Here is a 144,179-nt window from a genome sequence, read left to right as displayed (position 1 = left end):
AACCAATTGGATTAATTGACTGCAGCTCAGAAATCCCAAGATCAAGCAATCCACCAGCCTCAGTCTCCCCTGTTTCAGGGGTTATAGGCCTACTCCACTATGGCTGGTCAGTACCTAGGATTATAAAAAAAAATCAAATTATGCTGAAAGACATTCATCAACATATTTAAAAAAGAAGTTAATTTCACAAACCCCAGGTAATAATCCCTGCCCTAGTGAAAGCAGCAATCATGAGATTATAGTCAGAAATTTAGAGCAAAGAGGAAGCTTAGAGATCATCTAGTGAGACCTGCTGCCCTCCCCCTCCCCGCCCCCCACACCGTGGCCCTTTATTTTAGAGATGAGCTAAAGGAAGCCCAGAGCCTTACTCAAGGTCACTCTGATACCACATAGTAGAGTCAGGATTTAAAACCCATGTCTACTGACTTCTAATCCAATAAAGTAGAACTAAAAGAGGTTGATTTTTTTTTTTGGTAAAGGGAAAACTATAGTTTTCCCTCAATCCTGCATGATCCTAATCTCATAACTTGGCTCAATAAGGAATTTGGGTCATTGTCCTGTAGTGGTGAAGTTTAGGATGGGAAAAAAATCACCCCAACAAATTCACCCTATTTATGAGGGAATTTCCATAGGTGATCTTACAGTTCTGAAAGTTATAGTTATTATCATCTCCATCTTCCTTGGAAGTGTTTTGTTAAAATAAAAAAAATAAATAATGTTAATATTTAAAGATCCTTCAAAATAATCATTGACTTTATGCAATGATTTAAAATCTGTGGACAATGTAGTAAACATCAATCAATAAACATTATTAAGCACCTACTATGTATCAGGAATTGTGCTAAGGATACAGAGAAAGATGAAAAAAAACCAGTCCTCACTCTCAAGGACCTTATAATCCTATGCAAATTATATATATATATATATATATATGTGTGTGTGTGTGTGGTGTGTGTGTGTGCATGTATATATATATGTGTATATATATATACACTTGTATGCATACATACATGCAAGTATCAGTATGTACATATTGATATATTGAATTTATATATGTATGTATATACATATATGTATTATATATATATATATATAATATATATATATATATATATATATATATATATATTATATAATATATATATATATATATATATATATATATATATGGGGCCTATGGTGGTTCAGGGAGGATAAGTACTTCTGGCATGAGGGCTTGCTGAGCCTTTTCCGGGCTGTTCATCCACCTTTGGTATTCACCTGTCACCCCAGCTCTCCCCTGTGGCTCCAAAAAGCTGTAGCATGCACAGTGATCACATCCTGGCAAATGTCTTGGCAAATAGGCTAAAACTGACAGCCTCCAATACATCAGTGAGTCAGGGGGATGACTCTGTAAAAGAATGAGGCTGATGAGTTTGTGCAAACTCTGCCTCCCTTAAATACAATTCATGATAAGTCAAGACATCATCCCATGATATCATTGACTCTCTTCAAAGATGAAAGACAAACAACAATAGAGATAGATATCTGGAGATCACCTAAAGGGAAGGTACTAAGATTAAAGAGGGCTAGGAAAGGTTTCTTGCAGAAGGTGAGACTTAGGGAGCAGTACAGTCAGAATGTAGAGATAAGGGGGGGAGAGGGACAATGGGTAACAGCTAGTGGAAAGGTCTGGAGTTGAGATGGAGTGTTCTGTGAGGAACATCAAAGAGGCCAGGATTACTGGACCTCAGAGTATGTGGAGGAGAGCAAATGTAAGAAGACTGGGAAGGTAGGAAGAAGTCAGGTTATGAAGGGTTTTAAAAGCCAAACAAAAGGTTTTATATTTGATCTTGGAGGCAATAGGGAGCCCTTGGAGTTTATTGAAATGGGGTGAGGGCAATGTGTGACATGGTCAGACCTGTGTCTTAGGCCCCTTGAAGAAGGCTACCCTAATAAACAGCTAACCTATAAAAACTAACCAAGAAAGGCTTAGTAACTTTTATGGGTCAATGGAATATGCTTTTGGGGCAAGGTGATTTTTGAACTCTTTTGGCCTTCCTCCTTGTTGTGGCAACGACTTCACATTGGTCATATTTCTATATAAAATGGCAATAGCCAAAGTCAATGTCTTTACTTTTATCTATTTCCCATTTTTTTGACATTAGCCATTTGTTTGATTAGGTCAGGCTGTAATGTTCCTATGTGTTATGCTTTCTCACATATATCCTTTCTTTAATTTGGAGATCATTTAGACTATCACTCTTAATTGTCCAATGGTCTGACAGAATGTAAGTAGCCTCCTTGGTCAGGAAGCATAATGGTGCATTGGAAAACAGATGCCTCTGGAATCAGAGGAAACTGTATTCAAATCCCACTCTCACGTTTACTTCCTGTGCAAACATGCACAGGTCCCTAACCTTTGCTTTAGCTTTCTCATTTTTAAAATGATGAAGTGTGACTCCAGGGTCAAACCATGTTGAGGCAGATAGGTAGAGTGCTAGGTCTGGAACCAGGAAGACTTGAGTTTATATCTGATCTCAGACACTCATTGCTAGTATAAATTGGATGGTACTCTAGACCTCTATAAAGTCTACAATTCTCTGCAGAAAAAATTGATAGTTAAGAAGGAATTTCTTTAACTTGACTTTAAATTTGTGAGTGCTGAATTATTAGAACACCAAAGGCAGCTAGGTGGTGGTGCAGTAGATAGAGCACTTGGAGTCTCAATTCTCTAAACAACTTTCTCTATTTCAGAGGAGATGCTAACCTGCATTGGTAGAAAGAGTTTCTTCTCTTGGGAGTTTGTAATGGTTGCAACATCATCTCCATCCCACTAATGAGGAAGTCCTGGAGAAGCTCAAAACCTTTGAGTCACCCTGTTAGACCAAGATCCACTATAATAGCCCAAAGTCCCCTTTTCCTACCGTCAATGTTCAGTGAGTTTTTTCCTCCTCCTTCCACCATTCACCCACTAGTATAAATCAGCACCATCCCCTAGGTCCAGGATCCTCACTCCTTTTCCTCAATGCCTGGTCCTACTTAGGCCCAAATAAGAATCCTATAAAAACACATGAGACTTTCTTGTTTTGGGTATCTGTCTTAGGAAGACTCAGGAAGGTTCACAATACTAAAGGTCCGGGACAAGGAAACATGGAGCCACCAAGAGAGTAAAGTAATCCAGATTTATTAAGGAGAGATACAAAACAAGTGATACACAGAGAGGATAATGTGAACAGGTCAGATCCATTGGGTCTTGGTAGAATTGGGCACCCTGCTAGAGGCCTGGTGAGAATGGAGCATCCTTTCCCCTGGACCAATAAAGTCTGGTGGGCTTTTATACGGTTCTTATCCTGGTCTAGCAAGAGAAGTCATTAGGGACAGGGAGTGAGGAGCCTGGAACTGGGGACTGATGCTGATTCATGCTAGTTTGGGAAGGAAAAGGAACTTTGGGATGTTATTGCTGATCTTACTCTGATAGGGTGACTCTGCTTCCCTGCCAGGGATTTTTGAGTTTCCTGAGGCTTCTTCACTTAGTAAGTTGGGCAGGCTATTGTATTCTTTGCAGTGGCCAGTTTCATCTGTGACCCTAGTGGGAGATCTAGCTCATTTTATGTGGGTCCACTCAGGACCTAGCCAAAGGGCATGACCTATTTCAACATCCTGCCTGACTATTCTGCATATTTTATGTATGCTCAATAAAGGTGACTTAATTTTTTGTTCCCATTTATTGATTTATTTTTAAATTTATGAAATAAAACAAGCATTTCCATAACATCATATGATAAAAAGATGATTGCACATGAAACTGCAAATCTATTATGTACAACTTGCTATCCTTTTAAATATATAAAAAAGTTAGCATGTAAATTTTCCCCCTGTATTTTTTTCTTCCCTCCCCCTCCCCTACCCTAGAGATGGCTACCATTATACATAAATAGGTATGTACGTGTAACATCATTCTATACACACTTCTATTTATCAGTTCTCTCTCTGAATGTAGATATTGTCTTTCTTTATATGTCCTTTATAGTTAATTTTGGTATTTATAATAGTCAAAATGACTTAGTCACTCAAAGTCATTCTTTTTTTTTTTGCAGGGGGGAAGGCAGGGCAATTGGGTTTAAGTGACTTGCCCAAGGTCACACAGCTAGTATGTGTATCAAGTGTCTGAGGCCGAATTTGAACTCAGGTCCTCCTGACTCCAGGGCCCGTGCTCTACTCACTGCACCACCTAGCTGCCCCTCGAAGTCATTCTTAAAACAATATTGTTACTATATACAACGTTCTCTCAGTTCTGTTCATTTTGTTCTTCATTATTTTATGCTCAGTTTTATTGTCTAGCATGCACAAGACTTCTTAGTATTCTATGATTCTTTGGCCTCTTCCAATCTTTGTTTTTCCAAGCTATTTCTCTCTGTTCTCCCCTGTGCCCACTGTTATGCTGAAGGGAGCAAGTGTGATAGTATTGGCTGACTTGATTTGGAAGATCTTGGTAATTTTTGCATAAGATTTCTCTACTTTTTCCATACACTGCAACAGATGTTAACATATAAGTTACAAAGAAAGATCTTGATTCTGATCATCTTGCTTTGGCTCATTATGGAAAAGATAGAAATGGGGGTGGGGAACTCTGCTAAATGTAACAGCAGGGCAGGTTGCAGTATTTTGGAGCTAAATGCAATGTAAAACCTGATTCAGGCAGTCAGATATAGTGAATTAAATGAGTTCGTGCTCACTTACTCATGCTCTCCAGGTAGGGTGGCTCAGCTCTAGGGTGGTATTTAGCAGGTCACTTATGGAAGAGTGATAGATGCTCTGTTAAGTTCCAGAAAGCAGAAGTAGGAAGCTATAAAGGGACAAATTTAGGTTTGATTCAAGGAAAACTTCTTAAAAATTAGAGCTATCCAAAAGTAAATAGTGAATGGGCTGTCTCAATAGTCAGTGGATTGCCCCTCTTTAGAAGACTTCAAGCAAAAGTTGGATAATATCAATGAGTGCTAGACTAGATAATCTCTGTGTACATTTATGTATACCTATAGGGACATACAACACCATATCTATATGCCTATAGGGACATACAATATCATATCTGTATGCTCACATATACATATGTGTATTATGCAATGAATTTATGCACACACATGTAGGTGTATTTGTTTATGTACATATGCATATATGAGTGTTTATACATATGTGTATTATATATGCTTATAATACATATACACATATACATACACATACATATACATATGCACGTACACATACATATATAATAGATTCCAAATCTTCCAGGTTTCATGGTAGTTTAAAGGTCAAAAGTCCTTGGAAGCAACTTCTATTTAGCCTTTAATCTTTCCGTTACCCGAGATAGATATTTGGCTTCCTACCAATAACTTTTCGAAAAATATTCAGTTTACTCTTCCACCATCCAAGCTTCATCTCTTACTAACAGCAAAAGAGAAAAAGAAAATCACATTAAAGCAATGTGCCACTGCCTAAAATCCCCATGAGAGTGTTTTTCCAATCAACGGTTCTCTGGCAGTCAGCTTCTAAGACATTCAACCTCTCCCTCCCATCAGGTCTGCTGATTGGTTACTGTTTAATTTGCATTGAATGGTTGCTAAGCAACCAATAAGAAGAATTGATCGACTAATTCAGTTTTCTAAAAACAAAAACACCCCAAACTCTTTTCTGCTAAAATTCTAGCTTACAGCAAATAATGTAAAACATTTAAATAAAAATTTAAAAAAATTTTCAAATTATAGGTGAATGATGGTTTCTCATTTTCCCATTTCCTAGGTGAAGACACAGATAAATGCCCTTAACTAGGTTTCCTGCCAGGCATCTATTTGGCAAAGCCAAGGCTGGAATTGTTTCACTTTGATTTTTAAATTTCTCATTTAGCTTAGGTAGGTGGATGTGGATAAGAATTTCCCAGGGAGATAAGATCTGCACTGTTGAAAAGAGCACCTGCATGGATGAGATTGGAGATCTGGGTAGAAGGTGCTGACTTGAATAAGCCACTGAACCAATTATGACTCCGATTGTGAGTGTTAGACAATTTGTATAACCTAGAGTCTATCTTCTTATCACCTCTCCTATTTTGAATTTTGTTTTCATGTTGATGTTATTAAAAATGAAAAAAACCATTGGGGTTCTGTCAAGGAGATTCTCTCAGATCTATTTTAATGTTTGTCATTTTGGAGAGAGAAAGAAGATGAGTACATATTGGAAAATTCAGGTATTCTGAATTGGTGGAATTTTAAGAGTCATTTTCCAAGAGCCATTTGCATAATGAGGCACATAGAGAAAGCCCAGGTGGAAGCTGGCAACATGAAGTTTACACTTCAGGTGTGCTTGTTGTCTTCTCTTTTGAGCTGTCCCCATACTTTAGAGTAAAAAAAAACAGAATTAGGAAAGATTGGGAAAAGAGGACACAGTTCTTAAGAGCTATAGCATGTGACTCCCACAGGTACTCAAAAGTCAGCAAATTGTACCAGGAATGGAGTAGGTTGAGGTATTACTGGGGATGGAAGAAGAGAACTAGACAGGGGGGAAACTGTAAAGTGGCCAATGGGGCCACTAAGCTCTGCTTACAGCTTGTGTAGCAGTGGCTAAAGTTAATGGCGGCATTATTGTTCAGTTAAGTCAGATTCTTCATGACCCCTCTTTGGGGTTTTCTTGGTAGAGATTCTGGAGCGGTTTGCTATTTCCTCCTCCAGCTTATTGCACAGATGAGCAACCGAGGCAAACGTTAAGCAAATTGGCCAGAGTCACACAGCTAGTAAGTGTCTGAGGCTGGATTTGAACTCGTGAAGATAAGTCTTCTTGATTCTAAGCCCTATACCAAGCTCTATTTACTGTACCACATAGCTGCCCCCAAAACAAGGGCCTTAATATCAGCCACATGACCATACATGTGTCTCTTCTCTCTGAACCCTGATTCTCTTATTTGTAAATCAAGGATAATAAAATGTTTTTGGTTATTTATATCATAGAGTTGTTTCTTAGGAATTTTATTTTATTTTTTTAAAGTAATTCTTAAAGTGCTATGAACTGTTATCCATGGTCCTTCCCAGGAAGCCATGCTCTCAGCTCTGAGATCATGCTAAAAGCATTCTGACCCAAAAGAGATTGGAATGAGGTTTTTTCCTCTTTCTAATCCATTACAACCCCACCCCAGAGCAGCAGTTTTGGGAAAACCTCTTAAAGTTTAGGCGTGACTAAGGTCTTCCCAAAAGGGATTTATAAAGTCCTCTCTAGAATAGTTAATATACAACATGGCAGATATCAGGTATCTGATAGCTACTGTATGTATTTCTTCAATATATTAAAAAATCTTTAGCATAAAATATGCTAAAACATCAAAGGTTCTAGTATGCATTGATAAACCCTTGAAACATAAACTAGAACCTATCCCTTCTGTGATTTTCTTCTTCTCTCCTGGGAAATAGGAATAACTCCCAGGAGACTTGCAAAGTTGCCAAACACACATTTCGTATTCACCTCTGGTCTGTACTGCCCAGAAGCAACTCAAGGTTCAGTTCTTTTGGCCAGTGAGCAAGGTCATTGCCCAGGTTGTAATCATCTTCTCCAAGAGGGTCTAGTTGCAGAAAGCACTTCCTGCCAATACCACTCAGGCACTCCCAACCTCATGAACTCATAGGGTAAAGGACAGATCTGAAAAGTCTGTTTGTTCCACTTCTTCTCTTGTTTCCCTAGAGCCTGATCTGCTCACTGGTGATTCCTGGCCCAGGATCACCATTCTCTGAGCACCCAGCCATATTACTACACTCCCTATTCAGCTCAATCTCTGAACTGCTCAACTTCCTCCCCAGGGCAGTCTTGATGAGGTTTGGGGAGGGGTTAGGAAGGTTACCAGGTCACAAATATGATGCAGTTTAGGGATAATGACATGGTTTAGGGGTGCTAGGACCCTCAAAATGCAGAGTATGGGGTGGCATTTCCTGGAATGAATTCACGCACCCAAACCATCTTCCAGTCAAGTGGCGAAATTTATTGTGACACCAACAGAATCTGGCTAAGTTCCTTAGGGAACTTGCAATCTGCCTAGAGTAAAGCTAAAGTTTATATAGAAAATGGATAATGAAAAGAACACAGAGTATGTTAATTAGGTGATGGGGGTGGATTAAGGTCAGTGTATGCAAGTAGTCCAGGTGCTGGTCTGCTGGAATATATGGGAAAACTCAGGGAGTCAACAGAGATAGCTTTGTTGAGGGAACAAGACAGAAGAGTTGCCAGAGAGTAGTCCTTGGGCAGGCACCGAAGACAGTCCTTGGTCCAGCACCCCTGTGTCTTTACTGATATCAAAGAAATTACAGGGTCAGGTCTGTGTGTGTGTCTGCAACAGGGAAAGGTTTTCTCACAGTGGGGCTGGGTTGCTTTCAGAGACATGGTCTTTGCCTTTTGGGGTCCAGGTGCCTTCACACCATCAGTCTTGCCCTTTTTTTGGTTTCCCTCCTATCTGCCCTCCCCCTCCACTTTCCAACTTCCTTTAATCTTTTGTCTCCTGCTAGAAGAATGTAAGACCTTTGAGAGTAGAAATTGTCTTATTTTCTTGTGTACGTATCCCCAGCCCCAGCATTTAGCAAGTATAGTACTAGTACATACATAGTAAGTTCTTAATAAATGCTGTCTGTCTGTCTGTCTGTCTGTCTCTCTATCTATCCTTCAGGAAAAAAAAAACAAAAGCAAAAGTGCTAGATAGGGACTTGAAATCTAGTCTCAGGCTGACTTAGGCAAACACATGTCCATTGTTGTTGTTATTGTTGTTGTTGGTGTGTGTGTGTGTGTGTGTGTGTGTGTGTGTGCTTGTTTATCCCTAGAATTTATCACAAATATCTGGATCATAGTAAGTGCTTAATAAATGCTTTAAAAATCATTTAATACCATATCCCCCCACCCATAGAAATCTGCTTATTTGTGAAGTGATTGCATATATATTTACATATATAAATAAATAATACACATACATATACATATGCACACACACACACACACACACACATATATATATATATACATACAGGTATATGTATATATTACTGGAGAGGATGATGATGTGACACTACATGCCTAAGTATTAGAGTTGACTGGAGAGCTTGGGAGAGGAGAGAATTCTTTTTCCTTCTTTCTTTGGGAGAGGAAACACCTAGTTTCAGGTCCCTTTAGGAGAAAATCCAGAGAGAGAAAAAAAAGGATTTTGGGAAGTGACAGACATGTAGAACAGCTGGTACTTCATCATGTCCCTGACTTCCAGCTTGCTTCCTCAGAAACTTAGGAGAATTTCCCCTTGGGAGAAGTTGAGGTTTCTCTCCAGGTTGAGCTGAGATATCTCTCAGTGGGAAAATTCCTTCTCTCTATATGTTGTCTGGTGTGTTCTAATCTGTCTAAATTCTCTGATTTCTGTTTGCTACTTGTTTGGATGAATCTGTTTGCTCACTTCATCTGTGATGGTCTCTTGTATAATTAGCATTTAGTGGGAAGGGAGTCAAACCCAAAGATAGATCGGGGTGCTCCTTTCTCTTCAGGGGTTGTGATCAGAAAAGCAGCTGGAATTTAGAAAAGAAAATAATTGTCCCTTAGACTAGTGTAATGCTAACTCCCTTGCCCCATGCTTGACATCCATGTAAATACAGACATATATTTCGCTACCCTTAGGGATCGAGGGTATTTACTTCTTAAGTACAATCACGAATATACAAACTTATTTTCTGACATGTGGGGTTTATTATAGTACAAATTATAGAAACGAGGTATTAAGGATGACACATAGGTAGTGATACCCTCAACAGTAATAGGGAAGTTTGGAATGGGGAAAATTTTGTGGTAAAGATAATAAACTCTTTTTTGGACAGGTTGAGTTTTAGATGTCTATAGGACATCCGATTCAAGATATCCAAGTGACAGCTGATAATATGAGACTGGAGAGCAGGAGAGAATCTAGGGCTGCTTATATAGATTATAAGTGAGGCAGCAAGGTGGCATTGTAGAGTGCTGGTTCAGGGTTAAGAAAAACTTGATTTCATATCTAGCATCCAACACTGAGTGGAACCCTGGACAAGTCATTTAAATTGTCTGCCTCAGTTTTCATCATGTGGAAAATGGGGATAATAATAGCATCTACCTTCCAGCATTGTTGTGAGAATAAATAAGATAATATTTGCATAATAAAAGGAGTTACAATCTTAAAACTATTAAATATAGATATATATGATCTACATAGAGATGATGATTGAATTTATGGGAACTGATGACATCCCCAAAAGAGGAAGTATAGAGGGAGAAAAGAAGAGGGCCCTGAACAGAGCTTAGAGGGATGCCTGCAGTTAGTGGGCATGAAGTGGATGAAGATCCATCAAAGGAGACTGAGAAGGAGGCATCAGACAGAGGAACCAGCGGAGAGCTCTATCATAAAACCCTTCTCCTTTCAGAGGAAGGAAAGGCTGCTGGATGGGATTTGAGAAAAGGCCTTTAGACTTTACAATTGAGCTTTGGAGAGAGCAGTGTCAGTTCAATGACGAGATCAGAAGCCGGATTGAGGAGGTTTAGAAGGGTTAAGGCAAAGGAGAGGAAGGGGAGTCATCCTGATCAAATGTGGAGGAGATCATTCATAAATGAGAGCATTCACTCAAGGTGAATCTTACTTATCCTGCTCCTTAGAAAACTCATAAATATGTATGCCATAATTAGAATAAATGAAAAACAAACAAAAATTCTTAAAATGTCCATTTCAATGATTATTTTCCTTCCAGTGCTAGAACAAGCATTTAATTACATGACTGAGAGTTAAGCAGATGTTGAGGCAGCTAAGGGAACAGAATGCTGGGCCTGAGTTAAACCTGAGTTTAAGTCTTTCCTCAGACACTTACTCACTGTTTGACTCTGGGAAAGTCACCTCACTTTGCTTTAGTTTTGTCCCCTGTAAAATGGGGATAATATTAGGACATATCTCACAGGGATAGGGTTATTGTAAAGATCAAATAGAACAATATTTATAAAAAGCACGTAGCATGGTGCTGGCACCTTATTCCTTTCCCTTATACATATAAAATACATAGTTTGTCCCCTAAGGGAGAGAAATCAAACACTAGTGGACCTGAACCAGATTAAAATGTAATTGGGAAATATTTAACAAAATAATAAAAATACAGAAGAATATAGATAATGTTAGTATGTGGTTTTCTAAGTCAATATGCAGCCACAAGCATCCTTATGTATAGTTTAGTTTCCCTTAGAGTTTGATACCACTGTTGTAAAGAGATAAATGGTCAAAAAGAGTTAGTTATAATGGAACTATTATATTGGCTGTGGTATTGTATTGTATTATATTGGTTTTATATATATATATATATATATATATATGAAACTATATATTAGTTGTAATGGAAACCCACTAAGACATTTCAAATTCCTCCATAGCCAAAGAGATTCCCATTCCCCAATGGTTAGCCAACTAGAACCTGTTGTAGAATATCCAAGGATGCCTCCCTTAAATGTCATTTGGATTCTTCTGAAAACATGTTCCTCAGTTTCTCGACATGGAGAGAAGCCATTTCAGGAGCTCTGCCCATGTGCTAAATTCCCATTATGCTAGTAAGTGAATTTTTTTTTTTATCGTTTGTGATAGCCACTATCTCATTTAGTTAAGAATTCACCCCTTGAGCCTTTGCTGTAAAAGATACCTGATCTTATTGTCTTCTTTTTTAATATAATCTTTAATATTTAGGTCATCAATATAAAATCTTTGGGAATCCACCTGCCAAGACAAATCCAGGGATTATATGAACACAATTACAAAGCACTTTTCACATAAATAAGGATATATACAACTGGAGAAGTGTTAAACGCTCATAGGTAGGCCAAGACAACATAATAAAAATGACAATTCTACCTAAGCTAATTGACTTATTCAGTGCCATACCAATCAAACTATGAAAGAATTATTTTATAGAGCTAGAAAAAATAATGAAATTCATCTGTAAGAACAAAAGGTCAAGAATAAAAGGTGAATCAATGAAAAAAAATATGAAGGAAGGGAGCCTAGCAATACCAGATTTCAAACTATATCATAAAGTAGTAATCATCAAAACAATCTGGTACTACTAAGAAATAAAGTGGTGGACCAGTGGAATAGATTAGATATTTAATACATAGCAGCAAATGGCCATAGTAACCTAGTATTTGATAAACCCAAAGATCAAGCTTTTGGTGTAGAACAATCACCATTTGCCAAAAATTGCTGAGAAAACTGGAAAGCAGTTTGGCAGAAATTAGTCATAGACAACCATGTATTAAGATAAGGTCAAGATAATTAGACATAAATGGTGATATCATAAGTAAATCAGCTGAGCATGAGAAAACGTACCTGCCAGATATATGGATAAGGGAGGAATTTGTGATCAAACAAGAAATAGAAAATATCACAGGAAATAAAATGCATAATTTTGATTATGTGAAATTAAAAAGCTTTTGCACAAACAAAAGTAATGCAGTCAAAATTAGAAGGAAAACAGGAAACCCGGAAAAATTTTACAGCAAGTTTCTCTGATGAAGTTATCAGTTTTCAATATATAGGGAACTGAGCTAAATTTATAAAAATAAGAGCCGTTCCCCAGTAGATAAATGATCAAAGGATATGAACAGGCAGTTTTCAGAAGAAATCAAAGCTATCAATAGTCATGTGAAAAAATGCTCTAAATCACTACTGATTAAAGAAATGCAAATTCAAACAACTCTGAGACACCACCTCACACCTATGAGATTGACTAACATGACAGAAAAGGAAAATGGCAAATGCTAGAGAGGACATGGTAATAAAGTGACACTAATGCTCTGTTGGTGGAGTTGTGAACTGTTCTTACCATTCTGGTGAACAAATTGGAACCATGTCCAAAGGGCCATAAAACTCTGTAATACCACTACTAGGTCTGTATACCAAAAAGATGAAAGAAAAGCAAAAAGGGCCTATTTTTACAAAAATATTTAAAGCAACTCTTTCTGCAGTGGAAAATAATTGGAAATTGAGGGTATGCCCATCAATTGAGGAATGGCATATAATTGTGATGGAATCCTATTGTCCTCTAAGAAATGATGAGCAGGATGGTTTCAGAAAACCCTGGGAAGACTTATGTGAACTCATGCAAATGAAGTGAGAAGAACCAGGAGAACATTGTACTCAGTAACAGGAATATTTTAAGAATGGTCAACTGTGAAAGACTCAGCTGCTCTGATCAAGACAATTCCAAAGGACCTATGATGAAAAATGTTTTCTACCTCTAGAGAGAGAACTGATGAAACTCAATGTAAATTACAACATGCTTTTAAAGTTTTCTTTATTTTTTCTCCCATTTTTGTCTGTTTTTTCACAATATGGATAATTTGGAAATATGTTTTGCACATTTTCATATGTATAATCACTATCAAATTGCTTGCCTTCTCAAGGAAGAAGGAAAAATGGGAGGAAGAGAAAGAAATTGGAACTCAAAATTAAAAAAAAATCATGTTAAAATTTTTATATGTAATTGTGAAATAATTAGTTAATTAATTAAAATGTATTGAAAAATATTTAGGCTATGTATCCATTTTGTTTGTTGTTCCAAACCTAATTTCTGCCAGAGTGCATCTCTCTCTTCCCAGGAATTTTTATTAAATATGGAATTCTATTCAAGTCACTTATGTTTAGGGTTTATTGAACGGTGAGTTTTTGAATTCAGTTATTTCAAATTCTTCCTTCTCCAGTGTAGTTCCATTGATATACTTTTATATTTTTAAAAACCAACACTAAATACTTAGTTAACTTCCACTTTATAACATATTTTGAGGTTGCGCTACTCCCCCTTAATTTCCATCTTTTTCATTGTTTCCTTTTATGCTCTAAGTTTGTTATTATTCCAAAATTAATTTAGAATATTTTGTCTAACTCTGGAAAGCATCCCCATGGTAGTTTGATTGATATAGCTCTAAACATGTAAATTAATTTTGATGTTTTTTGTCATTTTTTATATTGATACAGAACAGCTATGAGCACTTTTGAATATCCATCAAATTATTCAAGTCGTTCTCTATTGTTTTTTAAAGGAACATTTTGCAATTGTACCTATATAAATATTAGGATTACTTTGGTAGATTGACTTCCAGGTAGATATTACACTTATTTTCCTATAGTTATTTTGAATATGACTTCCTTTTCTATAATTCCCTCCTGTGTTTTGATATTGCTATGTATAAATGCTACTGATTTTTGGGTTTATTTTTTTTTTTGCCCCAGTGTATTTCTAGCAACTTGTTCAATTAATGCCTTTTGCCTTAATTCGCTATAGTCTAGAGCTCTATATTAAGAAGTCCTTGTTGAAAACAAACATTCTGCCTGACACAAAGCATTTGGTTGGTCATCTTTCTCCCCAGTTCCTTTCCCTGTGTGTCAAGGCCATTTCTGCCCTGGTCCCTCCTCCGCTTATGTCTCTCTGTTTTTGCTTCAATATTGCAAGGCTGTCCTGTCTGCCAAAAAGGCAAGATGGTCAGGCAGCCCTAGAGCCATGCAAACAGCTTGACTTTGCACCAGAGAGTCTGGACAGCTGAGTCACACTTTGACCTCCTTCTTCTGCTAATCTCAAAACTTTGGTATCCATGCAAACTTTTCCTGATGGGGTCTCTTCACCAAAGCACCTCCAGGAGCTGAGCCGAAGAGTCAAACTCTCTGCTCCCAGCAAAAAAATCAAACCACAAAAAACAAACAAGAAAACCCCAGACAAATAATCCTACCTCAATTCTCTACAATCCCCAGGCTGCTAATGTAAGTTTTCTTAGGGCAATGTGCTACTGAAAACATTTTCTTCTCTACATGAAAAAAGATAGTAAGTAAATTTGAAATTACTTACTCTAATACTTAATTTATCCCAAGAGGCAAAATGGAAAAATGGCTCTCTCTTGTTTATGGGTAGTAATCTGGACTATTAATTTTACTTGAAAAAAACCCTATGAATTAAAATATATTACACTGTTTTTATGTTGAAATAATCCAAAAAGTGAGCTATATTTTACTTTATACTGTAATACTTGTACTAAAACATTTTCTTCTTCCTCTACACTTCAGCAACTTTGAAAGTTTTACTCAAATGCCCTGAGATGCATTAGGTGGGCTTTATTTTTTCTATTTTTTTATGTAAGTTTTTATTAATTTTAAACTTAAATATAAAATGAGAAAAGAAAAAAAAACACATTTCCATGTACACGGAAGAACATGAGAGGATTCAGTATAAAACAATAAATTTCTATTTCAAGAAAACCTATGTAATAAATACTACACATTGTTTCAAAGCTGTCCAGCTTTTCTTTGCTTCCTTCTAAGTTTTCTTTTGTTTTCTGCTGTGCACTTTTTACTTTATTTTTTCTCCCTCCCTCTCTCCCCCTTGGGGAAGGAATTAAACCTGAATACACACACATACATATACATGGAGATACCTATGAACACACACATACACACACATACACATATATATAAAAGACCATACTATATACATATTTCTATTTATCATTTCTTTCTCTGGAGATGGATAGTATCTCCCTTCATAGGTCCAATTTTTCCATGTTTTTTTAAAATCAACCAGTTCACCATTTCTGTATCAGCAATATTCCTACACAATCATAACCTGAGAGATTGCCTACAAAAGTCCACCCCCCCATTTTCTGTTTTCCTTCTATTCTTGGCTACATTGGTTTTGTATATATGAGAATTTTTAAATTTAAAATAATCAAAATTATCTATTTTAAACTTCAATAATGCTTTTGCCTTATAATATAGTTTAAGATCTGATACTGTTATATCTCTTTCCTTTACATCTTTTCCCCCTAGTTTCTTTGAAATACTTGACCTTTTGTTCTTCCAAATGAATTTGGAAGTTTAGTTATTTAGTTATTTTTAGTTATTTTTTGAAACCCAGTAAATTTTTTCAGCAGTTTAATTTGGATCACATGGAATAAATGGATTAGGTAAAATTGTCATTTTAAAAATTAAATCGGCTATACCTACTGATGAACAGTAAATATTACTCCATTTATTTAAATCTGACTTTATTTGTATAAAAAGTGTTTTATGTTTATGTTCATGTAGTTTCTGTGTTTGTTTTATAGGTATATTCTCAGGCATTTTATACTGTCTAGTTATTTTAAATGGTTTAAAACAATATTAAATAATATTGGTGTCACATAATATAATTTCCTTATTTTTCTCTTTTAATTAAATCTATTTTAGCTTCATTTTGTGTGAGATCATGATTACTACCTCTGCTTTTTTTCTTTAACATAATGAATTCTACTCCAGGCCTTCATTCTGTGTGTATCTCTCATTTTTATTGTGTTTCCTGAAAGCAACATCCATTCTGCTATCTGGTTCCATTTTATGGGATTAGGTAGACTTTAGATATGGATTAGAATCCATTGAATCCAATCATTTTACTGAGGAAGCTGAGTGTCAGGAAGGTTGTGTAATTTGCCCAAGTTCACTCTGGAGATTCGAACCCAAGTCCTCTGGTTCCACAGTCACACTACCTCAAAGGAGGTCTTTTATGACCTCAGAATAGCCTTCAAAGATAGATAGAGCAGTCAGTGAAGGCTGACTGAGAGTGAATCTCCAATGTAGAAAATGCTCAAGTCAGAGAATCCTTCTCTCCTTTCATCATGAGCTTCCCCAAAGTATATTGCCATAACTTAGCCACCAGGCCAATTTGAAGTCTGTTCTTATTTCCTAGTCAGCCTCTTTCACTGCAGAAAACTGGAATTTCTATAAATCAGTGTAATTCATTACTGAAAATGGGTCTGTGACCTCCATATGTGGGTTGTCCTACCATTTGTATGGATGGCGACTCATCCAAGGGCTTCTCATCCACTGATTCCATCCATGTTTTCCTCTAGTTCTACACAAAGAAGCTACCCAATGTGTTGCAGACTTTGTTTCTGGGTCTTTTTACATTTCATGGGTGCCAGTGATGTACTTAAGCTATTGGCCACTCTTCATTCTCCCTGTATTATCAGCCCATCTCTATTATCAATCATATTCCGAGTGATATTCCTTCTCATTATTAGAAAGGTGATGCAGCCTTTCTGCATCCAATTATGTTTCTCCTTTGACCTTGGGATCACCCACAACTTTGACTTTTCAGAGATTGTGTTGCTGTCAGTCATTCAGTAGTGTCTAACTCTTCATGACTCCATGACCATAGCATGCCAGGCCCTTCTATCCTCCACTGTCTCTCAAAGTCTGTCAGAGGCTGTAGCAGTCCAATATTCACAACCACATACAAGGAGGTGCAAGGAATTGCAGAGATTGTTAACATGTATTTGCTCTTTAAGAGGCAATAAAGAGTTCCTCAATCAAACTTGATGGAATTATGGGACCACTGGTTGACAAAAGATTAATCTATGTTCCTGGTGACCTTTAACAAATGAGTTATCTAGCTTTACAGAGAGAGAGGGCTATTAGTTGATGGAGTGGAGGGTCATTCTTGGCAATGGAGAGGAGTCAGCTATAAGGGAGGAAGCCAGCTTTTTGGCAAATAATAGTCCTTTCTCTCAAGTACCTCACAGTCTAGTGGAGGAGACAGCATGCAAACAACCTGTTTACAAACAAGATGTATACAGGATATCTGGGGGTAGTCTTGGAGGGAAGGTATTAAGATTAGGAAAGGCTTCTGCAGAAGGTGGAACTTTGGCTAAGATCTGATGGAAGCCAAGAGGTAGGAATGAAGATGGAGAGCATTTCAGGCATGAAGGACAGCCAGGGAAGACACCTCAAGTTGTGAGATGGAGTCTCTTATGCAAGGAAGAGCCAAGAGGCCATCAATAGATCTCAGAGTACTCGGGGAAGCATAAGGTATAAGAAGACTGGATTTATGGAAGAGGGGAGGACAGGTTATGAAGAGCTTCAAAGGCAACAAAAGATTTCATATTTGATCCTGAGGTAATGGGGAGCCAGTGGAGTATATTGAAAAGATAAGTGATATGGCCATATATGAGCTTTAGAAAGTCCATTTGTTGAGTTTTGGAGTTATTTTTGGCGTGTTGCTTACCACTTTTTGTGTGTATGTGTCAAGAACAAAGCCCACATCTATGCCCAAATCTATCTATACTTTTTTTGAAGACATAGAAACCTAGTAAATCACTAAGACAGAGAAGGAATCATATTTTTCACTTTTCATCACTTTTCTCAGTGTAACTTGGTGACCTGCCCTCACCTAAGGAGGTAGTGATATTTACTTAATGATTTAGGTTTAAGTTCAGCTGAAAAACTGCTGAAGATCCCCAAATGGGAGCACATTGTGATGAGGACCGTTTTTTAAAGAGAGAAGTATTAGAGGTTTTGTTTTGTTTTTATTTTGCTCATTTGCATGTTATTTTAAAGATGGTCTTTATGGTACCTTGGGTATGTGTTAATTGTTTGGAGGGTTGGAATCTCAAAGTTAAGGAGACCATATGAATTCACCAAGGACTGGCTGCAAAGCAGTACTGCTTAAGGAGACTTCAAAAAAGAAACACCTTGTACTCATTAGTGACACTTGAGCATTCCATGTTGACCAAGTTCTTCTGCCAGAGAATAATTGCATTTGTTTTGGAGCCTATCTATCTACCCCTACCATTTAAGAAAATGGTTTTTAATGAGCCTGGTTTGAACAAAGGACCTGGGAAATGTTTGAAATCATCACCTACTGGTTTTCAACATGACATGCAGCTCTGCTTTTTCCATTCTCCATCAGCCCTAGTCTATCCTTTCACAGCTGATTTGCTATAGTAGATAGAACCTTGGAGTAGGTACCAGGAGATCTGGGAACTGGTTCCAGCATTCTGCTAATTTTATATATTAATATGGGCAAATCACCTATTTTCTGTAGGACTACATTTGCCAATTTGTAAAAATGGGGATAATGAAACCTGCTGTGCTTCTCTTAAGCATAAAGTAGGAAGTGCTATATGTGAAATTATGACTCACTGGTCCATGGGCCCAGGAATTTCAAAGGAAGCCATGTCATAGGACTAGTGGAAAAAAGGCAATATTTCTAGTAAAGCAATATCTTCTGTCTCTCCTTTCTGGTCCCTTTTTGTTTTGGTGTTAAGGGAGATAGTGTCTGCTGGGAAGTTGCCTACATGCAGAGGGAGAAAAGATTTCAGAAAGATGAATTGGACAGATGATCATATCTGATGAGCCTGCTTCTTGTATGTCGTGTTCTGGGGAGTTAGAGATTGGTAGACGGAGATAATCATTATTGCAAATGAGATCAGGGACAATTTTGAAGTCTGAAGCAAAAGTTATAGGCCTAGTGATCTTTTCAAAACTCTGTGCAAGCTTACCTTACACTTTCTGTGTGGCTTAACAATGAATTCTCTAGTACTATATACAGTTCACTTAGTATTATAATAAACCAAGCTTGTCATTTAGGTCCAAAGATCTGACTTTTTTTTTCTTTCCTTCTAGCTGCTTAAGGCTTCTCATTTGTGTACAGGATCTCATTTGGTAGTCAATGAGAGATTGGCAAATAGGAAATCATGATCTGAAGGCTATTACTCTGAGGGGAGCAATGAAACACTGGGACACTTTGGAATGTGGTAGTATGGTGGCCCAGTGGATAGAGACTCATCTTCTTAATTCAAATCCAGCTTCAGACACTAGTTGTGTGACCCTGGGCAAGTCACTTAACTCTATTTGCCTCAGTTTCCTCATCGATAAAATGAGCTGGAGAAGGAAATAGCAAACCCCTCCAGTATCTCTGCCAAGAAAACCCCAAATGGGGTCATGAAGAGTTGGACATGACTGAAACAACTGAACAGCAAATATGAAGAAAGGCCAACAAAGATCTCATACCAGTGTAAGGGCCATGATTGGAACCGAATTAATACCCTATCCAAATTTCTATTCCAAGACGATGTTCCTTATCCTTTCTTCTGAGTCGGGATATATTGCCCCACCAGGAGATACCAGTCTCTTAGGAGCTTCCTGACTGCTAGCTTCTAAGGTCCCTGCTATAGGAAAGAATGTAATGGAAAGCTTGACCCACTATGTCTCTCCAGGAAAATCTGATGAAAATTGTCTAGGTAGCAGGGCTGCTATCAAATACTCAGATGTAAAATATTAGCTTGTGTCATAGGCCAGGCCTGGTGCAGGCTGCTCCTCATAGTTTAGTTTCTAGATTAGAACAATATCTAAGACGCTCAAGGAACATTTAGCAGTCAAAAAATAGGAGAATTATTTAGCCATACATAACAAAGAAAGGACTGACTCAACAGTCAAGTAAGTCAATAAATGCTTATTAATCACCTACTATGTGCCAGGACATTGTGCTGGGTATGCTATGAGATACAACTGAACAACTGCAAATACCATAATGAACAAAAAAGTTCAATGAATCAAGAGTGATTATCCTCAAACCACACAAAGTCATCCCAAATTACCATTTATATCACATTTACAGTAATATTACATGCAGTAGACATGTCACAATTCAGAACATCACTTGATAAGCTGCTTTCTTGATTAGGTACTTAAATTATATGCAGAATATATCATATGCACATGTAGCGGTAGCACACGCCTGCTCATAATTCAATATACAAATAATCAAATAAATACAATCAAACATGTACATAGTTTATAGCTAATACTACATGCATATGTAGGAGGGGTGGTGGTGGTGGTAGAATTAATCAGGATTGTGCATATTGATCAATGAATCAGTTGTGAATCTTTTGATGATTACTGCTTTGTAATATAGTTTGAGGTCTGATATTGCTAGCCCTGCTTCCTTTCCTCATTATCTCCCATGAGATTTTTGACCTTTTGTTCCTCTATATGAATTTTGTTATTATTTTAACACATTTTTGAAAGTATCAAATGTACTATTTGATTATAATTTTCATTTCAAAGCTCCTATACTAATCAGCTCCTATACTAATCAGTGGGATCAGTCTGGAGGAGCCCATGCACCTCCAGCCTCTGGGAGATAGGGAAACCTAGCCTTAAAAATGAACAACTGAATGAATGAACAGAAGAACAAACAAACAAAAACTAAAAGTTAACATTATCTATAATGAAGAAACACTAGAGGCCTTTCTTATAAGATAAAAGGGTCAAAGCAAAGGTATTCACTACCCTTACTAATTATTTTGAATACTCTAGAGGTGCTAATCTTTCTTAAACACCTCATACACTCTGGGGAGGAAAAAAAATCTCACTTTTGTAAATCATATGTGAGTTGATTTAGAAACCTACAGAGATTTAACTAAAATTAATTGAGACAACTTTTGTAAAGTAGTAGGACATAAAATAAACATAAAAAATCAGTCTTTCTATATACTGCCAAAAAAAACTATCAGGGAGCGATACAAACATATATTTATTACAATAAGTGTAGAATATATAAAATTTTGGGGAGTCAATCAATCAAGGCACATACAGAAATTATAATTACAAAATCCTTTTAACAGGAAAAATGAAAGACAAATCATTTGAGAGATAAAAATTGCTCATGGTTAGGTCATATCAATATAACAAAACGATACTGCCTAAATTGACTTGTAGATTCAGTGTCATCCCCAGCAAAGTCCTAAAGTATTTCTTTATAGAACCAGAAAAAATTCATTTGAATGAATTAAAAGTCAAGAATCTCTAGGGAAATAATGAAAAAAGTAGGAAAGAAGGAGGATTTCACAGTGTGAGATCTCAAATTATACTAAAATGTAATAATTATGAAAACTATTTGGTACTGGTTAAAAATTAGAGCAGTTGATCATCACAACACATTTGGTGCAAAAGATCCAGAAACAGATATAGTAGTATAGTATTCATCAAACCCGAGGTATACAACTACTTGGGTATAGACTCACTATTTAAAAACTTTTGGGAGTACTGGAAAGAAGTATGGGAGAAATTAGTTTTAGAAATTAGGTGCAGACCAATATCTAACAGAATAAGCTCCAAGAGAATATAAGACCTGGATACAAGAGATCATAAAAATACCATTCTTCTAACATTCCAGATTAATAACCTTGTTGTTATTCCTGATTCCTCAAGCTCTCTCACCCCCCACATCCAGTCAGTTGCCAAACTTTGTCCTTTTACCTCCAGACCATCTTTCCAATTTGAGGCCTTCTTTACTTACAGATCCACAGCCTTAGTTTAAGCCGTCATTACCTACAAGACATTAATGCAATGGCTTCCTAATTGGCCTCCCTGGCTCAAGTCATTGTCTCCATTGGTCTATTGTTTATATAACTTCCAAAGTGATTGTTCCAAAAAGTGCATATCTGTACATGGCATTCCCTTCTTCAGTGAACTTCAGTAGGTCCTCACTACCTCTAGGATCAAAGCCCTCGATGGTGTGGTTCCAACCTATCTTGCTGGCCTCATTATACGTTTCTCCCCCTCAACTGCTCAGTGATCCAGCCATATCTGGCTGAGTTCCTTATATGTGTTATTCCATGTCATGTCTATGTTATTTGCACTGGCCATATCCTATACCTGGAATGGAATTTCTCTTATTTTTATCTGAAAAAAAATCCTTCTCCACCTTCAAGCATTACCTTCTCCATGAATCATTCTTTGTCTCCTCAAATAACAATGCCCTTCCTATCTTATATTTATTCTTTTGATTTCATCCTATATAGCTTGTATAGAATATTTATTGTCTATATAGAATATTTATTGTCTCCTCTGTTAGAATATAAGGTCTTTGAAAATAGAATTTGTTTCCTTCATAGTATTTGTATCCCCAGTGCTTAGAGCACATAGTAAGTAGTAGTACTTAAATTCTTGTTGATTGATTGGTAGCATAAAAAGTTAGAGGAGGTGAAGGCATACTTTTCACTAGTCTAGAAAGGATAAGGTTTTTGATCAAAACTAGGGATGGAAGAGAACACACATGGGGGGGGAGAGGGGGGAGAGAAAGAGAGACATAGAGAGACAGAGATAGAGACAGACAGAGACAGAGACATATACATAGAGACAAAGACAAAGAGAACAATAAATAGAAGGCACAAAGAAAGGTATAGAGGGATAAATAGATAGACCTAGGAAATGTCATCTTTTCAGTAGCCCAGTCATCCAATGTTTGATTGTGATAGGTTTTCCTGTTTACTAATTGGAGTTGCAAAATTTCATGTGAATGATAGTAGCTTAAATGTTAATTCTGTTTTTTTCTTGAAACTATAACTGCTAGGCAGCTAATGTTATAATTGATGGATGCTTCTAGTTGCTGAGATATAAAGATAGATAAATAGATAGATACATAGATAGTTAGAGAGGGATAGAGATAAAAAGATAGCTAAAGCCTTTATTAAATGCATAAATGTGCCAAGATATGTGCTAAATTCTGAGAATACATATACAAGCAAGCAAGACAGTTCCTGTCTCCCAAGAAACTTAGATTCTAATGACAAAGAAGGTACTAAAAAAGAATTAAAAAGAAAATCTGGAAAAAGTGTGGGGAGGAAAAGTCCGAATGATGTAGAGAGGCCTAGCTCTAGACAAGGTAAGGTGAAAGCTCAGAACCCACAAATAAAATGAACAATTTTGATTGCCTAACATTGAAAAAATATTGCAAAATAAAATCAGTATAAGTAGAATTAGAAGGAAAATAGTTAATTTGGAAAAAAATAAAATTTTGCACCAAAATTCTCTGAGGTCCAATATATACTATATAGGGAATTGGTACAACTATATGAGAATGAGAGCTATTTCCAATAGATAAATGGTCAATGGATATGAACAGGAAGTTCTCACAAAAGAGACAAGTTATCAACAGTTATATGAAAAATGCTCCAAATCACTAATAATAAAATAACACATTAAAACAACTCTAAATTTTTAGTCCACACCCATCAGATTGGCAAAAATGACAAAAATGGCAAGTCTTGGAGGGGTTGGGGAGGACATATTTGTGAATGCATTGTTGGTTGTGAAGGTTTGAATGTTGAAGCAAGAAAGGGCAACATTTCAAAGAAAGGTAAGGGCAGAGATGGGGGAAGGGCTAGAAAATGCCATCTTTTCAGCAGGCCAGTCATCCAATGTTTGATTATGACAAGCTTCCCGGCTTACTAATTAGAACTGCAAAATTTCAGGTGAATGACAGTAGCTTAAATGCTAATTCTGCTTTTTTGCAGCTGCAACTGCTAGGCGGCTAATGCTGTAATTGATGGATGCTGCCAGTTGCTGAGATGGATGGAAATTAATACTTAAATTACCATTGTTAGAGGTCATAATCACGTTTTCATTTATATTCCTAATGCAGGGTCCTTATATTACTTGTGTATACTGTTGTTATTGGGGGAAATCGTATTACTTTTTATTTAGATGAAGTACTACCCTTTTAAAACCTTTTTTCACATCAAATAGTGTTGTAAAGGATAGAAAAAATAGTCTGTGTAAAGAAAAAATTTAAATCAATTGTTATAGGATATAAAGTACTGTCACAATTAGAGATGAGCATTTTGATGCTAGAAAGGAGAAGGAAAGCTTCATTTAATGTGTGCAAAGAAATGCACTTTTTGGGTGGAATTTGAGCAGTTTTGGAAAGAAAATGAACTGTGGCATAAATATAAACACTTAAATTGACTTGTAAAAGATGTAGGATGATGCCTCATCTATGTGTGAAAAGTTTGATAGTTAAAAGGGTCAGAAAACAAACTTTTATTTATTAAATATTGGGAAAACTTTCATGAGCATTAAAAAAATTTCAAAGATATGAAACATGATATGAGTGACTGAAGACTTTAGAGCTGTAGGGCATTATGGTTCCCCTTAGCTCATTGCATGGAATGTTTTATTATTTTTTAAGAATATAAAATGAGGAATCATAATGTGTAGAGCCTAAATTTTAATGAGGTGTTACCTTTTAGATGAAAAGTGGGGAACAAAACAGGAGGCTCTGATTTCAGCAATGAAAACTAAGGAATAGCAGCTAAATGTGGTAAGGTAAAGAACGAAGCCTCTGACAGAGGATGAAAGAAATGACAAAGTCCAAAATCTTTGTGGAGCAGTATGAAGAGACAGCATCAGAGGCAGTCAGCTCACAGGAAGTTTTCGCTGCTGATTTGATAGTTGAATAAAATGACCATCCAATCTATGCCCTTCAGTACCATTTACTAGCTCTAAAGAAGCATTTGCTGTCCCTTTCTACTCTCTCTGGTTTTGAAAGTGAAAAGAAGGGGAAGGACAGGTAATACAGCTGCATTGTTGTCTGCTGGGTATGGCTAGGTTGGTTTGTCTTGCCCAGAGAGTCACCCCTAAGCTCTTGGTTGTGTCCCCTGTTCTGATTGTATTATAACACCTGGTGCGTCTGGACTTGTTTATGATAGAACAGACATAGCCATCTGATGAATCTATTAGTTTTCGGCTTTGAGGATTTTCTAAGCGTCCTTTTAAGGATCATTGTAAGTTGGAAAAAGCCTTGCAAATGTTACATTTGACTATAGAAGAAAAGAGGATTACTCAGTTGGAGAGTGATTACAGACACTGGTTAGCAAAGAAGTGGATTTTGTATGCTGCAGACTGTGCCTGAATGGACCAATAGATCAACGTCTCTTGTTGTGAATTAACCTTAAGCACAATGGGTTCCTATATAAGGTTGTGTCTACTATCCCTCATACATATGGTGCAAGTATCAGTGGCAAAGTATGATCTAGGTCAGGGCTGTCCAACCTTAGGTTATCTTAGAGCTGCATTAAAATAAAATAATATTTCGAGGGATGCACCCACAATAAAAAAATACAGTACCCTAACAGAAAGTGGAAGAATGCCTGTCATCAGTAGGACCAGGTGAAAGTACAAAGCATGAAAGCAAACACAAAACAGCAAAGTGATGACACAACAGTATAAAGGTGGGTGCATACTGACTAGTTACATTATACGGATGGAATGCCTCCACAGATGATTGAAACTTCTGTGCGATATGTTCCGTCCTAACACTGCCTAAAAACACCAATGAAAATTATCCATCAATGAGATTATTTATTAGTAATGGAATTAAAAATGTTATTTATTTTTTTGCTTGTGAAAATTAAAACCCACAGGCAGGCCGCATAAAATTGCACTGCAGGCTGTATGTGGCCTGCAGGCCACCATTTTGGGCAGCCCTGATCTATGTTATGTAGAATTGTGATTATTTCATAAAATGGATTTAATATGACTACCTGTGCTATTATTATCTATTTTTCCTTATTTCAAATCATTCATATATTTTACGATCTGAAAATATCATTATTTGAGTGGTGGTTATGTGAATGAGGTGTCATGAGTTAAGGTGTCATAGAGCGTTACCCTGGGATCCTGAGAGAATTTGAATCCAACTACAGGTGGTCCTTATCTGGAATTTAGATCAGCCAACGTTGAGAACAAGTGGGATCAACAAAATGATTGAGAGAGTAAATAGGTGCCTATACAATCAGGGAGAGGTATGAGATTCTCATGTAGAGTATTGTGACCTGTGCTATACCACAAATGAGTATGTAATTTATTTAGCATCTCACCATTGCTATTCCTCCTTTCTCTACCTGACATGTAGGACACAAAGTTTCTGACATTTTATTATGATTTTGACATAAAGAATTTTCATCTTGTGCCTAAAAATCCCTTCCAATGACCTATTTCCTCAATTCTACCTCCTGATCTTCTTTGCTTCCTTTTAAGTCTAAGCTAAATCTTATCCTTTATAGGAAACCTTCCTGATCCTTCTATTTTAGTACCTTCCCTCTGTTGATTTCTTCCAATTTTCCTGTCTATAGCTTGTTTGTACATATTGTCTGCTTGCTGTCTTCCCCATGAGATCACAAGCTCCTTGAAGGCAAGGACTGTCTTTTGTCTTTTTTGAATCCCCAGTGTTTGACACTGAATCACAGGTCTGACACATAGTAGACAAATGATTATGACTGATGGTTTGGAAAGGATTCTGACCCACAAAGTATTTACAATCTTGGGTGGTACATTTGAAATGAAGAGGTTGGACTACATGGCTGGTCATGTCATTTTAGCTCTATCAGCTGTCGACACTCAATTAAATAGGACTTCTTGGGAACATTGTTTTGTATAACGTAAGCTATAACTACTCACGGGATTGAAACGAACAAAACAAAACACTAAAACAAAATTCATTAAGCCTTTTCCTTTGGCGTTGGGGTCTGTGGCTTCTCTCAGGCTTTTAAAAAAACAGTGTAGCTTAAGGGCATGGGTTGACTTCAAAGCTATTACATCCACAGAACTTCATTGGCTAATTAGGGGACTAATACTTACATTTCTCATGTAGCTTCCTGGTTTCCTAAGTGTAAAAGCCCAGCTTGTGAGTAGCTGGATACATGCTGCTGACTAGCTTTACCAGCGTAGGCAGAGAACTGGCCCTGACTGGAATCAAGTGGTCTCCTTACTGACTATCCCCTTTCTATGCTATTGTTAAGTAAAATATTTGTTCGTTTGTTTGTTGTGCCTAAATGTTAGATGGTCTGCAATACATCAATCTTTAAGCTATCTGATGAGCCTGAACCAGACCTAGCCTTAAATAGGTGATTAAAACAAAAATAATAAAAATAAATAATATAAAATAATAAAAATTATGTGATATTGTAGGCATATGCTATAGATTTCCCCAAGTAACTGGATAACATGCTCATACAAACAGCTATACAGCTGGCCACAGAGGCAACAAGAAGCCTCGACTAACTGAGCACCTATCAGTAGCTTATTTTACCACCAACAGAATATTCGATATTCTTGACTTGTCTTCTGGACCATAGAAACTCTTGGAACTACAAGAACAACAAAGGGTCTTGCGACTCTGCACCATGCAAGTCTAACTAAAAAGAACTTGCGAAATTAAAAGTGATGTGAATATTAGCTATGGTTTTAGCTTGTATTGTTATTATGTGAACAGGAGTGGAGTATTAGAGAGCTTTGTTGGGATTAGGACCTGGGTGCTGTGCCTAGTCATTGCTGAAGACAGGGCTGTGTTGGTGTCCTGCAGGGGCATGCTGGAGCTCCTCCTTCTTTCTCCTTCATGGTCCCAGGCAGTACTTGATCTATTAGGTGATTTGTTCTGGTGCAATCTGTGGTCTTTGTTGTTCTTTAAGGTACAGGGATACCATTTTTTTTTGCTGAAAGGACCTTTAAGGTGTTAAAAGAGGCCATTTCTGAGTGATAATAATAATAAGCTAATGATAATAATAATAATACTATAATAATATAAAATAGCATTTATAAGCACTTACTATGTGCCACGCATTTGTGCCCAGGCTTTACAAATATTTTCTCATTGATCCTCACAGTCATCTGACGTGGTAGGGTGCCTTCAGGTCACCTCCTAAACTTATTGGTTTTTTGTATCCTTTCAACTTCTGAGTACCTTCATTTGAACACTTAATTAGTAAAGTTGGTTTCAATTGATTTTAGCTCTGTGGGTGCTTATTGTCAGTATAGACTCAGCCCAATTTTGGCCTATAAACGGACTATGATCTATCCCTAGCCAAGGAAGGGAATGCTACAAATAAAGTTCCAGACGCATTCTATTTCTATTTGTAAATCTAGCCCGGAAGAATTAAGTCTAGACAGCAGCTCATGAAAAGTGCCTGCAAGTTTTAGTAACTACAAGTTGACTAAGATTCCTTTACTTTGGCAGTATGATATACTAGACAAAGTATTTGTTTCTAAGCCAGGATGACTGGCTTCAAGACCCTCCTTCTGACGTGCACTAGGTATGGAACCCTGGGCAAGTGACTCAGTGAAACATAAAGAAAGCAAGCCACCAGGTGTCCCAAGCTGGTGAAGAGGAAAGAGCTCAGAATTGATATTCAGAAGATCTGATTTCAAGTTATCATTTACTAGTTATAAGACTGAGGATAGAACTCTCCTTTTCTGAGCCTGCATTTTCTCATCAATAATTGGGGATATCTGTCTGTCCTACTTCATCAGGTCACTGTGAGAATGAAATTCAAAATTTATATGTGAAAAATTTATATGTACGATGCCATGTGCTACCCAAGCCCATGTGGTGGGTACTGGGAAGGTTCCTAGGATGCCAAAGAGTCTCCTGGTTTCCCAGTAACTCAGGGTCATCTTATGGGCTGAAGTTATCACCACAATTCCAGCTGCATGCTAATGTTGTCTGATAGGAGTTCTGGGGCTTAGATACTGGCAAACCTGGCTTGCTATAGCACCTGGCTGTTGATATTCCTGACTAACTTGGTCTTCTCTCAATGTAGCCTTTTCCACGTTCTATATTGAAAGTGAGCCTTTGTAAGTAAGTGAAAGGGCTGTACTTGATTACAAGCCACTTCCAGTTCTCGTAAAGAAAAAAAAAATCTTCTAATATGTTTTGTCAGGGAGCTGTAGAAATTGGGGAAGATGGCCCTATTTGTTATATTTATAGAGATATTATTATTTGTTTTATGCTGTGTGGAAGGTGGGCCAGAGCCATAATCTATTGATCATTTAGTTTTCTGAAGTTCTCAAATGGATGATCTGGTGTTTTCCTGACAGAGAGGCTATGGTTCCTGAACACCAGTACTAAGGTTGTCATGTCATTTTCTTCTCATTGGTCTCTTTATTGCTTTTTATGTCTTTGCTGATATTACCTTGTCCCCTTTCCTCCTCTCTTTAGGCTTTCAATTTCCCTTTAGGGTAACACAAGGGACCATCTCCTTCCTTTGTTTGCATCTTTATATCTCTGGCCAAGCTACCCGGTCACTTGTACTCAGCTCTGCTTGGCCTGGAACAGAAACTCTGCCATGATAACAACAGTGTCCTGAAGTTTTCAATGTCAAGATGAGAGACCAAACTTTAGGAGGCCCAAACTCAGGGGAGCAAAGGGTGAATGATTCACTCAAAGACTAGACCCACGATAGCAGGGCAATAGGAAAATTACAGTTGTTGCTCTGGATCCTGATTCTCCATGATTATTCATCTGTTGTCTTTTGGGGTCTCTTGGGATAGTCCCTCCATGGGAATCCTCCATACAAGCATTGTACAGAGGAGCAGTGCAGGTGATCAATCATTGGGAACATCCCTTTTATACCCTCATCAATTAGCTCAGAGTACTTGAGATTGAAATCAATCTCCCCACCCCTACTACCTTTTCCCTTCCGCCCAAGCAAAAGGGCTGTTTCCTGTTAGGGAGATGGGACTCTGGGATATGCAAAAGGAGATTCTTAGTGGCATATATTGAGCCAACTTCTCTTTTCTCCCCTTCAGATAATGATTAGAATCGTCATGCCTTAGACTCATGGCTTTGCATTCAAAGTTCCACATGGGTTCAATACTCCGCTTAGAAGGATGTGTATTTGGCCCAGGCAGACCGTCTGTAGCCAGTAGGATGGAGAAGCATCATGGGGCAGAATGGCCAAACTGCTCAGGCACTTGTTGGCAATTGATGACAACTTCCCCCAAACCTCCAACACACATACACACACCACACACACATACACACACACAGACACACACTCTCTTACACATTGGACACACACATTAGTGACTACGGAGGCAGGGATCCACCTTTTCCCCTTCTTTTGCCCTCCATCCATCATTGAATCAGGCACTTGTACCATGGCCATGGCGTTTGCTCCCAAGGGTCACCGCATCAGCTAGATATATTCCTGAATAAGGAGTAAGTGCTACCTTTAAGGAACCCGACTTGAATGAAAGTGGAAATAGCGGGAAGGTCTAGGATGACAGGCGGTGCCTATGGGGAAAGTGAAGAGTTAAGAGCTGACTGATTGTGGGAGGCTGGTGTTATGGCTTGTGAAACAACTGCTTAATGTCTTTTCAACTGGACTGTTTAGTGACAGCTTCATTATAAACCTAATTGTGTGCTTGCATAGGCCCACAACATGAAGGAAATTCACACAGTAAAGGTATGATTGCATTGCCTGCTGCCATGCCAATTACTGGATATTAATGGCAGGATTGGTATGCATATGCTGAGCTGGGAAACAGAAGGTTAATAGAGGAACAGCACCAGAAGAACCCCATTTATCAGTTTCTATTTATCTCTCCTTGGGAGGTGGCAGGTGCTACAGTTACATACCTTTCTGTCCTCCTAATTTCCTAATGAGGGATAATGATGGAGAGTGGTGAAGTCATTTACCTGGACAGCCTCTGTGCACTCACTCTGTCGAAGCTACCTCTCTCCAAGACCTGCCAATGAGCGTGATAGGCCCCAGCTGTTCACCAGATACCATTCCCCTCCTCCCCTTCTCCTATCCCAAACTTCAGCTTGGGAAATATCCCCTCCAACCCCCAAGTCGATAAGAGAGGGTGGCATTGGATGATGCTAGATGAGATGAAGGCTTTTCCAACACAAGTTCTCTTATTTCTTTAGTATGAGGAAAGGAGAATTTTCTGAACTGAAAGGGAATGTTGACACATGGTAAAATGTTGCTCCCAATGGGGTTGAGCCTACCATAAAATATATGTAGAATTGGATAATTAATCAGTGATTGCGATGAGTGGATTGAGGGAGGATAGGCAGATTCAGCCAAATGTTCTTATTTCTCAAAAAAAATGGTAGAGGCCTTTGCCCTTTCTGGTGAATTAATAATCTAATTTTGCCTTTATCTCATCCATGTGGCTAGCACTGGACAAACTAGACTTACTTTAAGAAAGAGAAAACAATTTATTTGACAGCTTGCCTAGAGGAAGATATATTAGGGTATCTAGATAGCTTTCCTGGGTTTCTCAATATTTATCAATAGGTGCCATGACTGAGTGTTGCATTTTGAACCGTCCATTGTCACAAGTTAGAGGAAAATAAGTTTTACAACTGGCATTTTGAGTAAGAATTGGAGGAATATGTATCCCAAGAATTAGTCACCTTTTAGGACTCTAGTTTGAATGGGAATTTATTTTGTCACAGAAATCTCATTTGCTATTCCTTGAATTAGCTGGATTGAGAATCACTTTGTATCATCTTTAACATGTGCCATGGGGAGCAGAGACTTACCAGGAAAGAGAATAGAACACATATGTCTGTTCAAAGGGGTTTACTTTGTTGTTGCTCTAAGCATGGAAAGGATTTTTTTTAGAAAAAGGAAAGTTAGAAATATTTATTTTTTAAGCCAGAGAGAAACTGGTATAAATGAGCTCTGTATATAGATTATTATTTATTTTGAAATTTGAAGAAAGGAGAGAAAACAGAAATCAGGGGAGTGTGCCATATCATTTTAAAATTGGGAAAATATACATGGATTATTGCATAATAGAAGAAAAAAACCTGAAAGATTTTAGAAATCTGACCAGCGCAATGAAAACACATAAGAGAATGAGGATGATATATACCACTTACCTCCATATAGAGACATGATAGACTAAAAAAAGCTAAGACATAAACATCACTAATGTGCGATTGTGTTTTACTGCACTATGTAGATATGTAGTGAAGTAATTGTTTTTAGGAATTAGAAGGACAGATTTATTTTTAAGAGATTTTTGTTATCTGGAAAATCAAAAAAATAAAACTAGGGAGAAATGAGAGAAAAGTTAAGAGATTGAGGGGGTTATTTCAAAATTGCAGAATTGGAAGAAATGTGGGCGGTCAAGAATAGAAATGATTTTTCTGTTAGTTTAATCCTAGAAAAGGAAGGACAGGAAAGAAATGATCGAATGGGAAAGAACTATGATGTATACATGCATACATAAATATAAATATATACACATATGTATGCATACATATGTACACATATACATTCACACTCTATATATACACACATACACATACATGTGCATGTGTATGTGATATACACATATGTGTATGTGTGTGCATATATGTATGTAATACATATATGTATATACATATACACTATGGGAATACATGAAAACTGAGGATCTTGTGATCTGTGGAGATGGAAACTAATAAAGCAATCAGGAAATTTCAATGAATTGCAAAATGTTTTAGGAAAATGGGATACTCAGCAGATTGATTCCAGGTTTCATGTAGTAAACTTTCATGGAGCAAGGAACCAGATTTCATGGCCAACAAAGACAATTTTCAAAAACGAGGGTCATGAAAATGATTACCAATAATGAATAATTATATATCTAACAAAATCTATTTTCTTATGAGCACATGGGCCATCTCTTTCTTGTAGATGGGGCCCCCCAGAAAAGCTATGCCAGGTTCAATGTACCTTGTAATTATTCTTCAAGTAAAAAATCATAGATCATGTGCCCCCACCAATGTGTTTCCTTTTACTAGTCAACTAAGGACACAATTCATTCAAAGTGAGGACATTTGAAATATCATGGTAAGAACAGTGGTACTGGAATATCCCTCCATAAATCTTGGGAACACTTTTTCATAGACATACAAAGAATAGTCAGACATAAAGTCACACTGATAGGAGCACCTGTGGCCAAAGCTACTAATGAATGACTTCTGGTGTTGTCATCATACTGTTGTCTTTGGGCCTGATCCCCATTGGACATTGCTCCCTTCAGGGTCCACATTTAGGTTTCTCATTGTATTTTTGCTGCTGCCCTCACTGGATGTTTCATTTCTGCTGCTCATCACCTATTATCCGCCCTCCCCCACTCCGATTGTCTGCTGGCTAAAAGATGTGTCACTTCACTGATCTCATGATATCCAGTTGATTCCTGCTACTAATTTCTGGGCTTCATCTCTTCAAGACCACATACCAGCCATTGTAGATTTAGTCTGTTAGGGCATCATGACTAGAAAAACTCTCTCTGTTGAAGGAGGCTTGACAGGTCTTACCCATGGGCTTATACTAAGCTATAAAATTCAGGTAGAGTGCCCCCAGGAAAAAGATTACCCCTTTCCTTCTTAACATTTATGTTTGCGGCTGAGATCACAGTCCTTTATTTTATCCAATTCTCTGACTTAGGTTTGGTTAGAAATTCCCCCATTTTTTTTCTGATTTGGTAGGTAAATGAATTTGAGCCTGAACAAAAGCTGAAGGAAGGAGGCAAAAATCATTTTTCAATACTTGCTTAGCTTCCATTCCTACTTTTATTATGTATATCTTTCAGCAGCAAAACTCCATAACTCTGTTGTACATTAGCCAATGAAATGCCTTAGTGGCTCATTAACGTCATGACAAAAGATTATCTTTATATAACAAATGTTGCTCCATATTACAGCAAATTGTCTTTTAATAAATCAATCAAAAAACATTTATTAAGTGCCTAGTATGTGCTAGGTACTGTGCTAACTCCTGGGAATGCAAAAAGAGGCAAAAGACAGTACCTGCCTTCAAGAGGCTTACAATCTCATACAGCAAATAATATGCAAACAAACATATACAAAGCTAGCTACATGCAGGATAAATTGGAAATAATTAATAAGAGGAAAGGCACTAGGATTAAGAGGATTGGGAAAGGTTTCCAGTAAGAGAAAGTATTTTAGTTGAGACTTAAAGGAATTTAGGGAGGTAAGTAGGCAGGGCAGAGGAAGAACATTTCAGGTACTAGGGAGAGGCAGGTAAAATATCTGGAGCTAAGAGATGGCATCTCTTATTCTTGGAACAGCCAAGAATCCAGTGTCACTGGAATGGAGACTACATGGGAAGTAAGGTATAGGAAGACTGGAAGGTAGGAGGGGGCTAGGTTATAAAGGGCTTTGAATGAAACAGAGGGTTTTGTATTTGCTCCTGGAGGCAAAAGGGAGCCACTGAAGTTTATTTAATAAGGAGGAGACATGATTGGATCTGCACTTTAGAAAAATCACCTTAATTGTTGAATGGCAGATGAATTGGAGTAGGGAGAGAATTGTGGCAGCCTGGTTTACCAGGTATGAGGTGATGAGGGCCTGCACTAGAATGGTGTCGATGTCAGGGGAGGGAAAGGGGCATGTTCTAGAGATGTGCAAAGACGAAATTGGTCGGCCTCGGCACAAGATTGGATATAAATAGCAGTGAGAGATAGTAAGGAGTCCAGAATGCCTCCTTGGTTATGAACCTGAGGGACTGAGAGGAGTTTTGTCCTCTACGATAATAGGGAAGGTAGGTGGAAGAGACAGCATTAGTGGAAAAGAAAATGAGTTCTGTTTTGGACATATTGAGTTAATATGTCTACAGGACATCCAGTTTGAGATTTCTGAAAGGCAGTTGGAGATGTGAGACTGAAGGTCAGTAGAGAGTTTGGGGCAGGATAGGTAGATTTGAAAATCTTCAGCGAAGCAATGGATCCAATGAGATCATCAAATATGGTATAGAGGGAGTAGAGAAGAGGACCTGTGGCAGAACTCTGAGGGACACTGATGGTATTATCTGGAAGAGGTTCTGCAAAGGAGACAGGTAAAGAGTGGTCAGACAGGTCGGAAATTAGGAGAGAGTGGTGTCCCAAAAACTTAGAGAGAATACAATATCAAGGAGGAGAGAGTGATCAACAGTTTCAAAGGCTTCAGAGAGGTCGGGGAGAAGAGGATGAGAAAAGAAGTTTGGATTTGTGAGAGAATAGTTTCAGTGGAATGATAAGTTCAGTAGCCAGATCATACAGGGTTAAGAAGAGAGGAGGAGGAAAGAAAGTGGAGGCTCTCACTGTAGATGGCCTTTTTGAGGGTGTAGCTACAAAGGGTAGAATAGATATAGAGTTAATTACCGAGGAAGGATCCGTGAGAGTTTCTTCAGCATGTGGAAGACATGAGCATGCTTGTGGTCAGTAGGGAATGATCCAGTAAATAGGCAGAGTTTGAAATAAGTAAAAGGGTAGGGATGACAGAAGGGCGATTTATTGGGGGAGACAATGGAATGGGATCACCTGAACAAGTAGAGGAGTGAACCTTGATAAGGATTAAGACAAAAAAATAACTTGTTAAGTAAATATACTGTATTTTGTGGAGTTTAAATCAAATCCACAGACTGGGTGATCATATTACGGGTTATTGTCATATGAAGGGCATCTTCTGCAAGTGCTAATAATTCATTCAGCTTACAAGACCAGTAGAAGATGGGAGATTGGTCTCAGTGATTTCCTCCAGTTAGAACCATGCAAGGTTTTGATTCAGGAAGATGAGTATTGCTTCTGATTGTTCCAGAAAGAAGAGGCTACATAATTGAGATAGAAAGAAGTGGACCAGAAGAATTACTGACTTTATAGCTCTTAGCAGAACAATGGGTAGAATTAAATTGAACAAACATTTAGTTTTCACTTACTATGCACAAAGTGCTGTGTTAGGTCCTGAGAATGTAAAAACGAATAATATTTTCTACTTGTGTCCAAAGTACTTACCATCTAATAATGAGGATGAGATCTACAAATGTGGTAATAAAAAAGTATAATATATAAATATACACAAGGCTCTTCTGGTCTTTCCCTTTCCCCACCAGTGAAGTAATTCCCTCTCAAGAGTGTGGTTAGAACTGCTGGCTCCTGTGAAATACCAGACTCAACTAATATTAGTTCCAAATTGGCTTGCTGTTTTATAGCAGACCCATATGGCATGGCAGGACTTACATTAGCTTAATACTTTTGAGTGATTGATTGATCCAATAGAGATGTTCTCATTTGATAAAGGCATCAGGAATAATGTATTGTTAGTCACTTTAAGTGGGTTGCGGTGAATGATTGATTGGCCAAATCTACTCTGATCCTTACATTTTGATAAAGTCATAGATGACATACTTTTCGAATTTGAAGATGGCACAACCTTGGAGAGATAGCCTAACACCCTGGATGACAGTAGAAAACCCAAAAGATCTTGATCAATTAGAATATTGGGCCAAATCTATTAAGATGTCTTTAATAGAATGACATTAAATGACAAAAATGTTATAATAAGAATTAAATAAATAAATGTAAATCTTACATTTGAAGTTAAAAAACAGTTTCACTGGTATCAAGACGGAAGGCCAAGTGAGACATCACGGTCAACTGAAAAAGTCTTAGTGGATTGTAGGGCTACATCGGTCAACAGTGTGAGGAGGTAGCCAAGAATGTTAATGCAATGTTACCTCACGAGATACATTGGCAGTTTAAACATAGCACTTGTGACTTCATGATCCCCCACCAGCCCGCAACAGTGACTCAGTAATCACAAATGACCGTTCTTAGCATCCCCCAGGATGCTTTTCATTTAGATTTGTTACTTGAACTCATGGAAAGCTCTCTTGCCATCTTCTTACTTATGTTCATGTTTCAATTCATTGTTATGATTTTGTTCCATCCTTCCCAGTACAAAAGATCATCCTCAGTGGAAAAGAGAACAGGAGCAAATGATAGTTAAGTAGAATCACCCTTCTCATGTTTATTTGCTACAATACTGAGGCCCCAAGAGGGGATAGTGTCCAAGTCGTCTAGGGAAATGAAGTCCTACTGTGTGCTGCCCTGGCTCAGTATCTGGAGTACTATATTTAGTCTAAGTGCCATATGTTCTTTTACTTTTGTTTAAATTATATCATTATATTCTTAGATCACCCAAACTTGTGGTTTCTCTGTTTAGGGTCACAGATGATGGAGGGAAGGAAATAAGTACTTCTTATTAAATAAATAAAGAGGGTGGGGGAGGGAAAAAAGAAATTTACATGATAATTTTGTTGCATATTTAAAAGGAAAATTAAGTTATACATAGTAGATTTACAGCTTCATGTCCAATCATATTTTAGTTACAACTGTTATGAAAATGCTTGTTTTATTTCATAAGTTAAAAAATAGTGACTATAGGTTCAGTAACTTATGTCCTTTTATTATAGTTTTCCTAATATATTCCTAATACATATTTCCATGCATTCTTTTATTCTTTTCCATTTTCTAAATTTACAAGCCCTGAAAGCAAGAAACATCCATCTCAGGATGATAATTAGAGTGACAGGCACTATTATAGTGCTGGTCACATCATGGTATATGTATTCTCAAATACTAAAGAATTCATCATTCAGTACTGACAATGAGCCCCTGATCTACTTGGATATAACATCTGGTATCCAGCAGTCCGATGTCCCTGGGAGGAAGACATATCTCTCAGGGTAACATAGTTCTCTGGCCCTTGTGTCCCCCTACAAGGACCAACAAGATGCATATGGCTGGACCTTCCCTGGGGCACTGGTCTGGAGAAGGCACAAAGCTGAAGTTGAGTTGGAGTTGCATGGTTGGGGAGGAGCCAAAGTGATGGTGTTAAAGCTGCACTCCTCCTCTCCATGGATCTACTATTCCTTGGGCCAGTAACCTGACTAGACTTACCTGGTCCTGACCATGAGGCAAACCTGGTTTCAGTTGGTGATGATAACTCATAGCTGGAGAGGTATTTTGAGAGGTCCTCTTTGAGAATTTGACTTGGAGATGAATTTGCTGGGAACATGTGTGTTCTTGAGCTGGTAGAATCCTGAGATGCATGCTTTTTCCATTCTGCTAATTGTCTGGTTCTTTGGTTTTCAAACCAAACCTGTATCTAGACTCATCAATATTGATCCTCCCCACAATTTTTCTCTTTCTTTTATACCAGGTTATAGATTCCTTTGAAAATACTTCATAAAAATACTAATTTATTCTTTGTTAAATGTTAGATAAATTATGCTTACTATCCTCCCATGGAAAATTGGTGTCTGTCTTCCCTGAAGAGTTAAAAAGTTGGATACAAATGGTAGGAAGTAATGGACTATTATAGTTTGTATGTGATGTTTTTTTCCAGTGGGATTAAAAACACATTTGTTATTCAGTAAGCACTTTTTACTATTCTTGGTATGTCAAATTTGTGAAAACTATTAAATTTAAGCTCTGTACTGGATATTGAATGATACAAGATTAAAAAAGACACAGTTGTTACTCTCAGGGAGCTTGCAATCTAATATTCTCCTGTTTCCATAAAAGCTAATTTAACTCAGTTCCTCTTAAGGGATTTTAATTCCTTTGATAATTTTCATTAAGCAGTCATTTTCTTTATATCTTATCTAAGATCTCACTTGATAAATTTTGGAATCTAAAATTGATAATAATATAGAAAGGTTCCTAGTTTTTAAATAGCTTTGTATCTTCAGAGCCAGGCAGAATGCCATGGACTTAGTATGTATTTATTAAATATGTGCTGAATTAAAAAATGATATGACTCATGACCAAATAACTTAATATATTTTTTCTTTAAGTTTTTTCAAGTAACAAGTTTTTTTACAATTAATTTGTGCCTCTTACAACCCCACATAACATTGATCAAACTTAAGAAAACATCCTCAGTAACAAAAAACCACAAACCTATCAATACATTTCTATATAATTCAGCAAGACAAATTGCCACATTAGCCAAAAAGTATGCCTTTTTCTCATTTCTTAAAATCATCACCTTTCTCAAGAAGTTAGTGGCATGCTTTATCTTCATTCTTTTGGACTTAAGCTATAAAGTCTTTTGAGGTTGTTTGTCTCTATTATTCTTTCTTTGTATAAACTTTTCTCCTAATTCTGCTCATCTCAGCACATCAGTTCATAAAGATCTTCTCAATTTCTTCTGAAGCTGTCCACTTCATCATTTCTAATGACACAGTAGTATCCCATTGCATTCATAGACAACAATTTGTTTGGCCTTTCCCCAATAGGGCACACCTTAGTTTCCAATTTCTGGTTACCATGCTACAAATACTTTTGTATGTTTAGATCCTTTTCCTCTTTCTTTGGGGCATAGGCCTAGTAGTGGTATAGATTTGTTGGAAGGCATGCATGGTTTGATTACATTCTGGGCATATTTCTAAATTGCTTTCCAGTATGGCAGAGTCAATTCACAACTCTATCAAAAAAGTACGTAAGTGTACTTGTTTTCTCATAGCCCCTCCAACATTTGTCATTTTCTTCTTTTGTCATCTTTTCCAATCTGACAGATGCAAGGTAGAATGTCAAAATTGCTTTGATTTTCATTCCCTGAAATAATGATTTTGAGTATTTTTAATATGATTATGGATAACTTGTCTTTCTTCTTTTGAGTCTGATTATTCATATCCTTTGAACATTTATGTAGTGGGGAATGGCTCAGTCTTATAGATTTGAACCAGTTCCTCATATATCTTGAAAAAGAGGCCTTTATCAGAGAAACTTATTTCAAAGCTGTGTTTCCCTTCTAATTTTATTATATTAATTTATGTAAAATTTAAAAATGCAATTTAATTGTTCATTTTATTTTGTGTGGTCCTTTCTATTACTTATTTAGTCATAAGCCTTTCCTCTATTAATAAATCCAAAAGTTAATTTCTTCCTTGATGGACTTTTTACTTAGAGCTTATCTTGATATATGGTATGAGGTGTTAGTCTAGTTTTCCTAGAAGTTTTTGTCAAATATTGAATCCCACCCACCCCCTAGTAACTGGGTTATATGAGTTCATAAAACTCGTGGCTACTATATTTATTCTGTATGTTGTGCATCTAATCTACTTCACCAGTTGAATCCCTTTTTTCCTTATAAGTACCAAATCATTTTGATCATTACTGCTTTATAGTACCATTTAAGATCTGGTTCTGATAGATACCCACCCTTCCCACATTTTCCCTTATAATATTTGTAACTCTTCACCATTTGTTTCTCCATGTGAATTTTATTATTTTTATAGCTCCATAGAATATTCTTTTGGATGTTTGATTGATATGGCACAGAATAAGTAAATTCATTTAGGATGTATTTTCATTTTAATTATTTGGCTTTACCTATTACAAGCAACTAATGTTTCTCCAATTATTTAGGTCCATATTTCTGGAAATAATGTTTCATAATTAAATTCATATAGTTCTTTGGTAAATCTTAGCAGATATGCTCTAAGTGTTTTAGTACTTCTGTAGTTATTTTGGATGGGATTTCATTTTTGTTCTTCCTCCTAGATTTTGTTGGATGTATATATATATGTATATGTATACATGACTGTTGATGATTTATGTGTATTCATATTATATCTTGAAGCTTCAATGAAATTACTAATTATTTCTCTTAATTTTAGTTGGCTCTTTAGGGTTTTCTAAGTATGTCATCATATCATCTGTAAAAAGCAATATTTTTATTTTATTTTTGTTTAAATTTCTTCTCTCAATTTCTTTTTTTATAACATTGCTATAGTTGCCATTTCTAGCACTATTTTAAATAGTAATGAAAATGGACTTCTTTGCTTTACCTCTGATTTAGTATTTGGTCAATATTCACATCAAAAAATAACAGTTAATAAGGTCATCAAATCATAGATCTGCTTAGGATTTTCTGCCAAGATGGCAGAAAAGAAGTAAACTGCCCAGCTCCCACATATACACTCCAATAAAAACCTGAAATTCTTACCAAAATGAATAATGATCTTAAAAATCCAATGAGAAACTACAGTAAGTGAATAGTTTGTACAGAATTGCAGAAAGGATTAGCCAGAAGCCCATGGTCAATAGGAAAGGGTTTTGTTGAGCTTATGCCAGAATAGGCAAAAAAGTTTGCAGTCTTCCAGCACAAGTCAAGACCAGTTGGAGTCACATACATGCTACGTAAGAACAAAGGTTTCCACCTAGAAAGCCATGGGTGTTGAAAACAAGGCACAGGATCAGCAGAAACCTGTGTATGTGTGTGTGTGTGTGTGTGTGTGTGTGTGTGTGTGTGTGTTGTGTGTGTGTGTAGGGAGGGCGGCTGTATGCCTCAAGGTGTAACAGTGACTAGTGTTGTACAGAAGCACTCACACAAGGTCACGCCAAGTGCCTGAGAGGTTCTAACAGCTCTAGTACAATGTTCTCAGATGCCAGAGAGGGCCCTGAAGATCCGGCAGCAGAACCTCAAAGATTGGGTCAGGTGACCCAGGACAAGAGGATAGAGCCTGGCTCTGGCATAAACCTCCAATCCAGGTTAAATGGACAAAGAAATCACTGTACTCACTAAAAACCATGATTAAAAAAAAATCAAACAAGCCTGGATACTATATTTCAAGAAGTCTCAAATGTCTTTTTTTAGCTTCTTTTTGCAATTCATGTATTTCATTGAGACTTCTGCCTTGATTCTAGATTTGGCACATGAAAGCAATTTTTCAACCTGGCTCCTTGATGTGAAACTCAAACATGCTTATAGAAATGTGAATACTTTCATTTACTAATAATCACCACTGATTTTATAGCTGTACCTAATTTTATAGACATAGTTAACTTTCAACTAACAGCTCACATTTCAATAACCTTTTACAAAGCAGCTCCCTGTATCAACCCAGAGAAGTAAGTACATAATAGAAATGGAAATAAAAATAAAATTAGTTGGAATTATTCATTGTCCCTCCTCTTGTGAGCATTAGCTGGTACATATAAACAGAAACTTCACCAAAGGATAGGCATAATTTACCTAAGCTTAGTTCAGATGACCAGACTTTTCCACTAATCTAAGAAAATCTCTTTTCATTTATGTCAGGTGGTATGTTGAAAGAGTCTTGTATTTTTCTTCCTAATGTACTGAAATTAAACTTGACTGGGCCACAAAAATAGTAAGGAAATAGAGTAGAAAAATTCTTCAGAAATTACAGAAGCCTCTAAAATAATCATTGTAAGAAGTATGCAGTTAGATAGATGTAATGGATACAACATTTGAGGAAAAGTTACATAAACCATTTCTAAGATGAGGGAAAGTAATTTTTTTCAAGCATAAAAATTCAGAATAGGTAGGTGGTTGGTTGTATGTTCTAATTATACTAATAAGTGACATTTTCATACATGTGAACATATATGTAACATATATTACTGTGTGCCAAGTTCTGTGCCAAGTCCTGAGGATACAAGGAAATTGACAGCACAGAAAATCATATCCTACCCTCAAAAGCCTCATATATGTAACAAATGTTTGTAGAGTTTATCAGCACAATTTACTGATGTAATTCTCCTTGGGAAAGATATGATGAGCCTGATTCTGGGAGTGTCATCATGATACATAGTGGAAATGCTGGTAATACAAATAGTAAAGTAAGAACAGCTCCTGATCAGTAGTGTTAAATACTACAGAAAGGACAAGAAGGATGAGGAATGATTAAAGACCATTGGATTTGTCAGTTGGTAACTTTAGAAAAAGCTAGGCATATGGTTTGACTGCTGTAGGGAGCCAGTGTGGAATTTCTTATACTAAAATGTATTGGCCCTTTCTCTGCTACTTCTTATCTTTGAGGCTTGGCTGGGGCACTTCGATGTTAAATGATGTGCTACAGGCTGTCTTCCTGCCTCTGAGATCAGCTCTCTGAATATTTCTTCAAGCTACTTCTCAACATTCATATATCATCTTAGGCTTCCCTAAGCCCTTTCCTTATAGAAGTCATGTGAGGAATGCAATTATCACATTATCATAGTTGCAATTATCATATTTTAGAGGTGGCAAGAACTTAGGCTTGAAAGTTGAAATGACTCACCAATGGTTACACAGCAAGACATATTTGAGATGAGATTTGGATCCAGCTGTCTTGACTATAAGTCAAGATTTCTTTTCATTATGTCACACTACCACTCAAGTGCTGGTTGTGCCCTTTTGACGTGCAGGGAGTGAGAGGAGGCAGAGAGTAGCTTAAATTTCAATTAAAAGTCTCCTGGGCATCTAGAGATTTGGCAGAAGAAGATTGAAAACGATTGTAAAGTATTCTCTCTTGCTTTCTCTGGTTCAGTGAATGTTTATGCTACCCAATTACCCAATCCCTTTCCCATTCACATGTCATGGAGCACTGCTATGTTAGGCCCATGAGTTGGAATGGCAATGCTTACATTTCTTGACCCTTAATTTCTTTTGAAGCAAAGGTCAAGGTTATACCCAGAAGCATCACTGTATCTGTGGTTGCCTTCTCAACACTGATGTCTCAAAGATGACATAAATCACGCTAAAGAGGAATTTAATATTAAACATCTGTCAAATTCTAAAGGAAAAAAATATTAATCACAATCTAAGGCAATCTTCATAATACAATGTTCATAAAAGCAGGATTTATATAGGAAGCAAAAGAGCTAAGAGCCATCTTTTGTCCCCATGAAAGTGTTTTGCACCAAGGGAAATTTCTATTTCCTTCTTTCAATGCATCTATATTATTGTGATGATTTTTTTTTGAAAAGGATTAATTTAGTTCTTGTAATCAAAAAGAAAAAAACTAGAAGTGAATGATGGAGGCACCTCACCACGATTCTGTGGCTTCCCTGTGCTCTGTACTCTATCATAGTAAATCATAATCTTTTGAAGACCAGCAGGCTGACCCACCCCAACAGAGAAATTAGGGACTCAAGGTGAAGAATAAGACATATATTTTTTGAACATGACCAATGAGGGAATTTGTTGACTGTGCATATTTATACATAGATTTTCTGTTTCTTTTCTTCTTAGGGAGGGCATGGAAGTGGAAGATTAGAAGGGAGAGAAAACAGATATTTGTTAAATAAAAGAAATTAAGTACTCTTTGATAAACCCAAAGATTCCAGCTTCTGGGTTAAGAATTCACTACTTCACAAAAACTTCTGGGAAAATTAGAAAACAGTATGGCAGAAACTGGGCATAGACCAAAATCTTACACTGTATAACAAAATAAAGTCAAAATGGTTTCATGATTTGGGAATAAAGGCTGATACTATAAGCAATTTGGGAGAGCAAGGAATACTTTACCTGTCAGATTTATGGGAAAGGGAAGAATTCATGACCCAACAAGAGATATAGAGTGTTATAAAATGCAAAATGGATAATTTTGATTATGTTAAATTGAGAAGTTTTTGTATAAACAAAGCCAAAGCAAGAAAGATTAGGAAGGAAGCAGAAAATTAGAAAAAAAAATTACAACCAGTGTCTCTGATAAAGGCCTCATACCTAAAATATATAGGGAACTGAGCCAAATTATAGGAATACGAGTCATTTCCCAATTGAGAAATGGTCAAAGGATATGAACAGGCAGTTTTCAGAGGAAGAAATCAAAGATATCTATAGGCATATGAAAAAATGCTCTAAATCACTGTTGATTAGAGAAATGCAAATCAAAACAAGTCTTAGTCACCACATTTCTCCTGTCAGGTCGGCCAAAATGACAAAACAGGAAAATGATAAATGTTGGAGAGGATGTGGGAAAATGGGAACATTTTTGTTACATTGTTGGTGGAGTTGTGAACTGATCCAGCCATTCTGGAGAGCAATATGAAACTATGCCCAAAGGGCTATAAAAAGTGCATACCCTTTGACCCAGCAATGCCACTTCTAGGGCTATATCTCAAAGAGATCATAAAAATGCGAAAGTGATCTGTATGTGCAAAAATATTTGTAGCAGCTCTTTTTGTGGTGGCAAAGAATTGGAAATCAAGGGGATGCCCATCAATTGGGGAATGGCTAAACAAACTGTGGTATATGAATGTAATGGAATACTATTGTGCTATAAGAAATGAGGAGAAGATTGACTTCATTACAACCTGTAATGACTTATATGAACTGATGCTGAGTGAGGCGAGCAGAACCAGGAGATCATTACATAAGATTACAGACACACAGTATCTGTAAGGGCTAACTTTGATAGACTTGACTCCTCTCATCAATGCAAGGTTCAAAGAGAATTCCAAAAGACCCATGATGGAAAATGCTATATACATCCAGAGAAAGAATTATGGAGTCTGAATGCAGATTGAGGCAAACTTTTTGCTCTCTCTTTTTTCCCCTTCTTTTTTGGTTTCATTTCTCCTTTCCCATGATTCATTCCATTGGTTATAGTTCTTCTTTACAACTGGACTATTATGTAAATAATTTCAGTGTGAAGGTATGTGTAGAACCTACATAGGATTACATGCCATCTTGGGGGGGGGTGAGGGTGGAGGAGAGGGAGGGAGAGAATTTGGAACCCCCAGACTTGTGGAACTGAGTGTTATAAACTAAAAATAAAAATAAATTTATTATAAAAAGAAATTAAGATGAGCAGATTGGCTAGCTACAAGTTGAGCATTTCAAAAAGACTAGTATACCAATAGAAACAGAGATTGATACAGATATAGACTGGGAGACAGGGGGGTGTTTATTTTTGCTTTTAGAGAACGGTTGAGTCTGGTAATCAACAATAACGACATCAGTGTTGATGTTGAATATTTTTTAAATGCTTATTATGTGCAAGGCATTGTGTTAAACATTGTAAATACAGACATAAGCAGAAAGACAGTCCCTGCCCTCAAGGCACTTACATTATAATGAAGGAAAACACTATATAAAAGGGAGCTGAAAAGAGGAGGGGAGGGGGAAGAGAAGGATGAATGTATTTGATAAATGTACAGGGTAAAGTACAGTGGAAATGAGTCAGTAATGCAGCCTGGAGAGGAATGAAGCCTGGTCATTGCTGTCTTTCAATAGTTTATTATGTTTGACCTTTCATGACCTCATGTGGACTGTCACACACCAGGACCTTTTATCCTCCACTATCTCTCAAAATCTGCCCAGATTCATGTTTATCATTTCCATGACACTGTCCATCCATCTCCATCTCATCCTCCGCTGTTTCCTTTTCCTTTGTTTCCAATCTTTCCCCAACATCAGGGTCTTTTCTAATGAGTTGTATCTCATCAATATGTGGCCAAAGTATTGAAGCTTCGATTTTAGTGTTTTACCTTCCAGTGAATAGTCTGAATTAATTTCTTTAAGTATTGACTGATTTGATCTCCTTTCTGTCTGAGGGACTCTGAAAAGTCTTCAGCATCACAATTTCAAAGCATTGATTCTGCAGAGCTCAGCTTCTTTACAATCCAACTCTCACAGCCATACATTATCACTGGAGAAACTATAGCTTTGACTATATGGACCTTTGTCAGCAAGGTGATATCTCTGCTATTTAGTATGTTGTCCATATTTGCCATAGCTTTCTTTCCAAGGAGTAAATGTCTTTAGTTGCGTTGCTGCAGTTGCAATCTGCAGTGATCTTTGAGCCCAAGAATACAAAATCTGACACTGCTTCATGACATTTCTTATCCCTCAATTTGCCAGCAAGTGATGGGACCAGTTGCCGAGATCTTAATTTTTTTTTATATTAAGCTTCAAGCTAGCTTTTATACCCCTCTTTAACCCTGATCAAGAGGCTTAATTCTTCTTTGCTTTTCACCATCAGAGTAGTATTATCTACATATCTGAGATTGTTGATGTTTCTCCTGTCAACATTAATTTGACCTTTTGCTTCATTCAGCCTGGCATTTCACATGATGTATTCTGCATATAAGTTAATTAAACAGGTGACAATATACAGTCTAGTTGTACTCCTTTTTCAATCTTAAACCAATCAGTTATCCCATGTTTTGGTTCTATTACTTCTTGGATGGCACACAGATTCCTCAGGAGACAAGTAAGATGATCCAGTACTCCCATGTCTTTGAGAATTTGTCTCATTTTGTTGTGATCCATGCTGTCAAAGGCTTTAGTATAGTCAATGAAGCAGAAGCAGATAATTTTCTGGAACTCTCTTGCTTTCTTCACAACCCAGCAAATGTTGGTAATTTGTTCTCTATTTCCTCTTCAAAAACCAGCCTGCTCTTCTGATAGTTCTCAGTTCATGTATTGCTGAAGTCTAGCTTGCCGAATCAATATAGAAATCAAATTTATTACATACTTTGCTGTAAAAGGTGGAGAAGCTCTATCAAGTCAGCTAAAACAAGACCTGGAGCTGACTATAGCTCAGATCATGAGCTTTGTATTGCAGAATTTAGACATAAATTGAAGAAAGTAGGGAAAACCATTAGACCTAATAGGCGTGACAATACCCCTTATGAATATGGAGTGGAAATTATGAATATATTTAAAGGATTAGATCTGGTAGGTAGAGTGCTTGGAGAACTATGGACAGAGGTCCACAATAGTGTACAGGAGACAGCAACAAAAAACATTCCAAGGAAAAAGAAGAACAAGAAAGCAAAATGGCTGTCTAATGAAGCTTTGCAAATAGCTGAAGAAAGAAAGTGAAAGGTAAAAGAGAAAAGCAAAGATATACCCAATGGAATGCAGAATTCCAGGGAATAGCAAAAAAATAAGGTCATTTTCTTAAATGACATAGAAGAAAACAATATAACAGGAAGGGCATGAGATCTCTTCAAGAAAACTAGAGATATCAAGGGAAAGTTTCATGCAAAAATAGTCATCATAAAGGACAAAAAACCATGGGGATTTAGCAGAAGAGATTAAGCAAGAATATGTAAAAGAATTATAGAAGAAAGATCTTAACACCACTGATTACCAAGATGGTGTAGTTAGTGATCTAGAGCCAGGCATCCTGGGGAGTGAAGTCAAGTGGATCTTAGGAAGAAGTGGATAGGAGGTAACAGAATTCCAGTTGAGCTACTTAAAACCTTAAAAGAAAATGTCATTAAAGTACTTCATTGAATATACCAGCAAATTTGGAAAACATAACAGTGGCCACTGGATTGGAAAAGATCAGTTTATGTCCTAATCCTAAAGAACAATGCCAAGGAATGTTCAAATTACTGAACACAATTGCACTTATTTCACAGGCCAGCAAGATTTGCTTAAGATTCTGCAAGCTAGGCTTCAGCAATATGTGAATTGAGAATTACCAGAAGTGCAGGCTGGTTTTCAAAGAGGCAGAGGAAGTAGAGACCAAATTTCCAACATTCTGTGGACTATATTCTGCCTGAACCTCCTTAAACTCAACAAGAATTTATTATTGGTTATGTAATTTGCTGGTAATATTTTTACTTTATTACACATTCTAAATAAACTACTTATGATGATAATGATACTAGAAGAAAAGAATTTGATACCTTGAAGGGAAAGGTAGTGGCTAGGGGCATGAGTTGATTAACGGGATTAGTGGATACATATGCACACACACATACACACACATATACACAAGCCTGTACACACACTACATGCACAGATTCTTACACTTGCATCAGTAATCAGTTTGGACAAACACAAGGCACTGATATTGGTTGGATGAGTGAAAATCTGCTATCCAAAAGGTCCTGACTGAGAGGACCAGGTAGCTTGATTAATACTTCTGGTGGCTACTTTTAAAAGAAGAAAAAGAGATGTGATTTCCATAACCCTCTCCACTCCCCCTTCCCTTCAATTAGTCATGTTTTAAGCGGGAGCACTGACACGTGCTTGTGTAGACTTAAGATTCATCCTTGAGCAATTGTCACCAAGTAGCTAAGTTTTCTCGTCTCTAGACTAAACTCTTACCAATTCATAAATCGAGTAGCATGAGCGGTCCTCAGTTCCTTCACCACATGCCTCCTAGCTTTCTGATTCTAAGTTTCAGTGAAAATCCCACCTTCTGCAAGAAGTCTTTCAAATCCTTCTTAATGTTGGGTCCCTTCCTCTTAGACTACCCCCATTTTTCTTTGTCTATAGTGTGATTGTACATAATTGTTTGCATGTTGTCTTTCCCATTAGAATGTGAACTTCTTAAGAGCAGCGAATGCTTGTTTTTGCCTTTCTTGTTATCCCAGGGCCTGGTACATAGTAAGCACTTAATAAATGTTAGCCAACTGACTAAATGATATGCAAGCTAGCTTGTCAATGTCTTTGTCTGTTCCAAACTTAATATTCCAGATGGGACCTGCTCAGTTTATTGACTGAGTTGAGTGGAATGTATACCTCCCTCATTCTGTACATTAGTTTTCTCTTACTGCAGCCTAACATCCCATAAACATTTAGGTTGACATGCATAGAGTTGCCACATATTGAAACTGCAAAGCATTTATCTCCCCCTCCCAACTCCTCAGCATGTTCATAGGAACCCTTGTCAAAGCATGCCTTTAGCTGAGTGAATCCCACACTTCTCTATTACCTTTAAAAGTTATGGCATGCATTGCCAATGTAGGACTTGTGCTACCTGAGGGTATCTTTCACTTGTAAAGTTGATTTTTTGCCAACTAAGAGCAGGACTAAAACAAGGGGAGCCATTGATGTCTTTGAGTAGGAGGATGCCATGAACAATGTAATATTTTAGAAGTCGATGTCCCCTGTAGCTGAGTTAAGTAGTTAAAGGATATAAACAAACAGTTCTTAAAAGAATAATTGCAAACTTAATGATCATGCTTCCACTCACTTATAATAAGAGATCTGCAGATCAAAACGACCCCGAGGTTTCACCCCACACATTGTGAGTTGACAAAAATGACAAAAATGGCAATACTCAGTGTTGGAAGGATTGCTGGATGATAGGTACACTAAGTAATTGTTCACAGGACTCTCATTTGTATAATCATTTTGGAAGGCAATTCGGAATTATTCAAACAAAGTATCTAAAATGTTTATAATCTTTAACTTAGATGTCTATAACCTTTAACCTCCAAGAAAGTCATTACAAAAAGAAAATCCCTATATACACCAAACTATTTATAGCAGCACTTTTTGTTGTAGGTAAGAACTGGAAACAAGGTAGATGACCTTTGCTTGGGGAATGACTAAATTCATGGTGGATAAATGTAATGGAATATTACTATGCCTTAAGAAATAATGAACATGATTAATACAGAGAAGTATGGAAAGAGTTTAATGAATTGATGCAAAGTAAATTAAGGAGAGCCAGAAAATAATATACACAAAATCCATATCAATGTAAATGGAAGAATGATAGTCACAAAAACAATTGAAGATTAATGTTGCAAAATTATGAAGAGCAAATATGGCTCCAAAAAGAGATAGGTGAAGATTCCTTTCCTTACTCTTTGGAGAGTTTGGAGGTGCGATCCACAGATTTGGAACCCTGCATATATTATATTTCTTGATGGTTTTGCTGATTTTTTCCACTTCTTCCTTTTTAATTTTTTTTCTTTTTATAAGAGATAGCTTTCGGGAGGGAAACAGGGAGAGATATAGATGGAAACCTAGGTGATATGAAAACAAGAGACATCAATAGCATCTAATTTTAAAAAGAAGTTGACATAATTTGAAGGTGACTAGACAGATCAGAAGCAGAATATTGGTCTTTCTGGACTATGGCTAATTGTTATATAAGATGGGAATGTGAGAGATGGAGGGGACATTAAAGATGATATAATTCACCTTCCTCCTTGGGCAGGTGAAGAAACCGAGAGAGATTCGATTACTTATTCTAGGCCACAGAGCTAGTAAGTGGCATGGAATTAATATTAGAACTTCATCACGCCGCACAGCTCCAATTCAGCTCATGAGGTGGGAAAGTGTGAGAGCTATGACCCATTAGTTCTTCCCTATGTAGATATTCCCTTTTAGGCATCTCTTCGTTGTAACAAAATGGCAGCAGACTTGAACTTTGGTAACTTTGTTGCTTAGTCATGAAAGGAGAACAGACTCTCAGGTGATAATGGAGAAGCCAGGGTGTTATGAGAGAACTCTCAAGGGGGCATTGGGAGCAACTGCCAACTTTCACAGTATGGTGCAATTCTTGTGGAGATCTGAACATTTATCATGCAGTTCTAGGGAATCATTTAAGGAGTTCACATTTGTTTAGCATAGTGTCATTTCACTAGTCAGCCTAGCACCCTCTGTGGCTCATAGAGCTCTTAGAAGGTTTGAGATAATGTGGTTCATTTTCCTCTTTACATTCATCGGGGCACTAGCAATGATCTGAAGATAACTATCCTTCCATCCTTGGCAAACTTTTTGTGTACTCTTCCTTGATCAGGCTTGCTATTCAAAGAAGAGGAAATAATTTCTTTTGACATGCATGGCCTTTGGCCAAACAACTTGTTGGCCCTTTGAGGAACAGCATGTATGATACTCTCTGGGAGTTTCATAGCAGCTTGCTTCTTATCGTGGCCACTAGCCTTGCCTCCAGGGTTTCCTGGCTAAGACTTCTCAAAGAAGGTTTTGGGTTGGGGGGATGTGAAAGTGCTCTGAGCTCTTCTGAAGAAAATGCCAGCCCCTGTCTCTGTATATGCCCTTGCCTTGGTCCTTGATTTATTAAATGTCTTGTAAAGCAATTCTGATCGTGTGTATGTGTGCGCGCGTGCGTGCATGCGCGTGTGCTGGCACTTCCACAGAGCAGGTGTATCTCCATCGGCATTTGGGAAGAACTAATGGGTGTTTGAGGCTGTGGCTTCAAATATGCTCATGAAGCAAATGTGCTCAGGCTTTGCAATCACTTTGTCATTTGCTCTTAAAATTACAACGGTTAATTCTTGCCTAATAATTTTAGCCTTAAACTGGCAGTTGATTGTATCTGGAATTTGCCTTGTACCAATGAGAGTGATGTTTTCATTATTCTTGGTGTATTCATCTCTCTCTTTCCTTGCTCCTTTTAACAATAAAAACTCATGCTGTTTTCAGCCATTATCATTTTTCTCCTGATAAACCATCTGTGACATAGAGACCCTGAAGCCGGGAGCCCTGGCCACAATGCTCAATAGAGTGTGCATACAGCTTGTTCAGAGGTAACCGCTGTAAAAAATCAGCTCCACTGCTGCATCAGTATGCCTCCCTATTATGCTGTCTCTCTTTTTCCTTCGTTTTTATTCATATAATGTGATGTACATTCACATCCATTCAGCCAGGGTCGTCTAGTTGTCATCCCTGCCTATGGTGTCTACATTAGAGGCCCATGACCAGCCCTTGTATTGTTCCTTACAACATTCTTCTGTCTGTTATTGTCATTAAATGTAACCAAACTGCCAGAAGAAACACAGTCAGCTAGTCACCTTCATGAATCATTTGTCTTCTTGGTAGCATGGCTCCAAATGACCTTGGTCTTGCTCCCAATTAATCTATCAATCAGCAAGTACATACTAAGCTCTCACCATGTGATAGCTAGGCACTGCTGTAGGCATTGGGCATATGAAGACAAAAATGAAACAATCCCTGACCTCAATGAGCTTTACACTGGAGTGGAGGGGATAACATTTGCATATCCAATAACATACAGAATATGTGCAAAATGAATGAATCTAAGGTAGTTTGGGGAGGCAGTGCACTAGCAGTGTGGGGGACCAAGAAAGGCTTGATGAAGAAGATGGCCCTTGAGCTGAGTTTTGATTCCAGGGGATTCCAAGGGGTGGTGGTAAGGAGGGAGTATAGTCTAAACATGGGGAAAGGGCAATACATAGGCAGAGACAGGGAATGGAACGGAGGGATGTTTGTAAGAGTATGGCTAACCACAGAGTGTGAGGAGGGAAAAAACTTTAAGAAGATTAGAAAGGTAGGAAGGGTCCAGGTTGTGGAGGGCTTTAAGAGTCAAAGAGAGGAATTTACATTTGATTCTTGAGGCAATAAGGAGGCTCTGAAGTTTGATGAATGGAAGGGTGATATGATCAGACTTCTGCTTTAGAAAAATCACTTTGGCAGATGTGTGGAGGATGGATTGGAGAGGGGGAGAAATGAGTCAGTGAGAAGAAATGAGATTGTTGTAGTAGTTTAGGCAAAGTGAAGGGCCTGAACCAGGGTGATGGTAGTGTGCGTAGAGAAAGGGATGTGTGTGAGAGATGCTATGGCACTATAAAGGATAACATAGGCAGTTGATTAGAAATGTGGGGTGAGTGAGAGTGAGGAATCAAATATGATACTGAAGTGGTAAACTTGAGTGAGTAGGAGGATGGTAGTACCCCTCTGAAAATTGGGGCAGTTTGGAAGAGGGAGAGGCTTGGAGGTGGGGTAAATAATGATGTTTTGGCTTTGAGAGGCTTACTGCACGTTCAGTTGCCTCAGGTTTGCATCCTGTTCAGCTACCCATCTAGGTGATCTTAATATTCATCTCTTGTCTGTGACCTGCTCCTCCCCAACTGGATCAGCACCCTACACACTGGACCTGAGAGCTGGACTTCTAAACCTAGGACTTCCTGAATCCACGCTCCCTAATTTCTGAGGAGCTCCTACTCTAAGGCCCAACATAGTTGATTGGTGAGTGTGTGCAAAATAACCCACTTAGCCCACTGTATCTGCTGACTTCCCCTAGACACCAGATCATGTTTCTGTTTCACATCCCAATCAACTTTCCACCAAAGTGATCTCATCATCTGCCTGCCTTCTAGTGCATAACTCCTCACTCCCCAGCTCCCATAGACACACATGCTTTCTGCCTCCCAGAACAACTCCCTTCCCTCTTTGCCTCTCCTCTGTATGCATTATTCTTCTCAATTAAAATGTAAGCTCCTTGAGGCTAGGGAATTTACTCTACAAAAAAGTATCCCTGGTGCTTAGCATGATATCTGGTACTTTCTTTTTTTTTTTTTTTTTTTTTTGCTTTTTGGCAGGGCAGTTGGGGGTTAAGTGACTTGCCCAAGGTCACACAGCTAGTACATGTGTCAATTGTCTGAGGCCGGATTTGAACTCAGGTCCTCCTGACTCCAGGGCCGGTGCTCTACTGACTGCGCCACCTAGCTGCCCCAATCTGGTACTTTCTAAGTGCTCAAAAATCACTTTTTTCATTCATTTATTCATTCAAATGTCCAGTTGCCTGTTGGATGTGGGACTAGAGCTCAGAAGATAGACTAGAACTAGGAGTGCCACCTAAGAGGAGCCAGCCCTTAGTGAGGGCCAGAAGATGGAAGAAGTATGAGAGGAAGAGCTCCAATCTGAAAAGAAGTTTGTTTCTTGGAGAGCAGGAGTTCCAGAGGGCACAATTCAAAGTAAAATTTTCTAATTTTGCTTAAATTTAACAATATTCATAATTATTAGAGCTCCATAGTAAATTTATATGATCTATAAATTATTAATATACATTTATTAGGGTTTGAGTAGAAGTAGATGAAACAGATGGTGAGGATCATCTGGACTTGGGGTTCAGCGAGGTGTGAGCATCGACAGGACACAGGAGCGAGGGATTCAAGAATGGAAGAGAATGAAGAATACAACTAAGTGGTCATGACTGAGAAGTAAATAGACAATAATTAGAACGGGGGTGATGGGATGGCAAAATACAGACGGTTGGAGAGATTGAAAGTCATGATGATAATAAAGAATAAATTTGGGAGAGGTGAGGCATAGAGATGTAATGACAAGGGGATGGAATGAGCATTTATTAACCACCATGGTACTACCATGATAGAGGGAGACCTTGGAAGTAGAAATGTGGGAAAGTCAGTCAGTCAATAAACATTTATTAAGTGCCTACTACATGCTAGACACTTTGCTACGTTCTGGGTATACAAAGAAAGTCCCTGCCATTAAGGAGTTTACATTCTAATGTGTGAGACAACATGCAAATAAATGTACATATGGGATAAGGGGAATCTCAGAGAGAAAGTGCTAGTAGTATGAGTTGAGGGGAACCAGGAATAGCCTCATGCAGAAGGTGGGATTTAAGCTGAATATCTATGGAAGCCAGGAGATCTAGAAGGCAGAAATGAGGAGGGAGAGCATTCTAATTATTGGGGATAGTCAATGAAAAGAATCAGAAATAGAGCATCCTGTAAGAGGAACGGTAATATGACCAATGTTGCTGGATCACAGTGTACATGGAGGGGAGTAAAGTATAGGAAGCCCGGAAATCGAGGAATGGACCAGGTTGTGAAGGACTTTAAATGCTAAACAAAGGATTCTGTATTTAAACCTGGAAGTAATTTTGAGCCACTGGAGTTTATTGAGCAGAGGAGTGGCATGATCAGACCCGCATTTTAGGGAAATCACTTTGGCAGCTGAATAGAGGATACATTGGAGTGGGGAGAGACTTGAGGCAGGGAGATCCTTTAGAAAGCTTTTGTAATAGTCCGGGTGCAAGATGATGGTAATTAGCAAAGCTAGAAGAAGGAAAAAAGTAACAGTATTGATGGTATCCAGGAAAATGATTACTGTGAGTGGTTCCCAGTAATAGCCAAATTTTAAAAATTTAATCGACTTGGTGTCTGTATGAGCCAGGAGAAAATGATGTATATGGGACACGTGAAGGCAGAAATGATAAGACTTGGCAACAGATAGGATATAGGGTAAAATTAGTAAAGAATGACACAACGATTGTAGGCCTGGGTGACTGGAAGCATGGTGGTGTCCTCAAAGATAACAGGGATTTCAGAAAAGGGGAGTTTTTTTGGGAAAGAGAATGAGTTCTGTCTTTGGACACATTGAGCTTGAGATGCCTAGGGATAGCTTGTTTGAGATGTCCAAAAGGTGCTAGGTGATATGGTTCTGGAACTCATCAGAGACTATAGGGCTGGACACAGAGATCCAGGAAATCATTTTTATAAAGATGAGAATGAAACCCCTGGTGTCTGAGGAGATAATTAAATCTGAGGTAGTAGAAAGAGAAAATGGACCTGGGATAGAACCTTGAGGGCCACTCATGGTGAGCAGGTCTGACCTGACTGAAGATCCAGTAAAAAGAGACTTTTCAATGTCCTTTTCAGAAGCAGTCAGATGGGTAGGAAGAGAACCAGGAGAAAGCAGTGTCATTAAAATCTAGAGAAGAGAATCAAGAAATAGACATTGATAGAGAGTGTCAGACACTGCCGAGAGGTCAAGAGGGAAGAGAATTGAGAAAAAGTCATTAGATTTGGCAGTTCATTAGGGGATGGGAAAATGTAGTACTAGAAAGGAGACTGGTGGGTAGGTGGCAGAATGGATAGAGTAATAGACCTAGAGTCAGGAGGGTAACAAGCATTTATTAAGCACAGTACTCAGGGCTTTAGAATTATTATGTTGTTAAATACTCCCAACAACCCTCTAAGATAGGTGCTGTTATTATCTCTAATTTACATTTGAGGAAACTGAGATAGACAGAAGTTAAGTTACTGTCCAGGGTCACACAGCTAATAAGTGTCTGAAGCTGGATTTGATCTCAAATCTGATTCCAAGGCCAGTGCTCTATCCACTGGAACACCTAACTTTCTCAGGAAGAGTTAAGTTCAAATTCAGCTTTAGACAATTACCTGTGACACTAAGCAAGTCATTCAACTCGTCCGCCTCAGTTTCTTCACTTGTGATATGGGAATTATAATATTTTAAAGTGCTTTGCCAACCTTGAAGCACCATGTAAATGTTAGTCATTATTAAGGGATGGCTTAGTGGCACAGTGCCATCTGAGAGAAACCAGCCCTTATGAAGGCCAGAAGATGGCAGAAGTATGAGAGGAAGAGCTCCGATGTGAAAAGAAGTTTGTTTCATGGAGAACAGGAGTTCCAGAGGGCACAGTTCAGAGAAAAATTTTCTAATTTTGTATAAATTTAACAGTGTTGATAATTATTAGAGTTCAGTAGTAAATTTATGTAATCTGTAAATTATCAAATATACATATATTAGGGGGGTGTGCTCAATTTTTTTTATTTATAGAGTTGCACAATCAAAAATTGGGAGAGCAATATTCTAAGATCTCTTTGAACTCTACATTTTTAATTTAGTATAGATATATTCAAATCCAATCTTCAAAAAATGATTAATGTCAACAGTAAATTTAATTTCAGTTAGAGCTGTTTTGTTGATGGGCCATATCTTATGTAAGCTAGATTGAACTGCCTCCTCACTCTTCATGAAAGAGCATCATGACCAATGTCATGGACTGCACTTCGGATGATAGACCTCGGAGTCCAATTCACAAGTTACATCCCAATAAAATTTGAGATGATGTTTTATTTATTTAAAATTTTATGTGGTCTTTGGTTAAGTACAATATGTTTATTTAATTAATTTTTAAATTTTATTATTTTTAATTTATTTTATTTTGAGTAATTTATGCAATAAAACAAGTACTTCCATAACATAGTACAGTATAAAAGATGATTGCACATGAAATTGCAAATCTAGTATGCCCAACTCGCTATTCCTTTCAAATATACAACAAAATTATCATATAAATTTTCTTCTTTTTTTTCTTCCCTCCCCTCCTGTCCTAAAGATGGCTCCCATTAGACACAAGTAAGTGTGTAACTATATATATTATATGCACACATATATGTATACACACATATATATGTATATTATATGTGTTTTTATTTATTACTTTTTCTGGGTAGAGATAATGTCTTTCTTCCTATGTCCTCTATAGTCAATTTGGGTGTTTATAATAGGCAAAAAACTTATTTATTCAAAGTCATTCTTAAAACAATATTGCTATTACTGCATACAGTGTTCTCACGATTCTGCTCATTTTGCTCTTCATCATTTCATGTAAGTCTTTCCATGTTTTTCTAAAATCATTGAGATCACAATTTCTTATTCCATCACAATCATATACCACAACTTGTTCAGCCAATCTGTGTTCACACTTTCAAAATCTTTGACTAGTGTCTAGCAAACATAATTCTTTTCATTGTAGGATTTCTTGGCTCATAAAATCAAAAAATAAAACCCTCAACTATGAGCATTAATATCACATAAGGTATTAAAAAGACAACAAATATGGAATAACTTTAGTCTATAAATACAGAATCAATGCTAAAGTTAGTGGCAAACAAATAAAAAATTAAATAAGACATAAAAAAATTCTAAAGAGCAGAATGTTCTGCTTAGACTCTAGACCATTTCTCTGTTTCTCCAGGTAGCACAGCATAGAATCACCAGATGATCATACCAAATCATCACGGTGGCCATCCCTCTGCTGACAGTTCCAATGATATGGAACATATTGAGGAAGACTTCCTCAATAGCTTGTGGCAAGATTTGACAGAAACTGAAGAGATGAGGTCTTTACTAGGGCAGGTATCTATGATTGATCCAAATGCCTGGCCAAACCACAACAATCTAATTTATTGCAAATGGCTTTGGGGATGTTCTTGTAGGGACTTTCTTTAATCCTTATCTTTCCCTATATTATAGTGATATTTCCCTTTGATTTCTTGTATATTTCCCTATAAAACATCTGGATCACAATACTCACTTTTTGCCTTAATGTAGTTTGAGTGAGGGGCATCTAGGTGGCACAGTGGATAGAGCAATGGTCTTGGAATCAAGAAGACTCATTTTCATGAGTTCAAAGCCGGGCAAGTCACTTAACTCCTATTTGCCTCAGTTTCCTCATCTGTCAAATGAGCTGGAGAAGGAAATGACAAACCACTCCAGGATCTTTGCCAAGAAATCCCCCAAATGGAGTCACAATGAGTTGGACATGACTGAAATGACTTAACAACAAAATCTGAATGCGATTCTGGATTACAGGATGAAGCATAAAATGGAGTACCACAAGAGATATAGCATGAGGGGAGCTTTCAGAGAGAATGTAAAACAAACAAGCTTTATTGAGGAGAAATATGCCATAGGAGGTAGACTATAAGAAATAATCAGGGAGGATGGAAATAGCTCAAGAGCATCAGGACCACTGGGGTGGCCATACAGAATTCTTATCTGGGTCAAGCAGGTCAAGACATGGGGAATGGGGAGTGGGAAGCTTGATCTTGGTGTGTGGGTTAAGGTTCAGTGACTAGTGTTGATTCATGCTGAAGTAAGCCTGGAAAATTAGATGGTTAGTTGCTACTCAAATTCCCTTCCTGTGTGAAAAGGGCTTTTGACTATTATGACAAGCCTTAGTTTGCCCAGGTGTCTCAGGGGATTTGCGCTTCTCTAGTTTCTCTGTTTAGTGAGCCAGAAGGCTACTGTGATTCTTAAACCTTGTATTTACAAGAATGACCCTAGATGGTGGAAATTATTTTATTGAAATTCTTTAGTCCTTAGTGATTATTGTAATTATCGTACACACATCTCAAATAACCCTAGGAGGTAGGTGGTTCAAATATAGTTCTCCCAGTTTATAGGTAAAAAAAAAAGCGTGAGTGCCATAGAGGCTAAGATACTTGCCCAAGATCTCCCAGCACATTAACAGTGGTATGGCAGCTACAGCCTAGCTCAGTACTCTCAGTCCAGTTCCCTTTTCAAGTGTCACTCTTAAATCTACGTATCTTCATTTCCTCGTCTTTTCATCGACTCACATGGCTCTTCCTCTTCTACCCTACCTCAGTAAGTTAATGACACGAAGAGAAATAAAAACTAAATGCCAAAAGGAGGGGGAAAAATAAATACATGTATCAACAGAATAACTATTGAAAAAGGCAGAAGAGATTCTATCATGATTGCATAATGGCTGTCACTGAACATACAAACATCTCTTTTTAGGTGCTTTAGCTAGCTCGGGAATCATGGCCATGGACTCATACATAAGAGCAATGTGTCTCTTAGTGTCTACTTCTTTTCTCTCTTTTTCTCTCCTTCTCTCCCTCTTTCCTCCCTCCTTCTGTTTTTCATCCTTCTTTCTCTTCCTTATCTCACCTCTTTTGTCCAACCTGTGCTCACATAGGCAGGCCTGAATTTTTTCCTCAGAGTATTTGTCCTACAAAAGCTTTTACCATGTGACTGTTACATTCTCTCTTAAGGTCCTGGGGTGGTGGTGGAGCAATTCTGGTGTGCTTGTGTGTTTGTGCATGCGTGCGTACATGAGTGTGTGTGTGTGTGTATGTGTATATGTGTGTGTGTGTAGATATGCTTGTAATACTCACCACTCAGGCTCCTAAGCCCCCACCAGTATGTTTCTCACTTCTACAAAGTCAGTTACAGTGACACCATTGACTTTTAACATGAAGCATTTCCTAAATGACAAGGCAAAAGGAATAATAAAATCATAATATTTATTTAACTGCTAATCCCTGAAAGGCAAAAGGAGGAATAATCAAACATCACAGCTCCTAAATAGAAAACAAAAGAACAAACGAATCATTGTATACCCACAAACCTAGGTCACACTCTTCCACAGCATTCATGGTGGAGAGGAGGAAAGCATTTGTAGAAATCTAGTAGGGAAGCACATGTATGGGTAAACCTATGTACCTGGAGCAGGGGTGGGGAACCTGGGGCCTCAAGGCCACATGTGACTCTCTAGGTCAAACTTCACAGAACAAATCCTCTAGGGTCCTCAAGTGTGGCCCTGTGACTGAATCCAAACTTCACAGAACAGAACTTCAGTCAAAGGACCACACTTGAGGACCTAGAGGGCCACACGTGGCCTCAAGGCCCCAGGTTCTACACCCCCCCCAAGCCTGGAGCAACTCACAAGTGTAGGGTGCAGACCTCAATGTCAGTGGTCCCTTCAGGAACATCTGTACCACCTCTGCTCCCCTTCTAGTCCTCACTGCACTCCTGCTGGGCAAAGCTATTTCTCTTTTTTTTCTTGAGTGGATGGAGTAGTGAACAGTGATTCTAGCTCACACCCTACCTTAACAGGGGACTGAGATAGTTAACACTCTTTTAGAATAAAAATAATCAACATTGCACTTGCTCATAACAAGCACATCTTTTAAGGCATAAAATTGCCAAGTTCCTGAGGATGACCCTCTGGTCAGTGTGGCTAGCCCAATCACTCTTACTCAACAGAATAAATTGTTTCCTATGAACTTCTAGTGAAGGAAATCCTCTAATAACACAGCTCTCAGCAAAATAGTTGCAAAGTTTGTCTTATCTGCTCTTTTTCTCCCTTTCAAAACACAGCAACAAAGTGCAACCACACACCTCAGAAAGGTCATATAGATGGTGTTAGAGAGCAATAAACCAGGCAACTCTTCCCCAACCATCCCAGGAGCGAAGAGATCTCTCAGCTGACCCAACATTTCTGCAGCCAATCAGCAAAATAAATGATGCCTTTCTTGGAATCAGCAGGCTCCTAACAACACAGGCGAATAATCAGCTATCAGTTGGAAGTTGCTTTTCTTAGTCTTCAATATCTTCTGTCCTCCACACATGCCCACCTTCCTCTCTTGGTTCTTCTCCTCTCAAAGTTTCTTCTCTCTGGCTTCTTATCCCGCACTCCAGAGGCTCCTCAAGGTCAATTACTTATCTTTACCCAAGAAGTAAAACTCAAGAAATCTGCCTTTCCATCAAGTATGAACCCAACAATCCTTGCATGATCTTCTCATCATCCTCAAATAGTTATTAGATTTACAGTGTCTGTTATAATCTTCAAAACCCTTAAGAAAAAGAAAAAAAGAAAATTACATGATCATTTTGCTGTATATTTGAAAGGAACAGCAAGTTGTGCATTTTTGTAGTTTTATGTGCAATCTTTTTTATTGTACTATGTTATGGAAATGAGTGTTTTATTCCATAAATTAAAAATAGAATGGAAAAAAACCCTATATAAAGCCACATGTCAATGAGGTGACGGACCACAATGCCCTGTAGCCTTCTGTAAAACCAAGTACCTCTAGTGTGCTGCCATGATTGGCTTTACACCATCCTTACCCTAGTGACTTCTCTGATTCCAAACAGGTCATCTCTATACATTCATCTAAGAAGTCCTTCTCTATCTGATCCTCAGGATAGACTTTCCCCTCAACACTTTTTTTTAAAAGAAGAAATCAAATTAAGGGATGAGAGAGGAATATATTGAGAGAGGGAGATAGGGAGAGATAGAATGGGGTGGATTATCTCGCATAAAGGTGGCAAGAGGAAGCAGTTCTGTGGGAGGAGGGGAGAGGGCAGGTGAGGGGGGAATGAGTGAATCTTGCTCTCATCAAATTTGGCCTGAGGAGGGAATACCATACATACTCAATTGGGTATCTTACCCCACAGGAAAGAAGAGGGAAGAAGATAAAAAGGGGGGGATGATGGAGGGGAGGGCAGATGGGGGTGGAGGTAATTAAAAACAAACACTTTGGAAAGGGGACAGGGTCAAGGAGAAAATTCAATAAAGGGGGATGGGTTAGGAAGGAGCAAAATATAGTTAGTCTTACACAACATGAGTATTGTGGAAGGGTTATACATAATGATACACATGTGGCCTATGTTGAATTGCTTGACTTCTTAGGGAGGGTGGGTGGGAAGGGAAGAGGGGAGAGAATTTGGAACTCAAAGTTTTAAAAACAGATGTTCAAAAACAAAAAAAAGTTTGCATGCAACTAGAAAACAAGATACACAGGCAATGGGGCGTAGAAATTTATCTTGCCTTACAAGAAAGGAAGGGAAAAGGGGATGTGAGGGGAGTGGGATGACAGAAGGGAGGGCTGACTGGGGAACAGGGCAACCAGAATATATGCCATCTTGGAGTTGGGGGGGTAGAAATGGGGAGAAAATTTGTAATTCAAACTCTTGTGAAAATCAATGCTGAAAACTAAATATGTTAAATAAATAAATTTAAAATAAAAAGCTGTTTCTTTTAAAGTTGATTTTAAATCGGTTTTCTTTATAAAAACATTCTTTCAGCAGCCATAATGTGTTTGTATGTGTGAATAAATACATATACATACACTCACACACACACACGCACATATTCACACAATACACATACACATATATGTGCACACATAAATGCACATATACGTATATACACATATATGTACACACACATATCCTAATACAGGTTCCCCACTAATACCTTACACTAATCATAATGGAGAAAAATAAAATGAAAAATCACAGCTTCCTTAAGTTATACTAAATTATATTGAGCCTATTCTGCTCTGCCCTAGCCAGACTTTGATTTCTTCATGTTTCTGGTAATAAAAGATGCGATTTGAAGCTTGTAAATGGGGAGCTCAAAAAGTATGTTCTCAGAAAGCACACACTCCTGTTAAACATGCTGTCTTTTCCAGGCAGATTGTCTGCTTTCCTGGGAATGGTGATTTACCTCAAATGAGCCATGAGGAAAAGATGCTTACTCTCCTTGTTTTAGAGAAATAGCACAATGCAGTGGAAACAAATAATGGATTTGGAGTCAGAAACCCTGTGCTCCAGCCCTAGCTCAGCTATTTAATATTTGTGTGACTTTGAGAGAGGTGCTAATCTTTGTAGTGGATAATGGTATTGGCCGTGGTGTCAGGAGGACCTGCTTCAAATTTGTCTTGTGATATAAGCTGTGGGGCCCTGGACAAGTCACTTTATGTCCCCAGGACCAGAAAATTCCCTAAGACCAACCTAAGAAGTCATAGATAAAATTTCAGAGATATAAATTGATAATACATTTCTCATCTTCACAATGGGTAGGTAGGAGGAAAGAAGTCCACACTCAAAATTGTAAAAATAAGAATCTTAAAATAAATAAATAATACATTAAAAAGTAAGTCACAGATAAGAAAACTCAGGCGATTGACTTAACTTCTTGGAGTCTCAATTTTTTTTCTGTGAACTGAGAAGAATAATATTCATACTACATCTCTCCTAGGATGGTGAGGGAATTGCTTTACAAATTATAAGCATTATAGAAATGTAAAATATTATTATTACATTAACGCAAACTATTACCATTATTATTATAATACAAAATCAATGTGGGTTCAAAATAAAAATGTTTATTAAATGGTACTGATAGAAATATTCCTGAGGTCAAGATTATACCACAGAACCTATTTCATATAAGAATATCTCATATTTATTTAATGCTATTCCACACAATATTGGTGAGGTAGATATAATTATCTTCATTTTGAAGATGAGGAAACTGAGGCAGAAGTCACAGACCTAATGTGTTTGATGCCAGATGTGAAGCTGGAGCCTTCTTGGTTTCAAGATCAGCACTCTATCCACCTTGTCAATCTCTCTCTCCAGAGATCATTAGTCCCTTGAATACGAAGATATTTGATTGGTTCTGGGTTGGAAAAAAAGCATGAAAAGAAATAAGACAGTAGTAGGATTTCAGCATATTAGTATACTACAATGGTTTATATAGCTTGATCACTGGCATTTACTGAGTACAGGACCAAGAAGGAATCTAAGTCTGTTTTCTTCCTGGGTTTGCCCCTTCATATCAGAAAGGCACATCCTGGAACTGCTGAAATTTTTCATTTGTGGAATTGGCAAAATAAAACTGGGAATCCTTCCAATGTGCTTGGGAAAAGTGACTAATTGTGTAAGGCTCTGAAAACCCAGTGTTCTGGTTGTCCATTAAATAGGCCTGGTTTGCTTAGTTTCAGCAGGAAAACTTACTGGAAAGTTAGTTTTTTTTCGTGTGATAGTCCTATGAACTTGCTATGACTGAGAAGCCTCAGAATTCCAGGGATGCTATTAATAATCTTCTCAAACATGATATTATATGACCATAAGAGGGAATTATTGAAAATGTATTTTTAAAAAGTCTCTTTCCATTATCCTTCATTAGGAAAAAGAAATCATAAGATGACAGAGGTCAATCCATTTTTAAAAAGACTCGTGAACCTTCATCTTGGGACTTTAAAACCTCATGATTATGATACTATCTTTAGTTGACCTATGCAGGATTCTTTGTCTTTAGGTTTCTAGTCATTTCAATAAAGAAGTGATGGCATTCATCTATAAAAATTGTAAAGGGGAAGAGGAAAAGCAATGGGGTGGAAGAGGAAGGATGATTTGCTGTGTGACCTTGGGAGACTTACTTAAGCACTCTTTCTTACTCTAGAATGGTCCTCCTGGCAGTGTATAAATTATATAATTAGAAATTGTAAAGTAACAAGAAAAGGCCTAAAAACCTCTGGTTTAAAATGGGTATTTTGAAATAAATACTTGCACATTTCCATAGAAAGTGAACTATGGATGGTGCTAAAGATTTAAGAGAAAGAAACACAGTGCAAAATCACTTTAGCAATATAATTTTAAAGTATCTTGGAGTCTTTACTGCCTCTGGTTGAGGTGGAGGAGGAGGGGTGAGTTTCCTGGTTCATATGTTAATGAGTCAGGAGAGTGGATCTGGGAAGCTTGAGGTTTGCCTGCCCCTCCCCAAACCTTCTGCTTTCAATTTCCAGTTCTTCTCTTCCCCACCCCATCCTTTCCTCCTTTATTCACTCCCCACCTTACTTCTTACCCCTTCTACTCCCCTTCCCTCAACTGACCAATCCCTGAGGATCCTGCCTGTGCATGCATGAGGAGGAAAAAAGTCAGCCTAAATGATCAGTCCATTCAGAAAACTTTGCAATATGTAACATCTGGACACCTCTCACTTCCAAGAAGGGGGCAGGGGAGGGAAAAAGAAGTCAGCACAACAATATAACACTCAGAAGACAAGAGATTTGTGTCGGGAGACAGCTTTCTCTGGGAACATTCACCATACTACAGCCTTGATCTCTGTGGAAATGCATCTAGACTCAGAACACTCAGAGGACAAGATACTCGTGATGGGACATACTCGGAGAACATTTCCATTACTACAGCCTTGCTCTCTTTGGAAATGCATCTAGTCTTAGAACGCTGAGAAGAACAGATACTTATAGCATGATCCACAGTATTTGACAACATTTCAGTTGCCTCAAGCTTGGTCTCTGTAAAAGCTAATCTTGTTTGAGAAAGCTCAGAACTCTCATCCTGGTCATGTTCTGTGAGAAATAAAGGTAAACTGAAGCACAAAATCATATAACAAGCCTTCATGTGAGGTCATGTGTTGTTGGAGACTGAGGTAGAGTAGCATTACCCCTGTCAACAAAAAATATTAACTTGTTAACCTTGTTTTGCTTGCAGTGGATTTCCCTGAGGAGGTTTTGTATACTCTAGGGCATGAGGCACCAAGTTATATATGTTATCTGAGAATAAGAGAATTTGCAAAACAATTTATAGGTTTTTATTTTATTGAAAAATATGATTCACAAAGCATTATCCTTTTGTTTGGACTCCATACAAACATTCTCCATGACACTGGTGTACACATTGGGTAGTCAATATCTAGCAGATCATTGGAAAAATGATCATGTTAGTCCAATCGATTTTTGCCTTGCATAATTTTAATGTATGTGTGGGAGACTTCTTTTTTGATGAAAGACTTTAAAAGAGGCTTTGTTGTACCCTGTCAAAAACCAAGTCTCTCAAATGCTTTTCATTCTTTTATGAGGATATGATGCTGGGCATCTTCCATTTTCCTCCTTCATAATGATTTGCAGATGAACTTGTTCTCTCTCTGAGTGTTATCCTCGTTCCATGTCTTTCCCCTTGGCAAAGAGATTAAGTGCTTGCTGGCTGAGCTAATTTCTAGCCTCTTCCAACCTTTTGCTCAAAGGGACTGTTTTGCTTTAGTCAAAATTGTTTTTTTAAATTTTAAAGCAGTACTATATATATAATTTAATCTATCATCCAAATGGGTTCAAATCTAGAATCCAGTGTGTTTTTAATATTTATTTAATATTTTATTTCCCCCTAGTTACACGTAAAAAACTTTTAACATTTGTTTTTAAGATTTTAGTTCCAAATACTCTCCCTTCCTTCTTCCCTCCCCCCCATTGAGAAGTCAAGCAATTTCATATAGATTATGCATGTACTGTCATGCAAAACTAATTTCCATATTAGTCCTGTGTAAAGAAAATACAGACAAAAAATAAAACAAAAATAAGGTAAAAACTATGCTTTAATATGCATTCAGACTCTATCAACTCTTTTTTGGAGATGGATAGCATTATTTTTAAGTCTATCAGAATTGTCTTGGATCATTGTACTGCTGAGAATAGCTGTGCTCACAGTTGATCATCATGCATTATTGCTGGGTCCTGCTCATTTCACTTCGCATCAATTCCTGTAAGTATTTACAGGTTTTCTGAAATTATCTTGTTCATCATTTCTTATAGTAGATATTTGATTACACTCATATAGCACAACTTGTTCAGTCATCCCTCAATTGATGGGCATCCTCTCAATTACCAATTCTTTGCCAACACAAAAAGAGCTGCTATGGGGGGTAGAGCCAAGATGGTGGCTGGAAAGCAGGGACTTGCCAAAGTTCTCCCCCAGGACCCTCCAAACACCTATAAAAATGGCTCTGAACAAATTCTAGAACTGCAGAACCCACAAAATAACAGAAGGAAGCAGGGTGCCAGCCCAGGACAGCCTGGATGGTTGCTGGATAAGGTCTAGCGTACCATGCTGGGAGCGGAGCAGAGCCCAGCGTGGGTCCACACCAGGAACAACCTGACCTGGAGCCAGGCGAAACAGGCCTTAGCGCCCTGAATCAGTGAGCTGTGGCAGTTACCAGACTTCTCAACCCACAAACACAAAAGACAACAGAGAAGGTTAGTGGGAAAAAACTGCAGGAAGGAGTGAAAGGAGTTGGTGGTAGGCCACTGCCTTAGGGGCAGTGGAGGTGGTGCAGCTCTGAGGCTGCTAACAGAACTACAACTGCAGCTGCTTCCAGTACCTGGTGGGAGGAATTAAGTGGTGGATCAGAGCAGGAGTGCAGAGCCTGCTTAGATCTGAGTCACGGCTGGGTTGGCAGTTCTTGGGGAAGAGGAACTCTGCTGTGACAGAGCTTGCTGTGCAGAAATAGTTCTGAAAATAGCAGCGCAGCCCCTCAAGCTTGGGACGAAGTACTCTCTACTGTACAAGCAGTCCTAGCCTGACAAAAAAGCTCAAGGGTCAAGTAATTGGCTGGGAACACGAACAGGCAGTAAAAACAGACTCAGATTCAGACTCAGATTTTGGAATCTTTCTTTGGTGACAAAGAAGACCAAAATACACAGTCAGAAGAAGTCAACAAAGTCAAAGAGCCTACATCAAAAACCTCCAAGAAAACATGAACTGGTCTCAGGCCATGGAAGAGCTCAAAGTGGATTTAGAAAAGCAAGTTAGAGAAGTAGAGGAAAAATAGGGAAGAGAAATGAGAGTGATGCAAGAAAACCACGAAAAACAAGTCAATGACTTGCTAAAGGAGACCCAAAAAAATAGTGAAGAAAATAACACCTTACAAAATAGACTAACTCAAATGGCAAAAGAGCTCCAAAAAGCCAATGAGGAGAAGAGTGCCTTGTAAGGCAGAATTAGCCAAATGGAAGACCACTGAGGAAAATACTACCTTAAAAATTAGATTGGAGGCAAGGGGAAGCTAGTGACTTTATGAGAAATGAAGATATTATAAAACAGAACCTAGGGAATGAAAAAATGGAAGACAATGTGAAATATCTCATTGGAAAAAACCACTGACCTGGAAAATAGATCCAGGAGATATAATTTAAAAATTATTGGACTACCTGAAAGCCATGATCACAAAAAGAGCTTAGACATCATCTTTCAAGAAATTATCAAGGAAACTCCCCTGATATCCTAGAGCCAGAGGGTAAAATAGAATTGAAAGAATCCACCAATTGCCTCCTGAAAAAAGATCCCAAAAAGAAAACTCCTAGGAATATTGTTGCCAAATTCCAGAGCTCCCAGATCAAGGAGAAAATACTGCAAGCAGCCAGAAGAAACAATTTAAGTATTTGTGGAAACACAATCAGAATAATACAAGATCTAGCAGCTTCTACATTAAGGGATTGAAGGGCTTGGAATATGATATTCTGGAGGTCAATGGAGCTAGGATTAAAACTAAGAATCACCTACCCAGCAAAACTGAGTATAATGCTCCAAGGCAAAATATGGATTTTCAATAAATAGAGGACTTTCAAGATTTCTCAGTTAAAAGACCGAGCTGAATAGAAAATTTGACTTTCAAACACAAGAATCAAGAGAAGCATGAAAAGGTAAACAAGAAAGAGAAATCATAAGGGACTTGCTAAAGTTGAACTGTTCTGTTTACATTCCTACATGGAAAGATGATGTGTATAATTCACAAGACCTCAGTATTAGGGTAGCTGAAGGGAATGTGTGTGTATATATACATAGATATATATATATATATGTATACACACACACACACATATATACACACATATATACATATATATATACACACATATATATATATATATGTATACACACATATAGATAGATAGACAACAGACAGATAGATAGAGGGCACAGGGTGAGTTGAATATGAATGGATGACAGATATATATATATATATATATATATATATATATATATACATATATATATATATATATATATATAAAATAGAATAAAATTAAGGGATGAGAGAGGAATATATTGAGAGAGGGAGAAAGGGAGAGATAGAATGGGTAAATTATCTCGCATAAAAGTGGCAAGAAAAACTAGTTCTGCAGGAAGGGAAGAAGGGGCAGGTGAGGGGAAATGAGTGAATCTTACTCTCATTGCATTTGACTTGAGGAGGGAATAACATACACGCTCAATTGGGTATCTTATCCCACAGGAAAGAAGGAGGATGGAGACAAAAAGGCGGATGATAGAAGGGAGGGCATATAGGGGGAGGAGGTAATTAAAAGCAAACACTTTCAAAAAGGGACAGAGTTAAGTGAGAAAATTGAATAAAGGGGGATAGGATAGGAAGCAAAATATAGTTAGCCTTTCACAACATGAGTATTGTGGAAGCGTTTTGCATAATGATACACTTGTGACCTATGTTGAATTGCTTGCCTTCTTAGGGAGGGTTGGCGGGGATGGAAGAGGGGAGAGCATTTGGAACTCAAGTTTTAAAAACAAAGTTAAATAAGTTTTTACATGCAACTGGGAAATAAGATATACAGACAAGGGGGCATAGAAATCTATCTTGCCCTACAAGAAAGTGATGGAAAAGGGGATGAGGTGAGTGGGGAGACAGAAGGGGGGCTGACTGGGGAACGGGCAATCAGAATATATGCCATCTTGGAGTGGGGGAGGGAGGATAGAAATGGGGAGAAAATGTGTAATTCAACTCTTGTGGAAATCAATGCTGAAAACTAAAATATTAACTAAATAAATAATAATTTTTTAAAAAAGAAATTTATCATTTGGGGAATGGCTCCCATTTTATAAATTTTGCTTAATTCTTTACATATTTGAGAAATTAAGCCTTTATCAGAGAAACTTGCTTCCAAATGTCCTCACAATTATGATTACCAACTGTACATCACTCCATCCTATTCACTCCTTATTTATCCTACTCTCTCTTTCCTTTCACGTTGTCCATCCTCAAAACTATTTTACTTCTGAATACTGTCTCCCAAATCTTCCCTCTCTTTTATTGGCACCCCCTTCTCTTATTCCCTTCTCCTGCTACTTTCCTGTAGGATAATATCGATTTTTCTACCCAGTGGGGAGTGTATGTTATTTTCCTTTTGAGTCAATTCTGATGAGAGTGAAGTTCTACTGCTCCTCCCACCTCCCTGTTCGCTGTAAAAGCTCTTTCATTCCTCTTTTATGTGAAATAATTTACCACATACTCCATCTCCTGGCACCTTCTCCCAGTACATCCCTCTTTCTCATCCCTTAATTTAACTTTTGGATATCATCTCATCATATTCAACTCATATCGTATCCACTGTCTGGGTATACTCCTTTTAACTGCCCTATAATGAGAATTTCTTAGGATTACAAGTATCATTTTCCTATGTAGTACATAAAGACTTTAACCTTATTGAATTCCTTGAAATTCTTTCCTGTTCAACTTTTTATCCTTCTCTTAAGAGAATCCTTGTACTTGAAAAGTCAAATTTTCTATTTAGTTCTGATATTTTCATTGGAATGCTTGGAAGTCCTCTAATTTATTGAATCTGCATCATTTCCCCTGAAAGATTATGCTCAGTTTGTTGGTAGGTGATTCTCAGTTGTAATCTTTGCTCCTTTCCCCCTTTAGAATATCATATTCAAGCCTCCTTATGCTTTAATGTGGAAACTAATGAATCTTGTGTTATCCTGACTGTGGCTCCATGATATCTGAATTATTTCTGGCTGCTTGCAATATTTTCTCCTTGACCTGGGAGCTCTGGAATTGGCTATAATACTCCTGGGAGCTTTCATTGGGATCTCTTTCAGTAAATGATTGGTGTATTATTTCAGTTTATATTTGACTCTCTGGTTCTGGGGATATAAGGGCAGTTTTCCTTGATGATTTCTTGAGAGATGATGTCTAGGCTCTTTTTGATCATGGCTTTCAGGGTAGTCCAATAATTCTTAAATTATTTCTCCTCAATTTATTTTCCAAATCAGTTATTTTTCCAATGAGATATTTCTTATTTCTTCTATTTTTTTTCATTCTTTTAACTTTGTTTCATTGCTTCTTGATGTCTTATAGAGTCATTATCTTCCATTTGCCCAGTCCTAATTTCTGAGGAATTATTTTCCTCAGTGAGCTTTTTTTAAACCTCATATTCCATTTGGCCAGTTCTACTTCTTAAAGAGTTTTTTCTTCAGTGATTTTTATACCTTTTTTCCCACTTTGGTCAATCTTCCTTTTAAAGGAAGAATTTGAGAAGAATTGTCAGTTGGTTTTTGTGCCTCTTTTAGTATTTGGCCTATTTTGTTTTATAAAGTGTTATTTTCTACAATTTTTTTTGTGCTTCCTTTATCAAGATGTTCACTCCTCTTCCCTGTTTTTCTTGCATGTCTCTCATTTCTTTCCCTAATTTTTCCTCTATCACTTTATTAGACTTTTAAAGTCCTTTTTGATCTTTCCAAGGAATGCTTTTTGAGACTGATACCAATTCACATTTTCTTTTCCTTGAGACATTGTATGTAGCAGTTTTGACTTTGTTGTCTCTTCTGAGTTTGTGTTTGATTTTCCCTGTCACCATAGTAACTTTCTATGGTCAGCTTCTTTTTCTTGCTCTTTACTCATTTTTTCCAGCCTATTTTTGGACTTTTTACTCTCTGTTAAAGTGGAGCTCTGCTCCTGAGGTGAAGGGGGTATTGTCTCAAGCTTCAGGCTTTTCTCATTCTTGTTTTCAGAGCAAGTTCTTGGGAGGTCTGTAAGTTTTCAGTACTTCAAAGTGGTATGATCTAAGTCAGATCTGCACATCTTGTAAACTTCTTCACGTTGCAGATAGGTTAAACTAGAGACAGAGTGATGATGATTGGTTGCTGTGGGTCATGTGACAGCCACCCTGAAATCCTTTGGTGGGCTGCAAGCAACCTGCAGGCCCATGTTGGGCAGGTCTGATCTAAGTAGAAGTATGGCCACTGTTCCACGGCCCTGTGCTTTGTCTGTGAGTGACCACAAAGAGTGACCGCTCTTTTCCACCCTGGAACTGTGACCAAGGTCCCCACTCCTTGCAGCCCTAAGCTCTGGTGTGCTGGTACTCCTCCTTGTTCTGGAACTGTGACCCAGGATTGCTACTGGATCTCCATGGGGCAATGCAGCAGAGAGTCCTGCATCCAGTGCTAGCAAAGGGACCCCTGTAATCTCCTTCTGACCAGTAGTTCTACTCCCTTACCATCTGTGGTGTGATAGCTCTCCAAGCCACTCCTGTAGCCACTGATTCAGTTACCTCCGAGGCCTGCTGCTGGTTTGCTGGGGCCTGGCCTGCACTGGCAAAGCCTGTGCTGTACTGTGCTACTATTACTCCAGTGTGACAGACCTTACCTGCTGACCTTCTAAATTGTCTTGGGTTAGAAAATTTTCACCTTCTTTTGTGGGTTCTACCTTTCTGGAAGTTATTTGAGCCATTATTCAAAGTTGTTTGGAGAGTAATTTGAGATAGCTCAGGGAAGTCCTTGCCTTTTCTCTGCCATCTTGGTTCTTCCTCCATTAGTTAAAATTCTTAAAAAATGATGAAAAGAGTAGTAATTTTAACTTTTTGTCTATTTCCTATTTTTCAGTGTCACCAGCTTGTCTGAACAGGTCTAGTTAGAGCGCATGTAATGGTGCATAGAGTGGTTGGGTACCATGTCTGGCATAAACTTATGCTACTCTACTCCCCACCATGAGGCTCATTTGGTTTCCTCATTCCAATCTGCTCTCATTCTGGAAGGTCCAATTTCCCAGCAAGAACCACTACCATGTGGCTATGCTCAAACTTTCCTGGGGTAAAAGGAATAGTACTACTGTGGGGACACACTCTTTCCCTAGTCACCACCATAGCTCTTGAGTAGAATTATGTAAAAGCAGCCACTCAAATTGATGAAGCTGCCAGATCCAAAACATAACCATTTACTTAAGCATAAGACCAAACCAATAATTACTATATCACAGGCATTCAATATGAAGCAATCAATATAACTCAGTCTATGTACTCTGTGTCACATTCTTCTACTAATGCATTGTCTTTATGGTAAAGGTAAGCATTCCTTGCCTACCTATAAACCTCTATGAGTGAGGAAAGACCATATGAACAGAGTAATTCACAATTCTGCAGTATAGGCCTTGATGTCATTGGTCCATTCAGGAGTATCTATACCACACAGGGCTGTTTCACTACCTTTCTGCTGACAAAATTCTCTCTCTATTGCTTTCAAAATGATGAAGTGTTGATAAACTCTTTAATTAATAACACTCCCCTCCTCCATCATAAGGGTATAGAAAAAAAGAGTTACACTATGGTATTGGCTAGCTGTTCCTCTTTAGCTAGAGAATGTAAAGCCCACTGGACTGGATCTCTTTAGACAATGAAGCTAATAAGATACATACAGGCTATATTGGAGTTAATCTTAGCGGGAAGGCACTGAGATTAAGGAGGACTGGGAAGGGCATTTTGTAGAAGATGAGATTTTAGCTGGAATTTGAAAGATGCCAAGGAAGCCAGGAATAAGTAGTGAGAATGGAAAGAATTTCAGGCATGGGGACAGCCAATGAAAATGCATGGAGTCAAGAGCTGGAGTATCTTGGAGAAGAAAAGCAAGGAATGACTTTGGAGCTACTGGATCATAGGGTGTAAAGTTTAAAAACTCTGGAAAGGCATGAGGAGGCCAGGTACTGAAGGGCCAAACAAGGACACTCCTTAGCTGGTCACTGTCCTTCTTAAACTGTGACTTTTTTCAACTAAACATGTTATTCTAGATCCTGAGGACTTATTGGAGAAATCTAACTTCCAGTCACTTCTTCGCTTCTCTCAACTCTTTTCACCCAGATGATCAGCTTTTAGACATTGTGCACTCGAGTCTCACCTCTTCACTGTTCTTTTGTTAAAATGTGGAACCTTTTTAGGAGATTCAGTTCACACAAGTTACTCCCTTGGAGAAATTCAAGTGATTGCTTGGGCTGACTTCTACCTTGCCACTTCTTCGATTTTTTTTTTTTTAGTCTAACTTATTGACCAAAAATTTCTATATTCCTCTTGCCACTCAGCTCTGTCTCTCATTCTGAACTCCTCTCTGTTCAGGTTTGAATTTTTACTCTCTATATCAACATGGCCCTTTGTTACCTACCATGAGCATTTAATATCTCTAATATCAGCTTCTAACTCAAGAGAATTTTTTGTCTAAGCTCAAAGTACCTACTCAGTTGAAATACCTTAACTCTGGCCCATTTCTTCATGCCCATTACTACCACCAGCATGTCAAGACTCACCATAGTTAAATCCTTTGGACTTAGCTCCTCCCCATAAACATCTAGTTCTAATCCTAAAGGAGCGCTGAATATTGATCTGAGTGTCCAACTTTTAAAAATGGAAAACAAGATGTCTTGGAGTGAGGCAGAGATTAACAATGACAGAAATAATTATTTTCTTGGCTTTGCCAATACAATGAATAGGGATTAACTGTGGTCATCAGTTGTTTTCCTGGTAATAATTAAGGTTCTGCTAGGCTAAGGAATTAGAATGTTTAAATAAGTGTTTTTCTGTCTTGCCCTAGTAACTTGGAAGTTCAGTGCTAACAAGGGGAATAGAGCAAGGATGCCTCTGGTTGTTACAGACCATTGGAAAATGTCGAACATCTATGGAGTTAACGTGGTTTATAATTTGCAGTGACATTTACTGGCAGCACTGAGATATTTGACAAAGTTTTAGAGAAAGAGATTGCCTTCCAATTAACCAGAGCATCAAACAGTGTAGATTATGGAGAGGAGGGTTGTGTGTGTGTGCATGTTGCTATTATTTTTTTTAAGTAGCAGAAATGTTTGGAAAGGTCAGGCTTTCAGTGAGCTCACCTCTACCATTTTAGTATTCATGATGACTAATGAGCACTTCACTCAACATTATAATGGATGCATTTGTGCCAAGAAAGAATATAAAATTCTTCCCAAGCAACAAAGTCTAATGATAGCTAGATGCAGAAAAGCTAAATGATTTCATCACTTTTATTGAATATTTTGTGTTTTTCAAGGAAAATATAACCCAAAATATAACTTATCAATTGATATCACTCCAGGAGTTCAATACTATCAGTCTTGATTAAGTACTGTCAAGGAGCAAGAGACAGGTACTTATTGGTAAGAAGTGGTGTTATTCTAAAGCCTAGAATGTGTCCAGAAATCAATCAATCAATCAGTCAATCAATCAATCTCTGTCTCTGTCTCTGTCTCTGTCTCTCTCTCTGTCCCTCTGTCTCTCTCTGTCTGTCTCTCTGTCTGTCTCTGTTTCTGTCTCTCTGTCTCTCCTCTCTCCCTCTTCTCTCCCCCTTTCCCCTGTCAATTAAACAGTTGTAACTTATCTACTTGGCTGTGAATATTTAGTTATACCTCCAGGACCACGGAAATACTTTTGATGGTGAAGAAATAAAACTCGCCTATAAAATTTCAATGTGCATTCCTTTTAGGTTCCATGCTAAGTAGCATAGTATATGGTATAGTTTTCCTCTCTTCTTTATAGCTCCTGTCATCTTGGAAATGAGAAGTCCTGCTTTGGGAGTCCTTGCAATTAGAAGATACTAAAAAGGAAAAAATAAGTATTTCATTGAAATTGACAAACAAACAAACTGGATGTGTGTATATCATGCACATCAATACAAGAGAAACTCTCTGGTTCATGTGGGGCTCAAGTCAGGAAGACAGCTTCCAACATACTAGCTGTGTCACCTTGTACAAGTCACTTAACTTCTTCTAGTTTCCTCAACTATGCAATGGACTAATAATGCCACTTATGTCTCAGCATTGTTGTGATGCATTGAAATTATTAAATTAATTAAATGAGATTAATGAGATAATTAAATTTAGATTTAATTAAATGAGATAATTAAATTAAATGAGATAAATTTCTAAAAGCACTTAGTGTAGTGCCTGACACATAGTCGGTACTTGAGAAATGCTAGCCACTGCCATCACTACCATCAGCGCCACCACTACCATTACTACTAGCGCTACTACTCTGTTTACCTCCTCCTCCCCCAGACTGATGACAACAATCATTTTCCATACAGTCACTTTGCTAGCTTCACCAATTCTTGTTCTCTTCTAGAGGGCGGCCGATAAAGGTGATGAGCCACACCTTCTGGTTTTTGCCCTTTCTCCACTCCAGAGTCAAATAGGCAATATAAATATCAATGCAGAAGATGATCTTGCTTTGGGTTGTACTGTGTGGTGCCTGGACCAGATGTAGCCAGGTGTTAAGAGTGAATGTAGTTAGTAACTCACAGTTGCTGGCCAGGGTAATGAATCCCACCATGGTGTTGCTGTGTGTCTTGGAGGGACATACTTTGTTGACTGCATCCCTGCATGTCTGTAGCTGTGTGGGCAGGAATTCCCCATTCTGCGTGTACACTCAAAACATTCTGTTATTGAAAACACACCAAAGTGCTTTCCAATACCATCTTGCCTCCTTCCTCCAAGCCCAACCATATGAGACATTTCAAGCACTATTCAAGTTCATGATGTAAGAGGATCAGATGTATCAAAGAACAAAGGTTTGTGGTCACCAATGAAAATCAGTGCCAAGAAGTTACCAGCTATTGCTGCAAAATGGCCTCCCACCTGCATATCTATCCATTGCTCAATTTTATCTATGTTACCTCCATGAGGCCACTCGCATCTGTCCTTACCTCTCCACTTATACAAGAACTGTCCTGGTTCAGGTTCTCATTACCACTGGCAGGGACTATGGCAATGATTTCTTAATTGGTGTCTCTACCTCAAGCCTTTCCCCTTGCTACTCTATCTTCTACACATTTCCTAAGCTGTATACTTAAAGGATAGGTCTGATCATGTCACGCCAACTGAGTTTCAATGACTCCTTATTGCCTCTAAGATCGAACAAGAACTCCTTAGCTTGGCATTGAAAACCCTTCATGATCTTGCTCTAACCTACATTTACTCCCCTATATACATAATGTGTTTAAACAAGTCACCCTTTTTACTATTTACAACACATGACATTTTATCTTCTGCCTCTGTGCCTCTGCACTTCTTCCTCACATCTCACTGCCTTAATGATTCAGTTCAAGCTCTACCTCCTAAATGAGTGAGGCTTTTCCTGATCCCCTTAGGGATTTTGTTTTAAATCCCCATCACCTCCACAAGACCTGACACATTATAGGTGTCAAGTATTCACTTGATTGATTGGAGTCTGAGAGATACACCTGTCCTACATAGAAACGTCTCAGAGTCATCTGCATAGAGACCATATTTGAACTCACATAAGGTGATATAATCACTAACAGAGGTTGCAACGAAAGTAAAGAAGACCCAAGGAGAGAGTCTTGGGGCTCCTGTACAATTAGGGTAAAGGAAATGGATGCTGAATCAGTAAAGAAGATTGAGAAGGAATATTCAGGAGGGGAGGAGGAGAGAGATTATCACAGGAGGAGTGGTCAATAACTGTCTAATCCTATGGAAGTACCAAGAAGAATAGAGCTAAGAAAATGCTATTGAACTTAGTCATTCAGAGATCCTAGGTAACCTTGGAGAGATAAATTTCAGCTGAGTCAAATGTCAAGAGGTCAAGGAGTCAGGAGAGGAGAGCGAAGCCAATGAGTGTGGATGCATTTCCCAGTATCATTTACAAGATTATTTTGAGGAGGGAGATAACATTATAAACCTCTCTTAACTCAAAAGAAATTCTTCCCATATACCCTTCTAAATACCTCCTCCTATAAAAGTTATGCTGTCTTCAATAGAGACATTAGTTCATTTTCTATTCCCGTTATCCTTGGGGACTGAGTCCTTCCTTAGCGTTCTACTCCATGTTATGAGACTTAAAGTTTTTTAAAATTCTTTTACTTTTTTCGGTCACTGGGCCTTCTTTACGCTTTTCGTATTACTTCTCAGTTTTGAGTTTGTTTGACTTTAGTCTCAGCATAAACAATTTGCAGACATTTCATTTCATCCTCACAATAAAACCACGAGTTGGGACTTGTAGTGTTATCATTGTCTACATTTTACAGATGAGAGAAGTCAAGGCACACAACTAGAAAATAGCTAGTAGGTGTCAGGTGAGATATTAATTCAGATCTCTCCTGACCCTAATTCAAGTAAGGCACTCTTTCTGATGCTTTATCTGAGTATCATAGATTTCATGATTTTCTTAAACTGATTCTTGTATACATAAAGATGTTAAAAAAAAAAACCTGTTGTCAGGCACAAGGGGCTAGGATGCTGCTTCAGTCTTTCTTTCCACAGGGTGCCCTTTCCAGCACTGGACCCACATATACAAATCAATCAGTTTCAGTCCTGGCAAAACCTGACCACTCATAGGAAGGGTCAAGCTCTTTTCCTGTGTGCCTTTGCTCTTTACACCCCTGCCCCTGAGCTCAGGGGTGGGGCGCAGGGGAATCACTGTCAGCTCTTCTTTTGGATTATATCTGGGGTCTTCTCAAAGAAAGAGATAGAAAGATATTCAATGTACAATGTAAATCAGGTATGGGATAGCTATTTATTTCCTCCATACCAGTTAGATTCTTGAAACAAAGAAATATATTGATGAATAATTTAAAAGAGGACACAGTAACTTAGAATCATTGTTGTGACCTCCTAGGAAAGTGCAACAGACTTCAGAACGTGAAACAATGTTCGTAACTGCTAACTAGATGTTTTACATTTCACCTCAGGTCAGCATTGTCTAAACAATTCTCTTAAGAAGCCTGGCCAGGGATTGAGATTTTTTCCTCTGTAAGTGGTCATCCACTTTGATGTAGAATCTTCACCTATAACCAGTCAGCTTCAGCCTTGGGACCCAAGGTTGCCTCTGTGGCTAAGTGCATCCATCTCATGTTACCATTTAGGAACCTATCTTTAAAACAAAACAAAACAAAACAAATAAAACAGAAGTAGTTGCCAAAGACTTAAGGCCCAGGCTTAAATTTACCTAAGTCTACATGTACTGTCATGTGCCTATAACTCACTATTTTTGCTGAGGTGACTTAAGGTCACTAGGACCCCACCCCAACCCGGTGCAAAGACTCCTACTCTGCTCAGCAGGTGGGAAAAGAAGAGTTCTAGGGCAGGATCACTCTTTTTAAAAGGTCTGCTGAGTTATCTCCTTTTTGTCTACTGGCCACCTTTGACACCATTTTGATACAACGCTACCCACCTTCAGCCATCCACAGTGTGGTAGACCTACAGGACAACCCGAAGTTTTCTGTGTAATCCCAAAGCAAAAAGTCCTTTGGAGATGAGCAGATGTTTTCCTGGAAGTAACCAGAGCACCTCATTTCATGCTTCACTGGATGACCCTGTAGTCCCACTTCCATGCATTTGTATAACCCCTGTTACACTAACGTGAGGTAACTCTTGTAACATTTGTTTTTGTATACTGATTCCTCTAATTATTTAGCATGAGCTTTTAGACTGACATATGTTTTGTCATTGTTGTAGGAAGCCAGTTCAAGTTCATCAATGCAGAAATGTTTTGTTTGCCTTTTTCTAGATCCTTATTATCTGGATCTTAATCCTCTCATTTCTCTACATTATTAAGGTCATTTTGAATTTTAAGCTGATTCCTAATGTGATATACATATTAAGCTATATCATCTCTTAGATTATACAGAGGATGGAATCCTCTAAATCATTGATAAAATTCAGAGATTTGATCACACCATTTCCTCCTTTTTGTCTTTCAAATAGTGTATTTGTAGATGGCACATGCCATTTGCTTATATGTAACGTTTTCATGTTGTCTTATACTTTCTCTGTATAGTCATTCAACTCCTATTAAGAATATGCAAGATAGAAATGGTGTCTGCCTTTTATTTAAAGACATGATGCTTTTTACATCAATCAAACAAATCCAAAGTCTGGTTCTCCTGGCAAAATTAATGTCTGCAAAGCACTTTTCAACTAGAAAGTGAAATATTGCAACTTATTTTGATAAAGTCCATATTGTATTAAGATAAATGCTAATTTTTTCAGTTAGCCCTGCTGTGACTTCCTCATAGAGTAGGTAAAATGTTTAAGGAAAAAATCCTTGCCTATGGCAGGAGATTTAAATTTTGCTTAACAGTTATAATTCCAATTTCAGCTTTTATGGTAAGCAGCATATGCGAAACAAATCAATGCCTTAACAAAGAAACCTTCAACTGGAAGAAAATCAGATGTAAAAGAGGATCATGCAGATAACAGGACCAATTTTCTCCCCCATGAAATTGAACTTGCCAGGTGAACAGTTCAGTGGCTAATGCTGAAGAGCTCGAACTGGGATTATTTCCGGCACTTTAGAGCTCTGGAGGTAAGAAGTGTTTGGGGACCAACTGATTTTCATTGCTTCCTGACAAGAATGACTCATGAAAGGTAGAAAGAAATCCATTGTTTTGTTCAGAGTCTTGATTTTTGTTCTGATTAAAACTTCCTCTGGTTGCATGAGTCTGGGGCAGCACATCAGTATTCTGGAAGAGTATCAGCTGTTTCCAAACAAAAAATATTTAGATTGATTTTTGATTTAAAATTGCCCACCCTCTTTTTTTGGAGCTGCCATTGAAGACTTATTTTTGCCAGATTCAGTTCTACAAGAAAACTGACCCTGACATTGAAAAGAATGCCAATGAATTTTATCTATTTGTCTAAAGTGGGCTCATAATTCTATGCTGAAAAAAATGACTGGTTAAGTAGTTTTTATTTATAAAAGTAAATTGAAATCAAACTGATATCTCCTGATGTTTTGCATGTCTGATGGCTGACCTAGGCAAATTTGGAGAAAATCAAGACCAGACCATTCCCCATCAGAGGGTAAATTGGGGGTTGGGGATGCGGACTCCAGACATGTACACAAACCACCCATGTGGATCTTGGGATCCCCAATCTAGGACTGAAATCTATCTCAGAAGTCATCTTGTCTGAACCTCTCTCTATACATGAGGATCTTGAGACTCAAGAAGGTTAATTGATTTTCCCCAGGTTCTACAAGCAGTAAGGAACAGAGCTAGAATTTGAACCTAGGTCCTCTTACTCCAGTGCAGCTTGGTGGCACAGTGGATAGAGCACCGCACTTGAAATCACAAAGACTCATCTTCCTGAGTTCAAAAACTGGCCTCAGACATTTACTAGCTGTGTGACTCTGTGTGAGTCACTTAACCCTGTTTACCTCAGTTTCTCATCTGTAAAATAAGCTGGAGAAGTGAGTGGCAACTCTCTCAAATATCTTTGCTAAGTAAATACCGAGTGGGGTCACAAAGAATCAGAAATGACTGAAACAAGTCAACAACAGCCTTTGACTCCAAATTCAGTACTCTTTCCACTATGCCTCATGCTACTCATTATGTCTTCTGATCTTCACAACCAACATGGGAGCAAGAACCCATTTATTTCCATTATATAGATGAGGAAACTGAGGATCTAAGGGATTACATGACTTATCCATGATCACATAGATTGTAGGTATAATAGGAGGAATCCACACCCAGTTCTTTCAATTCTCCAAGTCTGGCATTTTATAGCTATTATTGTAACAATGACTCCCCCATCCTCACTGCCTGATGGCCAAGGGTGTCTCATTTCATGCTTCTCCCAGGGTTCTCTGGTTCCCTTAAAGGAGTTTGGGGGAGTCAAGTCTTTGATTTTGGCTATAGCCCCTATCAGTTGTGTTTCCCCAACTTTAGAGGTCACTTGTACCCCAATTCCATCTAACCACTTAGGTAGATTAGCTTTTACAAGGGAATATTTGCTTTGAAGGTATGCTAGAACAAACATACAAACACTCTCTCCATCCAGCAATTTTTTGGGGGGCATAATCCTACCTAATATCTCAGTCTCTAGGGAGAAGTGGTTTGGTTTACAATTAATTTTTATATATATATCTCAATCTCAATATATTTATTATATATCTCAGTATATCTATTTCTGTATCTATACACATCAAGTTCTAGGTCTCCTTGTGTTCTGGTCTTAGCATTTTGGTTTCTTGAGTCTTCTAGCAACATCTGGCCTGGAATTCTGACTCTAAAGTCAACTCTTGTTCTCAAGTCCAGGAACTCTACTTCCTGCATGTGGAACTGAAAAGGGCAAATGAAACAGACTAAAGCCCCTAGACCATTTCTTAGAGCCACAGGGCCAAAAGGAAGGAATATTTTCCCCTACACTTAAGTCAGTGAATGATGACTAAGCTTCAGGTGAACAGGACCTTCACCCCCGGTTGCTTGTGGGTTACCTCGGTTATATTGATTCTCACTGAAAGTTTTCTCCTAAACCCTGCCAATCTTTTTCTCTTTTATTTCTCAGACCCTTGAGGCACCCAGAGGAACAAACGGGCAGCTGTCTCCACTGCTGCTCATGCTTTCATTTCTGCCATCTTCCTTGTTCTATCCCTCCCTGTATCCTCAGCCCTGTCAGTTAAAAAACAAAACAAAACACAACTTGGTGGCCTTGCCAAAATCCCTCATAATCCAGCCCAAGAATCAGAAAACTGTTGCCTTTCTTTATGTCACCTGAATTTGGCAGAGTGCTTGGCACATAGTAAGCTCTCAATAAACGCTTGTTGACTTGACAATTGTTTCTTGTCCAGGAAAATAAACAAAAAACCCTCCAAATCTCAGAATTCTGAGGCCTCGTCCATACCTCTCTTTCCAACCACAGGGCCGTTTGAAGAACATTAATTTTATCATTTGCATGGAGTGTTGAAATTCATGTTGGTGGAGGAAATACATAGATAGAACTCTAGCTCTTTTCAAACAGTGAAGAGGAACAAAGAATTGACTTAATTGAAATTTTCATTTTCATTAAATAAGATGCTGAAGTTGTATAGACAGTTTTAGTTAAACATGTTATTTTCATTTAAATTTTTTAAAATTCATTCTCAAATAAAATGAATATTTGACATACATTGTGGGATAGAAGAGAGTATACACAAAACCATGAATCACTAATAGAGCTTAATTTTCTTTTTAAGTCTAGATCCAGAGAAGGTAGCAAATCATCATAGGAAGATGCTGGGTACAGGTATAGAATGTGTCAAGAATCAGGATATCCGTAGTTGGCAAAAGTAGGTGAGACCAGATTACAATGAGAAAATTCAGCTTTCTGCAATCCTGACCAATCCTGACTGAAGGTAGGAAATGTCAATGTAAAATCAGGAAACAACTGACAAAATGGAGGAAGTCTGTAAGAGATGCAGGAGAAAAATAGAGAACAAGTTAAATATAGTCTAGGAAAAGCACCTAGAGAAAAGGAACAGGGTGAAGAAGATAATTTCTAAATTTGATATTAGCCTCAATAGGCTAAGAAGTGACCTATTATAAAGCTTTTAAGTATATTGCATATTTTAAACACATGCTTAAAATGTATTATTATAATATGTAATATACATAAAATATACATTTGAAATATAATTTTTAAAACTTTCCTACTTGTTTGTGACTCCTTCTAGCCTTCCTTCTGTTCTCTTTCACTCTTTCTTTTGGTGGGAATGCGCTTATCCCTCCCAACTCTCCTCCCCAATTAAAACAACAACAATAACAAACAACATTGTAACAAATATGTACAGTCAAGCAAAACAAATTGCCCCATTGGCTATGTATGAAAATGTATGTCTCATTTTATATACTGAGACTATCAGCTCTTCGTCCAGAGATGGGTAACATAGATCGACAATTCTCTGGAATCCTTTTTGGTTACCACATTGATCAGTGTTCTTAAGTTTTTCAAAATTCTTTGTCTTTAATATGTTGTCATTGTTGTATAATCTTATAGTTTTGCTTGCTTCATCATCATTAGTCCATACAAGTTTCCCAAGTAATTGCAGTTGTTTCCTTCACTTTTTGTTATGGCTAAATAATATTCCATTCTATGAATATATCATAGTCTGTTTAGCTATCTTCCAATTGATGAGAATGCCTTAGTTTCCGGTTCTTTGATATGTAAAAAAATCCATATTTGTATACACATACACACATACACATATATAGTATATGTAAGCCCTTTCCCTCTTTCATGTTTTTGGAATTATAAAGCTAGTACTGGTTTTGCTACATTAAAAGGTATATGTAATTTGGTTATTTGGGGGGCCAAGTCCTAACTTGGTTTGCAGAATGGCAACTCCACCAAATATGTAGCAATGCATCTGTTTTGTCACAGTCCCACAAAAATTGTCTCTTTTTGGTAACCTTTGCCAGTCTTATGAGTGTGAGGTGGAAACAGTTTATTTTATTTGTGTTTCTCTAATTATTATTGATTTGAAGTACTTTTCATACATTGTAATATCTTAAATTTTTTCCTTTGAAAAATGCCTGTTCATATCCTTTAACCATATATTTAATGGAGAATGGCTCTTGTTCCTATAAATTTGAACCGTTTTATTGCATGTCATGTAAAAATACCTTTATCAGAGATATTTGCAGCTAAATTTTCCCCCAAATAGTTGTTTCCTTGCTAATTTTAACTGCAATGGTTTTATTTGCTCCAAAATTTCTTAATTTTGCAACTATTTTCTCTTCTGTGAGGCTCTATATCCTTTGTTTCTTTTGAATGTTTTCCTTATCCACATTTCTGAGAGATACTTTCCCCCTTGTTCCTTTAATTTGTTTATGATACAACCTTTTATTTCTAAGACTTGTATCCATTGGAGCTTACCTTGGTATACGGTGAGAAATGTTGGTCTTAATTTAATTTCTGCCAGAATGCTTTCCAGTTGTCCAGACTGTTTCTCAAATAGTGAGTCCTTACCTTGGTATCTAATGTCTTTTAGTTTATAGAACACTGTGTCTGTTTGGTTCCATGTGTTGGGTATCTAATCTGTTCCAATAATCAACATACACACATATACACGCACACATAAATATCAAATCATTTTAATATTTACTGATTTGTAATAAAATCTAATATCTGGTACTGGTGGGCCCCATTTCTCTTCATTTTCTCCCCCTTATTTCCCTTCCCTTTTTGACTTTTTTGTTCTTGCAGATGAAATTCATTAGTTTTTCTAGTTCTATAGAGTAACATTTGATTAAGATGGCAATGAATAAATTAGTAATTGAATTTTAAAATATCACCGTCATTTTTATTACATTGTCTCAGCCTACCTATGGATAATTAATATTTATCCAAATGTTTAGATCTGTCTTAATTTTTAATGTATGTTTTATAGTTGATTCTTATAGATCCTATGTGTATCTTAGTAGGTAGATTCCTCAGTATTTTGTAGAATATGAAATTATTTCAAATGGAATTTCTCTTTTGTGCTTCTTGGCAATATATAAAAACAATGGTGATTTATGTGGTTTTTATTTTATGTCCTACAACTTTCCCAAGATTATTGTTTTGGTTAATTTTTTTGGTTAACTCTCTAGGTTCCTTAGGCAAATCATTATTATACTTGTAAAACCATGATTTTACTTCTTCTTTACCTATGCTGATAATTTTTTTCTTCTTTACCTATGCTTATTTATTCAATTACTTTTTCTTACTTGAATAGCTAGAATTTCTAGCCCTATATCAGACTATAATGATAACAGTAAATATCTTCATGCAATGATGGGAGTCAACTCAGTAAATCAATTAAATGTCCCAAGCTACGTAAAGTAGGAGAAAATGCTACACCTTAGTAACTAGATCAAACCAAACTTAAGTTGAATCGAATCAATCAAAGACATTCCAAGTAAGTTTGAGAAGGCATCAATCAATTTAGATGTCCCTCATGACACGTTGAATGAAGTGGAGGTGATATTGCCCAGGAAGAATATAGGAACTGACCAAGGAAACTTTAGTTCCATGTTGAATTCACTGATCTGTTCTTTCTTTCTTTGTTGATGAAAGTATGTAGTCTATTTTTTCCTTAGGATTATTTAACTGCATCACCAAAATTACATATGGTGTTCAATTATTGTCATGTTTCATGAACTAATTTATTATTAGTTTGATTGCTTCTTTGATCCACAAATTCTTCAGTTGTTCAGTCTATAATTAATTATAAATTCTTTTGTAACCCAGGCTTTTTTTGGAGAGGGTGCTTTTAGCATATCCAGTTCCCTTACATGGAGACCTTTGTGTCCCCTACAATATGAGTATACAGTATACAGTCCTCTAACTGGCTTCCTGTATCTTTGAAGCTGGCAAGACTGAGCTGATTGCTTCCTTTCTGGCTCAAAGGGTGGTCATCAGAGTTCACTCACCACAGTAAGGGCACCATGACTTCTCAGGGCTTTCATGCTAGGCTGGCTGGCTGCAATATCCTGCCCGGAATTCTGACTCCAAGATCACCGTGGGTCTCACGAGGATCGTCCCTAGCATTTGAATTTGAGATAGACAAACAACAGAATAAAAACAAATACTCCCAGACCCATTTTTGGAGGCAGAGTAAAAGAGGGAGAGCAGGGGAATGAATCACTTCCTTTCTCACCAGTTCAATTCATAGTATTCTTGCTGTGAGTGAATTGTGAGTAGCAGGAAGAGAGAATGGCTTAGTCTGCTTAGCTTTAAAGACACAGGCAAACAACAGAGGAAGCTACAAGCACTCACACAGTTGGGAATGAAGAGGTATCCATGTTAGAGAATCTAGACATGGTCCCAATGCTCCATAGGGGGCATCCATGTTAGGAGGACTGGGTATGTCCAGATAAACCCAGGCTACACTTTCTTTAATTGTTCTTTATTGAATAGAAGTTTTATTGGAGCATGCTCAGTAAAGAGTATGTTTAATATTTTTGCTGTTCTGCATTTGTTTTTGAGATATTTATTCCCAAAGAAAAGATCAATATTTGTAAAAGTGCCATTTGATATGAAGAATACACTCCTTTCTTTTCCCATTCAATATTTGGGTGTCCCTGATTTCCTAATAGTTATAATTTTTTGTTTGTTTACTCTATTTTAGACTTACTTCTTGAATTAGGACTTTGTTAGGTTTCAGCCAGACTTACACAGTTCTGTAACAAACACTGAGGCCATGTATAGTCTTGGTCTGTATTATGGGGGCACTTTCTCTGGGAGCTGAATGCTGTTTTCTTCCAGGATTCCAGTGACAACTCCAGCTAGGTTATTTCAAACTTTCAGAATAGCCTAATTGGTCTGACTTAGGATGTTGTCTGATCACTACCCTCCTGATCTGAGCTTTTCAGATTTTGGTTTGAGTCTGAGCAACACAATGGCAAGCTGTGGTAAACTGATGCTGGCCCTAGTCTCTGTCAGCTAGCTGGAAGCCTCTGAAGGCTCAGAGTGGGTGCACTGTAGGTTCATCACTGCTCTGTTCTTCTTGTCCTGCTTACTCACCTGCAGGCTCCAGATCTGAAAGCCAGCTCTAGGATTAGAGGGACACAAGTGCTGGCCTGTTCCTGTTCCATGTACCATATACATCTTTGGACACCAGCCCATTCCTCTGCAAAGCCTTTCCTGGTTGTCCCATCCTCTCTACCTGGAGTCTCTGGATGCTGCCCCTGTGCTGATCTGGGTTGGAAAAGTGACCTTTTGTGGTTTCTCCTTGGATGTTCAATTCCCCTTTAGGTCTGGTGCTCTTTTTTAATTTTAGAAGACAGGTTGGTTGTGCTATCTTCTCTTTCTCTTGTTCTTGGTTTCCCTACGCTATCTTTGCATAACCACCACTAGTATGTAAATGAAGTTCTAGGAGCAAATGGTGTTTTTTAATTTATTAACACAAGGGAAAAAGCTTTTGTGAATTTATATACATAAGCTCGATGGACCCTCATGTAGCCAAGCACTCATTTTATACCTCCCTAATTGATTCACTCACCCATTCACATAGTAGCTTTTTACAAACCTCTGCAGCCCTACTTGAGCCTCCCAGACATTCCTCCTTCCACCCATTTGGCTAATAATCTTGTCTCATACCGTCCCTGAAAAAAAAACTGAGACCCATTCACTTCAGAGCTCTCTCTCCTCTTTCTGCTCATCTTCATTACTTAGATGACTTTCCCCACTCTCTCTGCCCTTCACCCATCTCACAGATGGCCCTTTTCCTTTGCAAGGCTAATTACCCTGGATGCACATTGATTCCATTCTATTTCATCTTTTCAGATTGTCCCCTTTATCACTCCCACTCACTCTCTCTCTGATCTTCAATGTCCTCTCTGGTACCTATGAACACACTCATGTCTTGCACATCCTTAAAATAACCTCACTTGGTCCACCTATCACCAACATCTCATACCTCTCCTTTTTAGTATTAAACCTTTTGAGAAAGCTGTCAACAACCAGTGTCTACTTCCTCCTCATTAATTCTCTTCTAAACCCTCTGTACTCTGGCTTCTGACCTTATTATTCAGTGGAAATTACTCTATACAAAGTTACCAGCAATCTCTTGATTGCCAAACCTAATGTCCTTTCCTCAGGATTTATCCTTCTTGACCTCCCAGCACACTTTGGTACCATTAGTCGTGATCTTCTCTTCTCTCTAGGTTTTTGTGACACTGCTTTCTTTGGTCTGACTGCTGCTTCTCAGTTTCCTTTCCTAGATCTTATCTAGACAATGACTGCTAATCATGAGGCTCTAAGCCCTCTTATGACTATACTATTTCCCTTAGGGATCTCACAGGCTCCTATGAATCAAATTATCATCTCTGAGCAGTTGATTCTAAGTTCCATATATCCAATCCTAACATCTTTCTGACATTTAGTCTCATCTTTTAACTGCCCATTTGACATCTTGAGCTAGATGTCCCATAGAAACTGGAAAATCAACATGGCCCAAATGGAGCTCATTATCTATTTTTTTTCTCCTGAAACTTTCCCCCTTTCTTAGTGTCCCCACCATTCCCCCAGTTTCAACTCTAAACCTAGGTATCATCTTCATCTTTCTCCTCACCACCACCATATCCTTCTGTTGCCAAGTCCTGTTGATTCTACCTTTACAGCATCTCTCCTAAGTCCCCTTCTCTGATAATTCCACCATCTTGGTGCAGACTCTCATCACCTCATTCCTGGACTATTGCAATACCCATCTGGTTGCTCTTTCTGCCGCAAGTCTTTCCCTACAATAATACAGCCTCCACTAAGCTACCAAACTGATCTTAAGCACAGCTCTAACCAAGTCATCCCTCACTCAATAAACTTTGTTGCATCCTCATTACCCTAAGGATCAAATATAATACCCTCTCTTTGGCCTTAAAAGGTCTTCGCATCCTGGCCTTTTCCTACCTTTCCAGTCTTCTTACATCTTATCCCCTTTCATGTTCTCTAAGATTCAATGACACTAGCCTTCTTGCTGTTCCTCAAACGTGACATCCCATCTTTCTCAGTGCCTTTTTGCTGGCTAGAATGTTCTCACTCCTTTTTTCTTCCTCCCAGATTGATGAGTTTTCTTCAAGTCTCAGCTAAAATCCTACCTTTTGCAAGAAGCCTCTCCCAGCCTCCCTCAAATATTATGCATCACCTCTGCATTTATCTATAATTTGACTCTGTATATGTCATATATGTACATAGTTGTTTGCATGTTGCTTTCCCCATCAAAATGTGAGCTTTTTGAGGCCCAGAACTGTTATAACTTACTTTATAGTCCCAGCAATTAGAACAGTGACTTATAAGTCCTTAATAAATGCTTATTGACTTGACTTGATTCTGCATTGTCTTTTTCTTTTTTTCTGTCGCAATAAGCAAAGGTGGGTATTAAAATAAATCAACATTAAAGATCCATATTACAAAATGTGACTGGTGACCTCAGCAAACAGCACTGTGATTTGTTATAACTTACTTCCCCAGGGATCAGTCTGCTTGTGCTAACAGCCTTTGAAAGCTTTATAATAAACAGGATATCAACCCATTTAACCTTCCTCATATAGCCTTTTTCCCACAATGAATCATATGTGAGGATTTCTGCTTTTGCTTTAGAGACTAGATGGCAGGTGCAGCCCAGGATCGGAGGATTGGATTGTCTTTCATGGCTGATATACTCTAGACTATTACTGAAGTGATGAAACATCATGTCATTCAGAGCAGTGGATACAAGAAAGGACCCTGAGGTATTTGGAAAGTAAGAACAGGACCTGAGGGAGCTTTGAGAATCCTCGACATCTTTAGTGAAAAGTGTGATATAAATTAAATAAATAAAGCACAGCACTTTTTCCAAAAACAGATAGCTTTCCCCGAAGCTGTTTCCTATCCTTTTCATCCCCAATTAAAAACCCTTCATTTTATAGGCATGGCTTTAATTTGAAGCAATATGGTATTCTTTTTTCTTTCTAACTAAACAAACTCTGCAAGAATTAGCTTTGAGTTTTTCCATCTGTGGACTTTTAATTTTGTCATAAAAACACAGAGCCTGGCAGGGAACTGATTCCAACTGGCTACATGTATCATCTTGTCTGAAAGCTGGTTAAGTAAGTATGGCATTTAGAATGAAATCAACAACTTCATTTATGGAACTAGTTCACTGGGAGTGTTTGCCCATTTCTTTGACCATCTGTTTATGTTGACAACCACCACTTCACATTGTGCCAAAGTGCCCTTGGCGATTAAAAACAGTGTTTTGTTTGTGAGTGTACTCACTTGTGTTCCTACGTGTGTCCTCACACACCTATGTGTTTCAAGGGTGCCATTTTCCTTGTGAAATGCCACAGTGAAGATTTCAGATGTGATCCATGTGGAGAAGGTTTCAGGTCCAGTGCTGTTCAGAAAACATTGTGATAAAAACAAAGCAGCCCTTCTTGCTTTATTGGGAAGACATATTTCCATCATGCTGAAATCCTCCTATGAAAAGTCATTAATAGATTACCAAAGTACAACTTAAATTTACAAATATTCCTGAAGGACAAGGTACATCCAGCATAAATACAAACGTGAATGTGTCAGAATGGATAGTAATAAATGACTGGAATCTGAGGGACTGCCAAAGTTTATTCTACTATGAGGGGTAACTGATTGGATATATAAGGCTGTGCTAGATGTCCATGCAAACTTTGATGGCATGTAACTATGTAAACACTGTCTATGGGTCTAGGACTTACTCCACAAAGTATAAGTTTGATGCTGCAATGGACTAAACTTCAAAGAAGCATCTCTAAGACCTCTACTGTCTGGTAGTAGTGTCTATGGATTAGGCGATAAGAAATAGGGAACCATTTGTTACTTTGTCACTGAGCTTCTATATCAGGGGTTGGTAGATTAAATCTGGTTGATTCCTATTTTTCTACAGCCCACAACATAAGAATTTTTTAAAAGATTGATTTATTTAGTTTTAGTTTTCAACATTCATTTCCACAAGATTTTGAGTTACAAATTTTCTCTCCATTTCTTCCTTCCCCCACCACAAGATGGCATGCATTCTGATTGCCCCTTTACCTAGTCTGCCCTCCCTTCTATCACTACATTCCCCCCCATCCCCTTTCCCCTTACTTTCTTGTAGGGCAAGATGGAGTTCTATACCCCATTGCCTGTATATCTTACTTCCCAGTTGCATGTAAAAACGGTTTTTAACGTTTGGTTTTAGAAATCTGAGTTCCAAATTCTCTCCCTTCTTCCCTCCCCACCTCCCCCTTGAGAAGTCAAGCAATTCAATATAGGTTATACATGTATCATCATGCAAAACACTTCCATAATAGTCATGTTGTGAAAGACTAACTACATTTCCTCCATCCTGTCCTGTCCCCATTTATTCAATTTTCTCCTTTGACCCTGTTCCTTTTCAAAAGTGTTTGCTTCTGACTACCCCCTCCCCCAACCTGTCCTCCATTCTGTCATTTACCACCACCCCCCATCCCTTTCCCCGTACTTTCCTGTAGGGTAAGATACCCAATTGAGTGTGTATATTATTTCTTTCTTAAGCCAAATCTGATGAGAGTAAGGTTCACTCATTCCCTTTCACCTCCCCCCTCTTCCCTTCCATTATAACAGCTTTTTCTTGTCTCTTTTATGTGAGGTAATTTACCTCATTCTATCTCTCCCTTTCTCCTTCTCCAAATATTCCTCTCTCACCCCTTAATTTTATTTCTTTTAGATATCATCCCTTCATCTTCAACTCACACCTGTGCCCTCTGTCTATATAAATATGTATATTCCCTTCAACTACCCTAATACCAAGAAAAGTCTCATGATTTACAAATATCATCTTTCCATATAGGAAATGCAAACAGTTTAACTTTAGGAAATCCCTTATGATTTCTCTTCCTGCTTGCCTTTTCATGCTTCTCTTTATTCTTGTATTTGAAAGTCAAATTTTCTATTCAGTTCTGGTCTTTCATCAAGAATGCTTGAAAGTCCTCTATTTCATTGAAGGTCTATTCTTTTGCCCTGAAGTATTATGCTCAGTTTTGCTGAGTAGGCGATTCTTGGTTTTAATCCAAGCACCTTTGACCTCTGAATATCATATTCCAAGCCCTTTGATCCCTTATTGTAGAAGTTGCTAGATCTTGTGTGGTCCTGATTGTGTTTCCACAATACTCAAATTGTTTCTTTCTGGCTGCTTTCATATTTTCCCCTTGACCTGGGAACTCTAGAATTTGGCTAGAATATTCCTAGGAGTTTCCTTTTGGAATCTTTTTCAAGAGGTGATTGGTGGATTCTTTCAATTTCTATTTTCTCCTCTGGTATCAGTCAGTTTCCTTGATAATTTCTTGAAAGATGATGTCTTGGCTCTTTGTTGATCATGGTTTCAGGTAGTCTAATAATTTTTAAATTATCTCTCCTGGATATATTTTTTAGGTCAGTGGTATTTCCAATGAGATATTTCACATTGTCTTCTATTTTTTCATTCTTTTGGCTCTGTTTTAAACTTTCTTTATTTCTCATAAAGTCATTAGCTTCCATTGCTCCATTCTAATTTTAAGGAATTATTTTCTTCAGTGAGCTTCTGGACCTCCTTTTCTGTTTGGCCAATTCTGTTTTTTTAAGGTATTCTTCTCCTTATTGGCTTTTAGGATCTCTTTTACCATTTGGGTTAGTCTATTTTTAAGGTGTTATTTTCTTCAGTATTTTTTGGGGTCTCCTTTAGCAAGCTGTTGACTCATTTTCATGATTTTTCTTGCATTCCTCTGATTTCTTTTCCTCATTTTTCCTTTACTTTTCTTACTTGACTTTCAAAATCCTTTTGAGCTCTTCCGTGGCCTGCACCAATTCAAATTTTTCTTGGAGGCTTTTGAAGTAGGATCTTTGACTTTGTTGTCTTCTTCTGGCTGTATGTTTTGATCTTATTTGTCACCAAAGTAAGATTCTATAGTCTGAGTCCTTTTATGCTGCCTGCTCATTTCCCCAGCCAATTACTTGACTTTTGTGCTCTTTGTCAATGACTGACTTCCAGACTGCTTCCAGAGTGAAGAATGCTCTGTCTCATGCTTCAGAGGTTTTATGCTACTGCTTTCTAAGCTACTTGTAGGCATCTGTAAATTTTCAGTTCTTCTGAGGTGGTATGATTCAAGGAGAAGTGTATACTCCTCTACTGGCCTGTCTTGTGGACTATGAGTGACCTCAAGCACTCTTTTCTACCTTGGAAGTGCTAGAAGGACTCCCTCTCCACAGCCACCACAAGCTCTGCCACACTAGTGCTCCTCCTCACCCTAGGACTGCCGCCCAGGAGTACAGCCAAGATCCAAGCAGGACAAAGCAAGAGAATCTTGCCTCAGCACTAGCAAAGAGATCCCTGCACTCCTGCTCTAATCAGCTGCTTGATTCCCCCCCCCATCTGTGGGCCTAGAGCTCTGGAAGCAGCCACCACTGCTCCTGCTGCTGCTGCCACAGCTGCTGCAGCCACCTTCACTGCCCTGGGGTTGGGGCCAGACAGCACCCTTCTCTCACCCTGGTCCAACAGAGTTTTCCAACTGACCTGCTAAGTTGTCTTTGGCATTTGTGAGCTTAGAAGTCTGAAAACCACCACAGCTCAGTGACTCAGGGTGATGAAGCCTGTTCTGCCCAATCTGCTCTGGCCTGGTCTGTGCTGGCATAGCCCATGCTGGGCTACACTTTTCTCCCACCACGGTGTGATAGACCCTTCCCAGTGAACATCTAGGCCATCTTGGGCTAGAGACTTGTTTCACTCTGTCATTTTGTGGGTTTTGTAGCTCTTGAATTTGTTTAGCATAATTTTTTATAGGTGTTTGGAGGAATTTGGGGTAGAGCTGAAGCAAATCCCTGCTATTACTCTGCTCCTCCCCCTAAAAATTTTTTTAAAATAAAGTTCTATGATATATAAAAATGTAAAATCCATTCTTAGCTCATGGGCCATACAAAAACTGGTAGTGAACTGGATTTGGCACTTGGGCTATAATTTGCCAGCACCTGCTCTACATACCTTTTGGTTCTTCATTTAGATCCCTTGGTGCTTCCTCTTGCCAATAGAACCAGAAAAGCCACCCCAAATTGAGGGTTCTCTGAGAGTCAGCATTCACTTAAAATCATAGCTCATGAGCTTCCATAGAGATGCCTACTTTTGTCATCCACCCAGATGACACATTAATTCAAAGAAAAAACATTTAATCAAACAATATAGCAATAAAATTTACAAGAAAAGCCTTCCAACAACATGAACACATGGGGTACATTCTTTCACAAGTTATCACCTTACTAATTCTGGGAAGGGTATATACACACAGAAGACATGTATAACCAAGGAACATGCAAGGAGAAATAACACATGTGAAGAGCCCATATGGCCAGGGCTTATGTTTAGAAGGGATACATGTAGGAGAGATGCATGTCCAAAGCACACCTATGGCCAGGAAACTCACATTTCAGATGGTAGAGAATCACTAATTATATCTGGTGACATAATCATATTACTCTCTTTTGGGTACCATGCCATTTTTCTCTTATGGGGGCCAATTCTCTCCTGGTTTTATGGTTACCGCATGACATGTCATCCTTGCCACTTATGTGGTCTCTGCTGGACATTTGTTTGCTAAGGTGTAGTGACTAACAATTCTGTTCCTGGTAAACACAGTTTCACAATACTTTACTCAAATCCTATAAGCCACCACACTGAGCTAAGAGACTGCCAGAGAAAAACTAGGCAGACTACTCCTAGGCTAATATGAACTCTTTTCTTTTAACTTCTTATGTCTGGGACCAGATACTAGGCAACTATGTGACCTAGGGTTAGAAATTCCTCATTAACTTTTCATCTAATAATATCACAATAAAGCCTATGCTCAAAAGAAATAAGATAAAGAGGGTAAAGGTCTTATATGTAGAAAAATGTATGTCACTTCTGTTTGTAAGAGCAAAGAACTAAGGGAATTCCTATTAAGTGGGAAATGCCTGAACAAATTTTTGTACGTAAATGTAATGCAATACCATTGTGTTGTAAGAAATGACAAAAGAGGTGGTTTCAGAGTCAAGAAGATGTGTATAAATTGATGCCAAATTAACTGCACAGAACTGGGAGAACAATTTCTATAACAATGTTATAAAGAGAAACATCTTAGAAAGAACTAAGAACTCTGATCAACATGATGATAAACCATGATTCCAGAGGACAAGTGATAAAATGCTGCCCACTTACTGATAGCTGATAGAGGCAAGATGCAGAATGAAATATACATTTTTGCACATGGCCAATGTGGGAATTTTTTTTTGCTTAACTATACATATTTTTAAAATAGTTTATATATTTTCCCCAGTTACATGTCCAGAAACATTGTAGCATTCATTTTTACAAGATTTTGAGTTCCAAATTTTCTCTCTCCCTTTCCTGTCCTCATCTGAAAATGGTAGGCAGCTTGATATAGTTTATACTTGTGCTGTCATGTAAAAATTTTCCATATTAGTCACAGTTGTGAAAGAGGAAACAGATCAAAAGAAAAAAAACCTATAAAAATAAAGTAAGTGAAAATAATATGCTGTGATTCGCATTCAGAGTCCTTCAGTTCTTTATTTGGATATGGATAGCATTTTTCTTCATGAATCCTTTGTACTTGTCATGGATCATAGTGTTGCTGAGAAGAGTTGAGTTGTTCATAGTTGGTCACCACACAGTGTTGCTGATAGTGTGCACAATGTTTTTCGGATTCTGCTCATTTCACTTTGCATCAGTTCATACAAGTCTTGCCAGGTTTTTCTAAAATCTGCCTGTTCATTATTCCTTATTGCACAATAGTATTCCATTGCATTCATATACCACAGCTTGTCCAGCCATTCTCCAATTGATGGGCATCCTTTCAATTTCCAATATTTTGCTACCACAAAAAGGGCTGCTATAAATATTTTTGTACATGTAGGTCCTTTTCATTTTTTAAAATGGCCTCTTTGGATCACAAACTGAGTACTGGTATTGATGGATCAAAGGGTATGTGCTGTTTGGTTGCCAACAGTTTGGTTGGATCAGTTCACAACTTCATCAACAACACATTAGTGTTCCAATTTTTCCACATCCTCTCCAACATTTTTCATTTTCTTTTTTTGTCATATTAGCCAATCTGATAGGTATGAGGAGGTATCTCAGAATTGCTTTGATTTGTATTTCTGTAACCAAAAATGATTTAGAGCACTTCTTCATATGGCTATAGATATATTCGATTTCTTCATCTGAAAACTGCCTATTTATGGCCTTTGACCATTTATCAATTTGGGAATGGCTTGTTTTCTTGTAAATTTGACTGAGTTCTCTATATATTTGAGAAATGAGGCCTTTATCAGAGATACTTGCTATAAAAATTATTTCCTAGCTTTCTGTTTTCCTTCTAATCTTTGTTGCATTGGTTTTGTTTGTACAAAAGCTTTTTAATTTACTGTAATTAAAATTAGCTGTTTTACATTTTGTAATGTTCTCTGTCTCTTGTTTGGTCATGAATTCTTCCTCTCTCCAAAGATCTGACAGTAGTAGACTATTCCTTGATCTTCCAATTTGCTTACGGTATCACCCTTTATGTCTAAATCATGCCAAAAGTCTGTCATATCTCACTTTATTAATATTCTACATACCTCCTTAGTTTCTTTCTTGTTTTTCTTTTTGTTTGGATTTATTAAGCTCTGAGAGGGGATACATGAGGTTTTCTCACTAGTGTGGTTTTGCTGTCTGTTTTTTCCTGTAACTTACTTAACTTCTCCTTTAAGAATTTGGATGCTATACCACTTGGTGCGTCTATGTTTAGTATTTATATTGCTTCATTATTGGTGATACCTTTTAGCAAGTTACAGTTTCCTTCCTTATCTCTTTTAATTAGGTACATTTTTGTTTTTACTTTGTCTGAGATCAGGATAGCTACCCTTGCTTTTTTTTTAACTTTAGCTGAAGTAGAATAGATTCTGCTCTAGCCCCTTACCTTTACTCTGTGTGTGTCTCTCTGCTTCAAGATGACTATATATATGTATATATATATGTATATATATATATGCATACACACATTATAAGGGATTTGTGTCTATAATGGGGTAGTACAACTATGTAATATTATATATAGTAGAAATGATGATTGAAAAAAAATTTTAAAAATTTTGAAACAAAAGAATCTCTTGAAACTCATTTTATCCCTTGTGGGCATTTTGTGTTCCCCAAATCCATTTTAGAGGGTTCTCCTAAAAAACAAACCAAAAAGGAAAAGAAAATCCAGGAGAATTGCATTGAAGCTGAGATACAAAGTCCATCTTACTCCCAAGATCCTCTTTGCCTTGGTATGTAAATGAATCCAAGTAAACATAAAAGCTGAGGAAAGTAATTGTTCTTTACTCTTTGCATGTTCTTTCATTTATTGTATGTATCTTTAGCAGCAAACACACAAACACACACACATACAAAAATGACCATGACTTTAGATTTCCCTTTTGGCTACTTTTTCTCTACTTTCAAATGTGTATATCAATAAGTCAAGATTTATATAGTAGTATCTGTTGATCAGATATCTTTACCAAGTGCCAACTACCATCCACAGGGCAAGAAGCCAGCCTAGCTGAAGCAGTGGGGCACCCTAAGGGAGAGACAGGAGGCAGCATGTGCCAGTCAAGTTAGATGATCATTACCACCACTCCATTGGCCACCGTTTCCCCCCAGACCTGGATAGGAACAGCCTAAGATCCTGAACCCAAGAGCTTTGAGAACAGCATTGTTTACCTCCCAGTGCCCTCAACCATTATCCTGTGAAGCAACCTTTGTGGAGATACAGCTCAGTAACAGCTCCTATATGTGCTACAGCTACAGTTCCTAAAGACCCAGAAGAAAAAGTACTTGCCACCAACGTCCTTGGCACCATCAAATGGCACAACATCAGAAAATGTTATGAATTTATCAATGGAAATGACATTAAAGAGGAAGCATTACCATTTGCATTGCTGCTGTACCCTGAAGGTCTTGGGACTTTTCCATCTGACTATCAGTTGAACCTTCCATATATATTATTTCTCCCATTAGAAAGTGAGCTTCTTGAGAGCATAGACTGTCTTTCTTTTCTAAATAGAAAATGGTCAAATGCATGCCCAGCTCTTAATTGATAGAACTCAGTAAATCATTAATTAAATCATTACATTTCATTTCATTCATTTTTAATCATCTAAATGATCGTTTAGAATTTGAGTTTTATATTACAAATCTTCTTAGGGTTAGGTTTACCCTGAATCCCTGGTTGGACTGTTATTGGCAATTATTAATTTGCATCTACACAGTGCTGACCAATGATAGGATGACCTGAAAGACTGGGGGCATACCCATGGTGATATCCATGATGATCTACACTTTGCACCATTGGTCCAAGGGTGAAGACAGAAGCTTACAATTGCTCAGGACACAGTAGAAAGAATAACATTCCAATTCTCACCTAACTACTGAAGAGGTCTACAGAGGGTCAGGAGTAGCCAATGCACTAGAAACCATTATTGTGAGGGCAGGTAGGGAGGATAAGAAGAATGCAAGACAATAGATGTTATCAGTGGATTCTGTGAAACCATAGTCAGCTAGGAGGTTGAAAACTCAGCAAGATGAACCAGTGATCTCGTTGTTTGAAAGGAGAAATGGCAAATTCAAAGTTAGTAATATTGGTGTTTAATGGCTTTATGTTCTCATCAAGGAAAATGATTATGTATCTGAATGTATGTATAGTTAAACCTGAATCTGAATGTATGTATCATATGTATAGTTTTAATTCCCTAAAATACAGAGAGAATTTGTCACCTTCGGTTTATTCCTTTTTTTTAATAAAAGAGATGTACCCTTTTAAAAATAATTGTTCATATTTTCTATACAGTTTCCCTTGATATTTTTCCTGGGCAGCGCTGAGTAACAGAGATCATATCTGAAAGCAATGAAATGAGGCTAACAAAGATCTCTGTGAGGACCTACTATGCCAGTTTCATCCATCGAGCTGAATTTGCGTTGTGAGTGCATGCAGAGAGCTACATGACAGGGCCCATGGCTGCCCGGCTCTGGAGTCATTTATTTAATAAGCCAGTTCTCAGACATGAAAGGGTCATTGCAGAATTTCATATTATTCAGGATAAAAAGGAAATCAAGCAATTGCTGCACGTACAAAAGTAAGGTTTTCTTCATCTCCCCCCTTATTGACCTCATAATGTTCAGTATGATAATAGTTGCTGAAATAAAAAAAAATCATCATTTCCATTAACGGTAGAAACTGGATGGCTCCTGATATGTCAGGGTATGTTTGATGACATTGGAATAATTTCCTTGTGTTTCCTGAAAAGCCTTTTAAAGTTGTGTTTATTTTTCTAATAACTAGTATTTGGAAGCCAGAGCATAGCACATACTTCAGCCCCTCTAGGCTGGTGCACATATTAAGTATTTGTATTATATTTTCTGGGAAATGCATTTAGAAGACTCCCAGTACTAAACTAAAGGTTGTTTTTATCTGTATCTACACTGATGCATATTTTTTTCTTTCCTTTGATATGCTTGCTTCCTTCCTTCCATCTAAAATTAGATAAAGTATACAGCTTTATTTTGGATACTACGAAGTTACCATCGAAACAGTAAGCTGTAATATACTCCTCTTCCCTAAATTATTCTTTAAAAATGTTTTCTTTTTTTTTATTCAAGGGAGTAGAAGGTGTTTTAAATTAGTGTCAAGTTACACAGATATTCTTCTGGATGATAAATAATTACCATTTATATAACTTCAACAAAATGTTTAAAAGTTTTGACTTTCCTGCTTCCTGTGCCATTCTTTCTTCATAATTTCAGCTAAAGACTTTGCTTCATGCACCCTCTTCTTCCCTTCCCTACATTTCTAGTCCCTTTGACATCATACCGATTTCCCCTTTTCTCCAGTGTCTGACGAAGACAAGGCCCTTCCTCTAGTGGTACCTTTGATCATCTTGGTCCAGCACATCTCCTTCGTCAAATTGTCTCCATGATTATCTCCTCTCTTTTTAGTCCTTCATCTCTTGCTTTTTACTGACTCATTCCTTGTTCCTTACACAGATCCAAAGAAGAAAGGGCTCTCATTCTGGAGAGGATCTGGGTTCAAATTTTGCCTCTGATCCTCATTACTTTTATGAGCTTGGGCAAGTCATTTAACCTCCTTAGGCCTAAATGTTCTCATCTGTGAAAATTAAGGGGCTGAATTAGGTGGATTCTGAGGTTCCTTCCTATTCTAGATCTAGAATACTCTTACATTCATTTCCATTATATTCCTCATTCTTGTCTATTTCTCAGTTCTTGCAATATGGTTTCTGATCTCACCTTTCTCCTGAAACTACTCAAATGATTTCTGAATTGCTGATTCTACGGCCTTTTCTTAGTACTCATCCATCTTTGATTTCTTTGCAGCATTTTACACCTTAAACAATCCCTCTTCCTATATGCTCTCTTTGCTCTGGTCTTTCATGATGCAGCTTGGCAGCTAGGTGGTACAGTGGCTTAAGCACTGGGCCTGAAGTCAGGAAGACCTGAGTTCAAATTTGGCCTCTGACACTTAACTAGCTGTGTAACCCTGGGCAAGTCACTTAACTTCTGCCTACCTCAATTTCTAAGTAGGGATAATAATAGTGCATAGCAATCAGGGTGGTAGTAAGAATCAATTGAGATGATATTTGCATCCTCACTTGCTCACTGTTTGGGTTTTGATGGCTGAGTGAGTATAAATAGCAACTCTTTCTGTTCTGCCCAGAAACTCTGAGGGTCTATTGCTCCCAGATGGATTCTTCTGTGCAGGTAAACTAGGCCATCTGTTGTCTTAATTATTGAATGGGCATCACTTAAGACAAACCGAGAACTGGACTTAAAGGTCATGGTCTCCCACTGCATCCAGGGTCACAGCCAGCTATCTTTACCTATAGACCTATGTCTTGCCACTGGACTCCCATGACTCTGGAGGAGAGAGTGAGGCTGATGACTGCACAGCTCTCCCTCACTTAAATCCAATTCACTTGCAAGTCAAGACATCACCCTCCTGATGTCCTTGATCCTCTTTGAGAATGAAGGATGAAGAACAAGGAGGAGGAGGAGGAAGAAAGATTTGTAAAACGTTTTACATAGCATCTGGCCCATAAAAGGTACTCAAAACATTTTACATAGCATTTGTCCCATAGAAGGTACTTAATAAGTCCTTCCTTCTTGGCCCTACTCCTATCTTCCTGAATGATTGTTTTTGATCTGGTTTTAGATCATCAAATATAAATCACCTGTTAACTGTGGGTATCCTCCAGAGGTATGCTGGTAAATATGTAACAGACAACTCTTTGGGAGAAAAAAAATGAAAAAAAGTACTCACATTTTAATGTTTAATCTGTATAATTAACATTTTCTCCACAACTTTAAGTTTAAGCATTCAACAAAACAATAAATCAAGCCTTGATTTGTAACATTTTCTGATTTCCAACATGTCTACACACTGAAAATCTATTTGCTCTAAGGAGCAGGATTCAGTTGGCTCCAATACAACAGATGCCCAAACCTTGATCCTGGACCCTCTTCTTTCTAATCCACTCCCCCTTTGGTGATATCATCAACCCTCATGAAATCATTCATCTGTGATCATACCCTATTTCAGTTCCTTATCTGATTGGATCTGCATTATTGCAGTAGGTAACTCATTTTCTAATGGGAAACTAGGTGGTTGAGTGGATAAGACCTGACTAGATAGGACCTGGCATTGGGAAGACCTGAGTTCAAACTTGGCATCAGACTCTTACTAGTTGTATGGTCCTGATTAAGTCACTTAACCTCTGTCTCCTCATCCATAAAATGAAGATAACAATGTTAACTATCTCATAGAATAATATGAGATAATATTTGTAAAATACTTTACAAATCTTAAAGCCTTGTATAAGTGCTGGCTATTATTTTTATTTCTAATGTAACTAACTATTCCCTCATCATCTGTAACAAGGATTAAAAAAACATCAGCAAGAGTACCTAACCCATTGACTATGTCTTATAGCACATAACATATTCACACTCATATTTCCCCATTTCCACAAAAAGGGAAAGGAGATATATTTTATCACATTCTCTAGGGCCAAGATTGGTCATTATAATTGTGATGTTCAGTTGTGTATCCTTTTTAAAAATTAATTTAATTTTTGTTGTCTCTGTTTACATAGCTATAGCCTTTGTGTGCTGGTTTTTCCCCCTTCTTCTGGTGACTTCTCCATGAATCAATTTATAAAACTCTCCCCATGATTCTCTGAAATCTTTTTAGTTCTTGTTTGTTATGGCTTGGAAATATTTATGTAACACAATTGGTTTAACCATTTTTCAGTTGTTGGGGTACTACTTTATTTTCAGTTGTTTGCTATCACAAAAGTGCAGGTTTTGATGTGTTTGGGACGTTTCTTACTGATTTTGACCACTTTGGAGGTATGTGTCTGGCAAAGGGATCTCTACACCAAAGGGGATGGACATTTTAATAACTTTTTAAAGAATAAAGTCAAACTGTTCTCCAGAATAGTTGGAATTCACAGTATTGTTGTGTCCATCTTCTTTCAAATCCTCTAACACTGACAATTTCTATCTTTTGTCCTTTGCCAGTTTTTTGGGTGTGAGGAGAAAGGTAAGAGGTTTTTGATTTTCATTTCCCTTATTATTAACGATTTGAAGACATATGTCATATGGTTGTTAATAGCTTATATTTATTCTTTTGCAAGCTATTTGATCACATCCTTTCATGACTTATCTTCTGCTGACTTGTATATTTCTTGTATATTTCTCTTAATTTCCTATTGGATATTATAGATGTTTGATGCAATGCTTCCCCTGTACCTTGGAGTTGGAAGCTTGCCTTCCATCCCTAGCTGCATTGATTTTGTTTTTGTAAGAGCTTTTCAGTTACATGTGATTGAAATTATGTATTTTATGTTTTGTGATTTCTTTTGTTATTTCTTTGGTTAAACATTTTAGCCCTTTCCAGGGGTGAGGTACATGTCTGTGTAGTCCCTGCTTCCAGCAAGACAGAGGCTAATGGGTTGCTTGAGTTTGGAAGTTCCAAGTTACGGTAGACTAAAGCCAATTAAGGGTCCATAGTAAATACAGCAGTAATATAACAAATTCCTGAAAATAGGATGGGAAAATTGATCCAGGTCAGAAAAAAGAAGCTGGTTAAAGCTTCTTTTCCAATCAGCATTGGGATCATGTTGTTGAGTAAGTTGCTGCAGTTCTAGCCTCAGTAAAATAGAGAGCCAATATAACAAAAAATTCTAGCCCTACCAATGGCTGTGAAATATCTTTGTTCTATTTTTTTGTTTGCTATTCTCTTCTATGTTTTTTAATGAGATGACCTTCTTATATTCAGATCTCAAACCCCTTTTTTAGCATATAGTGTAAGATGTTGGTATAAAACACATTTCTGCCAAATTGCTTTCCAGTTTTTTTCAGACGTTTCTTGTCAAACAGGGGGACAGAATTGGAAACTAAATCTCTCCTTAATTGAGAGTGAGAACTCTATCCACTACATTATAATGTCTTCCCAACTAGAAGTTAGAATGTTTTAAGGGCCACAAGAAAGACACAAAATTCTGTTGATTCATTCAGCCAACTACTTCAAGATACTTCTTGTTATACTTACTATTGGAATAACTATCTAACCTCTCCGATCTTCAATTTCCTCATTTGTAAAAATGGAGCTAAATAATAAATGCAGCTAAATAAATAAATGATGCTGTTCCTACTTCAAAGGATCGTCATGAAGATCAAATGAGTTTATGTACATAAAGCAAACCTTAAAATATTGTGTAAATGGAAGGTATATTTATTATTATTATTAATTGTAGTTCCTTATATACTTAATGCATCTCACCCTTTGTAGATTGTAAGCCCATTGAAACATATTTATAGTTAGTTAAATGCTCATGTGCAAAGAATATTGATTAATGAATCAACATTAATATGGAGGGTAGTCTTATCATGCCACAATATTTTCTTCTTAGTCCTATCTTATTAATTTTTTAACCAATTGCTTGCTTTCCATGTCTTCGTACAAGTTTATAAAATTTTTATGACCAGAAGGCAGGAGTGATAGCTACTGTAACACTTGGCTCAAAGGGCCAATTGCACAGGATTATCCTCATTGGTGGACATCGATGACTTTCAATTGAGGGGTAGTGTTGGTGGGAGTTGGAGAGAAGAGACAGAAGGGTCTCCTGGCTTTGAGAGACAACGGGTGATATTGGCTTTATTTGGTGTCTCGAGGCTTGGGTTAAAACAAAACCTAGGTTCAGGATTTCTAGTAAATCAGTACTCAGAGAAATGATACAATAACAAAGTGTCTTGTTATGTGATGCAGTGAGTAGGCACACAAATCATATACATACATACTGCATTGGTAACATAGACAGAGGTTTGTTTCCATGTGCAAAAAGCTCATCCCAGCATGAGGGTGAGGGAGGTGTGCTGGGGAGGAAAGAGGCTCAAAGTTAGATTTCAAGTGGCAAGATTATATACCCTGAGAAGGGCTTGGTTGGGAACTGGGTGCCAGATGTAGTAGAAAGCATCAGTCTCAGATATGCTAGAAAAGTTCTCAGGAATTGTTAGCACTATCAGACTGGGGTAAAACATGGGTAGGAAGAATTTACTGGGGCCACAAGCTGGCGGGAGGGTCTATTGTTAACTAAGGCAGAAGAAAGAGAATGACTCAAGACACCTGCCTTGCATATCAAGAGTTCATCCAATCAAAAAGCTTCAAGTCTTATCTACTTTTTATGGGCATTAAGACTACTTAGCCTAAACTATTCTATATTGCAGTCTTATCATTATGTGACATCAAACTAATCAAACAGTATAAAGTTTAAAATTATCACAATATTCCAGTTTCTCTTTAGATACTTGAAGGAGACTCTGAGAAGAGGCCACCATTTTGATTGTGTCCCTATTTCCAGCTTATGACACATTAGAGATTTTGGGGAATTTCCACTTGAATGAGATTTGAGATTGAGTCAGTCTCTCTCTCTCTCTCTCTCTCTCTCTCTCACTCTCTCTCTGTCTGTCTCTCTGTCTCTCTCTCTCTATCTCTCGCTCTTGCTCTGGCTCTGGCTCTCGCTCTTTCTTTCTGTCTCTCCCTCTCTGGTTGGGTCTCTGGCTCTGGCTCTGTCTCTGGCTCTCTCTCTCTCTCTCTCTCTCTCTCTCTCTCTCTCTCTCTCTCTCTCCCTCTCTCTCAGTTGAGCTGAGTGTTCTCACTCCCAATTGGAGAGCTCACTCACCCTTATAATATGTGTGTTGTCTGATAGATACTCTCAAATGTATACTTTCTATAATGTTTGTTATATATTCTTATGTGTATACTTTCTCTGATTTATACTTTGGAATTAACTTGAATAAGTGGGTTTACTTACTATTTGCTATATATGTTCAATGTAGGACTGATATTTGTTGGGAAGAGAATCAAGCCTTGGATATGTAGCTTAGGGCCTTCCTTTCCCATTTAGAGATGACCATCAGGAGTGTGGCTTGAACCCAAAAATTATTTTTCTAGACTAATTATATTTGAGGGAACATAGAAATATGTCTTGCCTAGTACTGCCTACTCAGTGATCAAAGTATCTCCTGGAAAAAGGGGGTGGGGTGGGAGACACTAGAGATGTCTATTCTATTCTCATGGTGAGCCACCTCTAGATAGACCAAATGAACACCCGGAACCTTTATGGGCAAAACAGCATAATCCAGCCCCACAAATCACCCCGACACTAGTGCATTGGCTTAAGATCCTGAAAAGTCTCGATAGGCTGGAATAATGGGATAAATCTTAACAAGATAAAAACAAATAGAAATAAATATAAAATCTTGGACTTAGTTTTGTTGTTGTGGATTATTTAAAAATTGAACAAATAGAGGGTGGGGTCCAGGCCAGATAGCTCATAATTTACCACCTAGTGGCATTCCTCTGGAGTTCTCCATCAGGTCTCAGAAATTTTTTCATCCTGGAAAATTGCATCAATCCTGGAACTAAAGCCTTTTCAGAACCATCTGCCTCTGGGACTCCTGCCTCAGAAGAGAAGATGGAGTTCTCCTCCCAGAATCTTTACTTACAAAGGGGGCTGTGGCCAGCTATCCTATCATTTCCCACCAGATGGCATTCCTCTGGATTTCTTTATCATTTTTCTTCCATCCTATTGCTCTCCTCATCTCCTTTTTCACTTCCATTTATGTGTTTTCTTCTTTATTAGAATTTAAGCTCCTGGTGGGCAGGGATTGTCTTTCTTCTGGCTTGTATTTGTATTTCCAGGACTTAACACAATGCCTCCACATAGTAAGCACTTAATAAATGCTTACTGACTTACTGACTGACTTGGGGGGTGGAGATGGCGTGATATATGTCTTAATGTTTTTGAGGAAGAAAAACCAGAATTTTTAGTTGACTGTAAGATGACTATGAGTGGAAAACATGTGACATAAGGATATAAAACAAATAACGGTATAAATTGTGGGTCATAGATGTCTCAGGGACCATAACAGTATGGAAGCAGACTGATGACTTCCACCCTTCCCCACACACCTTTTTTCTTTAGGCTACATATTATGAAATATTATTAGGACAATACATAATTTAGTCTGAAGTCCTTGGTCACTCCTGAATGAGCAACATTAGCAGTTTTTCAACCATCAGTTCACAGTTAATAATCTGCACTGAAATCCTTTTGCATCATTCTTATTAAAGGCCTAACAATTTTCTGAGAAAAAAAAATGTGTTTGGAGGATTAACAAGGGTAAGAATAGGACCACCTTATGGTAATTAAAGTTATTATCTATATACACCATTGACTAGTTCAAATGGTTTAGGAAAATGATTCTCAAAGATAGACATCTTAAGTGACTATCATTCTGTTTGGGGAATAAAAACCTTGAACTTTACCTGGTCTATGTAACTGTGTCTGATTGTGAATATGGAATTTTTCTTTTTTCTTAAACCTTGTAAATTCACTAAAAGTGGTAAGAAATTGAGAAATTTGGTTGAGAAATTTACAAAAGTATGTCCTTTTTTGTTTTTCTCTCTTTCTTGGTCTCTCTGTCTCTTTCAGCAGAGAATTTTTGCAAAGGTGAGTTACGTGGTCAAGAAATACATCAACTCCTTTCTGTCCTCTTGAGTTCACTTAGAGCATAACAGATTGTGTTCTAGTCTCTTGCTTTTAACTTTAGGTGAATCTTTGTATTTTGAGTGTGTTTCTTGAAAACAACATATTGTTAGACTCTTGCTTCCAAATGCACTCTCCTATCCTCTTCCACTTTGTGGATAAGTTTATCCTGTTCGTGTTCAGGGTTATGATTGCTAATTGTGTATGTGCCTCCATCTTGCCCTCTTGAGTTTTTCTCTTGCCTCTGTCCTCTTCATAAAAAAGAAGGTGGTGAAAGAGGAGATTTCCTAATGTTAGTGTTCTATACTTAAAGCAATCTCCATCTGTTGTCCCACTTCTCCTTCCCTTGCCCCATGCCTGATCATAGATATTTACTCTTTTTTTTGAATTACCTCTTAAGAAGATAAAGGTGGTGTAATGGCAAGTGAAGTAGGATTTTTTTTCTGGATTGATTTCTAGTCAATTAAAGACTTGTATGTGAGTTCTAACCAATCAGACATGTGCATTGAGTTCTAGCCAGTTAGACAAGTAGATTGAGTTCTAGCCAACCAGAGACTTGTATGTGAGTTCTAACCAATCAGACATGTGGATTGAGTTTCAACCAATCAGGTGCTGACTAGAACTGTATGTAAAGAAAGCCTGTGTCAAGAGAAAGCATACCTTGTGAGAACCAGTGTTGAGAGGATGAGCCAGCATCGAGAAGAAGAGAATGAAGAGAAGAGAGAAAGAAGAAGAAGAATGAGCTTTGAGTGTTGAGTTGAGAGGAAATCTTTAAGAGCTGGGAAGAGACCTTTAGGAAACTGGAGGAAGCCTCTGAGAGCTGGGAGGAGACCTCTGAGAGTGGAGAGGAGTCCTCTAAGAGTGAAGAAAAGACCTTTAATGGCAGAGACTAGCTGAAGGAGCTTCCAGCCTGTAAAAGCAAATGACGCTGTAGGACAGAAACCTGCACATGGGAAGGAGGCTTAGCTTAAGCCCCTTTTGAGAGCTATTAAAGTGAACTGAGCTGTTATCACAGAACCTCTGGACTTTGAAGGTGAATTAGATGATGGTGCTGGTAGTGTGTGTTGTTGCCCTGTTAAGCTTTGTTTTCCCAGAGGCAGAAACTGTGGGCAGGAGCCCCCAGAGCCTGCTGTCCGGCAGGAGCAGGAAGTACTTGGAGTTGAGCAGTCCCTCTGAACTGAGACTGGGAGCAGGAGCTGAGAGCTGCCTTCATGTGAATCCAGGTGAGAGCTAGGAGCGGTCAGCCCACAGAGGAAGAGCTATGGGACTTGGAAGTCAACCTTGAGTCAAGATGAAAGAGGACTTTACTTGGATGCTTGGTATTGATTAAGAAGATTCTTCTTATTGTGACCTGAGGGTGGATGGTGTGGTATTTTCTACTACTCCTTAAGGATGTATTGTGCTTGGCAAGACCCTAGCCTGGGACGCCCTGATTTTGGGGATGTAATGATATATACCATATAGTGTGATGTTCTTACTGTAACCTAGGGGTAGATGGTGTGATATTTTCTGCTATCCCTTAAGGATGTGTTGTGCTAGGGAAGACCCTAGCCTGGGACCCCCTGATTGTGTAAACAAGTATTTTGGGGAATGCCATTGAATGCAATGATATATGCTATGTGCCATATTATATGCTGAGTGTTATTATATATATCTATATATGCATATACAGATAGATATTAGATGGTATGTTTTGCTTAAGGATATTGTTATAAATGTTATGCTTTACTTTACTGAACAACACTTTAGTTTATTGCTGTATAAATAAAGAGTTCCTTATACTATGTGATTAGACCCTTGAAATTATTTACAGCAGCAGTCCTCAAGTGTGCTGCCATGATTGGCATTACAGGTGGTATATCAGTAATTAAGGTGGGACTTTCTTTTACTGTTTTCTCTTTTAGCACTTATTTAATCAAGTGCCCTTGAAGAGTCTGGACTTTGTTGCCTTGATTATATCAGGAGTCTTTGATGACCTCCTTGCTTCAAGGGAAAGCCTGGTTTGCATAGGTTTGAGTCACATCTTTGTGATGCCAGAGGCTTTTAGGCCACGTGGGTTTGAGGCACATGTTTGTGATGTTTTTAGGTCAGGTGGGGTTGAGTGTCATGTTGTGATACCCTTTGACCCTGAACAGAATATATAAGATCCAAGGTTGGCATTTGACTTTTGGGGCTCTCACTCACTGGAAGAGTGGCTTGTGACTCTGGGCAAGCCGTTGTAAATGCCCCCCCCCCCCCCCGCTTTGCTAACCCAGATGTTGGTTTCTATTTGGTCTGTTTATAATGTATGTTTGTAATTTGTTTGTATTTGCTCTAAAGTTCAGGTTGCTGGCTTTTCCTCCTGAACTAAGTGAATGATATTTGTATGTTTAATTAATGTGATATTGTTAACCCCTTAAAGTTACTTTCCTTAGTAAAGCAGATCAAAGAACCTCTGTTAGCAGCTCTTCTGTATGCCGGTTGTTGTTGGTTTTATACAGCCACAGTAGCTGCTAGCCAAGTTGTTATTACAGTGGGTAGCCTATTTCCTCATTAGTCATCTGGAATCCTGTTTGGTCAATGTGTTGATTCAGCAAAATAGTATTCCATTACAGTTGTATACTATAACTTGTCCACCCATTGTCTTATTTATAGGTTCCCCCCTTAGATTCCCATTTACCACCTCAAAAGGAACTATAATTATTTTTGTACATCCTTAATTTTTCTTAGGGCTAATTCATCCCTTAATCTAATTTCCCTCTAATTCCTCTCTCTCTCTCCTTCCCCTCTTTTCCTCCCATTTCCCTAATGAGTGAAATGTATTTATTTACTCAACTCTCTCAGTCTCCGTGTCTGTCTCTGTCTCTCTCTGTCTCTGTCTGTCTGTCTTTCTCTGTCTCTCTGCCTCTTTTTGTCTGTCTCTGCCTCTTTTTGTCTGTCTCTGTCTCTTTTTGTCTGTCTCTGCCTCTTTTTGTCTGTCTCTGCCTCTCTCTCTCTCTCTGTCTCTGCCTCTCTCTCTCTCTGTCTCTGCCTCTCTCTCTGTCTCTGCCTCTCTCTCTCTCTGTCTCTGCCTTTCTTTCTCTCCCTCTGCCTCTGTGTATGTGTGTGTATGTATTCTTCCTTCTTTTGAGAGTTCAGATGATACTGAGGTTCAAGTGTCAACCACTCCTCTCTGCTCCATTGCCTACTTGTGCTCCAATTATGTAAGATAATTTCCCCTACCATTCCCTTCTACCACCACCCCTACCCAAGTATTCTTCTCCTCTCTTCAGACTTGATAATAGGCTCTGTGGCACTTCTGGAGGGAAAATCTGGGCTGGTCCTGTTGTTGCTTTTTGTTGGTATTGAATTTTGTGTCATTCCAGTATCTCAGGGACAGGTTTGGGATCTGCAACCTTTTAGTACTACCGTAGTGGTATGATCCAGGGCAAAGTCTGATTGCTGACCCCTCCCTTCTGATATGAGCTCTTCAAGTTTGTGACTTGGGTTTGGGTATCTGCAAGAGTAGACATTGCTGGCCTCTGCCCATATTAGCCAGCTGGAAAGCCCTATTGGTTCTGAGTGACAGAAGCATAGGTTCTCTTTTGGTCAGCAATTCCTGCTCTAGGCTAGGTTAGAGGCTAACAGTGAGACACTGCTTTGAGCTTAGAGTCTGAGCCACATCACAATTGCTGGCTTTTGAATTACCTCCTTTCTTAGTATATCATCCAGGACCTCTGTACCCCAAAATACCACTGAAATGCTCAGGTCTCCTTCTGACTCTGCCTTGGGTTTGTGACCCAGAACTGGGTAGCTGGTGATAAAGTTGCCAATTAATAGCTGTCATTGGTGCAGCACCTTGGGTTTGGAGTACCCCAGAATGAGTACGGGATCTCTTCTTGCCCTCTTGCTCCATGTTAGGCCTGACCTGACCCATGCCCTGTATTTTCATACTTCTCTATCTCTCTATTCTGAGCTGGGCTAGAGAAATAATAGTGTGCCTTTTTTCCTTCTTCTGAATTTCTCTATCAGGATTCAGTCTGGTGCATTTTCTAAGTCTGTTTGTAGGAGTTTTTTGGAAAGATGCTCACCACATTGCTCCTTGCCACCCTGTGATCTTGGTTCCACCTCCACTTTGAATTCTCTTTTCTCATTTTCCCCTCCAACTTTAGAGTTTGTTTTGCTTCTGACTGCTCCCTCACCTATCTTACCCTCTCTCTTCTCTTTAATTGTCCCCACTTGGTTCCCTTTTGTATTCCTACATCATACATATGTGTTTGTTCAACCTTCCATTATCTGGATCAGATGAAAATGAGGCTCTTGCAATGCTCATTTCCTTCTCCTCTTCCTCCATCCTGTTTACTCTTCATCATATGCACCATTGTTATGAGACAGTGAGTTCCCTTTCATCCTCTCCCCACTTCATTCTTCTCCCTAGACCATTAAAACAGAGAAAAGCTACCCCAACCCAGGCCCTCTGCTTATCTTAATTAACTTTCTCTATGACTCTTGATGACATCAGAGTTCTAAGAGGACACATGTTTTTACTCTTCCATCAGCATGTACAAAACTGTATTTCCCTCTGTCCTATTTCATTATATTGTTTTCTTCTTCTTTACAAAGAAAAAGAAGGTGATAAAATACATGGAATATTCTCAGTACCAGAAACCTATAGTTGAAGTAATTAGATCCCATTCCTCCACCCCTAATGCAGTTCTTTATGGTTCTTTATGATCCTTTCTGCTTTTATGATCCATCCTGCACAGTTAAAGTTTGATTTTCCTTCTGACCTTTCCACCTTTGACTTTACTCCCATCTTAAATATTCTTTTTTCCCTATCGTTGCCTGTTTCCCCACCAACTTTAATATATTTCTTTATTAAAGACTTTATGGTAGTGTGTTCAACCCTTCTTTTCCAGATTCAGATGAGTATGTCATGAGATGTCCTTCCCTTTATCCCAAAGGAGTTTTTCACTCTTCATGTACACCCCAGTTTTATAAGGCAGTTAATCCTGCTTCTTCATAGTTTTGTCTCTAGTGTATTCTATTTTTCCTCCCTTAAAAGTTGTAATATGGAAAAAACCATGCCCAGACCTTTTCTTTGTCTTCTTTTACTCCCTCTGTGACTCTAGAATGGGACACTTGTGACATCTTCCCATTTTTGAATGCAAGCACTTCACCATCATATAGACCCTTTTAACTTCTCATGTGCCTTTGCCTTTCTAGGTTTCTCTTGTCCCTTTTGTTTGTATTTCTAAGATTTTACTCAACTCTGTTCTTTTCATCATTAATGTGACAAAATCCTCTATCCTATAAAAGATCCATTTTTTTTTACCCTGTAGGATCATAATGAATTGTGCATAGTAGGTAATTCTTGACTGCCTTCTTTTCTTTAGACTTTTGGAAGATGGTATTCTAAGATTTCCCCCCCACCCCCGTATACACATGCACCAGTCTTGTGTGATCTTAATTATGATTTCCTGATATTTAAACTCTTTTTTCTTCCTACTTTAATTATTATTTTTTATTTATCCTGGAAGCTTGAGATTTTGGCTCTGAGTTTCCTGGGAAATTTCAATTTGGAGACTCTTTCAGAAGAAGACTAGTGGATTATTTGTATTTTCACTTCACTTACCAGTTGTAATAGATTTGGGCAGTTAAAAAACTTATTGAAATATAATATCATAAATTAGCTCCCCATTTACCTGTTTATCAGGTCAGTTGGTTTTACTAGTATACTCACTCTCTATATATGCTTCTTTTGAGAGTTCAGATGAGACTGAGGTTCAAGTGTCACCTACTCTTATCTCCTCCAATGTCTAATTGTGCCCTGATTATATGAGATAATTTTCCCTACAATTCCCTTCCATTCTCTTCTACCACCACCCCTCCCCAAGTATTCCTCTCCTGCTCTCTTTGGACTTGAGAGTAGGCTACATTCTGTGGCACTTCTAGAGAGAAGGTCTGGGACCCTAACCCTTAATGAATTGATATTTCTAAGAGTGAGACATGGCAGAAAAAATGCCTCACCAAAAACAAAATAAAAAATATAATTTGTTAATACACAAGGGGATTAGAGAATAGGGGAAGGCCTAAAAACCACAATAGTACAAATGACATAAAGGCAGAAAATCAAATACAGTGCCCCAGAAGCACTGTTCCTTATAAGAGAAAAGAAAATAAAAAACAAAAAATAAAGGAACAAATAAGAGTTTAGCTCATGAATGAAAGAATCTATATTATAATTAATTAGAAGGGAATGAAGTATGATACATAGCAAAGTAAAAGAACATTTTCCACAACAGAGTGCAAAACCACAATGTCACTGAAGCTGAGAGGTTTTGGAGGAGGAATGCTTTTTCCTTGGTCAAATAAGGGGTAAAAGAGGGAAGGTGATAGGAAGGAGTAGAAAGGAAGAAATAAAAATGTAAACTAATTCAAGGAATTTAGAATAAGGCAAACAAACAGAAATGGGAATGGGGGAGAAAGGGAGAGTCTTAGGAATATGCTAGTGAATAAGTGATATAAGCAAAACAAATTGTAGGGGAAAGCACTGATTTAAAAGAGGAAGTAGATAAAAATATTAAAAGAAATAGATGGTGGAAAATTCAGGCCCCCCAAATCAAACTTTTAAATATGAATGAATTTAATAATACAATAAAGGAGAATGGCAGAAAGATAAGAAAACAAGATTCAACAACTTTCTACATACAAGAAATACAAAAAATAAAGGCACATAAAAAGAATGAAAATGAGAGAGTGAAACAAAATTTACTTTGTACCAGGTGATTAAGAAAAAACCCAGACATTATGATCATGCTGTTAGAGAGAACAAATATAAATATTAACTATGTCGAGAGATATTAGAGGAACTGCACTAGCTTAAAGGTGCCATGGACAATGAAACAATATCCATACTAAATGTGTATATACCACAAAGAATATCATCTAAATTCATAAATGAAAAATAAGCAGAAATTATAGAAGACTTTTGTCCTTTGTTCCAAACTGGATGACTCTAATAGGCAAATACAAAAAAACTGAAAATATAAGACTGAACAAACTAATGGGTAGGGTAGAACTGAAAGATTTAAGGAATTTTATGAATGAAAAAAATAATTCTCAGTTCCACGTATATTTAGCAATGGTTCCCCAATGCATGGCCTACCTTTACAAAAGTAGGCCATGCATTGGGAAACAGTTACTAAACATATCCATTATAAAGCATAATTTGATAAAAAAGTAATAAATATGAGAAACATGAAGACACAGGCCTAAATGGAGATTTACCACATCCTGAATAATGATTAGGTCAAAGTAAAAATAATAGAAAATCAATGTTTATAAAAGAGAATAGTAATGATGAGAATATACCATAATTTTGGGGATGCAGCTAAATTAATCATCAGAAGAAAAAATAAATCAACAAAATATGTATTGACAAAATAAAAGAAGAAGGAATTAATGAACAAAGCATGCAATTAAAGAAGCTTGAAAATCAACAACTTTACAAAGGGAAAAGGGAACAAGCATTTATTAAGCACCTACCATATGCGAGTCATGCTAAGACTATTAGAAATGTTATTTCAGTTGATCTTCACACAACCCTGTGAAGTAGGTTCTAATATTATCCCTATTTTATGCTTAAGGAAACAGACAGGCAGAGGCTAAATGACTTGTCCAAAGTCACACAGCTAATACATGTCAGGGGCTGAATTTGAACTTAGGTCTTCTTGACTCCAGGCCAAGAACTCTATGAATTGCACTATCTAGCTACCTCACAAGAGTAACACACACACACACACACACACACACACATGCATACACACATACACACATGCACAAAGGATGAAATCTTTAAGATTAGAGAAATAGATGAAATAGTAAAAGAATTTTTAAAATGGTGAAACTAAAAACTGGCTGTTTTAAAAGATTAATAAAATGGATAGATCTGTAATTTACATAATAAAAATAGAGAAAGAAATTAAACTACTAAAATTAAAAATGGACCAGGTAAAACTACATGAAGAAAGAATAATCAGAACCTACTACACACAATAATATTCTAACAAAGGTGAGAATTTAAAAGAAACTTATGAATACCTAAAAAATATAAAATTATCTATTAATAGACCATGAGTTCTTAAACAACCTCATCTCAGAGTAAAAGAGTGATGACATTAATGATGACACATTTGCAAGCAAATTCTATCAAATCTTCAAAGGGTAATTCGTGCCTATATTACAAAGATTAGTTTCAAAAATTGAGAAAGAAAATACTTTATCAAACTCCTTTGATTAGATAAATTGTCAGTGTTGTAAGAAGACAGTCACACTTTTACATTGTTTGTGGAGGTGCAAAGTGGTCAAATATTCTGGAAAGCAATTTGGAATTTTGCTAAAAAAAAAGTAACTAAGCATATAACAAAAAGAGGTCAAAGACAGAAATAAAAGTCCATGAACACTGCAATATTTTGAGAAGCATTTGTATGACAGCAGGGTATTGGGACCAGAAATGATGACCTTTGGTGATCACCTTTGGTGAGAGAGACTAAACAAATTGTGGTACGTGGATGTAATGGAATGTTACTATATCATAAAAAAATATCAAATATGACTGATACTGAAAAATATGGAATATTTGTCTGAGTTGACGTGGAATAAACTAAACAGAATCAGGAAATAAAATATACACAATGACCACAATGCTTAAAAATAACCAAGTAAAACTGAATTGTGTTGCTTAGGTTGATTTTAACTTTTTTAAAAATTTATTTTTTATTTTTAGTTTACAACGCAACAAGTTTTTGAGTTCCAAATTTTCTCCCCCTCCTTTGTTGCCCTCCTCACCCCACAAGACGGCATGCAATCTGATATAGGTTCTACATATACCTTCACATTAAACTTATTTTCACAATAGTCAAGTTGTAAAGAAGAATTATAACCAGTGAAATGAACCATATGCCAGGAAAGTCTTGCTAGGGTTTGAGCCCAGTCTTCTGACTTCAATTCTTGTACTCTACTGGGCTCTTTAACTAATTGCAATTGTACTTTTCCTCCCTTTACCCTATAAGAACCTCCCACTCTAATGTCACCAGTGATCTTCTATTGAACCAACCTAATGGTCTTTTAAAAATTCTCATAATTTTTAACTTCTCTATAGAATTTGCCAATATTATGTGGATTTGATTTGACACAGATGCATTTCCTAACTTGGTTTCAAGTGCCATTTTTATGCATTTATCACATTGGGGCCTGTGATATCAAAGTCCAAATGTGGTGGTTCCATTGTCATTGATGGTGAAATTGATTGCTATAGAAATGGGGAATTAAAATCTATATTCCATTTTTTGTTTGTTGTTCTCTTTCCAGTTTCATCTAATAATTTTGTGGGGATGGTTAGTTGATTCTCATTTGGCTTCCACATCCATGATCAGTTGATTACTCTCTGTGAAGGTGTAGTCAATTTCATTTCAGGTGGAGGGGAAGGGGATGCTGTTCCTTACTTATCATATCTAGTGCCTCCTGACTCTCTTCTTGAAGAAAATGTTCATGATACATACACATAAATGTTCTGAATAGCCTATAAGGTTTCAGTCTCCTCTTAGTTTCTTGTTTTTGAATCACATTTGCAATATATTTTTTGCTACTCTCCCCTGCACTCACATTCGTGTCGAAATCATCAATGATCAGAAATATGCACTGGCTTGGTTTTGGATGACCTTCTTTGTCAAATATCAGCAACTTTTCATCATTTGCATCAGAAGCTGAGATATGAACTATGGTTATCTCTATGGTAGTGTTTTTGCTTGTCCTTATCACAAGCAGAGCAAACAAGTTGAGTACCTAAAAAGAGGAGCTAAATAAATACTTATTGGTCATGATATTGAACACCAATGAAATTGAATTTCTTCTGATGATATTTATTCTAGAGATTGACATTATTCAATATCAGTAGATATTATAGAATTATGGAGTTTTATCAGATATAGCATTAATACAACTGTAGCTCAATTTGTTAAAGTTTGAAATAATATTAAATCTTTTAAATTTATTATAATATCCTCTTTAAAGTAGAGATAAAGCTGAAGAAGACAACTGGAAAAATCATTAACAAACATGAATAAGATTTCTTTTTGGAACAAGGAAGACCTGGATTCAGATTCTATCTCTGACATTCTGGCCTTTTGATACTGGGCAACTCATTCAGACTCTCAGTTCTTTAGATGACTCTTTAAGACTCTACTTTGCAGAGGCTTGCATTGGTAGAGGAAGTTTTCTTATTTAGGTATTTCCTCTACCAATGAAATTATAGGCCCAGTCTCTAATCCCAAATGTGCAAAACATTATGCAAAACTATGGGAGATTCTAAGATAAATGAGGGATGACCTTTCCCTTAGAGAATTTACAATCCAACCTTTGTGTACATGGGACATATCTTGTCAAGTACATTCTCCTTTGAGCTTCCTAAGGGCAGAGGCTGCATGTTATTTACATTTTGTCACTCCCCTAAGCAATTAGCTCAGAGTTCTACACATAGTTGGCACTTTAATAAATGTTTGTTGAATGAATGCCTTTGCTTGTAGGACATGCATATTCATGACACTCAGACCATCTGTCTCTATGATAGTCTGCTTGCATTCTAGTGTGGACATGTTTATCAACAAGGTGCTGATGTATCCCTCTCAGAAAGTAAAGAAGGTAGAAAGAGACAGAAACAAGAAATAAATAGGTGGGTGGTAGATGATGATTGTCCAGTTCAAGCCAATGTTTATTCATAGTTGAAGGGAACATCCATGTTGATAAGATTAGAGATTCATTTGAGTATTTCAATATCCTCAGTACTTACCATGGTGTCTTGCATGTAATTATAACAGATGGAACATTCTTGGACTTGTCTTTCCTGGGGGGTTATACCGAGCATATACAGATTTTCTCTACCAGGTTCCAATCCAACATGTGGAATTTTGGAAGCCTGTTTCTAGCTATGCAGGACTGAGGGACTGGTTCTGTGTTTAATGACAAAAAGGCTTCTAATTGGCTGTAGTTCCATTTTTCTTTTGCCTTGGTGGTGTGAGACTAGGACTGATGTAAGATGCCAAATGGGGATGGGCAGGGCTATTGCTTGATATCCTGACTAATATGTGTCACCGAGAATATGACATTGGTTTCTCTCATGCTTATTCTTTCCTGATCTTAAAATATCATTACGAGGGGGCAGTGCCAAGTTGACTATGTATGTTCTTGATCCAAAGGTCCCATCAAAAGTCTCAGTGATTACTAGAAATGGTAGCAATGGCTGTCAGGACAGATTTGATCTATGATAGTAGAATCCATTCAAAAACATAGTCATCAAAGATTGTGGTGGCTGTATGGGTTGTGACACCTTTTGATACAGAGAAGTGTCAGTTATGAACTCTAGAAAGGAAATAAGACTTGAAGCCCAACAGAGGCACATACAAAGGGAACTTCAGGAGGACTACATGGAGAAAGAGAAGGACAAGGGGCAAAAATTCTACCTTTTTGCCTCACATATTTATTACCCATCTGCTTCACTACCATTGTACTTTAAGTGTGAGCCCAAGAAATTTCTGTATGTAAAAGGAAAGTGTGCTCCTGTTTGTGGGGGAAGATTTCACCAGTTGTTCTTTCTTTTGCATTTAGGTAGCTCCTTGTTTTAAAAATGAATGGAATCAATTAGTTGACTGATCACTGGGGCTGACCAATGAGAGCTCCAGTTATAGTACTAGAAACCATAACTTTAAGGGTTACCCTTAGTACCTTCAGGAGAATAATAGTTGCCCTTTAGGTATCTCAACCTACCATACTGAATGTGAATACAGAGAATGTGCTACAAAGAAGTACTTGAAGAAAAGATTTTTTAAATACATTCCACTGGAAGATACTCTTTTTCAATATTTCAGTGGAATTATGATCTCAATGATTGGGTCAGATTTAGAAGCCAGGGACTTATCTCAGATATCATTAGAGAGGTGTCAAACTTGTTGACAGCTACATGCCACTGGGAGTGTGACCTAAACCAGATTAAAATGTAGTTGGGAAATATTTAACAAAATAAACAAAACTACAATACAACCTAGACAATGTTAATGGTCTTCTAAGTCAATATGTGGCCTTCACTCTAGAGGACTTCTGGGAGCCAAGATGGTGGAGTAAGCAGTAAATCGCTGCCACTCTCTCATATTCCCCTCTAAACAACCATACAATAGTGCCCCCAAACAAATCCTGGAACAGCAGAACAAGCAAAAAGATGGGCGTGAAGCAATTTTTGAGCCCAAGAAATTTGGAGGATCGAAAGGAAAGGTCTGTATCCCTCAGGTAGAAAGGAGAACACAGTCCAGGAAAGGAAGCACCCCACCAAGCCCCCCTTCAGCAAACCAGTGGGAAATCATGAAGCCCAGTGCAGTAGAGCAGGCAAACACCAACACCAGAACCCTTCATGTGCCTCAGCATAGCCATGGGAATGGCAGACTTCATCCTTCAGAACCACCATGTGCTTCAGCATAGTCCTGGGTAAACAAGTATCCTGCAGAAGCCAGACCACCATGTGCTTCAGTGTAGCCCTGGGAAAGACCAGAAACACCTCACCAGCCTAAGCACACACTAGACACCAGCACTAGGACCCCAGCTCAGCACCAGGGAAATAGATAAAGGGATGAGGAAGAAATACACAGAAAAACCATACTAGTGGGGGAACTCAATTGTCCCCTCTCAAAATTCGATAAATCCAACCAAAATACACAGGAAAGAAACTAAGGAATTGAATATTAGAAAAGTTAGATATGACAGACTTTTGGAGGAAACTGAATGGGAACAGAAAGGAACATACCTTTTTTCTCAGAAGCACATGGCATCTACACAAAAACTGACCATGTATTAAAGAACAATTAATCCCAGCACTACGTAAACTATTTGGAAAAATAGGCAGAGTCCTATCAAACTCCCTTTATTACACAAATTTGGTGTTGATACCTGAACCAGGAAGAGCTAAAACAGAGAAAGAAAATTATAGACCAATCTCCCTAATGAATATCAATGCAAAAAAATTGAACAAAATACTAGCAAGATGATTACAGAAATATATCACAAGCATTATACACTATGACTAGGTGGGATTTATACCAGGATTTATGCCAGGAATGTAGGGTTGGTTCAATATTAGGAAAATTATCAACATAATTGATGACATCAATACAAAACCAATGGAAATCATATGATTGTTTCAATAGATATTGAAAAAGCTTTTGACAAAATACAGTACCTAATCCTATTAAAATACTAGAGACTGTAGGAATACATGGAGCCTTCCTTAAAATGGGAAGCAGTAGGTGTCTAAAAGCATCATCAAGCATTAGCTGTAACAGAACTAAGTTAGAAGCCTTCCCAATAAGATAAAGGGTGAAACAAGGATGCCCATTATCACCAATATTATTCAATATAGTACTAGAACTGTTAGCTATAGCAGTAAGAGAAGAAAAAAGAAATAGAAGGAGTTAGAATAGGCAATGAGGAAACAAAACAATCACTCCTTGTAATGATATGATGGCATACTTAGAAAACCCCATAGAATCAACTAAAAACATCCTTGAAATAATTAACAACTTCAGCAAAATTGCAGGATATAAGATAAAACCACATAAATCATAAGCATATCATTACATGACTAATGGAGCACAGCAGCAAGGAATAGAAAGACCAATTCAATTTAAAATATCTGTAAACAACATAATATACTTGCCAAGACAAACCCAGGAATTATATAAACAAAATTACAAAACACTTTTCTCACAAACAAAGTCAGATCTAAACAATTGGAAAAATATCAGTTGAATATATCAATTGCTCATGGGTAGGGTGAGCCAATATAATAAAAATTATTCCACCTATGTTAATTTACTTATTCAATGACATACCAATCAAGCTACCAAAATTGTTTGTTAGAACTAGGAAAAATAGTAACAAAATTCATTTGAAAGAACAAAAGGTCAAGAATATCAAGGGAATTAATGAAAAAATACAAAGGAAGGTGGCCTAGCAATACCTGATCTCAAACTATATTATAAAGCAGTAATCATCAAAACTATTTGGTACTGGCTAAGAAATAGAATGGTGGATCAGTGGAATAGATTAAGTACACAGGACAAAGTAGCAAATGACCATAGCAAGCTAGTGTTTGACAAACCTCAAACCCTAGCCTTTTCAGACAAGAATTCACTATTTGATAAAAATTGCTGGAAACTGGAAAAAAATAGGACAACAGCTAGGTATAGGTCAACATCTCACACCATATACTAAGATAAGCTCAAAATGGGTACATGATTTAGACATAAAGGGTGACACCATAAGCAATTAGAAGAGCAAGAAATGGTCTCGCTATCAGATCTATGGAGAAGAGTTCATGAACAAATAAGAGACAGAGAACATTATATAATGTGAAATAGATAATTTTGATTATATTAAATAAAAAAGCTTTTGCACAAATAAAACCACTGCAACCAAAAATAGAAGGAAAGCAGAAAGCTAGGAAATAATCTTTACAGCAAGTATCTCTGATAAAAGCCACATTTCTCAAATATATTGATAGCTGAGTCAAATTTATAAGAATTCAAGTTATTCCCAATTCATAAATGGTCAAAGGATATGAACAGGCAGCTTTCAGATGAATAAATCAAAGCTGTCTATAGTCATATGAAGAAGTGCTCTAAATCACTTTTAATTAGAGAAATTCAAATTAAAATAACTCTGTGGAACCACACAACTATCAGATTGGTTAACATGACAAAAATGGGAAATGATAAATGTTGGAGAGGATGTGGGAAAATTGGGCCACTAATGCACTGTTGGTGAAGTTGTGAACTAATCTAACCATTCTGGAGAGCAATTTGGAATTATGTCCAAAGGCCAACCAAACTGCATAAACTTTGATCCAGCCATACCACAACTAGGTCTGTATCCCAAAGAGATCATGAAAAAGGGAAAAGGACATACAAGTGCAAAAATATTTATAGCAGCCCTTTTTTATGGTGGCAAAACATTGGAAATTGAGGGGATGACCATCGATTGGGGAATGGCTGAACAAGCTATGGTATATAAATGTAGTGGAAAACAATTGTGCAATAAGAAATGATGAGCAGGCAGATTTTAGAAAAATCTAACAAGACTTGTATGAACTAAAGCAAAGTGAAATGAGCAGAACCATTAAAAAACATTGCATACAGTATCAGCAACATTGTGTGATGATCAGCTATGAATGACTCAGCTATTCCCAGCAACACAATGATCCAAGACAAGTACAAAGCACTCATGATGGAAAATGCTGTCCACATCCAGATAAAGAACTGATGGACTCTGAAAACAGAGTGATGCATACTTTTTTCTTTGCTCATGGGTAGGGTGAGCCAATATAATAAAAATTATTCCACCTATGTTAATTTACTTATTCAATGACATACCAATCAAGCTACCAAAATTGTTTGTTAGAACTAGGAAAAATAGTAACAAAATTCATTTGAAAGAACAAAAGGTCCCTTTTAATCTATTTCTTCTTTAACAAATAGGATCAATATGGAAATATGTTTTACTTAATTGTAGACACACACACACACACACACACACACACACACACATATATATATATATAAAACCTATATCAAATTGTCTACCAGTTTGGGGAGAGGAGAGAGAAAGAATAATTTGAAACTCAAAATCTTGTAAAAATGATTGGGAAAAAAATAAAATGCTATTAAAAGCAAAAATAAACAAAAAAAGTGGTATAGAAAAAACAATGTGACATTCAAGAATCCTGTTTCTATTTGTGTTTGACACCATGGATGGCCAGTCTCCCTCTTTTGCCACATGAAGGCATTGATGTCTAAGGAGACTTGTTCAAGGCCACATACATGCCAAGTGCCAGAGGTGAAACTTGGTCCTAGTTCTTCTGACTCTTAAGTCAGTATTCTTTTCATACCTTACTGAGTGTCCCAATCACTGTCAGTTTCTATCATCCATTGATTCTCATCCTGTATGACTTTTGTCCACATATTCTCTTTGGTCTTCCATAGAAGATCTACCCAATATGCTACAGATTTTTCTCTAAGATCTTTTCATGTTTTATAGGTACAATTGCAGCCACCAAGGCTCTCCACCACTATCCTTTAAATTAAGCATCTTCAAATATTTCTGTGAATATGCGTGTTTCATGGATCTCAACATTTACTCAAAGCAGAGGCTGTTGAGAAATAATTAGAAAAGTCCAATATAGCGGCTACCCTTTAGGTGATCCCCACCTTTTAGAGCATTCTCACTTGCTATTTCGGCTGACCATGTGGAAGCTTGGTGAGGGAAGGTGTGGCTTCCATCCCTGTATGACTCATCGTTATGGTGAGTCACTACAATTGGTTTGTTGTTCAGTTATTTCAGTTATGTCTGACTCTCTGTGAACACATTTGGGGTTTTCTTGGCAAAGATACTGGAGTGGTTTGCCATTTTCTACTACAGTTCATTCTTATAGATGAAGAAACTGAAGCAAAGAGGGTAAAATGACTTGCCTAGAGTCACAGTAAATGTCTGAGGCCAGATTTAAACTCAGGAAGATGGGATTCATTTCATCCCCACTACCAACTCAGCAAGAGCCTGGCCAAATAAGGATAAAAGTGTCCTTAAGAATTGTTATTGGCTCCAAACACCTGTAAAAATGGCTCTGAACAAATTCTAGAGCTGCAAAACCCATGAAATAGCAGAGGGAAGTAGGGCTGCGGCCCAGGAAATCCTGGATGGTTGCTGGGAAGTGTCTATTCCATGGAGCTGGGAGCGGAGCAGAGCAGAGCCTAGCATGGGCCTTGCCAGGACCAACCAGATTGGGATCTGGGCAAAACAGGGTGCAGCGCCCTGAATCAGTGACCTGTGGCAGTTACCAGACTTCCCAACCCACAAACACCAAAGACAACAGAGCAGGTTAGTGGAAACTGGACTAAGACTACTGGAAAAGAGTGAAAAGAGTACACAGTTGGCCCTAGCCCTGGGGGCGTGGAAGTGGTGCAGCTCCAGGGCTGCTTCCAGAGCATCAGTTGTGATTGGTTCCAGCCCCAGGCTCACGTGGTGGGAGAAATTAAGTGGCAGATCAGAGCAGAAGCGCAGAGCCGGCTTGTATCTGGGTCGCAGTCTGGGGTAGCAGTTCTTGGAGGGGGAGGAGTGCTGGCCTGGCAGAGTCTGCTGTGTAGAAGTAGCTCTGAAAACTATAGCACTTGGCCCCTAAATCTCAAGACAAAGTACTCTCTACTCTACAAGCAGTCATACACTGACAAAAACCTCAAGGGTCAAGTAGTTGGCTGGGAACATGGCCAGGCAGTGAAAATGGACACAGATTCAGACTCAGACTATGGAATCTTTTTTTTTTTGGTGACAAAGAAGACCAAAACATACAGCCAGAAGAAGTCAACAAAGTCAAAGAGCCTACATCAAAAGCATTCAAGAAAAATATGAGTTGGTCTTGGGCCATGGAAGAGATCAAAGAGGATTTGGAAACGCAAGTAAGAGAAGTAGAAGAAAAACCGGGAAGAGAAATGAGAGTGATGCAAGAAAATCATGAAAAACAAGTCAATGACTTGCTAAAGGAGACCCAAAAAAATACTGAAGAAAATAACACCTTACAAAATAGACTAACTCAAATGGCAAAAGAACTCCAAAAAGTCAGTGAGGAGAAGAATGGCTTGAAAGGCAGAATTAGCCAAATGGAAAAGGAGGTCCAAAAGACCACTGAAAAAAAATACTACCTTAAAAATTAGATTGGAGCAAGTGGAAGCTAGTGACTTGATGAGAAATCAAGATATTATAAACAGAACCAAAGGAATGAAAAAATGGAAGCCAATGTGAAATATCTCATTGGAAAAACCACTGACCTGGAGAATAGATCCAGCAGAGATAATTTAAAAGTTATTGGACTCCCTGAAAGCCATGATCAAAAAAAGAGCCTAGACATCATCTTTAAAGAAATTATCAAGGACAACTTCCCTGATATTCTAGAGCCAGAGGATAAGCTAGAAATTGAAAGAATCCACTGATTGCCTCCTGAAAAAGATCCCAAAAAGAAAACTCCTAGGAATATTGTTGCCAAATTCCAGAGTTCTCAGGTAAAGGAGAAAATGCTACAAGCAGCCATAAAGAAACAATTTGAGTATTGTGGAAACACAATCAGAATAACACAGGATCTAGCAGCTTCTACATTAAGGGATCGAAGGGCTTGGAATATGATATTCTGGAGGTCATTGGAGCTAGGATTAAAACCTAGAATCACCTACCCAGCAAAACTGAGTATCATGCTCCAAGGCAAAATATGGATTTTCAATAAAATAGAGGCCCTTCAAGCTTTCTCAGTGAAAAGTCCAGAGCTGAATAGAAAATTTGATTTTCAAACACAAGAATCAAGAGAAGCATGAAAAGGTAAACAAGAAAGAGAAATCATAAGGGACTTATTAAGTTGAACTGTTTTGTTTACATTCCTACATGGAAAGATGATGTGTGTAATTCATGAGACCTTTCTTAGTATTAGGGTAGTTGAAGGGAATATACATACATACATACATACATGTATATATATATATATATATATATATATATATATATAATATATATATATATATATATGTATGTATGTACAGAAGACACAGGATGAGTTGAATACGAAGGGTTGATATCGAAAAAAATAATAAAATAAAATTAAGGGATGAGAGAGGAATATATTGAGCGAGGGAGAAAGGAAGAGATAGAATGGGGTAAATTATCTCACATAAAAGTGGCAAGAAAAAGTAGTTCATTGGAAAGGAAGAGGGGGAAGGTGAGGGGGAATGAATGAATCTTGCTTTCATTGGATTTGACTTGAGGAGGGAATAACATACACACTCAATTGGGCATCTTACCCCACATGAAAGTAGTGGGAAGGGGATAAAAGAGGGGGGATGATAGAAGGGAGGGCAGACAGGAGGAAGAAGTAATCAAAAGCAAACACTTTTGAAAAGGGACAGAGTCAAGGGAGAAAATTAAATGAAATGGGACAGGATAGGATGGAGGGAAATATAGTTTTTCACAACATGACTATTTATGGGAGTGTTTTGCATAATGATACATGTGGCCTATGTTGAATTGCTTGCCTTCTTAGGGAGAGTGGGTGGGGAGGGAAGACGGGAGAGAATTGGGAACTTCAAGTTTTAAAAGCAGATGATCAAAAAAAGTTGCTTTTGCATGCAACTGGGAAATAAGATACACAGGCAACAGGACATAGAAATCTAGCTTGCCATACAAGAAAGTAAGGAGAAAAAGAACGGGGGGTTGAGGGAGTGGGGAGACAGAAGGGAGGGCTGACTGGGGAATGGGGCAATGAGAGTATATGCCATATTGGAGTGGGGGGGAGGGTAGAAAAGGGGAGAAAATTTGTAACTCAAAATCTTGTTTAAGTCAATGCTGAAAACTAAAAAATATTAAATAGTAAAGTATGGAAAAATAGAGAGAACAATAAAAAAAGAATTGGTGAAAAAATAGAATTGTTACTGGCTCAATTAGCGTTTCCTTGTTCCTTATATCTGGGTTAGTGTTCTCACGAGATTGTGAGCCTGGACTCCACCAATGAAAGTAGGGCCAGTGGTGATGTGGGGGGGTTATTTACCCTAGGGTGTAAAGCTCAAATTCTTCCCGCTGTACCCTGCCTCTGTCTACCAATTTCCTATCGGTTCAGAGACTTCCCTTTCCCCGCGGAGTTGTAATAAAAATACTTTCTACTTTCTAAAAAAAAAAAAAGTAAATTCAGGAAGATGAGTCTTCCTGACTCTAGGTTGAGCACTGATATTGTGCAATCTGGCTGCCCCTTATGATTGACTCTTGAGCTACAAATTCATGGATAGACTGAAAGGATCCCTCAGTTCTCTCTCTTCCTTTTTTAGCTTCAAAGATTAAAAACTATTTGGGATTACATCCTGGAAAGTGTGCTGGGTGAATGGATGGAGTCTTTATTCCTCCACCTAACTTAATAGAGCTGAGAACACATCCTACCTAACAAATCCATGCTGAGAACTGAACCACCTTTCTTTTCTTGAATTTCCTTCCCCAATTAGGGAACTGAGCAGCAACCTTGAGATCATTTTACCTTGTAAGTTTTAGAAGGTCATGAGTTTTTGTAAAGCCAGCTAGGTGATGGCTGTAGTCAGTTAGAACAGGCTGGCACTAAAAAATCAACATCAGAGAGTGGAACACAGTGAGAAAATCATGATTGGATTATCCTTGGCATTTGACTGCACTATGTTTGGTAGAGGTGAAATAGGAAACAACTAATTAGCAGAATTTTCAAAGTATACTATGTCTTGATGGGGTTTACTACTACCCTCCCAGCAAATTAAAGTAGTTTTTCTGATCCTGTTTAAATTGTTCTCTTAATGCACACTATGTTTCTTTTATGCTTATGATTGCCTTCTATATGGGCATAAAAAGACCCACATTGTAGTCAAGTCAACAAGGATTTATTAATCACTTCGAGCAAGCCACCATTCTAAGTGCTAAGCCCTATACCTAATTCACTGGGGACACTCTAGACTGGTGCCAATAATCGAATCATTCTCAGTGTAGTCAACATATGGGTAAATAACCACTGAACACAGTTATCCCTTCCACATCATGACTTTCTCCATTGTAGTTTTGATATACCATGGGTTGGCATGAGAAACTAAATGGGAATCTTTTGGGAGTTTGGTGGAAGCAGCAAATGACAAGGAAAGGCCAGTAGATGACACAGAAAAGTTCAGAAACTCAGAACTACATAAAATACAAGTGTAATATTGTATAATATAAAACCACATTTTATAATAAGGTACTGTAAACACCTCATAAAAGAAAAAGAAAAATTCAGACATCTCTGGTACGAAGAGAGGACCAAAAACAATTGCATGGATTTTACAGATTGTGGGGGCACTGAACCCCAGACCTGGTGATGTGTCAGGGATAACTGTATAAAGATTGAAGACCCCACTTCCCTTCTTGAGAAAGTAGGCTACTCCAGAACAACAAACATTGTACACAAGAGCAGTTGTAGAAAGCACAGAGACTGGCACAGGTTGCCAATGCCTATAGCCTGAAATGAGTGATGTCTATCACCATTGTGCTAGACTAACATTTATAGTGTGGTACTTTTCTCTTTTGACCTGAAATTCCCTGTACAGGCAACCATGTGGCAAATGACATGGGATGTTATCCTATGCAGTTCTGAAGATATTACTGAGGAGAGCCCAACAAGGGTAATGAATATGAACTCATATTTAAACAATACAGAAATAAATACCATAGTTGGATTTAGTTGCCAGATGTTAAACCACAGAGTAATTCAGATACAGCTGCTTGCCTCCCTGTTCCTGGTAGCCAGAAACAACCAGATGGTTTAAAAAGATACATAGCTGGAGAAAAGTATGGAAATAGGACATCGTAGAGCAGAAATTCTGCCATTTAAGCAACAGAGATTTTCTCATTTGGGAAACCTGTCTGTTTGATACTACCACTTATGCACTTAAGCGGTTTACATGTGAAACATGGCAAAAATAGTCCAAGCAAGGTTGGTAATTCGCAAATTTTGCAATGCATAATTACATCTTAAAAATCTCAGAGGCAGACGCTCTGCAGTAAAAAGTAAACACTTAGATGCAGTGGAACCCAATTATGTGGTGGTTATTACCTAAGCTCGTTATGGTTTCAGGAGGGGTTTCATGAACTTGTTCTTTAGCTAACAGGTCAGGCAGAATGCAAACGAGCCACACATTTGAAAGCTTGCAATGGAGAGGAAACGCTTCCTGGACTGGGAGTAAGTAATAGTGTCTAATTTGGCTTTTAAAAATAGTCCTCAGCAAGAATCATCCTCATTACAATAATGACTTGTTTATTCTGTACAACTTGCTTGCAATAACAGAACCCTCTTTGAACTGGGAAGGGAGAGCTGTTGTGGGCTGTCGGTTGGAAGTTGCCTAATTAAAATGGATCCATATGCATATTGGAAATAACCATTTAAACCATCTCCTCAAATCTTTTAATTTCTGATTTTTGTCATGGGATTTTAAAGCCTCGGATAGTCCTCATGGCTGCTATTCCAAAGACATCATTATAAGCTAATGCCTAATGAGGATGTCTATAGGGGAGAAGCTTTGTCTGTGTAGTCCCATTCCAGGATTGCAGCCCTTAAGCATTTGTTAGCTGTACTGGTGTCAGGCCATGAAAGATCCTCATGCTCCATTGATAGCATCTGCAAAGTGCACTTTTCATGTGTTTACTTGGCCCTTGGGTCTTTACAGTATCTTAGTTGTTCAGGTTTTTCTGCCTACACCAAGGTCATTCCGATCTTCCCTTTTGACATTTCTCATGTGTAACTAGATATTATGAAGTTGAAAGTTTCAAAATCAAGGTTAAATTTATAATTTTAACTCAATGTTTTTTTACTGATTGATAGATAAAATATAGCCTCCACTAAGATCCTACTCAGATGCCTCATTTTGATATATTACTGACTCTTGTTTATGAAAGGCTATGCTAGTAAAAAACAAACTCTGTAATGCCCTCCCAAACTGGAAAAGCTTTGACTATAGTCCTGGTGAGTGAATGTAAGTCTACAAAGACCATATGTCTTTATTATAAATATATAGTCTACGTTGCTAATGTAGTCTATAAAGACTATATTATGAGCATATATTCTATAAAGACTACCTTATAAATATGTAGTCTATATAAAACTCTATGTTTATTAAGACCAACCTAGCTAACTTTGGATAGGCTCAAAAGTAGGTTGGATGCAGGGGGATGAACTTTCCAGCAATTAGCAACTCTTAAAAGACCACCTATTAGGGGTTAGGTCTGTATTGGTGGAGGAAGAATTGGTAATGATAAATTTATAGAATTCTTAAAATATTTGCTGAAGAAAACAATACTCTAGTCTATATTTTAGGCATAATTAGAGAAATTATCATTTTTGGTATTTGTATTCCCATTGTCTATCACAGCAAATGCTCTCTGTGTTTTAAGTATAAGCCTACCAGAAATAATTTTTGTTAATTTTAGATAACTTTGATGTAAACATTTTTCTGTTTAGAGAAATGTCCAAAGTAAAAGAATCCCCTGATGGCATTGAATTTATCTCTCACGCTGGTAATTTTTCTTTCTTTTAAAAAAATTATTCAGTATTTTATTTTTCCCCAGTTAAGTGTTAAAGTAATTTTAATACCCATTTTTAAAACTTTGAGTTCCAAATTCTCTCCCTTCTTCCCTCTGCAGCTCCTTCATTGAGAAGGCAAGCAATTGGATATAGGTTATATGTGCATAGTCATGCAAAACATTTCCATATCAGTCATGTTGTAAAATAAAACATAGAGCAAAAAAAAGCCCTTAAGAAAAAGAAAGTAAAAAAAAAGTATGCTTCAATCTGTATTCAGATATGATCAGTTCCATGTCTGGGGATGGATAACATTTTTCATCATCAGTCCTTCAGAGTTGTCTTGGATCATTGCATTGCTGAGAATAGCTAAGTCATTCACAGCTGATCATCACACAATGTTGCTGTTACTTTGTACCCAGTACATTTCACTTTGCGTCAGTTCATTTAAGTCTTTCCAGGTTTTTCTCAGATTATCCTACTCGTTATTTCTTGTAGCACAATAGTATTCTATCGCAATAACATAGCACAACTTGTTTAGCCATTCCCCAACTGATGGGCATCTCCTCAATTTCTAATGCTTTCCCACCAGAAAAGAGCTGCTATAAATATTTTTGTACAGATAGGTCCTTTTTTTAAATTAAAATCTCTTTTGGTATACAGACTTTGTATACACTAGTCATTTCGAAGATACAATTCACAGAATTCTTGAATGAGGATTTTTTTTTGCCTTTTTTAGGCTTTAAGAAGTGATACTTACTTTGAATATGTAACAATAACAAAAGTACTGATAAGTGAGCAGCTCAGGAACACACTCTCTCCTATTCCCACCTTGGTTGCTGAGGAGAATGCAATTCAACTTAACTCTGTTTAACAAGGAATTTCACAATATGACAAAATATAGTTACAGACCTCAGGATAAAAGTTGAATTCACAATTTGCTTCATTGAAGAGAACAATAGTCACATCTTTCAGCATTGCCTAGTAGTATCATTTTCCTAAAACTATTCAATTACCCTCTTATCACTCCTTTCAAAGGTTCTGTCTTCCAGCTGACCAAAGCTGGACCTAAGCAATAGTTCCATTAATTAAATAACAAAACCTTTTTCTTTCTCTCAGTCTGATTACTTGAATGCCTTTAGAGTATGGAGAAAGAAAATGATCTTAAATGCAGTTTCTTATTATCCACTGATTCCTTCCTTGCTGCCTATAAAACATGCCCAAATTATACTCATTCTAAAAAAAAAAAAAAAACAAAAAAAATAACAAATTCCATTTTTCTCTAGACTCCCTACAAATGATCTCCTACAGCACTTTTCTACTTCACAGGAAAATTCCTAGAAGAAGATATTTACTCTCTTTATTTCCCCTTACTTTCTCCTTTCTCAACCCTTGCAATTCTCAACCCTGAAATTTGACTGGAATTACTCTCTCTGAGGTTATCAACAAACTCTTTTAAAAAAATTAACATTCTTTTTTTTTGAATTGAGTTTTAAATCCTCTCCTTCCCTACTACCCTTTCCCCACCCACTAAAAAGGTGAACAATATTATTCATATTATACATGTAAAATCACACAAAACCTGTTTCCATAGTAGCCATATCACAAAAGGCAAGAAAAATAAAGAAAGTGAAAAATTATACTTCAATGTGCCCTCAGAGTTTATCAGTTCTCTCTCCGGAGGTAGATAGCATTTTTCCATCATGAGTCCTTTGGAATTGTCTTAGACCATTGCATTGATCAGAGCAGCTAAATCTTTTACAGTTGATCATTATTTCGATATTGCTATTACTGTGTAAAATGATCTCCCAGTTGTGCTCACTTTACTTTGCATCAGTTCATACAGATCTTCCCATGCTTTTCTGAAACCATTTCCTTCATTATTTCTTATAACAATAGTTCTTCATCACAATCATATTTTGTTTAGCCATACTCCAATTGATGACCATTTCCTCAATTCCCAATTCTTTGCCTCCACAGAAAGAGCTGCTATAAAAATTTTGTGCATATAGGTCCTTTTCCTATTTCTTTGATCTCTTTGGGATATAGACTGCTGGGTCAAAGGGTCTGTATAGTTTCACAGCCCTTTGGGCATAGTTGGAAGTTGTTCTCCAGAATGGTTGGACTAGTTCACGACTCCACCAACCGTTCATTAGTGTACCTATTTTCCGTCATCTACTCCAGCATTTGTCATTTTCAATGGGTGTGAAGTTGTACCTCAGAATTGTTTTAATTTACATTTGTTCATATGACTATAGATAACTTAAGGGGAGCAAGGTGGAATGAGTGTTGGACCTGAAGTCAGGACAACTCAATCTCTTTAGTTCAAATCTAGCCTCAGATACTTACTAGCTTATATGACCCTGGGCAAGTCACTTAACCCTGTTTGCCTCCATTTCTCATTTGTAAAATGAGCTGGAGAGGGAAATGGCAAACCACTTCAATATCTTTACCAAGAAGACCCCAAATGGGGCAATGAAGAGTCAGACATGAGTGAAACAACACTTTTAGAAAATATACTTTCCCTGATTATCTCTTTTAATTAGGTCTCTTTTTGTCTTTGCTTTGTCTGAGATCATGATTGCCAGCTACTCTTGCTTATTTTAATCTCAGCTGAAACATAATAGATTCTGCTCCAGCCCTTTGTTTTAACTCTCAGTGTGTCTTTATGTTTCAAGTGTGTCTCTTGTAAACAACATACTGTTAGGTTCTGGTTTCTAATCCATTTTTGCTATCCACATGAGTGAGTTTATCCCATTCACATTCACAGTTATGATTACAGTGTCTTTCCCTCCATCTCATTTTCTTCTGTTTATCCTTCTTTCTCTCTTTATCTTGTCTCTTCTAAAAAGTCCGTTTTGCTTCTGACTCCTACTTCCTTTAATCTACCTATCCTTTTATTATCCTCCCCCTTCCTCTGATTCCCCTCCTTGCCTATTTCCTTGTTGGGTAAGATAGAGTTCTATACCCAACTGAGAGTGTATACATATTCTCTCTTTGAACCAATTCTGATGATAGTGTGGTTCAAGAATTGCTTGTCATCCTGAGTCACCTTCCATTATAAAAGCTCTTCCTTGTGAGAAAATTTTCCCCATTATACCTCTTCCCCATTCTCCCAGTACATTCTCTTTTTCTCAGCCCTTCATTTATTTTTGGAGATAATCTTAACATAATCAAATCATAGTCTATATATATATACTCCTTCAAACTTCCCTAATAATGATAATTATGAATTACATGTATCATCTTCCAACATAGGAGTGTAAACAGTTTTTTGAATGGTATTTTGTTTTTCCCCAATTATATGTCAAGACAATTTTTAGCATTCATTTTCACAAGATTTTGAGTTCCAAATTATTCTCCCTCCCTCCCTTCCCTCTTCCTAAAATGGTAAGCAATTTGATACAGGTTATATATTTGAAATTAATTAAACGATATTTCCATATTGGTCACAGTTGGGAAAGAAGAAACAGATCAAAGAAAAAAGCACAAAAAAGTAAGTGAAAAAAGCATGCTTCTATCTGTATTCAGAGTTCATCAGTTCTTTATCTGGACGTGGGTAGCTTTTTCTATCATGAGTCCTTTGGACTTGTCTTGGATCATTGTGTTGCTGAGAAGAGCTGAGTCATTCATAGTTGATCATCACACAGTGTTGCTGATGCTGGGTACCATGCTTTCCTGATTCTGCTCATTTCACTTCGCATCAGTTCAAACAAGTCTTGCCAGGTTTTTCTAAAATCTTCCTGTTTATCACTTGTTATTGTACAATAGTATTCCATCATATTCATATACCATCGCTTGTCCAGCCATTCCCCAATTGATGGGCATCCCTTCAATTTCCAATGTTTTGCTGTAAATAGTTTTGCACATGTAGGTCATTTTCCCCTTTTTAAATGATCTCTATTGGGATGCAGACCTAGCAGTGGTATTGCTGGATCAAACAGTATGCACATTTTGGTTGCTCTTTGGGCATAGTTCCAAATTGCTCTCCAGAATTGTTGGATCAGTTCACAACTCTACCAATGCACCAATGCATTAGTGTCCCAATTTTCCTATATCCTAGCCAAAATTCATCATTTCCTTCTTTGTCACATTAGCCAATCTGATAGATGTGAGGTGGTTCCTCAGAGTAGTTTCAATGTGCATTTCTCTAATCAAAAGTGATCTAAGGCACTTCTTCATCTGACTATTGATAGCTTTAATTTCTTCATCTGAAAACTGCCTATTCATATCTTTTGGTCATTTATGAATTAGGAATGACTTGTATTCTTACAAATTTGACTCAGTTCTCTATCTATTTGAGAAATGAGGCCTCCATCAGAGTTATTTGCTGTAGAGATTGTTTCCCAGTTTTCTGCTTTCCTTCTAATCTTGGTTGCATTGCTTTGTGTGTGTGTGTGTGTGTGTGTGTGAGTGTGTGTGTATGTGTGTGTGCGCGCGCAAAAGCTTTTTAATTTAATGTAATCAAAATTAGCTATTTTACATTTTATAATTCTCTCTCTTGTTTGGTCATGAATTCTTCCCCCCTCCATAGATCTTCTAATTTGCTTATGTCTAAATCATGTACCCATTTTTATCTTATCTCGGTATGTGGTGTGAGATGTTCTATACCTAGTTTCTGCCACATTGTTTTTCAGTTTTCCCAGCAGTTTTTGTCAAATAGTGACTTCTTATCAAACACTAGGTTACTATGATCATTTACTACCATGTTTTGTGTCTTGGGCTGAAGAAGGAGAGGGGAGTAAAAGAAGTAAAGTAAAAGAAAAAGAAGAGAGGGACTCAATAATTATGGTGATAATCAGCATAATCAGCACTTTAAGATTTGCAAAGTATGATACACATGTTCTCTTATTTGCTCCTTTTGCCAACAACTTTGGGTAGGAGGTGCTACTGTTATTCCGATTTTACAGATGAAAAAAAAAACTAAGTCAAGCAAAGGTGAAATGAATTGCTTAAGGCTGCATAGCTAGTTAAGTAGCTGTGGGTTGATTTAAACTCAGGTCTTCCTGACTCTACATTCAGCAGTCTTAGCCACTGTACCACCTACCTGACTCAACAAAGAGGAGACCTGTCGTAAGACAACTAACAAAACAAATTGGTACAAATGAGAAAAGAGAAAGGAAGTTGGGTATGGCTTAAATTGGTGCTAAATAGGCAGGCAAGATGCTAACTAGTTGCTAAAGACTTGAAAAGCAGAATGACAACTCTGGATTGAATCAATTATCCAACAGCAGTTCTGCAGTGCTAGCAAGAAAGACAAGGACTTGAGAATCTCACATCCAGTAAATGAAGAGAATGATACAAATTTTACAGTGACTTTCATTAAGTGAATATAGTTATATTTCATCCATAGACAAACTCAAAATATGGGCTGGCCTACAAGAAGAGGTCAAAGAATTCCTTTCTTCCCCTCTGGATCATTAGGAACAATGAAGTGTTCCAAAAAAAAAAACCTCCAAAGAACCAGAAGTAAGAAGGAAATAAAGAAAATGAGAGGTAAAGAAAACAAAAAAAAGAAAAAAGAAACAATGAAATGTTTCATTCACGATGAAGGAAGAAGCAAAAAAGGGGAAAAAGGAAAAAAAAGAAGGAGAAGGAAAAGAGGAAGAAAGAGAAAAAAAGAGAAAGTGAGAAAGAAAAGGAAAGAGAGACAAAGAAAAAAGAGATAAAGACAGAAGAAAAGAGAGGAAGAAAGAAGAAAAGAGGAAAGGAGAAAGAAAAAGTAAGGAAAGAGGAAAAAAGAGAAAAAGAAAGAAAGGAACCTGGAAAAAGGGGTTTCTGTTTGAAAAACTAAGAAATTAAAAGGATCTGAAGTGAGAGGGGAATTATGGTCTGTGCCATAAAGTATAGGATTGAAAGAATCACACAGAGGAGAAAAAGAAAAAAAAGAAACACTTGGAACTTAATGTAATGTGGGTTGTGCAGATTATGCACAAATATCCTGGTGCATCATGATGGGACTTTGGGGCTCCTCTCTGGTGACATATTGCTAAATGGATTTCCTGTTTTGTTTTATCATGATGGATTCTGAAATATCCCTTGGCCCTTACTTTAGCTGCACACTTCACTTATCCTATTTATTCTTATTATACCAAGTTCCCTGGTACTCCAGAACTTTGTCTGGATATTTCCCATTAATTACTTACAACAGTTCTCATTAATTAATCAGTGAAGCTCTGAGACCCCATCTCAGTTTATTTAATGTTATATATTTAATAAACTGAAGTAATCTCTTTTTTCATAAGCAACTGCTCATGCCCTTAGGAAACTCTTAATTTTCTAGGAATAATTTAATACTGAAGTTACTAGTTATACAATTTAATCAATTTAATAATATACTAGTTATGCGATTTAAGAACTAGTTATCATATAATCAATAGTAAAAGATATAAATAATAGTTTACAATATTTCAGGTATGAGAAAAATTCACTTCCTCAGTGGCTACATTCTTGGCTGAGAGAGGAAGTGTTGGAGCCTTGAGGAAAGAGGATTTGGAATAGCTTCTGTGTAGAGAGCAAAAGGGAATCAATCAAATAGGAATGAAGGGGGTAGCTTTGCTGTGAATTTTTCATGTTCATCTGAAAGGAACTAGTAAGTAGCCCATGACTCAAGTTTTCATGTATTTATATGTATACATACATACATATGTATTTATGAGACATCGAACTGACATAATTCAGAAAAAAAGTCTTAATAACAAATGAGGAGAAATGGATAGACAGAGAGACAGACACAGACAGACAGAGAGAGACAGACAGATAGATAGACAGACATATAGATAGATATACAGATAGCTAGATAGCTAGAGCACTTATTAAACAGCCACCATGGGGCAGGTGTTGTACTAAGTGCTGGGTATACAAATACAAACAAGCACTTTACTTACCTACATGTACTCTGATCCAGTGACACCAGCCTCCTGACTGTTGCACAAACAAGACATTCCATCTCTCGGCTCCCAGCATTTTCTCTGGCTGTCCCTCATGCCTGGAATACTCTCCCTCCTCTGCTCCAACTACTGACCTCCCTGGCTTCCTTTGAGTCCCAATTAAAATCCCATCTTCTACAGGGAGCCTTCTCCAACGCTTCTTAATTCCAGGGACTTCCTTCTCTTAATCATTTCCTATTTGTCACATATGTCCTGATTTCAAGGAACTTATATTCTAATGGGGGGAGACACCCATCAAGGCCAAGAATGTTTCCAATGGCAGAGTCCAGATTTCAGGCAAGGTTGCTGTTCTTTGTTCTTCATTCTTGAAGAGAATCATGAAATCAGGATGGTGATGCCATGACGTTCAAATGATAGATGTGAGGGAGGGCAGTGCAAAGTCACCAGCCTCACTTTCACCTCCAGAGCTATCTGGGTCCAGTGACAAGATATAGATCAGGAAGACTGGAGAGGACCCAGGATGCAGTGGCAAACTTTGGCCTTTTCAAGCTAAGGTCTCTAACGGGTCTCAATTTGACTGAGGCAAAGCTTATTCAGTGATTAAGTTTTAATAAGAAATGAGGCAAAGAATAGCCTCTTTAAAAACAAGATTTTTTTTTTTGTGGGGGAGAAGACCCTCAGGGTTTCTGGCCAAAATAGAAACGATTACTTTTACATTCATTCTGATCCAATTAGGGGCCAAACAATGACCAAAAAAGTTTGGTCTTGGAGGATGCTGGAGGAGGGCAATCTCATTCTTGTGAAATGCACTGGCATATTATCCTTTCCCATTTCTGATCTCTTGGCCATTATCAGCCTTGCTCACTCCAGCATGTGTAGACTGTGATTACTATTCCTTGAGTTTCATGGTGTTTATTTCCCTTACCATCCTTTGGTTTTATGTGAACATAATCCTCCTTTCATTAGCTATTTAGTAACTACTACACAAGAATGGATAGAAGAGTGATAGTTCAGTACTGACAGATGTCAGTAAATCAATATTTTTATTAATATTTCAGAATATTTCAACTAGATTTTGCTCTATAGTAGCTTCTGTTTACTACTATCCTTCTGATCTCTATAGTTTTATCAGTGTGGATACTCCCTTGTGCTTATGCCTATTCTAGCCTCTCTATGACTTAGTAGGTGACTTTTAGGGATTGTTGGGTTAAAAGATTTATCACCCTTTAGCTAACCAGGTGAAAAGTCTCTCCTAATTTAGCTGGATTGGTCCTCTGACCTCTGATTCATTGACCAACACCATCCTCATAATATTTACTATTTTTCATATAATTTTATCACTGTGTTTGTACTTGTAATGGAATATATATATATGTATAGTTCATTAAGTCTATTGTAACTATACAAATAGCCATTGTGGCCATTTTTAATGCCAAATCCCTATAAATTGAATCGTCCTGAAAAACAATATTATTTCAAGGTATTTATTTCGTGTGTATGAAATAATTCCAAACTAGAATCTAATGCATGGTTATGATATAAACTTAGCATGTATGCATCAGAATGTAATTTGGGTTTGTTTATGAATTTACTCTAATGTGATTCATGCTTAATAGCATTCCTGGAAATTATGCCTCCAAATGAGTGTTGTCCCTTCTAAAGCAGTCACCTCAAAGGGCTATATACTTACTCTAAGGTAAACATTTTAGCTAGACAGTTTAGAAACTATACAATTACTTTTGGAACCAGTTTGTGAACCATAAAATAAAGTGTTTTCTTTCTTCATGGTTACAACTGATAATACCCAGGTATTTGTCAGATTTGATTAATGACTTCTGGTCTTTACTAAAATTATATCTACCCTCAGAGGATTTAGATTTTTGTCTCTTTTGAGGATTCTATTTAGGGATCCTAGATCTGGCACTGGAAGGAACTTTAGAGAATATCTAGTCCAAGGTTCTCATTTTACAGTGCATAGCTTCACCTAGTATGTAATTTAAGAACTTTGATCAATGTGATGACCTGCCATGACTCCAGGAGTCTGATGGGGAATCATGATGCCACCTCTTGGCAAAGAGAGGATGGATTGGAGGTACAAAATGAGCCACAGATTTTCAGATGTGATCGTTATGACATGCATTTGTTTTGTATTAGGTTACTTGTTTGTTACAAGGGAGATCTTTATTGGTGGTGAGGATTAGATCGGGGATGTGGGGAGTAGTAACTAACAACAGGAAAACTTACTTAATGCTATATACTAAGGGAAACCCCAATCCCTCTTAACCTTCCTATTATTTCCTATTTATCTTGTATATACCTCTCTCTCTCTCTCTCTCTCTCTCTCTCTCTCTCTTTCTCTCTCTCCCTCTGTGTGTGTGTGTTGGGGTGTGTTTTCATGTTGTCTTCTCATTAGATTATAAGCTCCTCGAGGGCAAGGACTATCTTTTGCCTCTTTTTGTATCCCTAGGACTTAGCACAATGCTTGGTGCATAGTAGGTGCTTAATAAGTGTTAATTGATTGATTAAATGTTTTATGAATAAATGGAGAAAGGAATTTTCAAGTAGTAACCGTGTCCTTATGAAGTCTGACAACTGGACTTTAATAAATGAAAAAAAAATAGAACCCAGGTAGGAAATTGAGTACAGAGAAGTTAAATGATTCCTCCAAGGTTACTCAGGTGTAATGGGTGTTTGGCACATACAGAGAGTAACCCAGCTTGCTGATGCGTCTTAATTGGAGAGCCTCAGGAGCCTACTTCTAGGAGAGAAATGATGGAGTGTCATTGAAGTGCTTTGGAGAGATTGTGGAGCATATGTAGGCATTTTGTAACTGTCTCTGCTCTATTGATCATGTAGTAGGGAAGAGTCTTTTTTCAATTGGTTTTGTAGCCAGAATCAGAGATGTCTTCAAAAAACCCCGACTCAACTTTGGCCTGGTTTCTTTGGCCGTCTTTTCTTCCATTGCACTTTTTGGAGAATCACATCGAGTCTTTTCCTTATAGCATTCAGTGAGAGACTGCTATAAGGGAAGAGGCTGTGGTCCCTTTTCCCTTCTGAGGTCATATGACCCCATGAAAAGACCTCCATCCTTAGTCTCTAGATTTGTTCTCTTCCATTTTAGATCAAGGAGATGGAGAGTGAGCCATGGAAATCTTACAGTCAGTTAAGGCTGGGTTTTGCAGCATCCATGCCCCAAGGTATAAAGAATAATCTTAGGGAATGTCCTTCTGGCCCCAGCTCAGAGTATCTGTGACAAGGCCTCATTTGGCATTCATGCTAAAACTGGATGTGAACTTGATGGGACAGATGTTATTCAGGAACTATGCTAAGAGTGAACCTACTCTACTCTACCCAGAGAGTTAGATGGTATAAGGGACAATGTATCCATGAGATATTAGAGGGAAAATGTTTCATTTTGTTCTGATTCTGAAACTGACTTTCCAGGCATTGCTACCATATTCTAACTGCCATCTTATCCTGAAACTTCCCGCAGTGGGGAAGCCTATCATCTGGGGAATGGCTGAACAAATTGTGGTATATGATTTGATGGAATACTATTGTGCTATAAGAAATGATGAGCAGGATGCTCTCAGAAAAACCCAGAAAGACTTACATGAACTGATACAAAGTGAAGTGAAGAGAATCAGGAGAACATTGTACACAGTAGCAGCCACACTGTTATGATGATCAACTTTGAATGACTTAGTTATGCTCAGCAACACAATGATCCAAGACAAAAAATGCTATCCATCACCAGAGGAAGAACTGGTGGAGTCTGCATGCAGATTGAGACATACTATTTTTTTACTTTTTTTTCAGCTTATCGATCTATCTACCTATTTGTTTACTTATTCATTCATTCATTTATCCATCTATCTATTTATTTGTTTGTTTATTTATTTATTCATTTATTTATTTTGGTTTGTGTTTTCTTTCACCACACAACTGTTCTGGAACTAGGTTTGCATGACAGCATATGTATGCCCTCTATCAAACTGTTTGATATCTCAGGGAGGGTCATGGGGAGAGAGAGAGGGAGAGAATTTGGAACTAAATTTTTTTTAAAAAGGAATGTTAAAATTGTTTTTACATGTAATTGGAAAAAATAAAGCATTTTTTTAAAAATTAAAAAACAAACTTACCTCCGTACCTGAGGTTTCCTCACCCTGGAACATAACATTTGCTCGGTAACCTATTTACTTGTAACAAGCATACTGGCCTTCTTCCCTTATTGGTGAACTCATTCCAGGCCATCCATTTTAAGGAGGGCTCAGGCCAACCAACCTTAATTCCCCTCCTGGATTTTTGTTTTTGATTTTCCAGACTCTGAATGGGCACCTACCTTCCTACCCCTCCTTTTCAGCTTTTTTTTTGGTGTTACCTTCCCTATTAGATTTGGAAGCTTCTTGAGGGCAGGTACTGTCTTTCTTTTGGCTTGTATTTGCATCCCCAGAATTTAGCACAGTGCCTAGCATGTAGTAGGTGCTTAGTAAATGCTCATTTTATTCCCTTGCCTTGCTTTGCTTTGCTATATCTTCCAAGTAAATATTTCTGTAAAATCTAAATTATGTCAAACAGTGGGACTGGCAAGTATATCACTGGCCCCTAACTGGTGGGCAGAGGGAGGAAGGGAACACAGTCTATGGGGACTTGAGTTGATGGAATTATAGAAAGATGCTTTGACCCTTCAGAGTGTTCTAGTTTCCTGAGAACCAGATGTAGCAGCCTGGCTCTGGCAGAGTAAGCCAGGGTATACTTGATATATATGTAAGAGAGGCAGCTAGGTGGCACAAAGGATAGAGTGCTGGTCCTGGAGTCAGGAGGACATGACTTCAAATCAGACCTCAGATAATTACCAGCTGCATGACACTGGGCAAGTGACTTTACCCCGTGTGCCTCAGTTTCCTTATCTGTAAATAAGCTGGAGAAGGAAATGGCAAACCACTCCAGTATCTTTGTCAAGAAAACCCCAAACGGGGTTGCAAGGAATTGGATGCCACTGAAATGACTGAACAGCGATCTGAAGCAGAGCTAGAATTTTAACTTGGACTTCTCGACACCAAATCCCTCATGCTTCTGTTCCATGTTGTCCCCAAGGAGGCCAGCACTTTGGTTATTGGTCTGAACATTTTGTTGTTTCTTATGGATGATCACTTAAAAACTTTACTGGACAGCTAGCATAGAATATTTTGGCCCAGCTGACAGGCTGGCCTATTTGTTGTGTTTTCTTTTTGTTTCCTCATATAACCCTGTGCCTCCTACCGTAATTTCTGGTGTTTCTAGCCACCAGCAGAGTCCTGAATGTTCATGCTCCACTACTCTGACACTCAAAAATCGGAAAAGCTCAGGAGAAGTCTGTGGGCCTAAATGATGTTTTGAAATTGTCTGCAGAATCAGGCTTTTCCTCAAAATTGTTTTGTAAAGTCTTAGCAGCTCTGAGCAGCCTAAACAAGTTAAGGTCTCCCTAGAAACTCTTAGATTACTTCCAGCAAGCAATTTAGACATCAGGGAGAATGGAACTCAGTGTGTTAGTGGGATGAATAATTGAACTGCTTGAAGTGAGCGATGGATCTTACTAACTGATTACTTCCTTATAAATTCCTAAACAAGGAATGCTCATTGAGAAATAACCCAGATAGCAGCTATTTGTCATTGAGTTTTCCTGTGCAGTAAGTAGACAAAATTGCTGGCTGTTACAAGCCTCTGGGAGATTGATCACTCACTCATCATTGCACAGGGACTGAAAGAGTGTCTTTATTTTCATACCTAACTCTCTTGAAGGAAAAGCCTGATTCCTGGGGAAGAATCCAGTTTATTTTTAATGGAATCTTCCTGACTTCTTTTGTACCAACAAGCTGCAATATGAGATGAGTTTGTTCTAAATCCAAACATATTAAAAGAAAAGTTGCTAACAAACTATAAAAATAATTAAAGTATACTTTGACTGTGACCCTGGAGAAATCACTTAACCCTATTTGCCTCAGTTTCCTCATCTGTAAAATGAGCTGGAGAAGTGAATGGCAAAGCACTCTGATTCCTTTGACAAACAAACCCTAATGGGGTCATGAAGAGTTGGGCATGACTGAAAATGACTGAATAACAAAAATACTTTAAATATACTTTATATACATTTCAAAGTAAAGGAAATTTTAAAAATCAAATACAAAAGAACGTAGCCCTTCATTGTTGTTCTAAAATACTATTTTTTCCATTTTCTTCATTTTTTGTGCTTTTTATTGTTTTTTCATTATTTTTAAAAACGTGCATACTTAGTA

Source organism: Trichosurus vulpecula, chromosome 6 (assembly GCF_011100635.1).
Source record: "Trichosurus vulpecula isolate mTriVul1 chromosome 6, mTriVul1.pri, whole genome shotgun sequence".
Lineage (NCBI taxonomy): Eukaryota > Metazoa > Chordata > Mammalia > Diprotodontia > Phalangeridae > Trichosurus > Trichosurus vulpecula.
The sequence above is the reverse complement of the archived record's forward strand: the minus strand, read 5'-3'. Positions refer to the sequence as shown.